This window comes from Phaethon aethereus, assembly GCF_964289735.1.
Source record: "Phaethon aethereus genome assembly, chromosome: 6".
Taxonomy (NCBI): domain Eukaryota; kingdom Metazoa; phylum Chordata; class Aves; order Phaethontiformes; family Phaethontidae; genus Phaethon; species Phaethon aethereus.
This window is the reverse complement of record NC_138580.1, coordinates 5282839-5427017: the sequence shown is the minus strand read 5'-3', so window position 1 is coordinate 5427017 and position 144179 is coordinate 5282839. Positions and strand designations below refer to the sequence as shown.

Sequence of the window (144179 nt, the reverse complement as noted above, 5' to 3'; positions counted from 1 at the left end):
ACTAAGAAGAATTTTGTTGGGGAACTGAATACACCATACTTTCCCAAAATCATGGGAAAAAGCAGGTTAAAGGGACAGGAACAGCTAGAAACAAATCTATAGCAGAAAATGGTTTATTATTCATTGCTGAAATTTTTCTTAGATTTATGACTTTATAGTTTACAATTTTAGAGGTTTTTTTATGCTCATAGGCAAAGTTATTTTCTGGGAGTAAAAACACAGGCAATTCTATCTTGAGCTGATGGGAGAATGAAATTTCTTCTTCTTCAGAAGTATTTCCTGTATTAACTAATGCCTTCTATTTTTTGATTATGCAATTTTATTTCACTTTATACGATATTTGTTCTATACAGCTACACTTTCTTGATTTTTTTTTACTAAAAGTAATCTCATGAAACATTTGCAGACTTAATAACATCATAACTTCCTTTAACATGAGGCCAATAGTCTCCCATTTGATTCAAGTGAAAGCAGAGTATAGAAATCGTAGACATTTTTACATGGTGGTCATCTAATTTTTAATGGTATTATAAAAAAAGAAAACGTAACTTAAAATAACAGATGGAGATATTCCAGTGCGTTTCACCTTATAAAAATTATTGGCGTTTAATTATTTTCTTTCTTTTTTATTTGTACAGTTTCATCAGAGTCAAGGCATTCAACAAAACGTATCAACTTCCAGAATTGAATATTTTTCAACAGAAAAGTATTCCTATTTAAAATTCAACTGATTCTACTGCCTTCCTATAGCATATCACCTGTAGTAACTTGCTTTACTGTCTTCCAGATGCAGAAAATGCTACTGGATGTTAAATAAATGCCCAGGTTGGTAGTTCACCTGATCTACCAGCCCTTTTGATTCTCTTGGTACTTGCCAAAAAATTTTATTTATCCTTGAATGATTCACAGTGGCAGGAAACACAGTGTTCAGATGACGCAGCACCTCAGACATTCAAAAAGGAAAAGGAGGAGGTAACTTCCATAGCCATTATCTCTGTTTCAGGCATTGGACTTTAACATTTAATTGTTTGAGGAATCAAGACATGACAAAGGTTCAGAAGGTGAGTGAGGGACTTTGTCATCTTTAACATAGTGAATTAGGATTTTATGTCTATGACATGCCTTGTTCAGGCATGATTAACTCCAAAATATTTTACAGCTACGTCCCAGCTCCACATTGAAGGACTCTGAGGCTCCTGTCATCCTCCCTGCCCTGCAGCCTTACTTTCCCCATCCAGACCTGGGCTCACAGGTGGCCAAGAGGCTCCACTACATTTGCACGGACTCAGACACACGTGTGGACAAAGCAATGGAGGTGAGATATTCTGACACTGGTGACTGAAGTCAACATGAAGTCCAGTCCTTAGGAAATTTCCCAAAGAACCTCAAGGACCTAACACAACTTTGACCAGTCCATCATCTCCCTGGAGTCCTCAACATAATGTGGCTTTTTGAAACTGGGAGTTTGTCAAGCACACGTAATTGAGCTAAAGGAAAAAAAATATATGGAATAAGTTCTGTGGCCTTTGTTACACAGGAGAGCAGATGAAATGAGACCCTGTGTATGGTATGTTGTAGATTTGTACAGATATTGTCTGTAATAACAAAATAACAACAGTTTCCTGTAGTATAGAATGTTTTCCTTGTCCACATACCAAAGCTGTTGGGTTTTTTATTATTTTAGAACCTACTACTCCTTCAGAAACAGCTAACAGATTTTACATTTTAAGTTCAGTGATTGCCTTAATACTAACAATAATTTTTTTTTTTTTTTAATTCTGTGCATACTTTGGAAAGTTTAATCAGTATTCTAACGAGTTTCCAGGTTGCTGATTCCTCTGTTTCAGAATAACTTACACTGGAGAACTTAAAAGGCATCTCTAATTTCTGCTACTGTCAAAGACTGGAGAGGTCCAACATTTTACTTTGAAATTATGTTCTTCTTATGAACTGCTTATTAGGCAATTATATGTGCTGTTTAAGCTAGAACTAGCTAGAAATTGAAATAAAATTATTTTTAAAAGACTCAGTGGTAGTTCTTGTTGAAAGTCAGTTATGACTGTGCGGCTGTCAGATAGGGTTTAGAATAATGAGACATGCAGGTAATCAGCATGAACTGGCAGGAACATTTTTTCCATGATTTCATTCCAAACGGACCTGATTAGAAAAAATATTGTGCTTATTACTTTTGAACGAGCATTTTAAGTAGGTTTGGCTAGAAAGAGAATTACATATGGCATTACTATTTCAGGCATCTATAAACTAAGATATAAGGAAAAAGAGGAAAATTACTATTTCAAGGATTAGCATTTTAGCAGGCCAGCTAGCCAAATGTTCTTACTACTTACAACTTAAATGTGCAACTGCCAAGTTGTGAAACACATTCTAGTTATGACAAGCTCCAATATTTGTGAAGCAGGAATCATACAAATTAAATACAGGGACTAGGTATAGGGTTGTTATTTCCATCTTTCCCGCACAGGCCGGTCCTTTCTTGTGTATTCTAAAACATTCAGTCTCTTCTTTGGTCATCATTTCTCATTTACCAAGGCTCCCCGCATTTAAGAGGACCTCAAAACACTCCACAACCCACTTTGTGCAATGCATTCTACTTCTCTCTTATATTAGGAAGTTCTTGCTAATTTTGATAACACATAAACCCGATTAGCATAAACTAGAATTAAATAAGCCCAAAGACATCTGAGTGTGAATAGCCTACTTTAGTGCAGAGTAGGGAAGATGGAGCAGCATGTCTCTGCAACTTCTTGTTCCTCTTACCACTTGCTTTGCAGTAGAGCTCAGAAGTCCTAAAAAGAAATCTGCAATATAAACAGAGAGGGAGAGAGGAATTAACACAAAAATATACAATGATTTCAGCAAGGAACGACAGAAGATCCTTAGCAGAACTGGAGGACTAGCTGGGATCTCCTCTCTGGAAGAAAGGGCAGGCAACTCACGAAGAGTACAAGGATCTTGCTAGGTCAAGCAGGGACAAAATTAGAAAAGCAAAAGCCCAGATAGAGCTCAGTCTGGCCACAGTCGTAAATGATAATAAAAAATGCTTCTACAAATATATTAACAGCAAAAAGAGAGGCAAGGAGAATCTCCATCCCTTCCTGGATATGGTGGGGAACATTGTCTCCAAGGACGAGGACAAGGCTGATGTACTTAATGCCTTCTTTGCCTCAGTCTTTAACAGCCAGTCCAGGTATCCACAGGATATTCAGCGCCCTGAGCTGGAAGATGGGGATGGAGAACACAATAACCCACCCATAATCCAGAAGGAAGCAGTTAAGGACATGTTAAACCACCTGGACACCCACAAGTCTATGGGGCCTGATGGGATCCACCTGAGAGTACTGAGAGAGCTGGCGGAGGAGCTTGCCAAGCCACTCTCCATCATTTATCAGCAGTCCTGGTTAACAGGGGAGGTCCCAGAAGACTGGAGGCTTGCCAATGTGACGCCTGTCTACAAGAAAGGCCGGAAGGAGGATCCTGGGAACTACAGGCCTGTCAGCCTGACGTCTGTACCGGGCAAGATCATGGAGCGGTTTGTCTTGAGAGTGCTCACAGGGCATCTGCAGGACAACCAAGGGATCAGGCCCAGCCAGCAATGAGTTCATGAAAGGCAGGTCCTGCTTGACCAAACTGATCTCCTTCTATGACCAAGTGACCCACCTAGTGAATGAGGGAAAGGCTGTGGACGTTGTCTACCTGGACTTTAGCAAAGTCTTTGACAGCATCTCCCACAGCATTCTCCTGGAGAAACTGGTGGCTTGTGGCTTGGATGGGTTTACTCTTCGCTGGGTGAGGAACTGGCTGGATGGCCGAGCCCAGAGACTTGTGGTGAACGGTGTTAAATCCGGCTGGTGGCCGGTCACAAGCGGTGTTCCCCAGGGCTCGGTTCTGTGGCCGGTCTTATTCAATATCTTTATTGATGATCTGGATGAGGGGATCGAGTGCTCCCTCAGTAAGTTTGCAGATGACACCAAGTTGGGTGGGAGTGTTGATCTGCTGGAGGGTAGGAGGGCTCTGCAGAGGGATCTGGACAGGCTGGATCGATGGGCAGACGTCAACTGTATGAGGTTTAATAAGGCCAAGTGCTGGGTCCTGCACTTGGGTCACAACAACCCCATGCAACGCTACAGGCTTGGGGAGGAGTGGGAGCAGATCTGCCTGGTGGAAAAGGACCTGGGGGTGCTGGTTGACAGCCAGCTGAACATGAGCCGGCAGTGTGCCCAGGTGGCCAAGAAGGCCAACAGCGTCCTGGCCTGTATCAGCAATAGTGTGGCCAGCAGGAGTAGGGAAGTGATCGTGCCCCTGTACTCGGCACTGGTGAGGCTGCACCTCGAATCCTGTGTTCAGTGTTGGGCCCCTCACTACAAGGAAGATACTGAGGTGCTGGAGCGTGTCCAGAGAAGGGCAGCGAAGCTGGTGAGGGGTCTGGAGCACAGGTCTTACGAGGAGCGGCTGAGGGAACTGGGGTTGTTCAGTCTGGAGAAGAGGAGGCTGAGGGGACACCTTATTGCTCTCTACAACTACCTGAAAGGGGGTTGTGGTGACGAGGGTGTGGGTGACTTCTCCCAAGTAACCAGCGACAGGACAAGAGGAAATGGCCTCAAGTTGCGCCAGGGGAGGTTTAGATTGGATATTAGAAAAAATTTCTTCACTGAGAGGGTGGTCAGGCATTGGAACAGGCTGCCCAGGGAGGTGATAGAGTCGTCATCTCTGGAAGTGTTCAAAAAACATGTGGATGTGGTGCTTCAGGACATGGTTTAGGGGACATGGTGGCGCTGGATTAATGGTTGGACTTGATGATCTTGAAGGTCCTTTCCAACCTTAGTGATTCTGTGATTCAGCACCCGTTACCCCGAGCACTGTGCCTGGCCCCCTTGGTCATGGCTATTACAGTCCAGAGGTGATTCAACTTGTGCTGCTGCAGGACTGCAGAGCTAATTGCTTGTTTGATACTGAGTGATTTAGAAACTGCTTTCACTGGTTTTTGTGTGTAGGAAAATGAAGTGAAAAGGTAAACAAAATTGAAATATTATGGCTAACTCTTACACCAATGATTAAGTTTATCTTAGAAGACAGAATTTTTACGCCTTTATAAAGTCCAGTTTAGGCTGTGTGTTACCCAATTTGCATTACTGAAACCTGATGAAGTTTTTGCAAGTAGCTCCCAGATACTGCTTTATCACCACAGTAGATCCAGTCCATAGGCAAATATAATTCTCACTGACAGTAAGTCAGAATAAGAATTCTGTAAGTAAGAATAAAGTCTGATCATTCCCTTTTGACTTTTCAAATTAAAAAAAAACATGATGTAAGGCATCACCAGAGCTCCCACAGTTTCTCCTGAAGGAGCAAAGAAGTCAGTGACACATTTGGAAACATGAAGCTGAGCTACAAAGCCCTATCCTTTTTTAAATCTGTGGATGTAGCTCAACAAAGCTTTTAAAACTGAAATTGTAATTATAAACTAAAAAAACAGCTCACAAAGGGGAAAAAATGGGCTGTTCAACATTAGCGAGCTACCTGGAGTTATGAAAAGAAGTGCCATCATTCATTCTAAGACATAATGAGATTCCAAAGTTGAAGAATATTTATTTGGTAGTCATCTCCTATATGCTTCCCTATTAGTTTAAGCTGAATAAATTCAACAGACCAGCATTAGTAAAAAGCCAACAGAGCGCCAGTTGCCTGGAGCATCATATGGATAATGGATTATAGAATATATCTCAACAGGTAAATCTGTTGCCATTCCACATTTTACCCGAATAACTTAGTAATGTTTTTGGTAAGTCAAAGCTGTTCTTAATTAAAAAAAAAAAAAAGCATTTAAAAATGCTGGACTAGACCACGGGGGAAGGAAGGGAAGTAGGAAGATATAGCTGGCCTCCCATGAGCATATGTGACATGCTTTACCCAATGAACTATATGTAAGAGCATTTTCGGACCCCAGCATCCCAACAAGCCAACGGAACGAGCTGTGCTCTGCCTGTGCAAATGAACAAGACTGAAATCAAACACAAGAAGAAAACACCTTGCGGCAGCCAGACGCAGGGAGGACTATGTGGAGATAAAAAACCTTATGAAACGGTAACTGTGCCCCTGGCCAGGAACAGCCGGATTAGCTTAAAATGAGTGCTGTGTTCTTGAGCGGGGAGCAAACTTCGGAGAGCGAGGAGGACTGCTGACATCTAGTGTTTTCTGCTTAAACAAATTATCTGCTTGTGCACTTAAGGAGCAGAAGTGTCTGCATTTGGTTACAGCCCCTGGGTTGCTCAGAGAGCACAAGGTACGAGGCTCCATGACATCAATTTAGTGCGGGGGTTGCAAAGCATCCAGGCTTGAAGATCCCCGTCTCTGGTGCGTGTCCACGTTGGCTGTATTTCTAAACTAAGCAGAGGACTGCAGGGGGAGCTACATTTACTTTGTTTTCCCCTGCTAGTCTTATTTTCTTGAACCAAGAAACGATTTCTAAAACCAAGATCATCAATCAGTGCAAGCAAAAGTCAGGAAAAGAGACTAGGAAAAGTTTTGCCTTTCTGCCTCACTTCCTAAAAACAACAATAATCCGATTTTACTATATTGGCTTTACATGCAAAACAAACAAACAAAAAAACTGGAAAAGAATGTTTTCACAGATGTCATAGATGCAGTAAGAGCGCATAAATATTGTATGTATGTCCTCACTGTGATTGTCACTGTGCTTCCTTTTAACCAAACATAATTCCTCTATAATAGTTTCATTGGAGAATATGTTTTGCCTCCTTACGGAAGTTCATTCACTTTACTCTGCCTATTTACAGTTCGTGCACGCTGTCTGATTATGTTAGGACTGTCATTCTGTGCTGTCATTATTATCTGGATTGTTTTGTTAGCTCTGTTGCTGTTAGACTCATTATTTTCAGCATGCTAAATGTCCTGACCTAGATTTGATTGCCTACCAGGTGACTCATTATTTAAATTAACTGGTAGATCTACATCAGGCATTACAATCTAATTCCTTGAATTAGATTGCCTGCTGATTCTTCCTCTCCAGATGATTGATAGTTTGAATGATTGTCATTTATGAAAAAAACAAACCAAGCTTTTATATATGAATCAGTATTTAACTATTCCTTTTCTTTCATATTTCAGCCTCAGATTTGTTCTTGAGGCCTCAAATAGATTTAGGGATGTGGACTATAATAATTTTACAGTGGAAAATATTGCGAATTTAATATTTTGCCTATAATAACCTTTACTTAAATATTCTAAAAGATATTGTCTATCTACAGTTGAGGCTGTCTTTACCTATGTTACAGATACTTTGACACACCAGCTGCAGGGAGACCCTGTGCTAAACGCAGGAGGAGATAGTAACTTCCCTGAACATCTCATGCAATCTAAAGGTTACATTGAGAATGTCTTTTCTGCAGTGATGGATGACTGCCTGCATGAGCTGTATCATTATTTTGTATGGGACAACTAGTGCGAGTACTGCTCATCAATGAGAATAACTGGCTCACAATCTGTCTCTCAAAGATAAGACACGAAAAGGACATAGACCTCGGAAATGACTCCCAATCTGTTACCTTAACCACAAGACCATTCCGATGAGGATATCAGCTTTTCTTAATGTGTTTTTCTAGAGAAGACACTTTGCATAAAGAAATGAACTATTTAAAAAACTTTGTAATCATTACCCTCTATAAAATGATTTTTAAAGCACCATTCCTATACCACTATAATTAATATTGTTTCTAGCTGACAGTTGTTTTTGACTCTGCAAGGTCAACTGTTAAATTGCTGCAGTCACAGTAGCTCTAAGCCTGTTAGTGTTTCACAGGGCAGGAGCTTCTCCCCTGAAGTTTCTGCTTTTTACAGTGGAAGAGGTGAGATCTTGTTGCTCTGCTAAAGGTTGCTCTACCTCTTCTTTTTCCCCAGAGCATATATTCTCTTGGTTTTAGTTTGACAGTTTTGAGTGAGGTTAGAAGAGTTCAGCTTGTTTACAGCTTCTCTTCATACAGGTAATGTATGTGTATATTCATGTTCTAAAGATGTAAAGGGTTGTGTTTTGGGGACAGTTTGCTAGTGCTTTCATTAGGAAAGCTTTATCTCTGTACATAGTCACAAGGCACTGAGAAAAGGAGTAATGGTATCTTTATTTTTGTAGTTGAATGTGTAAAAAGAACAGAATCCGTCATTACCACAAGGCTAATAGAAACTCCTCAGTACTGCAGACGTAGCAGCTTCTGCTACTCAAAATGGGGGTAGGTGGGGAGCACGCAAGCAGCCAGACTCATTGCTGAATAGTCTCAGCTCAGTGAACATGCAATCACAGGCCTAATTGTAATCAAATAAGTAATCCAGGCTCCAATCCATAAAACATATAAGTGTATAATTAACATTAAACAAGTGCCTAGTCCTATTAGGTTTAATAGAAGATAAGCACGGGCTAATGTTAAGCATACACTTTGCTGAATCAGGACCTACCCAATCTCCATATACTCTTCCAGACTAAAAAGGCTTTTGACTGGGTGTGGACTCTAGCAGATAACAAAACCTGGGGTGTATAAAAAATGTATGTGTATAACATGTAGAAATGTAGACAGAGGATATGAAGAAAAGCAGAGGGTATGAAAAAAAAAAAGCAGTGCATTTAAAGCTAACAAATTCCCCTGGGGAGCATGTGTCAGTGCATGAGACACCCCATGTTTTATTTTGTCCTATATGAAGTGTGTGAGAGAGTTAAGATATTGTTTCTGCTTGTTAAAGCAAGAATAATATTTGTGCAAAGGTCTTCTCTGTGGGGAACGAGCTACTTATAACACTAAGGACTGATGTGACTTAAAGCCCTCGGTGGGGCCACGACCCACAGGAGTAAGTAAGCAGACCAGGTCCACGGGTGCTCAGACAATCTGGTACAACAGCATCTAGTGAACGCCAGCATCCAAAGAGGGGCCAGAGAGCCTGTGTACTTCAGCGTTCCCATCGCTGGCTTTCCAAATTACCTGTTATTGAAAAATTATATGGGCATTAAACCAGGTAGAAATTACAGGGAAAAAAACCCAGGAAAATAGAGTGGGAGAGAATGGCAACAGCATCAGTCCAGTTGGGAATACAGGAATATGTGTTAGCTACTGATTGCAAAAGACATGAACTATCAAACCGTTCTGCACAGCCAGGGTAAAGACTGCAGAATTAAACATTAATGCTAAGCTGCTTAAGATGAACGCTGTGACTCCAGACTGTGTACATTAGAAAGGTTGACAGAAGACTAATTTCTAAAGGAGAAAATGTTTTAAAAATTAAGCACAGCCATCAATAAATCAGCCAAGCTTAAAATAAAAAGAGGGGTTTGGATATATTCTGACATGTGAATATAATATAGCTATAAGAAAAAAGGCTTAAGAGAACTATGTTCTAAAGTAGTCAACTATTTCTTACACTTAATGTCTTTATGCTGGAGATTGTGTTTAAAGAATTGTAACCAATGGTACAGTTCATGGATTTGTATCAACCTTCGTATAGTACTAACACTACAATGATTTCTCTTAGAGTGTATATACCAGCGCAGATCTTCAGAGTGCTGTACCAGCATTATTTAATGACATGCACAATAGCCCTTTGAGGTAAGTATTGTGGAGATGGAAAAGCTGAGACGTGGCAAGATATTTCTTAAAGCTATTTTGTGAATAAGCGGAAGGTAAGAATTAGAATTTAAGAGGACTTAGTTCCTCAAAATGACTAGGGATCGTCTCTGTACAATGGTTTTCAAATGTGATTAAATTATTAAAATGCTTTCATTCAAAATGCAAATAACACATGCGGGCTCTAGCCCGCTCTGATGTCTTGGCCTAAGCTACTACTTTGCACTGTTGAGGGCTAGATCCTCAAAGAGGCTTTGTAATCTGGCCCCTTTTAGCGAAGTGCTTACATCAATAAGACTAAACACATACAAAGTTTAAGTGTATGCATTAACAACTCTGTGGATTAAACCCATATGGTTCAGCACCTTAAAAAATTGAGCTGTAAATTTACATTTTAATGTCATATACTGCTTAAGACAATTAATTGTTAATCGCAAAGGCATTCTTTTTGACACTTCCTCCAGCATAAAAATGAAGAATTGGCTGGTCCTATCCTTTTGCTTTGGGCTCGTTCAGTACCACCAAGCCTGCTCAGTGCTAGGCTGCTAGCTCGGTAATGCACCAGCTGTTTTGGGGCACCACACAAAAAAAAAGCCACCTTACAGCCCGTCTCCAGCTGCGCTGAACTCTGTCCCTGGGGACTGCGGAAACTCCTGAAGGCTCCAGTTATTGGGGAATACATCCAAGTTGATGTGATCGCTCACTCAGATCTTTAACATGATTGTTGGGGCTCTTCTCTTCACAGAGAACAACAAAAGAATGGAAGGGGGGAGTGGCTGGTTTTCAGACACCACAGAATTTCCCTTTTTTTTATGGGCCTTGACTCTAGGTCACACTTTACTGTAATAATGAAAATTTTGTGTGTATATATAGATATATAAAACCCCCAAAATTGTCATTAACTGATCCATTTTTGTAAGTAAAATGTTTTTGTTGCTATTTTACAGTTGGCCAATAATATTTCAGCTGTATACGTCCATCAGCATTTCTTAAGCTGTTATCAACATGGTACCTAAGCAAGCATATGGATTCTAGCAGACAATGAGAACTGCCTAGAAGGCAGTCAGTTCTGTGCCTTAAGTTTTAACTGCAGCAAGCACACATTATTTGTGATGTTTTGGTTTAATTGTGCTTTTAATTATGAATTGTTGCATTTGATCATCATTTTTGTTTTTCTTCTGTCTGGAAATGAAATGGCAAAGAAGTATGCCTTTCCATCTGGATGGATGACTTGCAACTTGAGGAATGATTTTCTTATTTCATCTTTTGGTAAGAATTTTTTAGAGCTTGTATCTTGCTTTTGAGAAGACTGTACTTAAAAATTGTAATACTCTTAGGTTTCTAATGCAACATGTCCCAAGTGTGACAGGCCTGGCATACAAGATGACAGTAGCTGTCTTTAGCTTCCCATGGAGATAAAACTAAGATAACATAGAGTCATTCTGCTCTTCAATTGGAGATGAAAAATATGATTCAACAGTACATGAATATGAACACTTCAAGGATGATTTTATTCACTGGCTCATCTAGAGGAGGATCAGCTGTGTTGGAATTTACAAGTTTCTTGTTTAATATTCATCAATCTTAACATTCAGTAAACTCTGGTCTGATTTATGGTTATTATCATAGCTGTTTTTGTGAATAGATCCTGAGTTCAATGGGCTCCTTGAGCATTCATGTCGGTGGTATTTACAGTGATCTTTACAGTAATCACTAATATTTGATTTTGAAAAACAATGAAGTTTCTTTTTTGATCAGGGATTCATGCTGTTCTAAGGAGTTGTATTTCCATGTTAAACGCAAAGTGTTTGACTGATCATTGACTGATGAGCAACACTTTTTTTTTTTTTCTGTTTTGTGGTAAATTCTTCGTAGATTAAATAAGTTCCAAATCAAAGTGAAAAAAAAAAAAAAGCAAAAGTTGAAGTGAAACAAAACAAGAATATTCAACTGGAGACTATCAAACGGTACTACTGCTGTATTTCAAAATACATTGATAATATTATTCCGATATATTCTATTTTTATTCATATTTCAATTTTGTACTAAATTTTCCATGTACAGAACATGTCAGTTCTTTTATAGACCTCTATATGAGTCTGATGGGGTTCTGTGCATTTTACCTGTCGCAATATGGAAGGAAGTGTTTAGCCGTAGTATTCTGAAGGTGGAAACCCCTCTCCTGGGAGTTTCACCTGCCACATATGACCTGCCATACGGTCATGCATCCAGATGATCACTGTGCTGTTCCTGGGCACAGTCAGGATTTCGAGATATCAGTTTCCCAGTACAAAGAGCTCTTCCATGTCTTTTCCAGTGCAGGAATGTAAGACAACAAAGTGACTGTCAACTTTTACAGCAAGATTCCCACTTTTCCTGTCCATTACACACATGTAGAGTAAGCTCTGGACCATGTTTTCTTGTGCAGCTGAGGCTTCTCTGGGATGTTCCCAGGCACAGACCCTAATTAGGTTAGGTATAGCTATAGCTACCTATAACTACCTACCTCTAGTTACACACAAATTAGTGGAAATGCTTCTAGGTTTCCATGCCCTGGTTGTGTCCTGTGAATGGTAGAAGGTTCAGAAACTCAGCAATTTTCCTTCCCCGACCTTGTTTCCATTAAAGGAAACCTGCACACACAGTTTGGAAGGGAATAAAAGGCTGTCCTGCTCTGTAGTTTAAAAGATGAAGAAAGCCAGATCCTCAGGTATGCTGGGGCACAGGAGCCCTGTCAGCTTGGTAGCGACCTGTTGGTAGTTCTGGGTTCTCACAAGGCAATGCTAAAGCTGTCTGTGGTCTGTAAAGCGGTGACATCTGCAGTGACCATCTTCCAAAAGTAGCACGGTGGGCTAAATCCTAGGACAGATCCAAAATAGAGGCTTATGCTATACTGTCATGCTAAGGATACAATGAAACCTGAATGTTGGCCCTTATCTACTTGGCTGTATCTGGCCAGTTCCTGACATCTTAATCTTCTCAGGAACGATCAGTGCAGTGCCAGACCTGAATCCAGCAAATGAGATGTTGTCCCAGTATGTAGTATTCTCTATAAAATTCTCAGCCATCACAAAGCAGAAGTAGTTTTGCAACATATGCAGAATACAGAAGGATTTAGGAAGAGGGCAGGTAAGAATATTTCAAAGAAATTTTCAACATTTTCTTCTGTGTTTCTTCTCAGGTCTAAATCTTTCTGTAGGATCTGCACCTAGTAGTGTAATTAGCCAAAGTCTGCAACAGTAGCCACTTAAGCTACCAGGTTTCAGAAGGACTGAATGTTTCTCAGCCTCCTCAATCCATTTTTGCAAATGTGCAAAAATGGGATTACTGGGAGGCTTTGTATGAGTTGCTTTAGCTGTAATTCCTGAAGAGTTTTTAGAGCTGCTAATCTAAGAGCTCGTCTCTGGGGGTTGATGACTCTTAAATCTGTTTTACAGATTTAAATACCTCACTCTTAATATCCAGGGTCAGGGTTAGAAATGCCACTTACCCTTTCCATCCCCTCTCTGCTCTCTGAGAAGGATGATAAAATTACCAGGAGAGACAGATAAAGACGAGCAGAAGGGTTAGGAAGAAGGAGAGAAGCATTTTTCCTTGCTCAGCCCAGCTTGCACTCTAACAGGTATTTACAGTCTCTGGCTCGTGATGCTTGTACTCAACTGTGTCAATCTGCTTCTATCCACAGGCTGACTGTAGCTAGGAGCAAGATAATTTATCTTTTTTTCTCTTACCCTTGTCCGTGTCCCCACACATTAAGGATGTTTCTCAGGCAGCACAAATATGTGTGAAATCTCTTGATTGCCTTTGCCCCGTGTGAAAAGGCATTGTATGCTCTGTCCTTGACCAGCTATTGTTATGCCTTTATAGCTAGCTGATGAATTCTCAGAGCACAAGCACAAATTCTGATGGACTGAAAAAAAAAAAAAGTGTATATATATATGCTCTGTACTGGAAGGGCATAGCTCTTGGTGACATTGCCTGCCAGAGAGCTGCCCAGCACTGTGTACTGGATTTTCATATTCATGGGCTACATTCTTAGCAACTAGCCCCGGTGTGTATGGACTCCGCATCTTGCCTCTGTCTTCGCGGGTTAGGGCTTTTGGGTGGGGAAGGAAGGTGCTCTGTGCTGCTGCTCTTCTTAAAGGTTGTCGCTCCCAAAAGGATCAGCAGTACCAACGGCACCATTACGCTTGCACGAGGTATTCCCAATTCCCCAAAACATAATGGCTCATGGTAATTTCTTCCTTGTCAAACACAAAGATAAAAAACTTTTTTTTTTTTTTTTGTAAAATGTGCAGAATTTCCTTGATTTTTTTGCACAATAGCTAAAGATTCCTCAGGAGAAGACTAAGACTAAGTGGGAGCTTGGGGGGAGGAGGGCACAAATTGTTTTCAAGTGGTCTATTTCCTTGTTGTCTATTTAATTCCTGATACAAATGGAGCCTTCCACAGATATTTATCGAGCTATAGAGAGTTTCTGATGCTGGTAGACTGCTCACAAAGCAAAATCATGCAGGTTGCAAATTTACATTCAACAACTCTCAAGTGATAAAATCTAACATCTTCAATTTTAGAGAATAGTACCAGTAATAAAAAAAATCTAGATATTATAGAGGAATAATATCTAAACAAAAGTATGACTGTAAGTCACCTTTGGGAGACCAGTACATCGTTCTGGCATTGCCTCAATATATTTAGTTGTAAGATTACGCAGATAGTTTGTACAATGGAGCTGAGACTCCCCTTCTTCTGGCCCAAATGCATAACCAGTAGAATTGGCAAAAATGTCAGATTTCTGAGTCATCCAAAAAATGTGCTGAAAATCATCTCCAATCTATGATTCTTTTTGCTCTTGAAAGCAGTTATTTAAACCAAAACAGTTCAAGCACAACCAAAGATAAGTGATAGAAAGCCTTTTGGTTTTTCTACATCAATGTCAGTAGAATAATGTAATTTTACATCAGGCAAACATCCACCTATCAGTGATTACAGATTCAAAATCCAAGGTTTGACTAAATTAATCATTTTTATTTTGGGAAAAACGTCTGTGAAATATCACATAGCACAGACATTAGTATGTATTATGTCTCTGAAATCCTCACTTCTGTCTTTTTCAAAAGTATTGGGAAGAGCATTATAGATTTAGTCTTAACACTGTCTTCAAGAGAATTGTGAGCTAATTTGTATTTTACAACTATAATCAAGAGAGGCCTCCAAAAATTTGCAGAAATACTGGAGAAATATTGGGAAATAGCAAAGAAATACCTCTGCAGATTGACAAAATTTACAAGAAAATAATAATCTATGGCTGCATAAATTTACCTCTTATTTCAAATGTTTAATACAAATAATAAAGATTTAATTAGGAGAAAGTCTTGTAAGTTCTGTGCAATTCTTTTGAATTTTGCAAATTTTTTTCTGGCATAGGAGCTTCTTCAGTAAGCATATTTTGAGAACAGTTGCTGGCAATATATGCTGCATGCATTCCCAGCAAAGCATTTTTGCAAATGTACAGCCATAATCCAAATTAAAGATGAAAACAGGGCATAATTAATTCCAAAGTGAAAGCAGAGGCAACAGAAATATTTGGAGTGTGGATTTTAGTTAAGTAGGGAGATAATCAAATACAGGACAGCTGAAGCCAAAGAAAAAAATCTAGGATAAGAAGATGCTAACGTGCATTTAGCAATGTAGCAAAGAGACAACTAGCAAATGGGGTAAGGTCAAAGACAAGTAGTCAAAGAGTTCAGGTTAGATCTGGAACCTCTGTCTTGGGGAAATCAAGGCTCACAACATGAAGAAAGTTCATGAAGTCTTATTTTTTACTTTATCTGCTGCTATGACCTTACAGGCACAAAGATGTACCCACCAGATTTAATGTTTTCCTACGAGTCATTGAGAAGCTGGTATAAACTCTGTGTTGACCGGACACATCACTGTTCCATTACATTCATTACAGCTAGATGGATAATTATTGCCTTTATATACCACCAAGACATTATCTGGAGGTTGCTCACATGCAATAAGATCCTTTCAAGGAATAAAAAAAGGACATCTAGCACTGGCTGGATTCAAATACAGCTGGAAGGCGATCTTCTCCAGTTATCTGCCAGCATGTGCCTAAAGTGTGTGTCCTCCAGCCAGCCCTTTAGTCAGATTATCATGTGAATTCTCTCATTTCTTTTTGGGAGATTATTAAGCTGTCTAAAACCCTTGACACACCTCATTTATTGGTCTGGAGGATGTCAAAACTCTTGAACAAACTGGAGTATCTTGATGTAGGGGCAGTTTTCTTGTTCCTTGTAGGGGAGCAAAGTTAAGTGATCCAAAGGATACTGAAGTTGAACCCAAACTCTTTACAAGTATGTGTATAAATATACATATACACACACACGTTCCTCAACATAAGTGGTAGATGGCAAAGGAATATTTATGGCAGACCTACATAACAACAATTCCCCCATCTCAGACCTCTAGTGAAACAGCCCAGTGCTTTGTTCTTCCCGAGACCAGACTTGAAAGAAGGGAGACTTTGTTCCTAAGGCAGCACCAAAGGCAATCAATCATATATTTCCACCCAAGTTTTTCATTACTGTGGGAAAAATTTTGCCCATGCTAAAAATATTTGGGCCTCAGCTTGTGTTTTCAATTTTTATTGTAAATTAATGGGGGTTTTGTTGCTCAGAATTGTGCTGTTCTCCTCTCCTCTCCAACCTACCCCACCCAGGTAACCTTATCTAGAGTCTGTCAAAAGCATGTGTAGGCTTCAGATGTGTGCACAGCTCCTATTGAATTCAGTGGCACTTCTTAACCACAAGGATTCAATTATCTGCTATTAATGGCCTATCCATTTTGAAAACACCTATTGCTTTTCCGAAGTATTCTCTTAACTCATCCTAGTATTGAGTAGGTTTATCTGGAAAAGATATCTGCTGAGCATGCTGTCAGGATACCACTTACCGGTGTAGCCTTTTCTTCATTTGATGTTCTCTAATTCTTATTTTAGTAAAATCCTTATCTTTTCTACAGCAGTGCAGGTACCACCACACTTCTGTCTGCGTATGAAATGAATCTTAGAAAAACATCAATGATACCCCTTAGAAAATATTGTCAGAATTTGAAGCAATATCTCTGGAGAAGCCAGGAAGACTGTGGTGAACTCCAGCTTGCAACCAAAATGCCACCAGCTCTTTAAATGCCCAGATGGAACAGACATGATTCCCCATTTTAACATTTCACCCCAAAGAATGCCAGCGCCAACAGTACATAGCCGTAAAGTAATCTCTGCCACAGAAAGATGAAAAACTGAGTCAATGCTTCTGGGATTGCTAACTTTTCAGTTCAGGGAGTCTGATGCTATCAGGGTGGGTGCCTGAACCACAGATAGAGAAAACCTGTGAAGTATAAAACAACCCTGGCTCTTCCCTCAACACAACAAACCAAGACATGATTTTTTCCAGTGTCTTGAACTAGCAGCAGCCCCTCCATGTGGGCACCGACTGGCTGCATCCTCACGCCATGCATAAGAAGTTGGAGTATGTTATATATTCAAACACCATGGAGTGTTGCCGAAAGCTTACGGACTCCTCGACGGCAGCAGCTGAGTACGGACAGCTCATCATTTTCCTCCTCCAACGGGGCTACAGAAAATTGAAGTCTTTCACATGTTCACCTTGACAGATCTAGGTTAGCAGGATCCCTGACAGCTCAGCTGTCTTGCGTCCCTATGTCTCTATTTGGATGCAGACAGCATATTTTAGAAGGGGCAGAAAGCAGAACAAGAACAGCTAATTTGCCCTTCTGAAAGAGCTGTGGTTTTGTGAAATCCTGCCAGCCGAGCGGTGCCACGCTTTCTGCTGCTGCCTTGTCACTGTCAAACAAGTTCACACTCCCGATCCGTGGCTGACAGTCTGAGATGTAGAGAGATGTCCCTTTTTCTCTGTTTACATGTTTCATGCACTTGCTAATTACTTCAGAGGATAGTTAAATTTTACTTTCCAAACCGTACTATGCAAGGTATTGTTTTTGTCTTTGTTCCTGGCAAATGTGGTGTGTTGTTTCTTCTGGCACATAACATCGACAGTAGTCTCTGCGCTCACTGTTGTTATTTATTTATCAGCTCAGTGAATCCAGTATGCTAAGGCAAATAAAAGGTATTGCCTTTGGCCATAGGGGACAACATTGCATTTGAATGTTTTTATTTACCGATTGATCCTTATTAATATAAATCTCTAGGTTTTAGTCAGGTTATTTCCCCACTCATTAAAAATGCAGGGTAAAAAAACCTGTTTGCACATGGTACTTCAAATCAGAGTCTTTCTAGATATGGGGCAGGTAGAGGTTTTCATGAAGTATTTGTTTATTCTGCAGATACCAAGGAGCCTCAGACCTCAGGTCGTGGCACTCTTGTGCAGCACATGAAGGGTATAACGGAAAACGCACCCATGCAGACTAGTATTTCAGTTGTGTATCAGTTCAAGCGATGGAAGCAGGACATTCTTCATCCCATTTCGGTGTTACGCACGTCACGCTCTGTAAGCAATGAACAATACTAATAAAATCTCATTTTGGCCTGCACAAAGTTTTGATAGTCAGATTAAGCAGGGATGTGAAATTCTCCTTCTTTGGCAATGCTGGCACGATCCCAAGGTGTTAGGCTTACACAGATATAAAAGTTCTTCAGTGCACGCTAACACTTCCCACACAGGAATAAGCTCTTCCAGAACACGTATGTGGCAGCTCCTTTTTGTTTGTACTTTCTCCGCGGTTGTTTTACATTCCTTTAAGAAGGTGAGACAGAACCAAGTGCAACTTGCTGGAGGGAGGGGAGACTGGCTTGTGTCTTCAGGGATGGAGCAAGCGCAGGGATGAGGCATGGAGGGGCTCAGCATGGCAGGGTCCCCACTGGGAAGAGCTAGGAAATGCTGAGGGCAAGGTTTTGGGCTAAAGACACTCACACTAAGGACAGATATAGATGTACCTTTAGCTTAGCCTCCATGGAAATATTGCACAGTCTACTTTTTTTTTTCCTCTAATTGCAGTAATATATGGAACTGAGTAAGTCTACTTTGTTATTCTAGCGTGAAGTATTTTTCACATTAATCACTGTGTCCCTGCGGCTCACTAAAGCCCCTATGCTAATTTGAATTAATCACTCCATTCTGTGTAGGTATCTCATGGTATAGTCTTTCATTATTCCTATAATTTGTTTTGTGTGGTGGGTTTTTTTCTCTTCAAATATATGGGAGATGCCAAGCAGAAGCTGGGGGTAAACAGGCAGCCACAGAGCATACATGCATTAGTTTCTCAGATATGTTTATAAATTGCCAAATAACACTGAAGACGCCGTGCTTGCTCCATGAGCGCAGCAATCATCATGCAAGTGAGATGGTGCACAGGTGTTCGGACTCGAACGAGGGGATGAATTTCTGTCTGCTATTCCAGCAGGTTGCTCGATCTCTGAATCTGTTGGAGGAGGAGGAATGGCAATGGGGTGAAACAAAAAAGTTATTTGTATTCTTGACAGCACTGATCTGAAGTAACTTACTGGGTGAGGAGAAATGGCTGAGCTCACAGGCGCTGACTGGTGAGAAAGAATGATGACAGAAACTGCTCACTGGTGGTTGAAATTAGGTCTAAGAAGGTCTGTTTTCTTAAAGACCTTTGCTGAGCTCATCTGTGTATTGTAGCAGCAAAACGCTGACCTAAGACTTCACCTCAGCATAAAGCAGGGAGTTGCTCTCGTCATCTGAAAATGGATTCCTGGCTGTGTTAGCAGGAAAACTCTCGTGTTTAGAGATCCCAGGTGGGTATAATTAGGTGGGAAACTTGGTGGTACCCAGTAGCCTTTACTGATCTGTGGAATGGAAGGTAGAAGAGCCTGATGGGTAACACCAACTCAGGTCTGCAAGGAGCCTCTCTAGGGTTTATGATTGCATCCATTCTCCTTCAGGCAGTTCTTACCGAGAGCTCTTGAGTGAATTCAGATGGAAACAGAGAAGGGATCTGTTTGAAGAGCAAACCACTCTTTGCCCAGGTAGCATTGCCCAGGTGGAGCAGGAGGGGAGCTAGGTGGCAGTCACCGGAGCTCTGCCAAGTACCTTCCAAGTCCTGATGGCTGCGGCCACCACATTGTACACCCTGACTCTGCAGAAGATTTCAGTGGGTTAGAAAACTAACAGACTTTTACAGTCATATTACAAAGCATTCACCTCGAGATTAACCTTAATGTCTCTTCTGAAAAGCCTTCATAGCACAATCTGGGCTATTTGCCTTGTAAAAAGCAAGTAAATTATAAGCAGTTGCCAGTGCATCTTTTCTACCCTTTCATTCTGTTCACCTAAGGAAAGGTGTCTGTCTTGTGACATGTTTTACTTGTAGACCAACGTAGCTTACAACTTGCGTGAAGTCTTAGGGCACTGCGCTGACTACAGGAGTTGGAGAACAAGCAGGAGCAGCCGGGAAAAGGGGAGGTGGCCCCATATCTGCGAGGGAACAAGGCAACAGCATGGCAAATAAGGGTGTTCCACCGGTTTATTTAAATACTCAGGAAAAGGAGGAGATCAGACGTCACGTGTCTGGGAACGTGTGGCCACATCGATATTTTTGTATAACAATTAAATCTGGTGAATCATACAGCTAATGACCGCGTAGGATATTGCGGTTTGTGTGGGCTTTGAAGGCCCATGCTTCTAAAAAATCTTATATGAACAAGTTCTTACGTTTAATTAACTCCTACTAATGATTACATAGGAGGAAGCAGTCTGTCAGAGAAGCCTCCAGTCAAGGGGATTCTCATACATTTGCTTACCTCTCCTCACAGAAGTGGGACTTACCTGGGACTAGGGTCACTTTTCAGGTGCACCACTGAAGCGTGATGTGAATTGCAGAAATCATGGCTGAATAAAGCTGGTTTTGAGGATTTGACCCTTAACTTGTGGAGCTCATCACATTTGCACCACCACACTTAGACCACACTATACATAAAACCAGTAAGAGGGTCTTTGGTGAACTGGATACAAACTGTGTGCTTTAGCTAAGGACACGTTTATACCTGTATGTTCAAAATCATGCTCATACTGTGACTAGGCAAACCACTCTTTAAAGACTTTTAAGTGACAAACTCCACACTTTCACCATGATCTTTTTAAAAAGGTTTGTTAAATAGGGCATTGCAGTTGCAAAGCCTTTCTTGTTCTGACATTTCTGAGTAATTCAGATTGAGTTTCAGTCTACTGGACTTACTTATTTGCATTTCAAAGACCCAGAAAGTGAGCTGCAGAGTCTGACACTTCTTGGTTTGGGACTTCAAAAATAAAATAATAAAAAAACTTTGACAATTGTTAGCTGAAATGCTGACTCATCAGTGATGTCACGCCTTTGTAACCTGCCTCGGTGTCTAATTAAGGATTTCTAAAATAAAGCATGGTGCAAAATGGAGAAAAGCAAGGAGAATTTGGCTGACAGGAGATTAGCAAAGGGACAGAATTGGATCTAAAGGGAACATTATCCTCCACACATCCCTGAAATGCCTGACTGCAGATCAGAGCGCTGCAGGAGTGTACCTGCTTGTTGGGACTATTTAGGAGCGCATAGGGTTTATAATAAACTGCCAGGTCTATTATATCTTTCATGAGCTGACTGAATGTTTTTTTGGTCTCAAGAGAAGATGACACAGAGCTAATACCCCGCTAACCTGTATCCTGCCTTGGAGCCAGCGATAAGCTGCCAAGACTTGATGAAGGGCTACAAAAAAGAGTTAAGCCTATGTTCCAGAGCAACAAAGGAAAATGAGGGCCAAAGATTAGAAAAACTGCGTAATTTGTTTCTTTTTTAATTTGCAAAACTGAACACAACCCATCACTGAGCAGGGGTCCCCTTAGATCTCTGGTCCCATATCCAACCCCTGAATTGTACCGGCTTTATATGAATTCTTCAAATAGCTGTAGTGAAATAAGATAAATCACATTTAGATAGCGTTAATGATGGAATAGCAAACACACCCTTATTTATGTATTTTATTATTTCAAATACTTTCGCTGACAAGGGAAATCAACCATACTTGAAATTGCCTGTTTAAATTTCTAACATATCTATTTGATCTCAGTGTAGTGCTGAGGAGCACTCATCAATTTTTTCATGGTAATTGTTGTTATAGAGCGATGGTGTATTGTATTAGTTAAACCGTCAATTTTGGTGTCATTAGATAGGTAGATTGAGCCTGGAACCGAAAGCTAAGGAATATAATTACGCAGATGCTATTGTGCATTTTCTTAAAAATTGACAAGATGCTTTTGCCCATATTTCTTCTGGTCATTTGGAATATCCCTGGATTATTCTAATACTTTATTGTATTAATATAACAATGAATACATACAAATATAAATTATATTAATGGCTATGATAGCTGCTTTGCCAGACATTTAAAAATTCTGGTGTGGAACTAATAAAACCTCCTTTTTTTTCCTAATTATCTTGATTGCTAGAGGAATGAAACCATTGATATATAATTTTCAGAAAATCAAAGGCCATCTTAATCTTAGCAATATTAGACAAAATAATAGCACTCAGAAAAAACGTTCTTTTAATGAATTTCAGAAAATGGGATGATTTTTTTGAAAAACAATGTTTACCTAAAATTCACATTTTACAGCATGATTATGAGTAAAAGTTTTTCTTTCTTCCTGATTTTTACTTTTCTCCTAATTTCTCAGTGGGATGAAAGTTGAAAATAGCAAATTTCCCAAGAAAATTTACTTCATATTAAACTAAACTTTTTACTTTCATGCTTTGGATATATTTGTTTGGGGGTCTTTGTTTGTTTGTTTGTTTGCTTGTTGTTTGTTTTTTACTTTTTAGACTCCTTTGTTACAACATAAAGTTTGAGAAGGCATTTCAAGGAAGAAAACTGAAAATGAAAATGTAAAAGTATACTTTAACACAAGAAGTTTGATGAAACACCTATATTGTTCAAGTGTATTTCCAGTTCCATTGATGTCTTCCACTTTCCAGGAATTATCTGGAGAAACCCAGCTCAGTTATTTCTTGTGTAAACCATGCAAAGTTTTATCTTGAGTCCCACAAGTTCAGGAGGTACTTTCCAGGGGACATCATTGTGTCTAAACGCAAGTCATAAAATACATCTGATTTTATACAGCAACTTTTATTTGATTGTTTAACTTCTGGAATACTTAAGAAAACCTTTTTCAAGTACAAATGTGTTATTAATATTAAAGGAAAAAAACATCACTATTATGTTGACATAAGAAGGATGAGTATTATGAGGAAAGTATTCATGAATTTGCTTAATGGTCTTGCTTTTGGATGAGGTTGTTCTCATGGTGGGATTAAGAGACATACATTGAAATAAAGGGCAGGAGTATCTGATGAATATTAACAAAAGGCAGACAGCTCCAGTATAAGCAAGGATTACCCTGCTTGCTTTGCCTATGCCAAAGCCCTGTAAAGCCAGGCTCAGTGCTTCTGCCACACAAGTGTCAAGGTTTAGGCAGTAAAAATTACCAATGACGTTGTAGGCAGACTGCATAAAATACACTAACAAATGAAACACAGTAAGAGCTCCTGCCGTGTTATCTGTAGGGTGACTGAAATGGTTTATTTATAGGTCTCAATCATTAATCATGTTAATTTTTTCTTGTAGGTTAAATAAAAATGTGGAGGACAGGAACATTGGTTTATCTGCAGGTCAGGTTCTTTGCCAGGAACTCTCACCTTGGTCGAGTCTACCTTTTCTCATTGACTTAACTTTTGTAATTTATTTGAGGCAAAACAATTTTTTTCAATAAAATTAATTTTGTATTGTCCCATAAACATAATTCTTTTTGCATGAGATGAGCGTCTTCTCTGTTCTATACACTGCATTACAAATTCAGCATAATTTATATTTACACATATGGCTGCTCTCTGAGGAAAATTAGAATTTTACCTATCTTCTCAAAGAAACGAAGAGTTGAAGAAGGACCGTTTTCTGAGGCTACCTGAAAATATCCCCAATGTCACTGTTTGGCTTTGATATTTTGAGATACGTAGAGTGAAGTCCTGGCTTGGCGGAGGGAGTTTTGCCATGGAATTCAAGGCTTCTCTTCACACTCCCCTGCAAAACGGTTAGATACGCGCTAAGATGTAGTAAGAATGAAAAACCCTTAGGCTAGTCTGCGCGGGGGTGGCAGCGGGGAAGGAGCGGAAAGATTAATCTAAAGAGTCTTTTCCCTCCCGGGGTGCCAAACTGCCCCTTCCCACCGGCAGGGCAGCAGGGAGGGGGTGGCACGATGCCCTTCGGTGCTGCAGAAGGTACGCGCCTGACCTCTGCTTCGCGCGGCCGGTGCCTCACGCCGGAGCCGGCTGGCGCCCGGGGACCGGAGCGGGCGCTCCTGCCCCGAGCCTCTCCGCGCGCCCCGCCCGCCGCAGCCGCGGAAAAGCAGCCGTCGTGCCTGCGCGGGGAGCGGGGCCGAGTTGCACCGTCACTTTGCATTCATAACAGAGCTTGCTCTGCGCTGACCTCCCCGTGCAGACAAGCCCTTTATGAGATCATCTGCAGTTTTGATGATAATGGAGGCTTTATTTTCTTCTATTAGGCCTTGGGGTGCAAGAGCTATTGTAAATCCTCTTGCACTTGTGCGTGCTATTTCTCCTTATTCTTATCCTAATTCACATTTCTTATCCCCCAGACTGAAATACTGATGTAAATAAGCTTTTTATTTTCATTTTTCAAAGTTATAGCTCTGCACAGTATGGCACAAAAAAATCCACACGCGCTTTTTTTTTTTTTTTTTTTTAAGGAAAGTGTTTTTTCCAGGGGGAGGTGCTTTACGTAAGAAAGGTCAAATGCTCCCTCTCACATTTGATTCATTTAATAGCAGGATGCTCTTTCTGGCCATCTGCTTATTGTTGAATTAATTGTCAATTAATTGTCTCTTAATTGAAGCATTTGTTCCCAATTTTCAAAGATTAGCAGGTTATTAAACAAGAGAGGTCAACACAATTTAGGAGAATGTTTTAAATTTTGTGTATAGAAGCTGGGAATTGTAGCTTTCATTAAACATCACTCTGGTATAATTTGTGTCATTAAAAGTGGCAATTTCAGCCAATTACTGCAGCTGTTTTGAGTTTACTTGCTTGAATGATTCCTGATTCCAGGACTCGGGAAGATCTGAACTCTCACTATTGCTTGCTGCTGCTACGTCTGTTTAAAAATAGAATTAATCTTATAAAGAAACCTATAAAAGCTATTATTTTTAATGGAAAATATAACTCTTTAATAATAAAAAACATATATTAATATCTGTTCATAAGGGTAGACACTAGTCCTTAATTAAGTGGCTTTTAAACTAAGCCAGACTTGCAAAGGGAAAAGGCTGGTGGTGGTGGAAGCGAGAGCCAGAAGCCCTGGCTCTGCACGAGGTCTGATGAAATAGTCCCGTATGCTTGGGAGCATATCTGTGGAGACCAGAATCCAGCACTGGGAGCACAAAGACAGACTGACCTGACTTATAGCAGGTGTAATTACACCGGGCAGGTGATAAAAAGCCCTAAACTTACAGGGATTGAGCTCTGAAGCCTGGGTGGGACCGTTAGATCTGAACCTCAGCACTGCACTGGCCATTGACTTCACCGTCATCACCTCCTGTGTGGAGCCCTGGAATTTGGGTTTGACCGATGAATATTGTCCAGAAAGTACCTGATTAAGCCCATGGCAGCTAAGGACAGCCAATAGCCATCAGTTTAACTATTTGCTTCTGTTTTACGTTCCATTAAGTAATTTAAATGCTTAGATTGAATAAGGCCTTGGTCCCTCAATGCATCTCCTTTATTAAAAGGAAATACTAGTTTCGGAAGATATGTTTTTCCAACAACTATTGTGTATTATTCCCCAGAAAGTTCCATATTAAGCAAAAAAACCATGCCTTAGTTAAATTTAATCTATGGCTCTCTTAATTGGTGATTCAGCAGGTTCTGGGGAGAATCTTTTCTTTTACATGTGGGATTTGATATTGCATGTCTTTTTGTACTGAGTAATTTCAGATAAATTTTAGTACATTTAGAGCTGGGAAAGCAGAGACTCTTCCCTCTAATTTGATGTTACTTTATTTAACAGACCACTACTTTCTCTTCAGATTTTGGGATGCGGACCAGAAAGGATCTGGTTCTCCCAGTACCAACGTCTAGACATCAGCAGTGGTGTATGTGAACTGATACAACCGTTCATTTGACGACAGTGGATGTATCCGCCATCTAATCACAGAGGAAGATCTTCCAAAGGCCAAGCTAACAGACTTTAGAAGATCAGAAATATCAGTGCCTGAGTAGATAATACTGATTACTTGAAGGATACAGTGTGCTCTGTCTTATTTGATAGAAAAGAAATGAAATTTTATTTTGATGTTTGCATGTACTCGGTCTGTACAAGGATGAAAGTATATTCATCTGTCACCATGTGGGGGAACTCTATAAACCCTACCCTGATCCAGCCCAGGCAGTCGTCTTTGTCCCTTCTTGGACATATAAAATGTTATGTTCAGAATAGCCGCAAGGTGAGCCAGGTTATATCAGATAGACTATTAGCGTATTTTACAAATAGATAAATAAGACAGCAAGAAACATAGAAAGTTTCTTGATGCTGCCCTTCAACCCTGTGGCATGATGTCTTGTGGCTTTTCTCTGAGCCCTGCTGATTCACGGGACAGCCTGTAAAGGGCAGCTCTGAGACAGACGGTGGGATAAATGCAGTGGAAAAAAGGATCAGGCATTTGAAGCTGCTCAAGGTTGGGAATTTTAGCTGAAACCCTGAAGAAATGAATCCAAAAGAAGGGTAAGATGGGGGATACAGTATTTCTCTCCCTGGCTCTGCAGTTTGTCAGTAAATTGCTTCTAGTGTGTATGAGAAGTGCAAAGAGGATGTTCAGGCACAGTAGGATGTCAGTGAGCACCTGTGTCTGAATCCGAGTTTGAACGGGATCACGACTCCTTCTACTTACAGTAATTAACACAGCGGAGAGATTCAGGGAAGAGAAAAGTGATAATGTGTGATGCAAAGGCCCAAATTCTAGGCATGTTTTATAAACCAGGAGCAAAGATAAATATGCTCTTTACTTGCATTTAGCATAAACCACAGAAATGAACAAATCTTTGCTGAGTAAGCCCAGATTTAACAGCTGGGAACCTGTTGTCACTGGGTCATGCTTGCTGGCTTCAGATGATTTATTTTTGATTTACATAAGCATGAGTGGAAAATATGGCCTGATTGTTTTTACTGAATACAATTGTGGAGGTGCGTTACAGTACAGTAAAGATAATTTAGCGGTTCAACATCAAGGTCTTTCAAAAAAAAAAATCATAATTTTGTTGACGGTACCTACACAAATTCACCAGAACAAAAGAACTGCAACAGAAGATATTATTTATTTTTAAACAATATGCTTTGTGGAGGTCCTCACCAAATGTGCAGAATAATCTTGCAGAGAAAAAGGAAGATTTAAAGTAAATTTTAAAAGGAATAGGGCTGTGCAGCTGAAAAATAAGGATCATATAAACTGGAAAAACATATATTTTCTAATCTGTTGAACTTTCATAAGAAGTCTGTGTTCATTTATACATTTCTTTATTTAACGTGAAAATAATTTTAGATTTTATGCATCAAATTTCAGGACAAGTCTTCTACTATGGAAACTTTGGTTAATTCAATTCTCTAATAACCTAATTATGAATGTTGTCTATTTGCTTCTGTAATTTTTTTCTCCCTGAATCCTTTTGTAGCTGGGAATGACCTTTTTCAAATGCTTTCCAAGTAACATTTTGGTACATTAAGAATTAGACTAGAATTAATCTTTAACCACAAAACCTGACATTCTCCCCAAAATACCGAGTTCACTGTCAAGATTAGTTCAGATGAGACAGATAGGCTTAACTGCATGCATTTCATTCGCTAATTACAAAAGTTAATAGGTTTTCTATGCACCCCATGTACTAAAACCCAAATAATCGTCTATGTCAAGTCATTGAAGACAGCAAACAAGATGAACATCAGCTCTTTTCCTTTTTTCACTTTTACAACTTTTTAATGTGGTCTGGTATGTTGAGATGCTGTTGTGTCAATAGATATAGCCCAGGGAAAGCTCCAAATAACTACCCTCAGATGCTTTCATTAACTATGCATTCTTGCAAGCACATCTTTGCCCAAATTACTCTTTTATATTTTCCTCAAACTGATATCAGCAATTTTCATCTTATTAGTGGAGCTGAAGTATGAACATAGTTTCTACCAAAGGCAATTCCTGCAGGTACCCTAAATGTTCTAAATGTTTTAAAATATCATTGTTTTCCTCTATAACTAACAGGTAACGTTATTAATAAAGTCCTTATAGACTTTGATTAATGAACCACCACCATTCATTCCCTTATGTCAAGCAAATTTCTGAAGCCTAAAGTTTTCTTCTTGCAATTTGGCAAAACTTAATCTTTCATAAAATCAATGCATATCACAGCTAGTTAAATGTTGCTTCTTTCTGACAGCCCTTTGAATTGGTAAACTGTTCAGCAAGATACAGAGCCACATGGGATGTCTTTACTTTAAATGTTTAGAACCTCATTGCACTTCTTGGCAAATTGAACACAAAAATTTGCGGTTTTTACCCTGGATGGTATTAAATAGATGTCTCGTTCCTACTGTGAATGAAACCCTTGCAGAAGAGAAAAATGTGGGATATGTGATGTGCCGCCACAGTATAAAAATTGTCTGGCTTGTGTTATAAATGGCTTTATCTGTTTCAAAACCATTGAAGAGAAAAATGAGTTTAAATTATTGTCGAGTAATGTTCTAGCATATAAAATAAGAGAAGTGTCAGCTATCGACCACTGAATGTAACAGGTGACTTGCTCTTGAGACATCTGTCAGGAACATTGGGGGAAAATTCTGTGTTGTCAAAGAGGACTTCAATTTGAGTGACATAATACTAGCGGCCTCATGCTGACAATTCAAAAATGTCCTTCAAATTTATAAATATTATCAATGGCAAATTCCTATAAAAACTGTTACACTTGGAGGCATTCTATAAGAAATCTCATCTTGAAAGAGAAATAGATACTAGTCATAGAAATAAAAACTAGTTCTTGAGTTGCTGGAAAGAATCACAATTTGATTGCCTTGGATATGTGTGAAAACTTCAAATTCTTATTAATGCTTAATATTCTTAAACACATAGACTTGGTACATCACATCAAAGGCACTTTGCAAGGAGTGGCTTCACAATTTGGAATCAATAATGTGTCTGATCAAAGCAGGACAAAGAAATAAAAAATAACCAAGCGGGGACATTAAATTGAAATTAATAGATTTACACATAGAGATTAACAGATCCACTGGCTTCACTTAATAAAAAAAATTCTGAAGTATTTTTGAGATGTTTGCACTGATTTTAGTACAGCAGCTCCATATATATTCATAAAGCATATATTACATGCAAAATAACTCTATTGGCTGAGCAGCATTTTAGTTAAACACTTCAGAATTAAGAAATGACAAGTGTGTAATTGTCTGTGCAATTTTATCGTTGTTCTTTTGCAAATCTGTCCTATAATAGCTGACCTAGGTGTTGCTGCAGGTGTGGTGGCAGTGGCCAGAGTGCTTCTATGGGTTATGAGAGTCCCCTCCTGGTATGGGCACAGCATAGGGGTTGGTTGTCTCTCAACATTGTTTTTTGTCACCCTTCAGAGAAATGTGTTTTACACTTTTACGAAGACTCTTCTAAGCACAGGCACAAGTTAATTTCTGATTTGAAGTGGAACGTACATTAGAAAAACGGTTAATGTTTCCGTGCTTATTCAGATTAAGAGAGGCATACTAGATAAAATTTCAAATCTGAGAATTTCAAATCTGAAAATGTTTCTTCATTCTGACATCTCAAGCAGTGGTGATAATATTTCTTTAGAAGTACTGCTATGTGTGATTTTTCAGCTTTCTGTTTTTGTATTCCTCCTGTTCAGAATATGCTCAGTCTTGGGAGGGAGGGAGCAAACGCGATGCTGAGATCTACACGTCTTCTGTGGATGCTCAGGTTCTGCTTTGGGAAGAATATTAAATTAGACAAAATTGTCTGGGTTTTTATCTCTTTTACAGCTGTTTTCTTGAAGAGTTGTATACCCACCAAAGCTGCTGTCTGTGCTGGGGGTACATAAGAGGGTGCAGGCTCAAGGCATTTTGCTTGCTCCAGGCCTGCGGCTGCCGCACTGGTGCAAGCTGAGCCAGCGGCTCTTCGCGCTTGGTGAGTTGTTTCATAATTCCTCACATCAGCTCATCTTGGGAACAGATGAGCGTTAATGCTGGCTTAAGAAAGGGAGCAGAAGCATGTCAGACGTCAGCTCACAACGCTTTAAATTACTGCGACACTGATGGAGCAGTGCTGTCGCTGTGACTTGCAGATGAGAACCAGCTATAGGCTATGTTGTATGTGGTGGCCAGGTGCAAGGAAAACGTGCTCTACGTAACACGTACTGTATGGAAATGCCCACCTTACAAATGACAATTTTTCAGAGAAAAAGGTGGTATGGAAGCCTCCGACCGCTTCCTGATGGACTCGCTGACATTATGTTTGGGCTTTCAACAAAGACATGAAAAAAGCATATTTCTGATAATTTATTTAGTTAATAAGAAACGATTTCACAATTGGCAGTGCCACAGGAATAAAAATATTGCGTTGTAAAATGACTCACCATCAGGAAATAACATCTACAAAATAAAAACTGCATTAATGGTATAGCTCCTCTCTTATGTCCAACTGATGTATCAGAGTACATACAAGGCTCTGATTAACTTTATAGATATTGCGTGTTTGTTTCTTTAGTCTCTTTATAAATTTAAAGAAAAATTACTGTCAAATTAATTTGCTTAGAACCAAACAAGGGTAAACCTGAGAAACAGACTCTTTTTCAGCTATTGTGATTGATCTTAAACTATGCTGAAGGGAAGTGCCTCCATTTCCTTCGTTTGGAAGTTAAGGACCCATGTTTCTATCACAGAACCACCTCTGTGCTACAGCATTGACTTAATTTTTCAAGTCCACAGACAGAGTGGGTAACAGGAAAGAGGAGGCGTGAGACATGATAGATTTTTAGTTGAATCCCTTTTATCTCTACTGAGAGCCAGGCAAAGCAATTTGTTGGAAAGCTTCAAAGACCCTGAGAGGAGTATGGTTATTAGATGTGTTCAACAGCTACCTTTGAAACTCTACAGAAAGTCTTGACTTCTTGCAGGTTCACCATCTGAACCAGCGAGAAGCGGAGGTGGAAGGAGAGTTACAGTATATGTATTAAAGCTGTTGCATAGATGTTAGCCCATCCTTTTTCACTTACCTGCCATGAAAAATGTCTGCTGGGAAGGCTCTATCATAATATATGCATCTCTCTGGCTATGCACCTCCTGCATGTGTTTGAGTATCAACTACAGCCCTTCTCCCCACAGGAATCAAGGAAACACCTGGAAGGGAGGGATCTGACAGCATCTTTTGAATATTATTTTGCTGACAGGATTCTGACTTAGAAGGAAAACAAGAATTTCTGGTCTCTTGAGAATCCAATTAACAAACCCAGGCTCTTTTAAGGTCGTTTTAAAACATGATTGTGTGGGATGACCATAATCATAGAATGATTTGGGTTGGAAAGGTCCTTAAGTATCATCTAGTTCCAACCCTCCTGCCGTGGGCAGGGACACCTTCCACTAGACCAGTTTGCTCAGAGCCCCATCCAACTTGGCCTTGAACACTTCCAGGGATGGGGCACCCACAACCTCTCTGGGCAACCTGTTTCAGTGCCTCATCACCCTCATAGTGAAGAATTTCTTCTTTATAGATAATCTAAATTTACATTTTCTCAGTTTAAAACCTATTACAACAGGCCCTGCTAAAAAAGTCTGTCCCCATCTTTCTTATAGGTCCCCTTTAAGCCCTGGCAGCTGCAGGAAGGTCTCCCCAGAGCCTTCTCTGCCCCAGGCTGAGCCCCCCCAGCTCTCCCAGCCCGTCCTGCCAGCAGAGCTGTTCCAGCCCTCTGATCATAGTATATCTATATGAATATACTAGATGGAAAATATGCATATATGCTTTGGAACCTTGCAGCAAAATATATGTAATGTCAGCAAAGGTTTTTATTTTAACCCAGAACGGCAAAGATTTATAACCTAGCATCTTTATTTAACAAATTTTAAAGAATGAGTCCTAAAACATTTGAAAATATTTAAGGAGAAATTGAATATTTTTTCACTGTGGTAAATAATGAGGTACTTTCTCTGAGCTTGTCTGGCAGCTGGCGCTATTTTTTTCTGGTTTTGTTTTTTTTTTGGTTAATGTTAAGCCCAGTGAGTTCCCTTGTGCCAGTAAGTTGGAGGGCAGGGAAATGTGGCTAGCGGCTCCATCCAGCAATCTGTGTTATCGCTTGCCCAGCTGTCTGGTGCTTTGGAGTCCTTTCTGCCTGTTTTGAGTGATTAAAGCCAGATTTCTCAGTGCCAGTCAACATGCACTTATTTCACACACAGATAGCAATGCAAAACACAGAAAACAATGCATGAAAGAGCAGAGGACTTTCCTGCAGAAGTAGCATGAAATATTGTGGATATTTTAACCTTGGCTCCTGCAAATTAGGCAGATCAGAATTCTCAGCACGCTTTTGGTGAGATTCACCCACTGCACTGGAAATGTGAATTTAGGAAGCTGAAGAGTTTGTTCTGAGCGTGACGAGGTGAACCCCAGTGGTGAGCTGCAGCCATGGGTTGTCCTCTGCATTATGGTTTTGCATTGCTTCTCTGCCTCCTGTCAGCAGCTGATGGTGTCTCCTGGAGGCTGGACTTTGCCTCTCCTCTTTGTACCAAGAAGGATATCCTCAGCCTCCTTGTTGGAGATATTTGCCATTTACCAACAAATATCTTCTTTGGGCTTCTCTGAGGGTCCCTGGTGTCCTTTGCGCTGTTGTGCCCTGTCCTGGCTCATAGCCTTCTCCTCTTAAACCCTTTTTTTCTCCTCTCAAACAGCTTTGGGCTGGAAAGCATCACCCAGGCGCACTCCAGTGAAGGCGATATTAATATAGCAGGACTGATCTGGTCCGGCCGTTCTGTAAAGAAATGCATTGGTATAAAAACTCGGCTATGCATAAAAAGTGATATAAAGTGTGATTGGTCTCACCAGTTAGTAACGAAAGGACCTGGTTATTGTGACCTTTTATTTCACTATTATTTGCAAGACTCACTTTGAGAAACACGTGTTGGAGGAATAAGTGAATAAGTGTGCTTAAAAGGCACATCAGATGGTAGTAAATGCCATGCTGCATTTTGTAAAATCATTTGTGGTTTATTTTTTCCTGTATTGCTTTCTCTCCCTAGACACTAAAAATTCTCTGATATTTTTGGGGGTCAGGGAATGCATAACAGCCTTTCTGTGAATCCTAAAACTTCTGTGCAGATTAGGATTGTGTTGTAAAACAAAATGTGATGTAAGCGGCCCATACACACTCGGTGAAAATCAGGGAGAACGCTGTATCTCACTTTGCTCCTACACATTTGGATCTTTTCTGTCGTGCCCTGGCAATGCCAGGCTAGTCCGTACAGCCACTCTTTCATACCTTTGTCATTAATGTCTTTTGCCTAATAAAAGCACGTCAGTAGGATATGGTACTCCAGAGAAAAAGAATATTTTTGATGCATCTTGAAATAAAATCTCAGATATATTTTATACACCTTTTTGATACCAAACCCAAAAGAACGGTGTGAGTGAGCTATGTTGCAGATATATTATCATTGTTTCTGCGGGGTAGGTGATTGTAATCTTTTATAGTAAATTTTTAAAAAATGAACTGCTCCAATAAATTTCATGTTTTACAATGAACACACTCAACATGTTAATCTTTTATACGGTCATTGTCCAGAAGAAATATACATGGTGGATAGTTAAGACACCCCTGTAAGGCACTAGGGCAATATGCTTTCTGTTTCAAATTAGGGTAACCAAGGAGTTTTATTCTTTAAGGCTGCTGTAAAACCTTATCTAAATGAAAGGTATTAAATAGTGGTTACATAAAGGTGTATTTCATTAAAATGTTACTGGAAGGTGATTCTGTTTTTTAACTCTTAGTGTATTTCTGAGGGTATAGTATAAAGCTAGGGAATTTTTACTGGCACTGAACAAGTCTTGCACATTTATTGCTTAATTGAACATAATTAGCCTGGCCATAGAAGTGTAGACCTTGCCATTCCAAGATCATGACATATAAAGGTTAAGTATCACTTCCAGTAAAATCTCAAGGAGTTTAAAAGTTGCAATACAAAGTTTGGTAAGACATCTAATTTTCTTGCTGACTGTAATTTTTGTATTTTTAATTGAAGGTTAATATGGCATTTGAATTTATTTATAACGTGTGTGCCTTGACCAAAAATGATTATTAAAGCACTTAATGTTACTTTAATAACTGCATACGTTTTTGGCATTTTTTCCCTAAATGGCTACTGAATTGTTAAACACTGTCTCAGTTTAGCATAATTATTGTGAAATAAAATAGGACAATATGGATATACATCTATGAAAACAGAAACAATAGGAAAAACAGTTTAATATTTCCATCTGCAAATTAATCTGCTTATTGGACAAAGCAAATTGTGAAATAACCACTATTCGAGATCAGTACACTAAGAAATTCATAAATATTTAGCATTGCTACCTCAAAACTATACGCCGTAACTTAATGGCAATGCTACTATGATATAATTTATTTTGTGGGCTGCTGTAATAAACACTATGACTGAACTAACTCTCAGCTGGGGCTAGATTGAACTTGGTGCCTGTAGGTAAGCTGTATCGAAAAACTAACATTGCATCTTCCAGTAGTCGTAGGTTTGCCATGGGGCCACACTGGGTTTTCTAGTGCTATATGTGCCACCCAGAAGTGAAATATATTAACTTGTATCACTTTTCTATTAGAAAACAAGATTTTTAGGTATTTATGACTAAGCTGTAAAGCTTGTTTCTGAGTGAAATGCAGAGACTTTCATCTTACCTAACGAGTTTGCCGCTCCCCTTTTCAGACAGAACCGATTTGTTTTATTACAGTGTGGTGCTTGCACTGCAGTGGATAGTTACAAACACGACATGAAAGATTGCACAGGTCTTCGTGTAACATGGACATCTACGTTACCTCAGAGGAGGATGAATCAGGCTGCAAGTTTGCAACTTGTTTGAAGAGGTCCAAGAACGTGTTAGCACTGAATAGATCACCCTTCCTCCCCTCTTCGATCTGTGCAACACATCCAGGCGCGTCCCACATGAGCCAGCAGTCCCGCGCTCCCGCTTTTGAGTGACCGTATGGTGAGCTGCATCAGGAGCTGACATGGCTGAAAATTAAGATATAATTAAAAAAAAAAAAAACAAACAAAAAGGATAAGAAAGAAAATAATTTCTCAGCCACATGATTGTCAGTGCTGGTACAGGAGAGGTGCTGGAAGCGTGTGGCTGAGACAAGAGAGGATCTTAAAGCTTAATAAAACTGTGTGTTCAATTTTATTTCTTTGCCATAGCAGGCCAAAAATTTAATTTCAAGGGACACGGGGAAGGATTTGCACTATTTTCCCAATGGCATGTACTGTTCATCTTCGCTTTTCACCACATTATGAGCTGCCAGAGGTCATTTATAGCCACATGAATAATTAGAAAATGTCCTTATGCAGGTGGATCTGTTCTCTGCTAATCACATTTTTCCTTCTAAAGTCAGAGGAAAAAGTGGAGTAGAGAATGCGATTTTTTCACAATACACTGTTAATTAGTCCGGCATCTGATATCAGCCTTTTAAAACTGAACACCCCTTATTACTGAAATATAATAATAATACTAAATAATAATAATACTAAATAATAATAATACTAAAAATTCCACCAATTTTTAAATAAAAACTTCAATTTTTCTGCACAGATATGGGCCTGTCCCCACCACGACTACTCTCCCAGAACTCTTCCGTTTCCTGAACTATTATGAGCATTTTTATTCAGGACTCGTTGTCCGAGGGACTCCGTGTTGCGGTTGCTTTGTGCAGGGGGTCGCTGCCGATTCCTGGCGCACACGCGCCCACCCACCCGCCGGGCAGTGTCTTCGGCTTCGCCCCCGGCGCGGCCACCAGCCGGATTGCCGAAGCTCTCAGCAGTTTCTGGCTGGTTTCACGAGTAGCGCTCGCTGTGGCACCGAGGTTTTTTAGCTGTACACCTTATTTATATTTTTTTTTTCTTTCCATAAAGAGAACCTTCTGGAGGAGGAAAGGTTCTACTCCAACAGTGAAAGCCCTAAGACTTGTAGTGGGAAGACATGCGAGAGGTTTTATCGGTGGTATTTATAGTCCTTTTACACTACAGGAACTGTAGAAAAAGCCTGCAGTGAAGGTGAGAGCTTGGCTGGGAGGACTGGCTCTTACCTGGGGGATACAGCATCTTCGCACTGCTCTGAAAGGCTTGAAAATAGTAATATTTTAAGTGTTATGTGGAGCAAAATTAGCTATTGACTAATAAAAATTTGTGATAACCTGCAGCAAGGTGCTTTTCCAATCAACTCCTGAGACATCAAAATTATGGTGTTGTCTTTTGTAAAGTTGTGATCAAACACTTCTGTAATAAATCCTGTTTTCAGGCACTTTTAATAGAGTGTAGAGGAATAACTGCAGACGCTTTGGGGTTAAGCCTGGCACACTGTAGAATTACCTCACCACGTATTTCTGTGGTTCTGTGATTCTCTATGCAAACAATTTTCAAGTAGCTGAACTGGGACTTTTTTTTTTTTAATGGGAAATGTATTAAAAATTGCTCCAGACAGGTATTTTCTTTTCAAAGGTGGGTAATATGTTTAACAGACTGAGGCAACTTGAAATGCTGACCAGAGCTCCAGCACCTGTATTAATGCAATTATTATCTTTTTTCTTTTTCTTTCTTTTTTTTTTTTTTTTTTTTTTTGTTCTTTTTGGCAAAAGCTCATAGTAGTCGCGGGGAGGTATTGGGATGCTTTTATATCACACCCTGAATATCCGTAATGAAAAGATGCACCCTGCTGCAAAAAGTTTTTCTTAAACTTAGTTTTGCAACTGACTGCAATCATGGCCTCACTTTTTCAACATTGTGTGGGAGAAGGACGGTGGAGAGCTCACAGATAAAGCCGATGGAAACACAGAAGCAGATGAGCCCTTAGTTCTAAATTGTTGGTAAATTTTCCCTCCAAGGTGAAGCAAAACTTGCTTTCTGCCAGAAATGTGCAGCCTGTGCCATCGTCAGGCAACGTAATTTTTATGGGCTCTGTCTCTCAAAATCTCTAGCTGGTGTAAACTTCTTCATCTTATGCCAGTAGGAAGCACATTATACTTTTACTTCATTAAAATAAGATTATACAATAACTTTTCTGAGGCAAAAACTAAGGGGGCAGTGAGGGGGGGTTGTGTATTCTCATATTTTTGTGAAGGGGACTCTCCATCCCCTGTTGACCACCTCTTGCACAAAAGAGGATTTAACTGCCTGGAGAGCAGTGTCTTCATCTCAGCTAGAACAGGTGGAAACATGGTATCCGAGACAATAATTCCTTCCAAAAGTGTTTATTCCTTGGGTTCCTTTTTAGAGGGAAATGGAATCCCTGGTAATCCAGCACCCTTAGATCTGCAGTGCAAGCAGACACAAGGACTTCAGCTGGTGTGAGGACACAGGTTGTTCTTAGAAGCCCAAATATCTGCAAATCCCCTTCCAGCTCTGACTTGGAGATGCTTTTGGTACTGAAGGATTCACATATGATAAACCAGGATCAAGAGAGCGGCAAGAAGCTCCCTTGTTGATATAGGTCTAACTCCAACAAAACAACTGTGCAGGTACCTGACTGTAAGCGTGTGTATATTTATGATGATTTACAGGGACTTACAGGAATCGAGCTGCATGCTTAAGTGCTTGCTGAATCAGAAACACAAATTTTCCACCAGCAGAACCGGGAAGGGTTGTTACCGAGGGGACCTCTGGTCTTTCATCTTACATGTGTGAATAGTCCTGAAGAATAACTTTGTGAAGTCAAGGCAGGGCGCTCACTCCCATCCGGCGCGGATAAGGGAAAGCCGGTGCTGGCGCACGAGTACCAGCTCTCTCCTGGCTCTCTTGCCCTCTCTCACACATTTCCGTGGTGCAGAGAATGGAAACCATTAAACAGGTTGAGAGCTACCTCCGTGGTACAGCAGCACAGCCACAATGAGTGCATTTATGCTTTACTTTGAATTGTTCATTGTAATAATTTTATTTGATGCATTGCATTGCTATGAGGGATTCTGCTTTCTGAAGAAAAAACCCCTGCATTTCTATACAGATAACATTCATTTGGTATGAACTAAAATGAGTTCAAAGAAACAATATTTTTAAAAAATATTTGTATGTCTTAAATAGATATAGCTTTATTTTAAAAAATCCTAAAACTTCTGCATATCATTTTTTTTCAAAACACTTTAAAAACATATTTTATCCTTTTGTATTGTAAAACAAATTTCCTCCCTTTAATGACTCTTCACAAAAGTTCTCAGTGCTATAAGCTCTAGTCTTAGCACAGTAATTTTATGCAAAATATTTATAGCATTTTCTTTGAATCGATAAGCAATTTTCATGCCAATAAATGGTAGAATTGCTGTACTTTTTTGTAATTTACAGGTAAATTGTGTGCTTTCTTAAAATGTGAGGCCAGTCATTTTCCCCACACTGATACAATAACAAAAAACTTGCAACTGGATCTCACTGTTTTGGCTCGAATTCTGTCTGAAGTCAATGGCCAGCTTTAAGAGGTGGCTCTTCTGCCACAAATTAATAAGTCTATGTCAGGGAACTGAGTGATATCTACTATCAGAAACTCAGGTTTCGGAGAGGTTGCTGCAAAATTTGATTTATAACAGTATTTTTTCCATTGAGGATATATTTAACCTACCAAGTATTTAAACCGTGAGTATTTAGTCTACAGAATATTTTTAAGTTCTTCCTTGAATCAGCCACTAATTGCCTTGGTGCGAGCAGATTCCAGGGTGCTCAAGGTCAGTGCCACACAACCCAATTATGCCAGAATGTACTCCATTTGTTCATTATTTATGCCTCTTCGCAGCATAAGTCATACATGCCATGGTGCTCTGCACTTCACTAGATGTTCCATAAAGCTTTACAGGTAAGATGCATCTCTCAGGTTGAAGAAAGGAGCTAAAAGTGAGAATGAAATTTTTTGAGTAAGATCCACCATGCTGAGAAAGAAACAACATAGAGTTTGCCTGCAGAAAACACAAAGGACAGAGTGTGCCTTAAATTTGGCCTGTCACTTGGGACTCCTTCCGTCGAGTTGCCACAGCGCTGAACCGACCCATGAAGGAGCCTGGGTTTTTGCTTCTCTCGTGTAAAAGAATTGACTGCTTGAACAAATTAAGTTCTTTGTTTAACAGTTTTCAAATATGTGAACATCCTACCCTGATTTACTAGCTCTTTATTGGGTCAGATATTTAGCTATGCCTTAGCGTTGCATTGCTAACCCCGAGCGTTCAAGAAACGGAGATGCATAGTGCAGTAGCCACCCCCTTAGGTGTTTAGTGGTTGATTTAGGTTGCCATGCCATGACCTACTGATGTCTGGATGACCCTACTTTGGACTATCTATCTATTCTCACTATTTTCCCCATGCGAGTTCTAGCACCCCTGCAGATATATGGCTGAAAATTAATCCAGCAATTCAATCTATATAGCTGCAGCTCATGATCTGGTTAGAGAAGTGCTAGTGCTAGCAAAAAAGAGGATGAGCATTAACACACAGTTTAGATAGAGAGAGATCAAACCTGTCAGCAGTAACCAAGCCTTGCACCAACTTAAAGTGACTGTGGAACTACAACCTTTTAGCTCCTTTCTTCAACCTGAGAGATGCATCTTACCTGTAAAGCTTTATGGAACATCTAGTGAAGTGCAGAGCACCATGGCATGTATGACTTATGCTGCGAAGAGGCATAAATAATGAACAAATGGAGTACGTTCTGGCATAATTGGGTTGTGTGACACTGACCTTGAGCACCCTGGAATCTGCTCGCACCAAGGCAATTAGTGGCTGATTCAAAGGGCGGAGAAAGCAGCCAGGAATCGACGAGGTGTAAGACATGCAATGGCCGCGGTCCTGTTCCCTCAGACCTGGATGCTCTTCCTACTGCAGAAAATAGGAACAATGGGGGAACAATTGTGTTATATTTTACTTATTATATTCTACTTATAGTGAATGTTAGCAGATGTTTGCATGATATTCCCATAGACAGCTATTTTGGCTACAGCCTCTCTGATAAAGTCTATCTAGTAATTATATCATACACTATTATTAGCTGAAGATTTGAGTAATTCTAAACAGCTCCTCATTTTGTTACGTTCTTACAGCAGTAAGAATTAAAGTATTTAAGAAAATTGTAAGAAGTGTGAAAATAACTTTTTCCCTGGACTCTAAGAAAAAACAGACGAAGTAGTTTCAAGAATTGACTTTAATTGCAGCAAACAACACAACTAGCTAGCCGTCATTTTGCCCTGTATTTAGCAGAATGTCAAGATTTCAAAGCGTAAAAAAAGGTAACAAATAAATAAAAGGGTGATGGCACCCTTGGCACCCTTCACCATCACAATTTTGTATGGAAGGGAGCAAACATTTTGGCTTGTCCTGGTGACAGTGCCAACAGATATTGCAGGACCCTGAGCTCTGGTCTCCAGAAAGACAACTTCTAGGCTGTTCAAGGTGGTCGCATGGAATTTCCTATGGTTTTTGCATTCACCGCACCTTGTTTTATCAGCAAGGATCACCCCGGTATCCCCTGTACAGCCTTCTTTTATGGCCATCTGTGGAGGAACTCCTCTCTGAACTCGTGCTAAGCACTCTGTGGGAAGGAAGCCCTTCTGCATCACCTGAATTCACACCTCCCTATGTATATGCTAAACAAGGTATACTACAGCAGCAACAGTTGTCATGTGTCACAGGTATCACTGCCGTATCCTTTGTCGATGACTAAGTAGGTCACTGCACCGAAGTCTGCGTGTTTGACAAATTTTCATTATAACAGCAGGAAAAATGACAAAATGTAAGGGAGAGACTTGGTGAAAGACAGAGACCGAGAACCGTTTGTTTGTCTCAGGTTGTTAGTATACTTTCTCACAAACAGTATCAGGTTTTAATTAGAATATCTGAGGGCTTTTATTCTATATTGAATGTGAAAAAGTCTAGTTCAAATGACTCTGAATATGCCTGGGGTCATTCTCACCTAGCCCACAAAGATGGGGCCTTGCAAGGAAAGAAGGTCACCTACGAGAAGAAAGTCTGTATCCACTTTCAGGATACACCTTACTGAGGAAGAAAAACATAAAAGAGTTTCATTGTGGCTTGAATGTAAGGTTGGCCATGAGAAAAAACATAATTTTGTAAGAAAGATATCTCATAACGGGAACAGCTTGGTTCCTCAGACTGCATCTATATCTGTGTCTGGCTGTCACTGAAGAGTTACTGCCCAGGCACTGCACTGGGACACAATTCTCAAGAAGATCCATGAGCAGGTACTCAGGCACCCACAGCCTTGTGGATGGCTCGTGGTGTGCCCGCCAAGCATTTATCTCCCTCATGTGTGCCAAGCACAGGTTGAACAGGCTTTACATTGAGAGCAACTGGCAGATGTCCTCTCCCTAAGAGCATGAGAACTGTGCTCTGGGGTGGCCATGATGTCTTTGCAGGACAGCTCGGCCGCTCCAGCTCCTCTCCATGCTCTCGCAGCCGAAGCTGTGTTCCCTAAAGCTAGTAGCTTCCAGGGCTGTTTTAGAGGGAACCTGCCAAGTGCTTCAGCTCTCACAAGGATGAATAGGAGTTACCGTTCCTCCTGAGCCACTTACCTTACAGCTGCCTTAACGGCAAAGGGGTCTCAGCAAAGTTCTCCTCCCCTTGTGTTTCTCAAAAATTCCTGTTTACAAAAGACCTTTCTTGCAGTCCAGGTGTGTCTCCTCCCGACTACCATTTAAACTGTCAGAATATACAACTATACGTGGTGATTTGGCCACTGGTGGCTACTAGCCCAGGAAAGGTAATGCTGAACAAACCTCCAGCATGTTTTGCAGTTGGAAGACTGCCTCTGATGCTGGAGATGGTGCTCTCCATGCGGTGACAGGAGAGCAGATGCTGGTGTCCAGCATTTTCTACCCACCAGCTGGTCTAATCACCCTTTCTGTGCCTGTTCATGATGCCGCCTCCCACTCTGGATTTTGGATAGACTCAGTGGTTTGGGAACCTAAAACTGAGATGCCTACAGGTTTGATCTAAACCTAACATCAGATCCTAGGATTCTGCCCCAAATCATCACAGTGCATAGGATATTCACAACTTTGCTTTCTTGCCGGTTCTGTTAAAACATTCTTTCTGTGTAGACGTACATCCCAGTAGTTAACAATACCCACCAGACTTAGTATATTAAAAGTATATTAAAACCCAACAGCTGTTGGTATCTTGGATGTAATTTTCTGAGTTATGCTACTTTAACTGTGTTATATATTCTTTAAAATACTTGGTATTTTAGCTTTAAAACCATGTTAAAATGAAATATTCAAAAAGCTAACAGTTTTCCAAAAGCGCCTGGCTTTTTTCTTCTTTTTTGGTGCAGAACAATATACAAAGAACTTTGGCAAATAATTAAACATTCCAATTTGAGATAATCTTTGATTAATGAAGAAGCTGCTTTCGAATGCTCTTCTCTGGCTCTAATAATTGATCTCTAATTGTCCCATCTAAAGGTTATATATTGCCTCTCCTCATGATTGTGTCCTCCTAATGCCTTATAACTTGGATTGAGCTATTAGCAACGTTCATTAATTCCTCTTGAAAATGCTGTGAACTTTCCAGATTGAAATAGTGCTTTATAAAACCAAGTTTAGTTTTGTATTAGTTTTGAGTCTCTTGAGGAAACCACGCTAAGAGATGTCACAAACTTGATGTCTAATTATTCAATTCTGAATTATTTTAGAATTTATAAATTATTAGGACAGAGGAAGTGTAGGAGGATAACTTAATTAAAAATAATGGCACAGGTACTTTTTGTTCTCTTACTGCAAGGAAACAGGTGATGGATTTGCAATTAAGTGTGTGATGTTGAAGTGGTAAATGCATTTATTTAAAAATTGGATAACTGTAGAATTTAAGATCTGGTGAAATGTTTGTGATGATAGAAAAACTCGGGGTTGTTTCAGAGGGATATTACTTGGATCTTTAACAATTGTGAAGGGGACTCTCCATCCCCTGTTGACCACCTCTTGTTAAAAAGAGGATTTAACTGCCTGGAGAGCAGTGTCTTCATCTCAGCTAGAACAGGTGGAAACATGGTATGTTTACTTAATTGCTTACCTAACAGAGATGGGGCTTTTTCATAGCATCAGTTTTGAACTCATTTCTGGAATAAGCTAATTTTTAACCTTATTTTACTTTAGTAAGACAAACCCTTTTAACCTGTTGCTTGGTAGGTTTCCTTTTCTATAGCTTGAAGAAAATTGGCTCAACTTCTTTGTTTTTCCTACTAGACATTAAATTATGTACCCCAAATGTTAGTGTGTGCCTAGTGTTTGACCACAGCATTACAGCATCAAAGGCTTGTAATTACCCAGCATATTTTCTGCATAGTTTGATATTTAAAAACACATAAGGTACTTGCATGAGCACAGATTTTTACAAATATGTCTAATTAATACAATTTGAAAATGTTTTTCCTTCCTTTGCTCCTGAATTTTTCAGTTTAATTTCATTAAAGTGGAATACTTATTCATGCACTGCTTTCCCCAATTTTGGCTTAATTGTTTCCAGTCTGTACAACCCGGCTGTCTGGAGATGTTTATTGCTGAGTAAATGTATTCTGGAAGGAGAGAGCCTGGCTAAATCGCTGGAAAGAAAAATTCTACGATCTGACCTTATTAACAGAGGATCCAGAAGGTTCTTATTTTTCATTTTGACTGCGGACTGTTAGCAAGGAAAAAACAATCCAACGAAGTTAACTAAAGTCTACGACAACAGTCAGTGGTGCTGGAAAAAAAAAGGTAAAAAAAAAAAGCACTGTCAAACACTTGTAATTCATTCTGCAGAAATGGAGAAAAAGTGTTAAATATTCTGTAGCGATACAAAGCTATTTTCTTCTGGCTTTGGAAAACACAAATCTATTCCATGCAAATGCACTTGGTATTTAGGGAACCTTTTAATATACTTTAAGTATATGATAACACAGAATGAGGGTATGGCATCAAAGTATTCAATAATATATTTTGAGTGATCTTTAGCAACTCTCCTGAGCATTTATGACTTGCTAGAGGGAAATGAACTTTTCAAAAATCATGTTCGGTCCCTATGGAGACCTGTAACCTTCCTCGGAGCAATTCACCACAAACTGATAGGTCTGATCACAGCACAAGGGAGACAGTCAGTTTAAAACGCTCTGGAAATGCCCCGAGAATACTAATAGGAGCCCTGCGACGGCTGAGTCACTGCCTGCAACTGGGGGTTCGGGCAGAGGCTTATTTGAGGATTATAGATATTGTTAGGAAGTCAGGTGTTGGCAAAGCTTCATTTAGACCTTGGCCGGTTTGCGGTCTGATTTGCTGCATAGTTTATTAGTGAATCAAAGAAAGGTAAAATCTTCAGTTAGGGAGGGCTGACGGGTTCAAATTTGGGGACGGGGAGGGAAGGGTTGAGCGTACGGGTACCAAAAGGGTGCTCTGGGCAACACAAGAACCTCTATTTGTTCTTCTAAGAGGAGTTTTGTACTTATCTGTCATTCCCACAGGACCTGCTGGGTTTATGAATAAAGGACAAGGTTTTCTCCTCACCCCTGGCCCCTTGCAAGAGTCATGTCGTGCCCTTGGTGGCCTTAATGCAGGAGCTTGTTGGTTTTCTTGTCTTATTTGGCATTAAAGTACTTTTCAGGTATTTCAGCTTTGCTGAAATGATCCACTACTATTTGAATGTGTGTTATTAAAGCCCCTTGGATAGAAAGCTGCAGAATGAGTTTCTTATCACAGAACATGTATGAATATATCCCCTTCCTAAGCCACCGCCGGCTCTCACGCTGGTGGCCTCCCCCAGGTGTCACATACCACTTTGCTGCCTGTCACGATCCTTTATATACTATTTCTTCCCCTACTGCTTCCAGGCCATCCAGAACAGCAGCATGCTATTTAAACCAGGCATAGCCTGTTTCTGCAATTTCAGCTCTTGGAGGGTCTGGATCTGCGTGGTACTTCTCATTAATCAGTACTACGCCGTGTGTGGCACTCCTTCTTTTTCCTTTTTTTGTTTTTTTTTTTTGATTCAACACACATGTAGTACAAGCTCAGCTTGTTACTTTCTGACCTGTCTTTTCTTCCTTCTTCCCTCCCTGAGTCTTGCCCCAGATGGTAACGGCTGCAGGAGCTTAAAAATAAAAATGAAAGTGTGAAGTACATTCACTTTTATGGAGCTGCAAACAGTGGGCAGAGAAAGGAGGGAAAATGCACTGGGATCATTTGTCTACCTTGGTTCGGTTCATGTCCTCAGCTTCTGGTCAGCCTGCGGTGTTACGAAGTGCATCACAAAAGACAAGGTGCACAAATCTTTAAGAAAAAAAGGAAGCTCTGGTATTGCGGGGAGTCTCTCAATAAGGTCTTGTTCTTACTGTCCCGCTGCATCTGGCCTGTAGCTGACTTCTGATTTCCCCTTTCTCAGAAGCTCTTTGGCCACAGGCAGGAAATGTGCTACAAGTAGATGAAGAAGTTGGCAACTGTCCTGTACTGTGAGAGTCCGGACACACAGCTGGTGGTCTGGTGGGTGAGGACCTGCAGATGAAAGAGTGGCTATAGAGAGAGAGGCCATACCTGACACACGAACATCTTTACCTGTCTTTGAGAGGACTTTGGAGAAAAAGTAGTTGGGAGATTTGCTGTGAATCCCTTCCTGAAGCACTCACATATATCTTTAAAAAGGTTGTGCGAAACATAGCGAGTAGCTGCCATGAAAAAAAGGGGTACTGGGTCCCCCATTTTGCTTTCAGTCTCTTAAATTCCCCCTTTGCTGCCGTATTACCGCTCCCTCGGGAAGGGACAGACACACCCCCCCTCCAGTCCCTGCGTTTGGTAAAAATGTCTCAGAAAGTTCTCACTGTCCAAGGCAAACATTAACATCAAATATTTGACAAAAGGGGGAAAAAAAAAAGCTTTTATCCATTGCAAAACATTAAGATAAACAACAGTGATAAATGATTCCTTATAGCAAGAGGCTTTTAAAACACGTGTGTATGTGCATTCCACCTGGGAATATGGGTGAGGGCATCAGAAGTACAGTCAACTTATTAGTAGCCGCTAACTTGGAGATATACAAGGAAGGTGAATCTATTCAAAATATTTTCTCTTGCTGTCGCAGCGACCGTGGAATTATCAAAGCCAGGAGAGTTACTGTTCTTGTTTTTCTTTCTATGGAAATCACTTGATCCTGACTCCCTTATTGTCCCTCTCTGGGTATTACTATTATTAGTGCAGTTGTGGAATATCTCTCCCTGAATGTTACTGCAGAAAAGTAAATTATTCCTCATTTCTTTCCCCATCCCCCGGAGACTCTACTTTAAGAATAGACTCTAATGGACAAATACTATGTTTAAAGACTCAGAAATGAAAATGATAACTGATACAGAGCATGAAGAAAAACAGTATAAGACGCAGGTCACCAAACAGGGAAAAAATCCATATGTATTTAAGGTGTGCCTAAAGGTGCAACTGAAAAGAAAATAAAGTGCTTCAGACAAGCAAGAGGATTTCAGGGGCTCACTTTGGCCACCGAAAAGACAGTCAATAACTTAGCAGGAACTACTACTAAGTGCTCCATAAATAAAAAGAAACCCTGGATCATAGTTGTAGAGAGTTAACTCTCTGTAAGCTGAAGCTAAATGAACACAGTGAGCTTTTTTCTGTCTTAAGAAGAAGACTGAAAGTCAGAATCACACAGTCAGAGTGATCCACTGCTGCAAATAGCTCTAATATGCATGTTCCCTTCAAATCACTTCAGAAGCAAAATGTAACTCTCTAGGGTCTGGGAGGGAGGAGGAGAAGGTAAGTGAGAAACAGGTGTAGGGCATCCTGATTAAGCAAGGCTTAAATGTGGCCTGAGGAGAAGATGAGCTTTTCAGGCAGAGCAGAAGTGTTGATGGGGTGAAGGAAAAACAAAACAATAAAATTGGTGTAGCAAGCTCAGCAGGAAGAAGACTAAAGGCTTTATGTTGTTGTTTACCAAGTCATTGCTGTTAGACCTGAGGTGACATGAATCATGCTATGGTAAGGTGCAGATGACATACTTTAAAAAATAGCTGTGGGGCTTGCCTTGTAAATACAGTCTTAGTTTTTCTAAGCAGCTGTGCACTGAGCAGAGCTCTGTGCTGCAGGTGTAGTGTGTGCTGCTTGGACATATCATTGCCTTGCTACTCCTTTCCAGGCTGTAGAAACCACAGTTTTCCTGCCTGAGGGTCTTCCAGGCCATCTCATCCTGGGTAAGACCTGCCTTTTTCTGTTGAAGAGAATCCTTCTTTGTTTACTGGACTATTTTATGCTCCTGACAGCAAGAGCGCTCTGGGCTAGCAGTGCCAAGGCAAGCTTACATGACCTGATGGACCAAGTGTCCTGGAATCCCATCTGGCATGGGGTAGGTGTGCCTCAGGGCACCCTTGGTTATTTATTGTTATTGCATGTCTTGAGAAGAAGGCATATGTTTTGTCAAATGAATTTATTACAAGTTTTATCAGTGTTCCCGTGGAAAAGCTCACGTAGTTTCTTTCAGTCAAGGGACAAGGCTCCCATGACAGGGGCTCAAACGTGCTCCGGCAAGCCTGCGGCTGGCAGTGACAGATGGCAGATGGGTACGTCAAACGGTTTGGGTGAAGGATGAGATGAAGCAGTATCAGCACGCTTGTGGATTTGTCTGGCAGTGTGTGGCTTAGTGTGGTTAAGCACTTCTGAACAAGCTGGAGAAGCTGTTGGTATGAGAAAAGTGTTGGCCTGTGTACCCCTTAATTCCTTCTCTGCCCTGTGTACCCCATACAACCCTCCGTTATAGGCATGCAGAGCTTGTCTTCCCACAGAGCTGCAAATCCTTTTTTTTCTTTTTTCCTTTTTTTTCTTTTTTCACTTTCTTCTTCCTTCTCTAAACTGTCTGTCAAATGTCACTGCCTTCCCATCATTCACCTAACATCTCCCTTGAGAGGATGATGGTGGCAGGGCTGCCCTCCTTTGCATTTTCTGCTTTCCTTCTGCCACATCCACCAGTGCCTGCTGGGACTTTGGACTTCTCGCGTAGCCTAGCATGTTGGTCTCGCTGAGACTTGCAGTGGCTCCTTCTTCTCTTCCTGCCCTCTGGTTACTTTGCAGCATCACAGGAAAAAAAAAAATACAAACCGTTACATTAGTTCTGCAGCTAAAAAAGATACCAAGGAGACATGTTGGCCCCATTTTGAGCCTTGAATATAAGGACAAAGTTTTTTGTCTTTGTTTTTCTTTCATTCCATCTGAAGAGTTGAGAAGACTAGCTGGGAAGAAGGCGTCAATATTCCTACTCTCATGAAAGTCTACAAACACACAGCTTTTGCCAGAACAGCTACTTTCCTGCCACCATTGACAATCAAGAGTAAAAGTCAAGACACTTTTCAAAGGAAAATGCAGTGGGAAAATTTTCACTCTACTGTTCGTGTAGTTTTATTTCCAATGGCAAAGTGAAAAGTTGACGTGTATTTCAGCTTGGTTTGACCTAAATGGCCAATCAACCAAGAAATAAGTACACTTTTGGGGTGAGTTTGACATTGGATCCCTCTTGCCTCAGTAGCTGAAATGCTTCAACCTCCTGCTTCTCGTTCTTGGCCCAAATTCCTAGGAGCACAAAGTTTCTTGAGCAGCAGTCCAGTTGTCTTGCTGGTGGAGCAAACAAGACAAGTTAGTGGGAAGTCCAAAAAATCATTTGACAGTGCAAAACAGGGTAAAGATACTGGAAGAACTGATGGATAGAGGTTAGCTTTATTTTGGGTCAATATTAAGTGTTTTATGTGGTTGTTTTGTTGTTCTTTTCTAGCAAAGAAAATGAAATGTTACAGTTCAAGAGTGTCAAATACATTGGTGCTTACTGAAAGTGGAAATCCAGATAATAAATAAGCATTACTGCAGGAGTCTGTGCATGCAGAACACCAGGATGGAGTTGTATCTCTAAATTACATTGTTAGTCCACAATTCTGACCCCCTTGCCCCTATATCTGTCTTTACTGGACTTTTTTGTTTGTTTTTTATTCCCCCCTGCCCTGAAACTTCAGAGGCTTAATAGAGAGAAACTATTTTTGTTGCTTCCGGATGACTATGTTCTAGCTATGTGTAGGAACGGGTGTCATTCAAGCTTGAATGGGCGGACTGGGCTAACATGGGGCTGGTTTGAGATAATGTTTATAGAGAGTAGAGAGAAATATCAACTTTGTTCTTCTCTAATTTCACCTCTAATCCTTCTGTTTTCCGCCCTGGCAAGTCCATGCTCCGTGTAAATTCCTACCGCTCCCTCTGCCACGTGGCTGCAAACACGGCTGGCTCCCGGCTGCTGCGCTATGGATCCGCCCCTTCGTTAAAGCAAAAACGTTTGAGTTAAAACCAATTTCATTATAATTATGTGTGTATGCTTGTGCCTGTTTGGGAGAAAGGTGCCTTCTCAATTTAATCGGAGCTTTAAATTTTGCCGTGGTGATAAAGGGAAAAAAAAAAAAACACCCTAAACCACCTGTTTTTTGGTTAAATCTTGGGGGTCATGTGTTTGGTTGCTGTGCAGGTCAGAGTCTGGAGAGGCAGGCACGTGACTCTGGCTGTTTCTTCATACAAAGCCGAGTATTTGCACAAGAATTTCATCATCCTCTCTCAGGAACGACTGCCAACCGCAGGGTAACGTGGTTTCACTGTGGAGGGGAAAAGATGAGTTTTATATGTAAAATTACTTTTAACACTGCAGCACTTCTTGACATAAAGGTCAATATGTGCCTGAATGACTCTAAATAACTGAGTTTATTATAATTCCTCTCTGTCACATTCCCTTGCTGCAGCTGTGACACTGTGCTTTGTACCTTACTTAATTATACCGTTGTGTTTGCCGCTGTGTGTCTGTTGTTCGGTATCTGATGAATATTTAGATTTTTCTTTCTCGGCAGTTCCGTACTTTAAACAAATTCACCAAAGTGTATTTAACCTGAAGTAATCTCGAATGTGCATTGCTTTGGGCTGGGTTTTTTTAGGAACTTATGTTCACAAAAGTAATTTTGTCGTGTCAAGACGGGAAGGAGGATCAGCCTTTACGCGCTGGACATGCCTCTAGTTTTTCTTTGCTTACAGAGCAGCTTCAATCCACAGTGCTATTGGTGCTCTCAGGGGGTGTATTTTGACAGCATGGACCTATACTGCAAACTTGTGTGCTCGTACACGTGTGCACCCCCAGCTTTTCTTCCAAACAGTTCATTTGGACACTAACTTGAAAATGTCAAAGGTCTGTGGGCTGACCCGCATTTAGCAACCTGGCAAACAGCTATTGGAGGGCAGAAAGTGCAGGGCATGCTATTTCCCTGATAAACTTTTTTTTTTCTGAGGATGTTGATACAGCTTTTTAAGTAGGGATTCATTGTATGCCTGTCAGCACTGTGCTGCGTAGAAAGACTGTGAGTAACATCCTGAAATATTTAAACAAGATGCTTAAGGGGGGGCAAGGGGACTTGACAGGTTTTCTTAAAAAAGACATCAAGATACAATTATAAATGGAAGGTAGATCTATAAAAATATCATAAGCGGATCTGAAGCCAGGATAAATTGTCATTCTTACGATTAAGCCTAATGGACCTTCCTGTGTAAGCTTGATAACATGGCTTGCTAATATTCACACATTTTTTTTCTATTTAGCCAGCAAATTATGCATAAAGGACAAAACGGAAATAATCACCCAGACATTCGCGTCACTTGTGTCTGACATTCTCATCCATTATCTTTTGTACAGGGCTGATATCTGTGCTGATAAAATATGTAATGATGACTGTTTTCTTAATTTAAGTTGCATTTGCTTTTTATGAAAATGAAAGATTGCCAACAGTCACTAGTGAGTTTTTTTACACTGAATCAGTATGCAGTATAGATAAATTCTGTGGAATAATCAAAAGAGCAAAGAAAGAGTAAAAAAACCACCTGACTTAATGTCATCTGTATCTATTAAGTTAAAAAGTGTAATAAAGTTTCAAGGAAAGGAAGAAGAAAACACTTGAATTCTTTTTTTTTTTTGAGTAGGTGATGGAGGCAAGTTGTTTCTCCTAATGTTGATTATTTTTACTCTAAGTTGTATGAAAAAAAAATCCTGATAAGGAGCCATTTTTATCAAGGTGGGAATTACATTTTACACTTATGGGTCTGAATTTTAATTTGAAGAGGATACAGAATATAGTTTTCAGTTAAATGAAAATAATTTGATGGAATAAAGGTGTGCTGTTCTTAGGTAAATATATTTGCTCTACATGTAGAAAACAACAAATGACTCATGGATTATTGTAAAATAATTGCATGGGACTATTCTGTGGCAACTAGAAAATGCAATAATGCCAGTCAGAGTTAAAAAAAAAAAAAAAAGTAAAACCCCAAGTAATTCTGGGATTCCCTGACTATGAAGCCTAATTCCCATTTGGAGGACAAAAGTACTTTCTTATTCTGGTCTCAGAATTGGGTATCTGGGATTTCATTCCTCGATAGGCTTTTGATTGATTTTTATTTTACTAGTTTTATCTTATTTCATAACGTTTGTATTAAATCAGTTACTTCTGAGCACTTAATCATTTTTAACTTCTAGATCTTTGTATTTAATATTATATTTGCTGTCAAAATTTAATATAAATAAGAATCACAATAAATGTAAGTTATTGATCGGATGCAGCAAACTACAGCAATGACAGGGAACCAAAAGCCTGATGCAGAAATCTCTGTCTGTAATAGAGATACATATTGACTTCAGTGGGTTTTGGGTCAGGCTTCAAATGAAACAAAACCCATCTGTTCTTGCCAGACAGGTCAGTGGGTGGCCTGGAATACGATAGCCATTAATCCACTGTAATAACTGTGTGTCCTTACTGAAAAATGGTGACTAGTAAGACAAATGGTAGGATGCCGCACTGTGTTCACATGGCGCAAAGTGAAGAATCTGCTGACTAGATGAGAGGGATCCGGTGTCTAAAACCAAACTGTCCTTCAAGCACCCCTATCACCCATCTCCGGATCGTAAATTCCAGGGAATTAGCTGGCATTGCCTGTGTGGGCCCCAGGAGATAAACGTTGGAGACTCTGAAACCTTCCTCATAGGCTGTACCCAGGAGAGGACACAGGTGATGGCACTAGCAGTGCTGCAGTCCCCTCCTAGGGACCGGGGGAGCTGAGCACCGCTGAACAAATATCCCTGACTTAAGCGAGTCATCAGTTTGGGGAGATTAAAAGCCCCTTTCCATTACTTCAGCAGCTATGTCACTGGGGAGCAAAAAAGTCCAGGCATTAACTTCAGTGGGAAGGAGATTGACTGTGTAGAAAAGACTACACAGACTACTGTGTAGTCCTTTGAGCAGGCAGGACACCGTCAGGGAGACCTGATTTCCAGCCCCTTCTCCAAGGATGGTTTCCGTATTTTACATTAAATATTAATTATTAAACATAGAGGACTATATCTTGATTATGTGAGCCTGTACTGCTTTGATAATGCCTATGGGATCAGGACTCCCGTGCTAGTGTTGTAAATCAAAGAAATAAGCCTTTGGAAACAAAAAGTAATTTTATTTTCCAAGTGCTGATCCCAGTATTGCTTGAAAATAAAACCTGATTTACTGATTTAGCCCATGGGTTCTTAAAATTTGTAACTTGAAATGAAAGCTAAGTTACCTTACAGTGTCTGTAAGGAGGTGCCAGTATTAGTGATGGCCACAGCGTCTGTGAACCTGGCTTGCTTTCCTAGATGTTTCACAACATCTACTGGAGGAAGTAAAAATGTCTAAACCATCTTCCCTGATGACTGCCAAATGCGTCCAGAAGTTCAATACTCTTCTGACCTGCAGAAGAGCATAGATGATGTTACCAGTACTCCTCCAGAAGAGCTGTCAGAGGCAAGGTCTTGGATCTGCTGTTCAGCTTCTGGAGGAACTGAGAGGTGATTCCCTGGGGAATAGGGAGCCTGCTCACTTCCAGTGGGGTTTTCAGTGGCATGGCACCTCTTTGGGGAGTAGTTGGTTGGGTGTACTCAACAGCTCAGCTGCTTTTCTAGCATCACATCTAACTACTTGTCTAGCTGTAGCCCTGCACCTCCTAGAAGCCTTGAAAAGCACTCTGACAACGAAGATGTTCAAATATCTTTCTTTTAACTGTTTTGGGTTTTTTTTTTTGCCATTTTACTTTCTTCTTTTACCAGCTAAGAGAGGATTAGGATGAATGGGTGGGAATGATAACGATAATAAATGATAAATTTGGTGACTATGAGGAGGTGTGAACAACCTGTCTGGAGACAGCACAAAAATGGGATATGTCCAATACGTCCCAGGAGAAGGTGAACATTAGCTAAATGAAAACTGCTGTCTTAAAGAGCTCTACTGGCATTTTTATTTTTTTCTTCCTAACTCGATGTGCTAATGGGAGAGGAAAAATTGCTACTGTGTAAGATATGAAGTCTGGAGGGGAAAAAAGAAAATGTTCACATTATAAACTAAATGGTAGCAAATTAAACCAGGTAACTAGCATCATGCTGGCCATTTGTCTAGAGTATAAACAGGTTAGGATTAATTGGCACTAATGAGGCTGTGCTATTTAAGGGTTTATATTTAAATACCAACTGTTGTCCTTCCCATATGGGTCGATGAAGCTCTCCTAGATGGTGTTCAGGGGTTGGCATAAAAAAATTGATAACAAACCTAATTTGCATTTATGTATTTGTAGTGAGACGAATGAAGACAAAGCTGTCAGAAGGGATTTAATTAAAAAAAAAAAAAGAAGTCCATGATTTGGAACATACCCTCACACTGACTCTCAAGAAGCCCTCTTCCAGAAAAACCCAAGCTAGGTTAAGTGACAATGAATGTAATGCTCAGCTGGCTACAACCCATATAGTTGCCTGTTGTTCTAGCCACACCTTGGTTTTGGATATCTGTAGTATACTATTGGTTTTATGAAAAGAGAGCTGGTGCTAATGGAGGAGATGTACTTAAACAGTTTGCTTTCTCAGACAGAAAAAGCTATACTCTCTGGTGGCTCTATCTTCCATGTTGTGTGCTAATCTGTCTTATTTCAGCCTATCTCCTAGAGTTTTTCTGTTGCACTAAAATTCTTGGGGATGTTAAAAAGGCAGAGAGTATTGTGTGGCCTAACTGTGCAGTTCCCTAAACTGGGGAAACCACCAAGCACCTCAAAGAACCTCTTGACTGCCTTCTGCAACAGAATGCAGCCGGCAAAGTTCTGCCCTGGAGTACAGAGAACATGTCATAAATTTTATCTGCCTGTAAAGCCAAGTGCACAAATGCTGCCTTGAACACAATGGCGTCTCTGAGCATTACAGTTGCAGAACTATTTTTCTTATAAAAATCAATGAGCTTGTACATTTTCCAGTTACAGTTTTGGATATTCTGTTAGAAACTATGGTCTGTCATGTTTGCAGCTTGACTTGAGCTTCTCTCCTTTCCCAGGACAAACGGAGCTGAAACACCAGGATATTCATCGTAGCTAGGAGGAAATATTAATTCAAGGTCCTAGTCTGGAAAGCTACATTTCTAACGATGCCTTTGCCATCTGTATCCTGCCTGCTCTGCCCTTGTGCGTGAGCACGGCTGTACGCAAACACCCCCTCCTATTTTTAAGGAAGAAAAGCTGAAAGAAGCTGAATGTTGCACAGCCTGGAAACAACTTCAGTGTAGCTGTGCACCTGCTATTTTTAGGAGCACAGACTGCAGAGACAATAATGCTGCCTCTGGCTTTGAGATCTCAAAATTGTGAATGACACTTCAGCGTTTGCAACTGCCTTCGGTCTAGTGAGAGAACTTAGAAGCTGCTGATATAACTCAACAAAGGAAGAGCATCATATCTATAGAGAGGAAAAAAGCCCTTGGGGGTTACAGCAATGTGTTGCCTTGGAAATACTTAAATTGATCAGTTTTACTATTCTATTCAAATACTTCACTTTTTAAAAGCTTTACATCAAGTAAGTTTTGGGTCTTGAACGATGCAGCTTTATTGGCTGCTTATCAGCTGCTCATGAATATGCATACTGCAGAAGCTAAACTGTGGCATTTTTCATTTTAAGGTGAGACTGAATGACCTGAAAATGGATCCATCTTCTCCTGTGTTACCAGCAACCATCTTAGAACAAACCGCCTTGCGGCTAGGATGCAGTCCTGCAGACAAGAAACTTGCTTTTCGCTTAGATGAAGAAGATGAGTTAAAACATCTTTGTGGGTGTTTCTGTATCCCCAAAGTCAAGGATCTGCCTCCAAGTGAGAATTATAATTACAGTGGGAGAGTGGGGGGAAAGGGTGGGGCTTCACATCCTCTGCAGGTGTTTATCACAAATCTTTGGAAATCATTGTCACTTATAAGATAATTGAGCAATTGCAGTCATATCTGAGCACAGTATGTCCCTGATGTTGCTAAATCAATCCATCAACTTATTCTAGCACCAAAAGCTTTATGCTCTCATTCCCATCCTCAGTAAAATGCGAGGATACAGTACTTACGTGGTGCTTATGCTGTCAGTCAGCTGCTTTGAACAATACAGTGACTGATTGAAAATTATAGGCAGAAGCATTTCTATCTAATGGTTTGAAATGGCAACGTCGCTTACACTAGTTCAGAGCAGTTGCTTCCTTGGTATAATATAGTTTGGTATTATCTAGCTAGTTACAATTATTTTAGTTAATGAAAGAGACGGTACATATATTAACATTTATGCCTTATTGCTGGTAGTAGAGATGATTTTCTTCCTGAGGCCAAATGGAAGACTGTGCCTTAGAACAAATAACTGATCTGAGCAAATAATTCATAATGAAACCTTTTATTTGAAGATCTTTCCCACTTTCCTCATGAATTGCCTACGAATAGATAACTGGACGTGGCTTCACTGTAGCCGTGCAAAATGGTTCTCAAAATTTTTCTGCTTCCTTCCTGGTCTGTAGGTTGTCTTGAGGAGCCTGTGGCATGCCTGGGCGTGAGAGCAGGGGTACCTTTGGTTGATTTGTTAAGAGAGGACCTGGTGTGCAGGCAAGGAGGCCGGAGGGGTGTGCGGGAGGGACGGCAAGCTGAGAGAGAAGCATTTGCTTCAGGTTAGCACTCAGCAAAACTACAAAACATGTCCATGGCTTTTTCGTACCCATTGCTGCTGCTGTGTCTGGCCAAAATCATGCAGAGAAACCTGATGGGAGCACCCACCTATGGAGGCAGCATGGTCCTGGCCTCTTCCCTGCTTCCCAAACCCTGCCTGAGTTTATTTTCAGCTCACATGGCAAATACATGGGGAGCAAAAGCTGTGGCTGCTCTGCAGGCCCCTGGCCATCTCATGCTAGAAGCTGAAGAAATGGCAGATTATTCCCTTAGATGGTGAACATATGCAGGCATAGTCACTCTCCTCATTTTCTGCCTTGGCAGAAAGCATCTGTTAAAAATTAAAGGAAGAAATATCAGAACTATCTTGCAAAATATTTTCGTTTTCTAATAAATGCAGATACAATTTCCTGCAGATTTTTTTTTTCCCCTGAAGAGAACAGTCCTGATGGTACATGAGAAATTACAGGTACAATCGCCAAACTATGTCCAGTAAAGATCTGTGAGAGAAATTGGTATCAGTTGTCTGAATTCCTGGACACCTTCTGAAACTCTTTGTCTTCAGTATCTTTCTGCCTAGCAATGATGAATGTTGGTAACGCAGTCTGCTCGTGTCCTTAGGACATGAGGATGATGAGTCTTAGTTCTCTGTGTACTGGTGGTATTGGCTTATCTTCCGCCACAGTTAAATCTTTAAGTTTTGCTATTTAAATTATTCAGAGAAGAACTGGACACTTTACAAATGTTTAAACTAGGTGCTTCCTATGCACAGAGGTGTTCTCAACCTGTCTACCGAGAAGTCTTTTCTTTTATTCCCTGGTCACTTATGTGGGTTTCCTAAAGCCCATCTCTTTGTTTGGGTATGACCATTGTGTCCTGAAAGCCGCTTCAGTTGCTACCGTGCTGTCTGTGCAGCGTAAGTGCAGGAGCTGCAAAACATCCCTCTGAAGCTGGAAGGATGCTGGAAGGCAGCTCATGGGGCCGTTTTGCTGCTGCCCTTAATCTGGCTGTGCTGCTGAAAACCAGCTCAACTGGGGCACCTGAACCGCAACCATGTCGTTGACTGTAGCATGTCAAATGTCTCTCAAGAATGTGAAAGGTCACTTTTTCACTGTGGTGTCACAGCAGCTTCAGATTAAAGAACCTTCTGAGAAGTACATAAAGGTTTTGATACCCTTGTAACAGTTTTTCTTGTTCCCCTTCCAACCTCCATTACCGTTTGTTATTCAATTAACATAATATTGAGACCCAAAGTCGGCTGATGTGTTTTTTTTCCCCCAGTCACTATAATATTTAGCCCTGAGATTGTGGATGTATATGTTTTAGTGAAGATAAGCAGCTTACAAAGTAGTACCAGTTGAACAGCACAGAGAACCCATCATTCCTGTGTTCCCAGATTGAGGGTTTTTTCCTCCTCTTTTTCCCCGTCTCTTTTTCCCGTGCTTCAGCTGTCATCTGGAGCAGCTTCCCGGCTGAAAAACAGCAGGGGAGTAAATATATATATATTTACATTGTGCGTCTATACCATAGAGACAGATCTCCCTTGACATTTATCTGCGCATAGGAGCGGATCCTAGATAACATGCCTCTGAAGATAAATGTCATTACAGATATTAGCCATCAAATATTCTTTGTATATTTACATAAAACATTACAATGAGGATTTAAAATGAAGCCGTACAAGAAGCAGATGAGAACATGCGTAGGAGACAACTGTAAGTTGATGTACATGAAAATATTTAGAAAGTCATTATAATAGTTTATTTTGCTTATCAACTTATAAACTGTCACAGCTGTTTATTTGTTGTATCGATCAAATGGAAAGCACTAGCAGTGTTGAGTTTTTATGTGCAAGCACGAGGGATGAGACTCAGGTGAGCAAATAGGGAAAGATGACAGCAGAAGATTTAGAGAAATGTTTGGATCTCCTCGCTGTTCTCCTTGCTGACAGCAAAGTCCCTTTAATGCTTTTTCGTGCACTGGGGGAGGTAGGAATGACTGGATCGCGGTTGGCAGTCAGGCGCCAAATCACCAATCTGATTAAGGCTATGGCTTGCGCTTTGTCATCTTGTAAAGGAATAGAGCATCATTTGCGTTTCTTGGGAATAAAAAGACGTCCCAGAGTGAAAGTGTTGAGCTATATTTCCCTGAAGAGGTGGTTAAAGGTAGTGGTTAATCTTATAAATCTGGCTCTTTGTTTGGAGGGCTTGTGGGGGGAGTATAGGACTGTGTGAGAGAGGTGATCTTTTATCCTTCAACGAGGGACAGGACTCAGAAAGTGTATAAACAGATTTAGTCCTTCCTTTCTAGTCAATAAAGACATTGTATTTTTCCCTTTTGTTTGGAAAGAATATTTCTGAAAATAAACTTGCTTTTTCTTTGAGGTTTAATATATATAGAAATAAATCTTTAATCTAGATGAATGGGTATATTTAGTATGCAAAATAATGTACATTATTTGATCTGACCAGTTTACATGTATCTGGGTAGGTATGAGAATAATTTATAATGTATCTAATTAATCTTAATGTAAATTATTGTTCATGTATTTTTTTATTCAAGCTACTCTAAAAACACATTTCAATAATTATCGTGTTTGTTTTGCACCATCCATTACTTCATCAGTTGTGCTCATTTCTTATTTGAATATTTCAATATATGTTGCATGTCAACCACAGTTCTTCCAGAAATAAAAAGGGCCAATATTGTGAGAAATTATGGTAGAGTAATTTGGGGAAAGACAAGTGCTAGTCTTAAGAAAAGCAATGCATTATTGTAAAGACTACCACAGTGGCAGAGGAAACGTTGGAGCACAACGGCGTGCTGGTCAGAAGAAGTGGTGAAATGATGGAGGTGATGCAAAAAAACAAGCCTAGTTTGCAAAGCAGCAGTGGTCCAAAATGAGTCTTTTAATGATGTCAGAGAGCGGGGAGCAAATGACTTTTTGTGAAAGGAAAAGAGTACAGCCCGGTACAGAGTTGATAACGTGCCAAAAAAAGAATACCTGAAGTAACAGGTGTAAAAGTAGAAAAATTCATTTTCTCAAAGTGGTAACGCCGTCCCTCTCTGACAGTCACCCAAGAGGCTTTTTTATTTAGAGAGAACTGGTGCAAGAACACCTAACTTGTCTGTAGTCCTTACTTGTTTTAATGCTTGACTGGAATACAAAAAGTATTGGTGAAATTGAGAGCTGCGAATTCTTGAGCAAAGATCCTTCTCTCTATTCCCAATGAGACAGTATTATTGTGTTTCTTGATAGGAAAAGAACTGTTAATAGAACCAATTTAGGCGCATGGATAATATTTATGCCTCTCTGTTTTCATTCGTATTGGAATAGAGATGAAAACCAGACACAGTATCTGTAAAACAGATTAGGCTGAAATTGCTCCCTGACTTATGCTTTTTAAAAGCTTCTAAAGCTTTAATTAAGAAATTACCTAAGTTGTCTATACTTCTGAAAAATGTGTTTCTGGTGAAGTTCAATGAAGTTGGTAATTGTTAGTGCAAAAGGTAGAGAGAGACCTTTTCCAGCCATCTAATCTATTTTTCTACAACCCTATAACATAAAATTTTCACAGGCAGAAATGTAATCTTATCTTTCATTTTTAGCACATATCTTAACATATTCATTCATTTGATCTTTCTTCTGAGGCACGTTGACTATATTTACCAAAAATACATGTAATGTTATCTTTTGGGGTATTGTAAGTATGTGTATAGATGAATGCAAATTACTTACTACTTCTAGAAGGTCACCATCACTTGTCCCTCCAAGAATCTCTAACATGAGAAATAATAGAAAAAGGCAAGGTTTGGATTGATAGATAATGACACGGGGTAATTAGATTGTTCAGAACCTCACTAGAACTATTATTTATAAATTTCTACCACCTTGCTTTTTGCCTAATCATTGAAAGGATTTGTCAACATAGATTTCCTCCTCAGATGATGATGATGACATGAAGTGCAGCCCACAATATATGCTGACAAGACAAGAACGTCTGAGACTGCCTTAAAGTATTCTGTGCGATGACTACATTTTTTCTAAATAGTGATTTTAACATGCAGAGAGAACCTACATGAAAGACACAGGTTTACCTAGTCTTAACTTCTATTAAATGCACGATTCCAGTAGTTTCATGACTCGGAGTAGAAACATTTTGATGATGGAAGAGAAGTGGATAGCCTGGTCAGGAAAATGCTCCCTCTTCGCTCACTGCTGGTTACAGACCTGTCAAAATCAGTGCCAATGGCTGCTTCCCACAGAGCCCCAGAGACCTGAGGATTTAATGCTGCCTGAGCTCGCATTAACTCCTAGAACAGGTATAGATGGACTCAGCCAAAAATCGCAGGAAGATGAGGGGAATAACTGCTTGCAAACTGGCTGGCTGCCCTCCTCCTTATCTCCCTTTGCAGGGGCACCTGCGTGGTGTCCTGGGAGGAAGGTCAGGATGCGGCACCTCCACTCACACGTAGGGACCCAGGTGTCCGAGGGAGCTCCAGACCGGGCAGAGTGCGGGTGGTGGGGCACGTGCGCGCCGTCCCTCCTGTGCTCACCGTGTGTGGTGTTTCTGTGCTTTCCCTCCACAGCCGATCTGAGCCTGGTGAACGGAGAGGAGAGCTGCGTATACTTCGCTGGGAATTCTCTCGGGCTCCAGCCAAGGAAAGTTAAAACTTACTTGGATGAAGAACTGGACAAGTGGGCTCGAACGTGAGTACACAGCAGGGGAGGCCATGAGCTTCATCACGCTTCAGATGAGCATTTCGTTTTATTTTGGGATCTGCCTTGAAAGTGCTTGAATAAAAGAATAGTGTGTTAAAACCACTACAGCTCAGGAGTAAAACATGTTCCCTGTTTCCCCAGCACTATTTAAATCTTCTTTAACGATATGAGCAGTAAAACAGGCAAAGGGAAACTTCCAGCTGGGATGACCCACACTGCGCGTGGTGGCTCTGCTTTGGCGCATCTGGAGGACCTGCACCGTTTTACCATGCCTATCCAATTTGCTATATGCGTTTATACACAAGACACAAACTCATCTGGTTACTGCTGCTTGAACATGATTCGGTTTCAGGCCCTGTGATTATCTAATCAGTATTTTTAACTGCGTGTGATTCTCCCTGCGGGCCTTGCAAAGGGCAGTTCCCCTCGAAATAGCACCAAGCGCAGGTGGTGCTGATGCCAGTGCTGGCAGGTTTTTGGCTCCTCTTAAACCAGGTCTCTGCCTGACAAGTTCGTTTTATTCAGAAAGAAGCACTCCTGCCTTCTCAAGAGCATCTCAGTGAGGAGCTGAGGGTGGATCGCAGGGAGCTCTGCTGAACAGAGCTGGTGTAGGAGACAGGAGGACAGAAGAAGGACACACTGTCAGCATTGCCGGAAAAGGGGCATTGGCGTCACAACCGATGGGAAACGTTTAGATATGTGGGGGGGAAAAAAAAGCTTCTTTTATATATATACATATACACATTATACTTTGTTTCTATGGGGAGTCTGTGCTTCAGGATGTCCAGCACCTGCCTAAGCAGCTCGAGCAGGGAGGAGCAAGTAAAAACCAGGGAGCGGAAGGTGGGAAAGGCAAATAACATCCAGATGAGCGAGTGAGCTGGAAAAGAGATGAATGCCTTTATACAGTGCTGAATATGAGTGGAACAGATGTGATTTCATGGTGAGAGCAGAGGAAATATCGTGAGGCAGAAGAGGAAAAGCTAATTCTGCTAACCGGGCAGCCTTGTTTCAGTAGAAATGCTGTAGAAGGAGGCTTCACAACGTAAACGTGAAAACTCTGTAGCTGCTGTTTCACTTGTTAGTATATGAACATTGCGGGTTAGTAAAAATGGTTTAATGTTTCCTATTTATTACTTGCATTCTTACAAGTGAGAAGAAGATTGAGAACGAATGCGAACTTTGGGAAGCACTCGTTCCTTCTGGTTATTCGTTCAGTGCAACACTGCAGTTTCTCCAGTCATTTGAAAAAATTGCAGCCCTGTCCATTTCTGTATGATTATCCTACTTTATCAGGGAAACAGCTGAGCTCTTTCGAAAGGTAAAACTCAGATCGCATTCTTATCTGTCAGTGATGCACTGGGAGTGCAAACATATTTCAGCTCCTTCACTGTACCTTTTCATTGGTTTACTTCCATTCTTATGTTTGTCTTTTCAACAGTGAAAGATTTTTTTTTTTCCTCGATGATTATAAATATCTGAAAGAAAGGGGTAGCAGCATGTTTCTCCAGAAGATTAAAAGTACCTTCAGCAGCTGTATCTAATACAGCTGAACATGAAGAGGGGAAATACGGCTGAACATGATTTCAGGCCATAGGAAGAGAGGGAGCAAATCTAAGAAGTTGTTTGCCAAAAATACAGCTTGGCCCCAAAGACCTTACCCAGAATAAATTAGAAAATTTAATTAAAAAAAGAAACCAAACATGAACTAAACACAACAACAACCCACAACAAAATCCTGCTAGTTGCAGATCCACCTAAGGCAACTGAGAAAGTCAGGGGGAGGTCAAGCTAAATTTGAACAGAGCAAATTGTGCTTAAAGAAGCTGATGGGCGGGATCAGGTGCTGAGGGATGCAAAAGAATAGCTGGTTGGAGGTGCACAAATGAATGCTTTCATTCCAGTCACCAAGGATAACTTAGCAAAGTCCAGTCTAAGGTAGTAAGTGTTACCAGCTGAAGCCTGTTCAATAGCTTGTGTGTTGGCCGCATGGAATTTAGTGTCTGTGGCCTAGATAAATAAGCAGTGAGAATCTAAAAAATGTCATGCAAATTAGGTACATCCTTCAAGTCAGCAATGATATAGATTCTGGCTCTCTTATAAATTGGTTTATCGCATTTTCTGTTTGTTGTGTCTTGGGACTCATCTCAAATAGCTACTATACTTGTCTATTGAAATGGTTTTCACTGCTTATAGCTGATGGCAAGAGTGAAAAGGAAGCTGTTGTCAGGGGCAGAGAAGCTCATAGCTTTAGCTCTGCTTGGTGATGGCAACTCAGATTAAGTTCTGGAGAGAAAGAAGCCTTTCCATGCATTTCTTTCTTGTTGTGTTCCCTCTTACAGTGTCACTGGCCTGTTTTTCTCCCCCCTGCCTTTAAAAGGTGGGTTATAGCTTTCTTCTCTTACATCTGCCTCCCACGTACCTGTTCTGTTTTTGTATTCTTTCTTTCCGCACTCCTCAGTCCTCTTTCTTATGTTAATCTATAAAGACTACAAATTTAAGCCACTGGCATTCTTGGTATGAATTAAAAAAGAGCCTTTGAGACTTCATCTTTCTTTCTGTTTTGATTTCATCTAAATCCAAGGTTTATTGAATGAGGGGAAAAAAGGGATGAAGAGTCATCTCTCCCGTGCTTAGCCTAGAGCAGCCAATAATCGAGTTTTTTGAAATCTAAAAGACGGAGATTCAAGTGACTTGTTGGGTTGGATAAAGGCCAATAGGTGCTTTGCAGTGTCTTGTTTTCCCTTTCCCCCGCCACAACTGTTTAAGCAATTAATGAATCGTTATTGCATGTTAACATACTTGCTGCAGCGGGCAATGTCTCTCACGTCCGAGTAACTCATTAAAGTGGAACTATTAAAACAGAAGGGAGTTTGCCGTAGCCAGTTGTTACGCTCTTGCGAAGGGCTGGTAGGGTGATTGGGGAGTGGAGAACCTGCTGAATGGAAGTCTTGAGGGTTAGAGTTGTTTAGTGGAGCAAAATGAAGACTGAAAGGAAAAATGATTGTTCTTTGCAAACGTATGAAGGGGTAAACATAGAGGGGGAAAAAAAGAGCCACTTATATGAAACAACATGCTGGCACAGTAAATATAAATTAGGAATTAATACATTTAGGCCAGAAACTAAATATGTATATATACTAACTAGGCATTGAAGTAGTCTGGCAACAGGCTTCTGACGTGAGTACAGCAGACAAAAAAATCCAAGTCTGTGGAGGGCTCTATAATATAGCACATGCAGTAGTAGCAAAGGACTGTTTTCAGTGAGTCTAAAGGTGCCTTTGGTTCTATGTGCTGAACCAATCCCGCAAGATATAACAGCCCTGCAAGCAGGAGTGCAGCTTGGCGGGGTTTAGTCATCATCTGTTTGACAAACTTCTCCTGCCATTTAGTAGGAGTCATCTGTGCGTTGTACCTTTCAGCAGGTTGTTATGTTAGAGCTGTAAATGCCTGGTTTAATGCCCTGTATTTTTTAGTTTTGTCTTCACTCTACTGCTCCAAACCATTCTTTTTCTTTGGATATGTCTTCCTTTCTTTTGGTTATTCCTTGCTTGAAACCATCATCAAACTTCAGAGTCTGTATTGGCTCATTAAATACCTTGCATCATTTTTGGCAAAGAAGCAAGTAAGAAATTTCCACTTGAACAAGATTTGGGTGAGAACAGAAGATTCCTGAAGCTGGCAATTAATTTAAATCCCTTTTGTTACCTCACCTGAAACCCTGGGATCGTATCAGAAAATGTGTTTCTAGCTCCCTTAGCAAGCTTTAAATCAACCAGACCTCAGCGAATAAAATGTGGCGTTGTGATTTCTTGCCAAATTGAAAATAAAATGGTAACCGACTAAACATTAATTTGCACAATAAGGAACTCAGTTTAAAAAATAATTCTGTTTGTATGATGCTTTATGATTTGATGGGCCACGTTTTGTATTCATTAATTTGGGTGCCTTGATTTAAATATCTCTTTTGCTACCAGGGTGCAGAGGAAACAAAATGACACGTAGGTTACCCATGTCTGAGGAGAATGCCAGAAGCACTGCAGTTGTGTCCTTAAAGATTATTACCCCCAGTGCCTACCAGAGCTGAGAGGGGTGGCATAATGTACAGAGATATAAATTCTCTGAGGCAGAGCATAGAATTTTACAACCTAAGCGTAATAGGATGTATTGTGCCATCAGCAAAGGCTACAGAGTTTCATGTGATTAAAATAAAAAAAGGGTCCAAGAATATGCCTTTAACTACCATTTTAGCTGCAATAATTTTTGCCTCTTGGCATTTATATTGGCCATCAAGAAGGAAGAAAGTTGTAAGCTGTGCCGTAATAATAATAATAATAATATGAATAATAATTACTGCTGGCTCTCCCCTCTTTCAATGTACTTAAATTTCCACGTTTTCTTCTCAAAATAAAATATTCTCATGCCCAAAATCTCATATCTGTTTTCATGATAACTTAGAAATTTATTCTGAAATTTTGTTAGTCCTGTGTGCCGGTAGAGAGAGCTTTCATCAGTAAATTCCCATTAGAAGGACACTAATGGCTATAAAATCAGAGAAAGCTAATGAAAGAGATTCCCAAAGGTAGTTAGGGTTTCTTTTTTCCCATCTTACTATGTTCGCCATCCTCTTTCAGAAATACAGATCCCCTCGGGCTGAGAGCCACTGAAAATCTTTGGGTTTTTATTTTAACAATCTGTATTATCTCCAAGTCCCTTGATCACTATATTACAGTTAAGAATAAGAAGGGAAATTAGCAATAAATGTCTTGCTGTTTGTGAAAGACATACCACTGTCTTCAGGGAAAGCAGCTGCCTTATGGTCTGATAGAAGGGAGGAACTTTTAGCACGAATCCTGCCCCTTACTGCATTTTCTCCCCTACCCACCTACTGCCTTTATTCGCCTCTATGAAACGTTCTTGTAAATGAGTGCTATTTCACGCTGCCCGCTTTCTGCTATCAAGGTCTCATCAGAGAGCAATTCTAAACTGGAGAAAAGCGGTCGGCTAGTGTACCGCAACCTTATCCAAAATAGGCATGGGGGTCCTCCTTGTTGTCTGTGTGGGGTTCGACTTGTTGAATGTCGGGCGGTTATTTTATCTGTAAGAGAGATTCAGTTGTACCTGCATCCTCCTTCAGCTGTTGACCTCAACTAGTCCAAAAGCAAATGATGTCTTTACAAGGATAAGAAGCACGAAATGGTTAATAAAAATCGTGCTTTTTGTAGGAGTTCTTTTCTTTAGGACTGTGGTTCTTTTGGAAATATCTCTAGGAGGTATGAATTAGACCCAAGTCAATCAGAAAGGATCTGACTGTAAAACATCCAGGTAATTTGTGCAGGAGACAGAAAAAAATTCTACTTGAGAAGGGAAAGTAGGAGAGGAATAAGGAAAAGCAATCTTTTAAATAGCCTTAAGCATGACAGGACTACCTGGTAGTGTCTCATATGCACTCCTTTCTCATGTCTTAATCTGCCAGACATCTTCTCATGATTTTGAGTGAACACTATGTGCCTTTTCTTCTTTAAAAAGTTTATTACCTGTTTTTTTCTTTCTTTCTGTCATCACAGCTTTTGGGGCTTTTTTTTTCTCTCTACCAAGTTTCCTACTGGTTTTGTCCCTGTTTTGAAACAGCTTTATACTTGGTTTGCCTCAGTTGCATGCAGCCTGCCATTTCCAACTCTACAAGTACCCTGTGGTGCTCAGCAAATATGAAAATCATCCAGTGTGAGATGGAAGCCCAGAGCAATGTTCCCCTGGATTAGCACCATTATTACTTTTCTCAATCTGCCTTAATTTGCATTTAAATCTGTACGCTACATCCTGCATGTTCAAGAAACTTTACAACTTTTTATTTATATATGCATGGTGGCTACCTTAGAAGTTTACTTCTCTGTCACATTTGAAGCAAAAAATTAGTTCGGAGCACTTAATCCAAAACTGAATGTACATACCTGTCGCTCCAAAGTAGTGATGCATTCGGGTTTAAGGTGCCCGTATGATCCACTGTAGATAGGAACAGTTTGCAAAATAAAGTTTTTAAATGCCTTCTGTCAAACCAAAAAGCCTTATGCACACTTAGATCTAGAACAATTTGTAAGGGAGAAGAGAAGCAATAAAAATTAGCAAGCACCTCTGTTTGGGCAGGTGCTTCCCTGCATATACATTAAGTACCTGCTGGTTTATGGAGAAGGGTGAGTTCAGACAGGACATTCAGGAAGATAGAAATTGTTTCTGACAAGAAATATTTCTGTCTGGGAGCTAGGCAGTATTCAAGTCTACCATCCTCTGCACCATACAACGTTCAGCTAGAAATGCAGGCAGAGTAACTCTGCGATCTCTGCTTTCTGTGTAGTTTGTGTGAGCCGGGCTTAGCGGGGTGCCATCCCCCACCGGGCACCACCGTGCCCACTCCCGGAGCCTTCCTGCGCCCATGCAGCCGCTTCCAGAGGGCTTGTGAAAAAGCTACTGTCTCTAATATTGAGGGATTTCTGGAGGAATTTTGCGGGCCAGAATGAATAGCTTTCAAGCAATTGAAAACCTGACAGATACCAATGAATCGCATTTGCTACAAGCTTTAATGGCGTGATAAAAGTGCCGTGCTCAGCTTAGGAGAGTCTCCTCCTCCTCCTCCCTCCTCCAAATGTGGGATCTCCACATCGGGTAAGTTTCTTACGCATGATCCAAAGGGAACAGCATATGTTTTCATGGTTTGCCTCTTCCTTTTCAGAGGTGTTCACGGCCATTTCAATGGTCAGCGCCCGTGGGCTTTGGCAGACGAGTGCATCCTGGACCTGATGGCTAAGGTGGTTGGTAGGTGTGAACTGCAGGGAAAATCTTTCTCTAGAAATGGAAACAATTTTTTTTTTTTTCTTTCAAGATTGAAGGTCCTGAAATTCTGTAACCAGAATCCAGTTCCTTGCATTCTTTTGTTTTAAAGTAGTTTTTCTGACTGCCTTGTGCATGGACTAACACTTTCTTTTAAGGCTGCAAGTGACCCAAGAGATGAATGTATGCAATACTATATGAGCATATGCATATCATGAAACTAATTGCAGTGAAGGTTTTCTTGGAGCATCGTAAACCACTTGGTCTAAGTCCTCAGAAGCCCTTTTAAAGGGCACTTGGCATTACAGATTCTCAGTCTCTCTCCTAGAAGTAAACCAATGAACTTTCCCCTTTGAAAAATTATTTCTATCTAGACATTTTCTGCTTTTCCTCCTTTCCCCGCCACCCAATCCAGCCTCATATTTGAGAACTGCTTATGTCAATGAAGCAGATAATTGGGGCAGGACCTGCTATTTGTAAGTTCCCATTACCCAGCTGTACCCCTTGAGGAGTCTGCCGTGCTGCAGGACCTCGGCAGTAAATGCATCTCGTTATCCTAGAGATTGAGAAGGAGCCCTGAAGACTTCTCCTGGTGAGTTTGCCAGCCATGAAAGCAGTCGTCTGAGTCTGAACGCAAATTTCCTGTGTCGCCTCTTAGTCTAACCTGTGTGTAGTTGCTGAAATAATCTTCACTGGGATTTCCTTCAGAGCTGTTGCTGTCAGAAGGGGGAAGAGAAATTATGTTGTCAGGGTCCCTCCCAGACCCTTTTTCTCCCCAACTCCTACAGCCGTTGTCAGGGCTAATTTAGTAGAGTTTAGTGAGATTTAGGCAGTATTTCAATTTAGCCATTGAAGGCAACTGTCAATACTGACTGCCTGAACGGAATTATCCGGTGTTCATTTGTGCCTTCACTAAGGAGAAATATTACAGTTAAGTTGACCTACTGTAAGCTAGATATTGTCTCGTAATTTTTCATCCAACAATAGACAAGTGTTCAGCGAGAAAGCTATGTTTTTTGTCCTTCAAGAGAAGCAAGCGGGGTCTGAACAACTAGAAACAGAGACATTAAGGAATGTTTCATGGCAGGTTTATTTATATATTTATAAACAAACTCACTTCTTAATGAAGTTTTCAAACAGCTAAAATACTGGGCATTATTATTGGAGCAGAGCAAATATAGGAAAATATTATTATAGTTGGTCTATCCATGATGTAAGCACTAAGACAACATAAACCAGTGTGGTTATGCTGGGCATCATTGGGCTAAGCAGAACGATCCCATCTGCAGAACGAAATAAGAACCAAAATGCAGATTGGTGGTTCTGATTTTGGAAGTTGCTACCATAGTACGTAGTATTGCTTAGGAGGTTAAGAAATTACTTTTCTTGTTTTCATTACATTCAAGGGCAAGCTCAGGATATTTGTCTATGAACTACTATAGAACATAAAAACGTAAGATTGTAAAGGGGTGTTGAAATGCTGAATGCAGCTGATTTAGGGATTTCTCTAGTCTGATCTCTCCTGGCAAGTGGATGTTCTCATTCTGGTAGGGTGTAGCTGGGGAGCTGTGGGCAGGTGGTGAAGTGTGACCTGTCACACAAGTGTCCCCATGCACAATAAGGGCTTTTAAATCGGAAATTTTGAACTTAACTGGAGGGTGGAGAATTTATCTTACGTCTTAGGAGAGTGGGAGAGTACTCGCACTACCTACTTGCAGGCACTTGAATTAGTAAAGTAACAAGGTAGACCGTCGACGCTCTTCACGTAACCAGGAGAGAGCGCCAAGATCCCCCAAAGGGCAGCTTGGAGCACCTAAATTATCATCCTTCTGTGCGTCACTTTCTGTGGAAGTTTGCCACTGCTCTGTTTGCAAAACGTGGGCCCCCGTGAGCTCCCCGCAGGCTGTCGGGGTAGGCTGAGCGCTGACCTCCTGCCAGCGCGGGCATCAGCTCGGCCCCGGCTTTGGGTTCAGAGTCACTGCAGAGAGTCAGGCCGGGAGGTTTTTTTTTCCCCTTAACCATCTGTCTTGCAGAGGCTGCCAGCACAGTGTGCGTTATAATATTTGTTTAACTAAAAGTACTCTGGGTGTAAGGAGAGGGAAAGGAGAGCTTTGCTTAAACTTAATCTACTTTCTTATCCGTCTGTATTTTTCTTTTGGTTTGCAATTTCTATATGACACTGGTGTTTTTTTAATCATAGTGGCCAGACTACACTGAATTTTTTACAACTTTGTTCATTTTAAAATATATTTTCAAGTTTCATATTAAAAAATTATGATGACTGAAGTCACCCTACCATTTACCTACTTTTGTTTTTAAAATTCTTTGTTGGGAGGGGTTTCATAGTCCTGTCTTCCTCAGAAGTAAAGGGCATGTCAACATTATCAGTTTAGTTTTTATTTTCTGGATTTTTTGGACTTTGTTTAATTGAATCATAAAATGTGGTTTGGGGTCAAATCTGACCCCCAGTTTCACAAGCCTTTTATTTATATAAAATCCTCATAGCTTTTTTCAAGTCCTAGGTGAGTGATTCTTACAAAGAAAATACATTGATTTTGCCCAAATAATGGGTGCATTGTAATAAAATCTGATTTTAAAAATTATAGGTAATAGTGAACAGACTAAGAGAATAAATGCAGGAGAAATGGTATGTTAAAATACTCTCTTCCAATGTGGTATTTACAGTTGAGTACTGTTTTCCAGCAAGGTGTAATGTGTACGGGTTGAGTGAATTCTGAATTTCCCTTTTTAGTGAATTTATAAGAACATAAACAGAATTTTACCCTGTTTTTTATTCAATATTTACCGTGTTATGGAGGAGGAAGAATTGTCATTTCTCACTTTAAGCAGTAGCAGCAAGTAGAAGTTATTCGGTGAGATTTATTCAGGAATGGACTAAAGACTGTAAAATATCTTTGTCCGTTTAATGGTTTATAGTGCTATAACATCTTGCTTATTAAACGCAGTCACATTTTCTTGTTCAATGAAAGTTACAGTAGTAAATACATTGTGAGATGCAGAGTCAAGGTCAGTGGAGGCCAAAGCTTTTTTGCTATGCTCACACCGAGTGGCAGAACACAGTGACGGTAATCTCGACTTCTCCTACCAGACTTTATTAAAACATTACAACCTTGGCGGGATCACCTTCTGATGGAACAAGATTAACTGTATGGCTGCTGCTGTACAGCGTGCTCAGGCAGGTCTCTGTTGAGGGAGGACTGAATGCTGGGCAGATTTGTAGTGACTTTGAGTGATAAGGATTATTTGAAATAACCAAACTATTTCCAGAATTGGGGCCTTTAGCCTTTTTTCAATCATTTTACAAAATACTTTTTACTTACTCTGGTGAGGATCAGGCTCCCACTGCAGTCAGAGAGGAGAAGGATGGCAGTGTCTGCCTAACGCAATCATAATTGTCTCTCAAGTTGTACTTTGCAAATGCTGCTTCCTTTTATTAAAGAGGAGATTTATCAAGCAGAACATACAGGTTTTAGCCTGTCTTGGAGATATGGTATAAAGTTAGGAAATATGGAAAGCAAACATAATTTTGTCTCCTGTGTGCTGGGTCTTTGAATATTGTAATAGGTTAATTGGATCATGGAAAGGTTGTTTTCCGAAATGCAGTACAGGTTATAAAGGATAACAGTTTTCCAATGACACGGATGAGGTTTGTTTTGTGGGCATGAAATTCAATAATGGAAAGCTTTTAATAAATATATAATTTACGGAAGACCAAGACTTACATGACAAATGTAGTGTCATATTTAATTTGGGATGCTAGCATGCAGCTAAAAATGATCTACAGATTAACCATTTGTTCTATACAGAAACGGTACAGCAGGCAGAGGACTGTTCATGCAGAATTTGCTGTGAGAGCCACAGATTTCATGGAAGAGGCAGAGGGATAAATAAGAACAGTACCGTTTCTTGATGCTATCCCTTTTTTCAGCCTCAAGAGTTCCATAGAAATATTAAGACTGCAAATAATACTGTTTTGAGCTGCAGTCACTCTCTCTAGCTGTCTTCTGTATCTGCAACAGAACAGCCACAAGGTGACCTCTTCCAGCAGCATGGAGCCTGCAGATGCAATGCTATCAGAGGGAAGAAAAGAAAGCAAAGGAGAGAAGTTTAAGTGAGGGAAAGAGATTATTTTTCTATGAAGAACTAGGTCTACTTATATTTCTTCCCACAAAGTTGGTGATGTTACGGGTGTCTGGAGGAGGGAGCTTGTTCATGACATCTCTTTTCCCTCCTGGTTCATCCCCTGGACAGATCGTCCATAGTCACTGACAGCTCTTGACAGAACTTTCTGTCCAATACTACACACTTCAGCAACACAAAGAAAGGTCATTGAATACCTCAATTGGAATGATTCTTGGCTTTTCCTGTGGTGGCAGAAGCTGAGGCCTGCTTGGCAAGGATTTATGAATAAAACTTTCCTAATTATAGACTTCCATGTTCTTTGGCTATATTTGCTTGTATTGAGTTCAACCCATGGTTATGTCTTTTTCCTAGGCTGGCAAAGTACTAACTCCATGAACGTAAACACTGTGGGATATGGTGGGAGTGTCTTAGTGCTCTTGCTGACTTTCCTTTGTGTTGGTTGGGACCTTGTGTGCCCTCCAAGGCAGGGGCAGGAAAACCTAGGATTAACCTCTTTGCTTCCTGTGGCTCCCCTTACCCTTTTTACCCCAACATCATGCTTTTCTTTCCTCTTTATTGATCTCAAGGGTGGCTGTTGACCTCCCTGCCTGCTTACGCTTGTCTCCGTCCCTCCCTGCCTGCAACCTCTTTCCACCTTCAGCCAACTCCACTTCTGGGGTGATGACTAGGGCAAGGCGCATGAGCCCATCTTCCAGCTGAAGACGACTCTCAAAGCACTGATTTGTGTCAAGGGTGAATTACTGCTTTTCAACAGCAGACACCAGGCCAAACAGAAGGAAACAGGAATTGATTTTCCCCATATCTCAGTGGCACCATTCCCAACGCACAGTCCCTCATCCTGCCTAAAACCTTTCACCAGTGGTTGATAAGGGTTCGAGAATTTGTTACTAAATACTTTGTAATAACAATTAGTTGTTACTCCATTAGCTCTGCCTGTGATTTACTGTAGCCAAAAGGTATCAGTTATTAGCCTTCTTGGAGTGATATGGGTATGGCTGCTTCTCGCAAATTAATAATGCTCTGTTGTATTCAATAGGCCAACTTTGCTTGTTTTTTTTTTTTTTTTTTATTAGGATGAGATTTAGCTTGACACAGTAACCACTTACAATAGATGATTGTCTCAATGTGTTTTCTGACTTGCTTTACATATAAACTTAGGAAAAAAACAAGACTGCAAGTCTTGTTTTACGTATAGTCTTCTGACCTGATTTTTGTCTGAGGTATTAATGACAATAAATCCAGTGGTGGTTTGCTGGGAAATGGAAATACTTCATTGTTTTTTGTTTTTTGGGTCTGACCTGAAAAAATAAATATTTTCCTGCCAGTGTGGTGTGGTGAGTCAGACAAGAAATCTTTTTACTTCACTGTGATGACACCTCAAACATTTGTTTACTTTCCAGTCTTTATAGAGACATTGACTGAAAACTTACTTTTGCTTTCTCAACAATGTACTAGATTTCTCTGAAATTACAAAGAAAATCCTAACTAGGGTTGTTTTTGTTTACGGGTTTTTTTAATTCTTTCAGGGGCTCAAAGACATGAAGTAGCCTTAATGAATGGGCTAACTGTTAACTTGCACCTCCAGATGGTACGTCTTTACGATGTTTATTTGATGTTGTGTTGACAAATACCTTTTCCTTTCTTTATGAATGTAAGCAGAAAGACTTGGTTCAGCTGAATGAAGATGTGAAGCTTCATTTTGTGAGGTTCACGCAAAAAAAATTATCACATGTATCCACTCCTCTATAACACGTCTCTGACCTTTGTTAAATTAAGAAACCTGAAGCAGGGCAGGATGGGGCCAAGCACAAGCCAATTTTCCTGGCTGCTCTGCCCTGAATTAGGTGCAACACAGCCAGACTTGTGCCAAACTTCTTGAGTACACAGGCCATGCTGAGCTCTGTGTAACCACTGCTAGCATGAACAGGAGGGCTTGTAAGTCTTCTCCTAGACCTATCAGCATGGTGGCAAGCCCAACTTGGCTCCACTTGAGGACCTGAGAAGGAAAGACCATTCAGCTAAAGGCGCTGAGATGAAATCTTTGCAGAAGGCTTAGTCCCTTGGTCAGGCTTGTTTCAGAGGAGGGGATGATTTGATAACTAGTGTTTTAGGGCAGGAATGGAAATCCAGTTCCTTTGCACTGTTTGCCAATCTTCAACCACCGCTTTTGCTTGCGGGATGGAGCTGGGTGAAATCCCAGCTTTCCTGGCCACAGTCAAAGCTTTGCCATCTATTCCTGTGAGTGCAAGTTTTCACTGTTGGAATTTTGTGGCCTTTGTTATGGATATATGAAATATGGTATTATAATGCTTTCCTACTTTGATAAATGTTAAATGGACGAAGAGGTATTTGTAATTTCTGGGGGATTCTCTGTAGTCTGCAAGAAGTAAAGCAGTCTTTATTAAGTTATGTACTGGGAGCATCTCTCTCATCTCTGCTTAGATACATTTTAACATTTTTTTTTTTTTGTTCTTAACAGCTATCTTTCTTTAAGCCTACTCCAAGACGCTATAAAATTCTTCTAGAAGCCAGAGCTTTTCCCTCTGACCATGTAAGAAATTAATATTTCACTATATTTATATTATTAATCATATCTTTTCAAAGAATATCAGTAGTCTGATTTGAATATTTATTAGCTCATCTTGTCCAAGTAACGTTATAATAAAAAAAAAAAAATCTGTCAGGAGCTTTTGAGCTCAGCATATTTTACAGATCGTAGCTTTATTCCTTTTGTTCAAATAAAAAAATGTTACAAGAGGAAAAGATTGAATGGGTACATTGATTTATTAGTCTTTTTAAAGACATTGAGCAAACTACTGGCCTAAATCAACTGAAGTTGTAAATGTTTTATTAATTCTTGTTGCTGTTTTACTTTATGAAACCAAATCAATACAAACTCACAACATTAACACTTATATATCCCCAGACAGAGATGGAAATATTTGTTCTTAGCACTTTAGATTACTAGTTCAAACAGAATTTGTCTGCTATGAATTAGGAGACAATAGCCCGTGAATCACAGCTTAGAGCAAATTAATCTTTGAGATTGTGGCCCACTGCTACTTTATCATCAACTCCGTAAACTCGTGGAAATTGGTAACAAATTTGTTCTCTGAGGTGTGATAAAAATGACTCAAGCTACTAACAGGTTTATTTGTAACGAAGTTGGTGGCACAGATGTATAAACGTCAAATTGCCTTTATTCTGGGTAATGTTCATACCCGCGTTTGTTCCAGGCACACTTGTACATTTGGACTCCATCATCTTAAATTTCTACGGCACTTCACTAATAACCTGTGCAACTGCCATCACTTCAGTTCCTGTCATGTAATTTTAAACTATTTTATAGTATTATTTGCTGATTTTTTTTACGCTATCTCCAGCACCATTATTTATTGATAAAATCAGTGGGTAGGATTTTCAAAATTGCCTGAGAGTGTAGAGCTCTCATTTCTTCCCAGCTATGCGGCAAATCTAAGACGTGAGAAGAGCATGGGACAGCGTATATGGGTTGGCCAAACCTCGTTGGCGTTGACAGCAGTGCGTACGTGACAGCCTGGCATTTAGTATGTGCCACCAAGCAAAGTGGGTACCCAGGGCCCCGGAGAGGTGATGTTCAGTCGTCTTCCCTGGCTGTTATCCTTGCAGGCTTTGCTTGCTGACCTGCGGTAAAGCGCAAACTGCACCACGCTTCCACCCTCATTCTGCTCCATAAACTTATCCTGTAGGATTTTGACTTCGACTTTTTCTTTGCTGGCTGATGTAAATTAAATTCTGATCTTTTTCAAACCAAAGGGAAATCAATGACATTTTCAGTTGGATTAGGCTTTCAAGCATTAATGTTAGTGAAAGGCAGGCATCTGAATCCCTTTTCTGAAGTTGTGGTGTGTTTTTCTTTTAGTTGTCTTATCGTGTAATTGCACTAATGTGCTCTGCATGGAAATCTCTTCTAGTATGCTGTTGAGTCCCAACTGCGTCTTCATGGACTTGATGTGGAGAAATGCATGCTCATGATGCAGCCACGGCAGGTTGGTGAGATAGATGTCGGTTCTGCTTGCTGTCACTAAGGGCAGAAACATATTTCATAGGAGAGTAGTCACGCATTCCCAAATACTCTAGCATCTGCCCGCAGAAGTTATAATATGTTTCTACTAATACTTTTAGGTAAAATTTATGAATTGCATATTCTGTTTCTGTGTATATTTTTTTTTATTAGACCCCATTTTGTAACTGTCTCGTTCAAGAAGTTCATTTTCCTTAAAGAACAAAAAATGTTATTTTCCCGATTTTTCCTGTTTGCAAAAACTGACAGCACCCTGAGAAAACTGCGAAATATAGTAGCTCGTTCAGAAACCCCAATGTCCTTTTAATGTCCCAAGGTAAAAGATTGCCAGAACACGAACACCACTGCGTCTGTATCAACACAGGCTCAGGGAAAGTTCTGCTTTGAGTAATATGCAATTCAGATTAATTTGAAAGCCTGCCTTTCTTCACTTTCGCGGTACTAAGAACTTTGCCATCTAACTATAAACTGATGGTGACCTTGTGCTTCTGAAATCTGAGTCATCTTGTGAGTAAAGAGCCCACTCCTGAAGGCTTGATAGATTTGCAAAGATTGTTGAGATAATAACAGTTACTTGCAATTCAAGAATCTTGCCCATGCTCTTTTCAGTAACGAGTCTAATTTAATTCTAGGTTTCCACTGCCTAATTGATCCCTAGGTGGTGGTATATTTTACATGATCCCTTGCTAGCAAGACAGGAGGAGGACGGGGCAGTAATTTTCCTATAAAGAATCAAGAATGAGGTTTTTTGTTTTTTGGTTGAAATTCCTCTATAGTTAATGACTCCAGGTTTGGGGATTTTTGTACTTTTGAAGATGTGAGACTTATTGTTTATGAAATATAAATATGGCAGGTTTATAATAGCTTCCTGTGGGATACAAAGTTTATCAGAAAAGTACAGAGTGAAACTGATAGAAAATTTTCAAGTCTTGTAGGCGTCACAAATTTCAGAAGCCACATAAAATCATTATATATGCTGTTTGCAGCAGGATTTTTTTTACTGTAAATTAAAACTCTCTGAAATATTAAAGAATATGAAGCATGCTAGAATATTAAATGAATAGACTTTTTATAACTGGCATCTTCATGATAAGTTTGCTAAGGATTTTTTTTTTTGTTTGAGGTAACTTACTCATAGGCTACTTCATAGCACTACCTTTGTATATCATTACTATGCTAAGGATTTGCTTTTGATCTCCTTATGCAAGCAGCATGGCTCATGGTAAAATATAGATTATGAAATAAGAAATGACAGTTTCATTACTGCCAGAGTTGATGTAAAATGTGTGCTTTAACTTTATTTTAGGGGGAGGAGACCTTGAGGATTGAAGATATCCTTGCTGTAATTGAGAAGGAAGGGGACTCTATTGCTGTCATTCTGTTCAGTGGGGTGCAGTACTACACGGGACAGCTGTTTGACATCCCTAGAATAACAAAGGCTGGCCAAGAAAAGGTAGGACTGCTCCAGGCCCATCCTTTTAACACCAATTTTAGATTAATTTTCTTTGTGAAACATTTTTAGTTTCTACTTTTCATGGAACAAAACAGAGCACATGTGGAGACCTGTGATGCTCTGATAAAAAGTAAAAGCACCCTGTGCCCGGAGCCACTGGGGGCTGTGTGCTTCATGAAGAAATTGCTTTCACAGGGCTATCTTGCAGGTGTGACTTAAGCTATATGGAGAGATAATTCATTACTATTAACTTCTACTGGGCTTGTTTTGAAGGATAGAATTTCAAGAGGTTCAGTGGAGAAGGAGGAGGAGGAAATCACAGCTCCAATCTCTCTCTCTCTCTTTAAAAGTTAGTTTGCATTAGATTTCTGCTTTTTGGCAGACTCACAGTTTTCCTCTGTTCCTGCAGCCACGCAATGGCAGGTTTTGCCCCCAGTGAGCATGGAGGTGAGCTGCCCATGGAGCCAGCAGTGTTTCAACTCGGCTGATCGGTTTTCCGGAGACAGGCATAACATGGAGCACCTCAACATCACAAGACGACTGTATTTTAGTGATGACTCAGCCTTCGGAGCTTGCAGGCAGCGTGCTCCGTGGACATAGCTGTAAAACTTCTTTAACCATCTCGATTGCCTCAGGAATCCAGGAGAAAATAGTTTTTAATTAAGTCTTCTTATCAATAAGAGGTCACCAGACTTTCTGTAGGGGCAGTCTTTTACTGGATGTGCCTTATCTTATATAGGATTAAACCACTCAAGGATAAACTTATTTAGTATTACTGGATTTTGGCAAACCAGCTAACTATTTCTATTTGATGTTTTAACTCTCTGGAGAGCTTCCTGGCTCACATCAGACTATACATCTTCTGTTGCTGTAGGTTTGGCAGTGGAAATTTTTCTGGAGGTCAGGGAGTAAGTTATGCTGCTGGAAAGTGGTGGTAAAATCTCCCCTGGGAGAGCACAGCAGGTGTGAGAGCTACTGCAGGGCCCGTGGGATATAAAAAGGGAATGTTCTCACAGAGCAGCACCTGGCAACAAAATTGGTCCTGATCGCAGTACAAAACAAGACTGACTTCTGACATGAATGCAGAAAGCCAAGGAAGAAAGAAACGGAGGGAGTAAGCCACAGGGGGCAATGGGTCTGTGCGTTGGCTCCACGTGCCTCTAAAAGCAACACCCTCATGGTGCCTTCCTTGTATCTTCCAGCACTTTGCTGACCGCAAATAATCAAAAGGCCACGTGGAAGTGCTTGGAAGGGAAGATGGGTCGTTAACAGGATGACTCCAGCCACTGCTCTGCTTGCTCTCATTCCTGGTGGCAGCGAAGCTTTTGTTGGGCCGCCAATGCCTACATGCCTACGGTGCTGCTGCCTGGAAATCTGCTCCGTGATGTGTCTGAAAGGTGTCAGAGAGAGAAACCTTTCTTCTCTACTGTAAATACGAAGAACCTGGGAAAAGCCTATCACTTTACTGCCTCTCTAAAGATGTTCTCTGGATTGTGGGACACATGCTTGAGTGAGAGCGATGCAGTTTCACTGAAAGCTATGAACTACCCCAAAGTGGCTAAGAACCTATGTTCTGGGGAAAAGTAGTCACTGATAGCCCATTACATGGAGGAAAAATGGATTTGATGTTTGTACTATCTGAGGAGATAACCAGGACTTGGTGGAGAGAGCTTAAAATTTCTATAAGGCTGTGCAAATAATAACATTGACTTGAGGGAGTGTGCTTCCGCACGGATGTACACAAAACCACCACCCGCTTACAGAGACTGTATCATGCTACTGAAGAGGAGAGCAATTTCTGCCAGCAGTTAGTACTCCATCAGGCACAGATAGATACCGCTTCCACCTGCATGCCTGTTAAAAATGCCATAACTTAGAAGTGAATCTCTTCTTCCAGAGTTTTTTCAAAATGGAGGGGAAAAAAAAAATAATTGTCAGTCTCTTCGTGGCTAGAGCATGTAGGACTGGGATCCAGGTAGATTCATGACCTAAAATGTTATTAGTGTGTTTAAAAAGAAAAAGTAATTCAGCCTGAAGAACTGCTTGAGTACCTATAAGGCTTGAAAAGCATGAGCCAGCCCTGTTTTTATTTCCCTACTGTCAGATATGCTCAGCTCAATGTCCTTAAGGATTCTGCTCCTGGGTTAAGTGATGTTTATATGTTTATTCAAACCACTATGTAACATACTGTTACACCACACTTAAACATCTGCATATAGCAAATATTTACTTGAACAGCTATGAAATCAGGGATTCTTGAAGAGTTTGCTGTCTTAATATTGGTAAGAGGTATTCCTGTATCCTGCTGCCTGTCTTGGTCTCAGGGCTTCTGGTTACCAGAAAGCCCAAAATGTTGTCTCTTCAAAAGCAATTGGTTCCTCTCCTGTGTTCCCAGTTCAGAGCTGATGTTAGGAGCTGCCACAGGGTTAGAGGAGAACAAGAAAAAAACTGCTGAACCACAGTCATCAGCATCTGTGTAATGTGTATGGGCTTAATTTCTGTTTGGTGGCATCCAACCAGTCCCTGTTCCCAGGCTGACAAGCTTTCAGGACAGTAAGTGTGTGGACTTACTGTCCACACAGATATCTCCTTCAAGAGCTTCTGGACCTGATGAAACCAGCAGTGGTTAGAACAATCGTCTTATACATGACGTATTATCACAGAAAGGCTGGAAGTCCTTTAAAATGTTTATTAAAAGAGGATAAGCCCGAGAAGTCATGTTCATAGCAAAACATGGAAGGCTCCCCTTCCTGGTGATGAAGGGTGGTGAATGACCCCATGCTCCTGAAGAGAAAATAGGCTGGAGAGAGCTGACAAGTAAGAAAGTCAGAAGGGGAAAATAGAAGGTGGAAGCGTCATTTGAGAAGAGGAGGAAAAAAGTCACCTGTCAGCCAGTGTAGCAGAGAGAAAACTCCTACACAGACGGTCTTAATAATTCTTTTAATGTACAATTGAAATAAAATCCTGTAGCGTTGTACCTTATGAGGGCTTGGCTAGAGATTTGAGCTGCAAGCTCAGGAGGTCTGGAAAATGTCTTAGGATTCTTGAGGTCAATCATTTATGAATTAAGTTACTGATTTCCTTTTACATTTTTTAAACCAATTTCCTAAGTTCTCTACGTACGTTAAGATTCCTCTCAGAGTGAAAGCTCTGCACATAGACAGCTTCATTAAGTCATTAAATATTAAATGAACTAAATTAAGCTTGAAAAATTACCTCAGGCTATTTTTCCATCTTACGTCTCTCAGATAAATCAAAATTACTACATATTGTGTAAGAGACTCATCAGCAGGCTGAAGAGGATGTAACAGTTTTCCTTGTTTCATACTTTTGTGCTTGCTCTGGAGGATGGAGGGGGTTGAGTCGTTTTATTCTTCCACAAGTGAAGAAATGGCTGACTTTTAGGAGACTCTAGCTTTCAAATACAATTTTCATTTCGTAAGTTATATTGTACTTTCCACTGACTCCATACTGTATGTAAAGTATTTTAATCTCTTGAGTCTCAGTAGGAAGAGCTTTAAGATCCTTCATCTTCATTTCTTTTCCTGTCTCTCTTTCTAAATGTCCCAGCTTTGCTGGTGTGAAGCTGTCATTTCTCTCCCTCTCTCCAAATGTCATTGTCCATGCTGAGTTGTTACCTGCTGGTTATCAGCAGCTACCCAGACACTTTGCAGAAATGACTTTTAGATGTTAGAATAAAATGGAAGAGGCAGGGGAGAGCACATGTCCTCTTCTTTGCCCAGAGCAGATGGAGAACTGTTTTCCCCCTAGTCTGGGGAAGCGATGCTCCCACGCAGTCCCCGTTCTGCGTGGCTTGTGCAGGGCGAGTTGTTGCAGTTTGTTTTACTTTTTCCCATGCAATCTGTGTGGCTAAACATTTGCTGTTTGTGTGACTCGAGTGCCAGACGCCTCCCCCGGCAAAGCAAACCAGCACCACCCATCTTGCAGATAACAACTTGAACAAAATGGTACGAGTGGGTGTTCCCGAGACGATGCAGGAAACCTGCCAGCACTGAACCCGGATTTTCAGGCTATGCCTCCTTAGTAAGTTAAATAGTGCAGAGTAGGATTTACCAACCAATTTCAAAACACTGGGGAGCCCTTAAAGCGGCTCAGGGAGATGACCCATGGGCGGAATGTCGGTGGCTGTGGGCTATGAGCCCACAGTGCGGGTGCAAACTGATCTATTCCAGCCAGCATCAGTGCCCAAGGACGTTTGTGTGTGTTGAGGTTACAGCTATAGGTATAGCTATGGAGCCTTGTAATACTTCCGTTACTGCGAGGACATCCAACCTGCTGGTGTCCTAAGGAGTCTTGTCCTACCTCCCATTTACTGTCTTTCTGTAAACTTGTGCTTAAACATATATTGTTATGGAGTTTATCACTTACCAACAGGGAAAGGACAACTGATTTTAACACAAGGCTTACCATAGAATTAAATTTCTTACAGTTTTTTTTTTTAATGAGCAACTACTGGTTTTTTTGTTTGTTTAATGTTGTTAATGTACTGCCAGACACATCCGTTTCCACTGTAACCAATGAAGCTCTCATCGCAGTTGTCCAAAAAAGGTTGTTGGGACCTGTGTATGGAGGGATACCTGTAAATGTTTAAATCCAGTCAACTGAAGTTTTGAAGTTAATGCCTTAAAACCTTATGAAATACTTCTTGTTCAATAGCAGATTTGCTTTAGTTTGCTGTGGCTTATTTCTCTGAACCAAGGCCATTTTCTGTCTGAATGAGAGTGTTCCCACGGGCGTTCAGTGGGCTTCAGCTTCTCTGCATGAACTTCACCATTCCACTTGATTGGTCTGAACTCACTTCTGTGTGTCCCTGTGAAGACAAGCCACCAAGGGTGTGAAGGCTAGACTTTATTGGAACTTAGGTTCTGTTTAAGAGCAAATGCTCAGATCATGCAAATGCTACAGCAGTGAGTTTTCTTTCCATTGTTTTGGAGCGACTTCTCAAGCTGATAACTTCACTAAAGCCTCCATTAGAATTAGTGTCACATCTTCTTAAAATGCTGCTTCATTGAAAATTTTATCTAGTATATACAGAAGATTAAATGTACCAAAGTACTCTTTAAAGAACTTAGCTAAGGCTCCCTTAGTGCAAGAAGCAGCAAGAAATTCTTAAAATCTTTTGTTTAATTATAGGACGTTGATTTTTCTGAAGCCTATGCTCTTGCTCTTATTCCTACCATGCTGCTTGCAAGCTGGCTGTTTGTGTTTTAAAAGCAAAATGCAAAATAACATTTAATTTATAGTCCAGGCACAGAAAGCAGTTTTATTTCTCTGCACTTAAATAAATAGCAAAGCTTGAAAGAACTTTTCAGTTTAAAAATGCTGCCATCCAGTGGTTATTTTGTGTGTAAATCTGGTACTTTTTGATCTATACATTCGTGGTCCTTATGCTTCCCCCCCTCCCCAAGTGCCCTATGCAAATTGTGGTTATGACAAATACAACACTTTTCACAGAAATGACAGATGCTTTTGTAACTTTTTAGGGATAAGTACAAAAGTCCTTAAAGATCAATGTCTTGTATAGGCTGCTGTTTCACTCGCTTGGATTCCCAAAGAGCAAGATCCTCATAGTTTAAATATCAGGGAGACCTTAAGTATAAGTATATAGTGAAATATACTTGTTCATGAGTGACTGGCATCATTATGTATATTACTATTTTGTGTGTGCCCAGAGCTTGTCATGTCATACAACAGTTTGAAATAATGCATTAATTCTGAATACTTATTTCAAGTGATTCTACTTTACTGGAAGAGGAAAAAAAAACCTTAGGAATCTCAACCATATGCAAGCGTAGTTGAAGACAAGCCCACAAAACAATTCATGATTTCTACATGTATCTATGGTATAGAAAACTTGTTTCTAGTAATAACTCAAAACAGATGGAACTTGATAACATGCCTATATAGAAAGCAAGTAAAGCTCTAAAAATATTTTTTCAATAATAATTTTATAGTGATGAATATCGTGATAAGTAGTGTATTAATTATCTCTGTCCTACAGGGTTGCTTTGTTGGGTTTGACCTGGCTCATGCTGTTGGGAATGTAGAGCTTCATTTGCATGACTGGGGAGTAGATTTTGCCTGCTGGTGCTCCTACAAGGTAAAATAGATTCGCTGTTTGAGACTATTTTCCATAACGTCGCTTATATGATGGGTCAGCAAGCAGGTCAGATGAATAAGAACTGCACCTGAACTGTTGATCAAGACTTGGCTGAATGTTTGAACCAGCCATAATGAGGAGGTGGACACTGACTTTAGTGGTGGTTTGGTTATGAGAGGTTCCAAAAGACAATAGTGGCAATGACCTGCAAGGTCTTGTCGATGTGAGGGGGATGCTAGTGATGGTTAAACATCTGCTCTGAAGCACACTCTGCTCTGTGGTCACAGTACTGGAGACTCTTCTCATTTCCCATATTGAGAAGGTCTTGCGGCTATAAGATTTTCTTAAGTAGTCCCTAAATAAGAGAATGTTCTTGCCTAAGCTTAAATAACTTCAGATCACAGAACAAGATGTCTTAAGTTCCTTTTACTTCTCTTAAGAATAATCTTACTAGGTATAGATTTAGTCAGCTGAATTGTTTGATGATTTTGTTATGTTATGACATGGGACTGTTACTTCAATTTTCTAGCCTTTTGTCTGTTAGACTTCAAATATCAGAGGTAAGCCAAGAAAGATATTTTTAGAACTCATCTGAAAAAATATATCTGCTTTTACCTACATCAGCACTTTGAGACAAATGCTAAGACGCCCAGTTAGAAACCACTAGGAATATTAAAATTGGTCTGTTTTATAGAGCGGAGTGCGGGAAGAAAAGCTATACTTTACAGACAATAAGCATGACGTGTACATGTTGTTTTATTCTTTGCAGTATTTAAATTCTGGAGCAGGAGGCCTTGCTGGTGCCTACATTCATGAGAAGCATTCCCAGAGTATTAAACCAGCGTAAGTATATTTCTACACTCAAATAAGAGGTGCTGTGGAGTTTAAATGGGAAAACATCTTCCTTTTGAGTTGAGTTCTGAAAATGAGGAAGTGTATACATTCCTAGAGTAGGGACATGTGTATCTATGTATATATGGACGCATATACATATATATATACACGCATATACATATGTACAGATGCAGAAGAAACTCCCTGCTTCAGAAGAACCTCATTAGGCTAATATTTGTTGCTGACTTGTACAACCCTTTTCATTGATGCAATAAGTTTAGATATTTTGGTTATCTGACTTTGTTACCTCAGATGGGTTGTTTTACGTTAATTTTAGTAAATTCTGAAATTGTTAATATACATGCTCACATCTAAATACATTTCCTCTTTGAAGTCTGCTATCAGTTCTAAACTAAATATAATCATAAAAGAGAATGCTTATTATATTAAAAACAAGTAACCTAAATCATGCCTATGAGACTGTTTAATGTAAAGAGAATACTTAACATCTTCCTTTAAAAATGGATTTTTTAAATCATTGAAGTTTTTGGTTGGTGAACAAAATCAAAGACAATTCAACTCTGTGACTAATAGCTCTTTAATACTGGCATGTTTTCATTAAAATTATATCCACTGTTAAAGCTAGGAAGCATTACATGGAGATCTGTGTTCTCAAAGACTGCATAATCCATGAAAAGCTGTGCTATCAAGTGAGGTTAGCTGCATTAAGAAAAAAACCCTGTTTTTTAAAATATTATATGACTGTATTATTATATATTAGTATATTAAGAACAGTAGGATGAATACTTTTAATTCACTGACAAATGTAAACATTTCTTTCTGGCTGTAATGCTTGGAGAAATTGCTGGCACTTGCTTTTATTTTAGCTTGAAGAAGGCAAACTAAGTCAGGTTTCAGAGAGAAATAATGTTATAATAAACAGCTTTGCTGCAGTATGTGTTGGTTTCAGACTGTCTAGACTCCCAGAAGATAACAAAATAACACTGATAAGTTCTTCTCTGTCACCCATAACAGAAAACTCATTAGGATGACATATGACCTGTTGTGAGTGGTTTCAATCCTCACATGTGAACACTTGCAAAATATCCTGAATATCTGGGTATTACTTGGGAAAGTTTTTTTGTTTTTTTTTTTTTTTTCTGTTTCCCTTTTAGTGTAGGCATTGCTCCCTGCAAATGGCCACACCGCTGGATCCTGGTTGTGGGGAGCTGGGAAGATGCTGAGCAGTGGAAAAAAGTGGGCCAGCTAAAAATCACAGAGTAGCAATAGGAGGAATGAATAAAATCTCAAGGACTTTGAGTCTTTTTTTTTCCCCCTTGATGAAACTTTGAAACTTCTGTGAGGGCCCTAGCTTGGTATTGTAGGTAAGAGCTTAAATTATTTTTTCCTCAACCAGCTTCTTCATACATAGTCATTAACTTGTGTACTGAATCTGGATACTGAATGTCTTACATACAATTGCCTATACGAAGAAGGGTTTTTTTTCAGCCTGGGGCCCAATTAAAGATATAATTCCAAACTTCCTGCATAGGCCCTTTGCATTATTTAATCATAGTTATTTCATATTTCCTGAGATTTGATAATCACTCACCAAATTGTTTGTAGTTAATGTGCCCCGGTTGCATTACTTTTCTTTTCTGCATCAACCAGCCATTTCAGGTCTCCAAATAAAGCAGTGAGACAAAGGAGAATTTGTCTATGTCAAAGTATTCAATTTTATAGCTGATTTAAATGCAGAGCAATTTGCTGTATGTTGTACAATCAAATAGAGTGGAATTTAACTGCTCTGGAAGTTGCAGGTTTTATGTTGTATTTAAAAAGTCTCTGGCTGTCATCTGAATCAAGGATGACACCCAGTGGCCAGACAACTTCATTTAAAAACAGAAGCACCAAACACTTTGTTTCTTTGCATCTCGGCCCACACATAAGTGGGTAATTAAATTCCAATCCGGCTGATATCCTTTTGTCATTTAAACTGCCTGATATATTGTTTTTAACCCATAGCCAATATTATGTAAGTCACTTTACCCACCTGTATAGATTTAATTTGTCTCATCCTTCATATTTTCTGCAAGATATTGACTGGGTAGTTACTCTTACATCGAAATAATGTATTGTATTTTAATATAAAAATGTATGTTCTGGCCATAATTCAGAGAGGCAGACCCAGAATGTCTGCCAAGTGCCTTTGCCTGTTACTGACTGAGGCTGGGGCAAAAAGGACTTGGGTATTTGTTGAAAATTAAACAGCTCGGTCAAAAACCTTAATTTTAAACCCCCAAGCCCAGCTACTGCCCATCCCCAAAGGCATTTAGGTATCTTGTTTTAACTTACCTTCATTCCACGAGTATGCTTTTGTTTATGCGCAGAGTCTTGCTAATAAGAGCAGCGTAAGCTAATAGGCGCTCGCATTGTAGCTATGCCCAGTTTCCGAAACTGGGCTCCCCTCTAGCTGCTCCCCATGGGTGCTGCCCCATCCAGAACTTGCTCCCTGGACAACAAAACAGTTATTTGCTGCTGCTTTATTTTAAAATGCAGCTTGAGAAAGAGTTATTAATTTAATAACCTTACCACAAGCAGCTGGGGCCATGCCGAAACTGTTGTTGTCTTGAGTCCGCAAACCGAGGTTGTGGCAGCCGAACTGCAAACCTACGCAACCCAAAACTGGTGTTATTCAGTGATACCACGTCACACCCCAGCAGACAAAAGGCAACATCAATCCCACTTCTCTTCTTTGCAGATGTGCAAGCTTCCCACAAGAGTTTTAAAAGTTGGTAATTCACCAACTTGGAAAAGAATTTATGCCCAAGAGAGCAAAGTTTGATCCTTAGATCTGATGTCTGTAGCCTCCATCTTCCAACCAACAGAGACTCGTATGTGCCACTGCAAACACCGTCCCGCACTCCCTGGCTTAGCTAGGGAGAGTCCTCTAATTCACTGCAAGGGCCATGGGTCTGGAAGTTACATGTTGTAACCATCCTAATTAACATCTGTACCCAAGTATGTTGGGTAGTCCTTTGCTAGTCCTCTATCTTTCTGCCTAGAGCAGTAAAACTGAATCAATCTGACATATATGGGTCCAATATATCCCTATTCTCTCATGATCTCACCTCCTTTGAAGTCTCTTTTAATACTCGAATAGCTTTTTTAATACCTGCTCTATATATCACAGTGCAATATATTCTTGGCTAATTGTGCTAGAGTGATTTCTCTATGGGAAGGTTTCAAATAAAAAAAAGACCTGGACAGAGCAGAGCTATGAAACGCTACTGAAAGTGTTTGGTCAGTGCAGGCTGATCCTGTGCCACCAAGTTTCCACATAAATGCAGTTATGTTTTGGAGGAGAGGTTTCCAAGACAGAGAGAACTAAGGTGACCTACTGATACTGAAATATTCATGACTAGATTTTGGGCTCCAGAAAAGTGGGATTTTTTTCTTTTTTCTTTTTGCTTCCCGTTTCTCAATTTCTCCATTTATAGAAAGAAGGATAGCTAAAATCTATGAAGGAAGTTAGCTATAACAGAATGTGAATGTTTTTAAGCACCTGGGATAGAAGGAGAAGTCAGGTGTTCGCAGCAGAGTATCTGCAGCTGCAAATGTACAGTCAGTTCAGCTCTGCTGTCAGTCAGCATAAGGGACAGGAGGGGACAAACTTGCAGCGTCCTGAGATAGGAGAAGAAAAAAGTTCTAGTCAAATCCCTGTAAAAAAAAAAAGTAAGACAATTTAAAAAGATGAAAGGGAAATAAATGTATGTAAAGCAACCAGGAGAATAATAATAAGCCTTGGCAGAGGATTAAATGAAATTTGTACACAGTCTAGTGTTTAAAATGAAAGGATTTATCAAGACTTAACTTTAGCACAGACTAGCAGCAGGTAGAGTTTAAAAATAAGAAGTTTGTGTGATGTGAAGAAATGCTGTATGTGCAGGAAGCAGCTGATGTCCAAAGAGCATGTGGACTTCTACTATAGGATAAAAAAAAGTATCAAAGAACAAGAAACAAAAAGACAACTTTTTCATACTAGCTTTGCAAAACACAAGATATCGTCAGACAATTTCTTCATAGACAGAGGTGAGTTATAAACCCTTTCTCCTAGACCACTTTCCTTTTTGGTGTCTTGATTCTAGTGAAAATGCCAGAGCACAAATGGCTTCTTGCTACTTCATTATAGAGATCTGCACAGCTCTTTGGCATGTGAACTTTTACCTTGGCATGAGGTAAACAAAAATACACTATTCCAGCTATGTACATCTTCCCCTCCCCATTTTTCCCAGGTGCTCTGAGTCCCCACCCTGCTCCAGTGCAGACCCTTTCTTCCCAGTAACTTTGTTTTGCAAGAGGTTGCCCAACTCCTTCCAGGGTTGGTAGCCCCAGCTGAGCTTTCCTTCAGTTATTTCCTCGGTCTATGAGGAGATACCACAGTATTCCTTTTTGAATTAGAGCCACATAATCGCCAAACTAAATAAATAGCTGAACTTCCATGAAACTGCTGAAAATAATGTAGCTTTGGAGCAATGTGAACGGGGAGCAAAGAACAGTCACAAAAAGATTAGGAAGGTTGTTTTATATCTACTCTATTGGAAAGAACTAAAGCTGCTCTTGTTTAAAATGCTTCAAGGAATGCTAGACTGAGATGGTCCAACTCTCACTGACCCTTGGCGTCTATCAGCTCTGCGTATCTCAGCACTACTGAAAGTTTTAGCAGACCAGAGCACCCTGGCCCGGCCAAGGAGAGGATCTGGAGAAGCAATGCAGAAATTCCGGAGAGCTGCGCTGAATGCAGCAAGGTGGAAAGTCAGCGGTCACAGATGGAGGCGTACCTGCAGCTGTTTGCAGCAGGGTTGGTCACTGGTCCTAGTGGACTCAAATTGTGGACTAATGCACGGATAAACTATTCGTGGAGCGCAACACGTGTCCCCTGAGTGCATAAAGCATCCAGTACTCAGGTAGAAATGAACTGTTTCTTTGCCAAGGAGATAAGAACAATTTAGCTCCTTGAGCTAATTTAGAAACCAAAAGTTAAAACCTCCCTTGGGAAGAGACTGTTTAGGAATAAAGGCATGGGCTAATTAGGCTTAATTGCATTGTCTTGGGACAAGTGATTTATTAGGCCAATCTAGACCCATGATGGGCCTGCAGGAGCGTGTTATCTGATTCACCAGCAGAATGGCAAATATCCAAGAGCATTTTTAACTTTGGAGTGAATATCTGGGAGAAAAAGAAAAAAAAAAAAAAAAAAAAGAGAGGTTAATGTGCATTCACATCATCTATTCCTGTTCTCATTTCTTCAGCTCTGTACATCCTTTTATGTGGCTCCCACGATTGCCTCCTTGTTCTCTGTCAAGCATTTTCTCTCTATCTTCCTTCAAATCCTCCCTTGCAATTAAGCTGTATCTCCAAGCAATCTTGCTGTTTTTCTCATTATAAATAATCTTCTCTTTCTTTCCTCCCTGAAGGTCTTCCCCTATGTTTTGTCATCTTTGCCCTGCTTAGATTTTTAAGGTGTTTGAGAGAGGAGCTGTATGCTTCCTTCTAAACTCATGGGACTATGTACAAGTAAGTGTGCTGTATATCAAGTCTGCTTCACTTATAGGATAGTTGGAGTGAAAGGAATGTGTTTTCATTCCCTGTGTGTACTCCCATGCTACTCAGACACTCTTAGTTTTGAAAACTCAGACCTTAAAATGGAGCATGTGGAAAATCAGAGAAATGGTTTCTGTCAGATTTCTCAAATATGTACAGTACTGTTTTTAAAAACCATGGTGCTGTACTGATTCCTGCTTTTCATGCCTGTTATCAAGGCATCAAAACGCTGGAATAAGTAGAGATAATCAAGTAAACAAAAGCACTTAGCTTTTGTGAGTCATGTCTTCTCCAAAATAGTATTTCTAGCATAGGTGTGTTTGGCTGCAGGTATCTTGAGTACAGATTTGGAGATTTTATGTATATTTAAACCTCTGTTTAACAACTTGCTCTTTCTGTTAGCCAAAACTCCACCAACAATATGAAGGAATGTCATTTAAAACATGATGCTTGTCATAGCCTTTTTTTTAATAATTTTTATTTTAAGGCCGAGACTGCTCAAATTCTTGCAATATGTTTTTAATGGTATTCATTCTTCAGTAATCACTCACTAAACTAGTGAGCTTACGTGTTAGATCTGAGCAGATTCAAATCTCTCATGCACGTCTCCTCTGGACCATGCTGATGGGACATACACCACTTAGTCTGCTCTACCACGGCCTTTCCCACTCCCAGCCTCAGAAATGAGAGGGAGATGGCTTTGTTCCTTGTGGATGCGGTTTCCCACCTGTGGCCTCTAGATTTTCTTCTCAGATGGTGTAAGACACAACTGCTTAAACACATGAAAGGAACACAACAGACTTAGCCTGTTGGAAAGGTGAATGTAGCCTGAGGGCAACTCTTGCATCCCTGTTGACTAGCAAGGAAGAGATCCTGGGGCTCTCCTTGGAATCCGTATGTTTGCTGTGATTTTCTTTTTCCCCTGCTTCAAAGGACTTGTGTTGTTAGCTGCCTGCTCTTTGTGCCTCAGTTCTCCACTTCAAGAGAGGTAGTTTTGAAAGCACTTTGCTGTGTCTTGATTTTTCTCAATAAGAGAAGGCTGAATGAACTTCCAGAGATGCAACACTCGAGCTGGTGTCACCTTTAACAAAATGGAAAGAAAACCTTCTTTACCTGATGTTTTAGTTAGTCTCCCCTCTTATCCTTATCTTAATCTGTATATTTCTGTATCTACCTCACAGAACCTTTCTCTCTTAGGGAGGAAAAAGTTTATTTTCAACAAAAAATGTCAAATAAATCTGCCATTTCCACTAAGAGCTTGCTTGCCTCTGTGCAGAAATGTGCTGGAACTAATGCAATTTTGCATTTGGGATTTCCTACTAGATGTTGACTCACTTTCAGTATTTGATCATTTTTCACTTTTTCTACTTCAGATGCCCACTTCTGGTACTTTCTATGAAGATTTCCTCCTAAGATTCTCAATTAAAGCTTTAGTCTACACATGTCCTTTAAAAATGAGAGGTGCTCATGCTTTTGTATTAGTTCATTAGCCCACAGTAGGGAATCATTTCTAAGTTTCCCTTAATTGATGTGTTTTGAGATCATGGTATGCCTTGAAATTGCTCCAAGCTGAAAGTACCAGCAATAGCCATTATGCTTTTTTTCCATTAATACAGTTACCCTTTTTCCCCCCATTTATGTCCCCTGGAGTATATTCCTGTAACTGTCAGTTACCGGTTCAGATGGGATCTCCTGCACTGCACGTCTCCCAGAGCTACCCGTGTCTCTGCCCTGGCTGAATACCTCTCTGGCTTTAGCCTCAGCTCTGAGACCACGCACAGAGCTCACGTTGTGATTCATATCACAGCCAGCACCTGATTCAAGCCATGAGCATTTATAAAGGTAATTGGAAGGTCGTTGTCCAGGTTAAGGAAATAATTCAGCCTCTTTATTTCTTGCAAAGTTGTTTTTCTGTGTGTGAACACTGAGGGGATTTTGTATGGGTTTTCTTTTTTGCTCGGTTTACCTCTTGCGTTTGTTTCCACTTGTTCATTGGGTTTCTGGTCCTCACACCCCATCTTTCTCTTGGCTTCATCTCTCCAGAGCTCAGCTAGGAGAAGATGGTCTCACCAGGGCATACAACTCCATATTTTCCTTTTTCCTTGGACTCCCTTAGTCAAACCTACTTTATCTTCACCATTGCTATGGGCAAGCTAGATCATTTCTTTTGCCCCCATCCCATTTCCTTTCGTGCTAAGTCCAGCAAAGCAAGTCCACAGCCTGTTGTCCTTTACTTCTTGCCCATCTCCGCATGTCTTTGAGTCAGGAGCTTCTTAGAGACCTTCGTGACATATACTGTTTCTTCTTGCCCACACGCTTTAAGCCATCCTTCCTCTCGCTTTCCATTTGTGAAATATTTATTTTCACAGCTGTTTGCTGGTGGTAAGCTCTTGCTATCACAGTCACTACTTCTCATTTGCCATTGAAGTCATTGGCAGCCCTTGCTGGCAGGTGCCTCTTGCTTCCCCATACTGCATGGGAATGACAGGGCAGCAATTTCAGTGTGGGGGACAGAAATCGGTGCTCACTTGTGTGTCTGAAGAGCAGTGTCCAGTAAGCTGCTGGGAAGGACACTGTATCCCTCTCTTATCCCCTTCCTTCTCCTAATTTCTCAGTTGTCATAGCATCAAATCAGGGAGATAATCACACCAGTGCAACTGTTTTGGGAAACTTGTAGGATTTTTTTCTGTCCCATGGCATGAAAAGCAGCTCCTCAAAGTGAAGAATTATTAATTTCTTTAGCTGTGTACAGTTTATTGAACAAAAATCTATTAATTTCCTAACCTAATCTAGTTTTTCAGCATCCCTCTGGTTTTATTGGCGGTTTTATGACTTGACTTTCTAACAACCATTGTAAGCAAGGGCAGAGAGGTTTATTTGATCAGCATGTGTTGGTGGTCAGTGCTGCAGATACAGTTAGTTTGTGACACAAGAATAAGCCCATATAAGCATCCTTATCTGATGGCCTCTCACCTGCTCCTACAGTGGGAAGGGCTTGGGGGGTCCTGAAACTAGTGTTGGACCTCGTGTCAAACATTTTGACATACATACATTGGACCTTGTGTCAAACATTTGATCTCATGTCAAACATACTTTAGGGCCCAAAATACCAGTAGTTTTATGTGCTACTGAAAATTAGGGCAACTACAGCCCTGTAAAGAAAGGTCCCAAAGTTACAATTCTCTCATGTTCTCTAGTGACAGATGAAATTTGAATTTTTGAGGAGAGGCTCTTTAAAATAACTCTGAAAGATGCCCATTTCTGTTCTCCTTTAATGATTTCATGTCTTGGACTTCAGCTCAATAAACTCTGTCCGAGTTCTTTTCTCCTTGAGAGTCACTTAATGTTAGTAAATGTTTTGTAACCCAACTACTGGATTCTGTGGCAACTCTGCTGACACTTAAAACTGAATTCAATTAGTTCCAGGCACTGACATTAAAAGTAAAAAATAAAGAATCTCATCTAACGTGGATTGTTTTTTGTTTCAGGCAAAAAGCAGAGGTGATAACTCTTAGATTTTAGCTAATAAGGATTCAAGTATGATAAAGGTCTTGCATTAATATTGTGATTACTGTATTCAGAAACAACAAAGACCTGAGGAAGCACAGCTTCCCAGATCTTAAAATTTTTATATTGTCGTTCAGTCAGATACATGTATTATTTAGAAATCTATATCTAGATATCATCCCCTCAAAGATTCATTCAAGGGATTGGGAAGACTCTATAGTTCAGTAAATGCGTCATAGTAATCAAAACCATCCAAGTCTCCTTTAAGTCAGAATTCACATTTAAAAGTACCTCTAGGAGGGATTGTTGCTTTTGCTTCTTGTTTAATTTAATCTATTTGAAACAGCCTAGAAAAAACGACTGGATTCTTAAAGAATGTAATATACTGGGTTTTATCACCATAATATAATTGGGGACTATTCAATACTTTATAAAAGTCGCTGAGAACTTTATTAATATCTCTATGTGTAAATTGGCTCCCTGCTTGATTTTTAATTTCTGGTGTTAGGCAGAATATTTGATTTCCTCTTACTAAATGTGCTAACGTACTCTTGGCTGTATTCCCCCTTTTCATATATCTGATATTTGGCTGGTGGAAGTGATATATGAGCACTTTGTGACAATAGTTGTTCGTAAGCTGATTTAACAGTTTTTAATTCAACTTCATTAGCCTTAGAGGGGTTGTTTTTTGTGAGACCTTTTCCTGGGATTTAATTTAAGCTCCAGTTTTGTCTGCTGCTTGATCATACCTTTCTTTTGCCTGACCACGGTGAATGAAATTATCATCCCTCATCACAAGAGCCTTAGAGGTTTGGCGGGGAGCTCTGTGCGACTCCAAGGGGCCCTGATTGGATTCACAGCATTGCAGCCATTTCTCTTTCTCATGCCCCGATCACGGCAACTTGTTCCCTGCTACAAAAGTGAACTCAATCTCCTTTTGTTTTGACCTGGAGGAGTAATATGGAGGGACACGTTGAAATTGGTGTATTCCCACTTGTGTTGACTCTAAAAGACTAACAAGGAAAAAATCAATTCAAGAAGAGTGTGTGTACCCTCCATCTTCAAATACCTATCAGCTCTAAATCACCTTGCACTTGATTGACCAAACAGCCTAGGTTTTCACCCGAGAGTCTCTCTAATTGCGGCAACAGTTGCATTAAATTCCCCACCTTGGAGAATGAGGAAGCGCAGGGAGCTGAGACCTGTCCAGCTACTTTTGGAAAAAGGATGACGGCTCAAATCTAGAGTTTTCTTAATTTCATCCATTGCAGTTGCATATTTAAGTCAGTGTCATTGTTTAGGTTATGAAACTGTTTTTCAGGATTTTGGTCTTTGCTGTTAAAATTTGCTGCCAGGCAGAAAGTGAATTTAGTTATTTTTTTAACCACGACAAGCCTCAAAATAGAGGAGAAAAATTGCCTCCCTGTAGATGGTACTGAAAATGCAAGCTACTTAACAGAAGAAAAACGTCATGCTATTAGCCTCTAATACAATCATATTACTTTGGTCTTTTGACAAAGTAAAGCCTCATTGGTATTAAATATGAAAAGTTACTACTTTCACAGTAGCAACTTTTCATAAGGAGTTTTGATTTTCTCCACTGACTTCTAAGAGACTGGTCCGTTAATAATGTATGACATTGTTCACAAGTCACATATGCTTAATAGTTAGGAAACATTTGTAATGAGTTGAAAAGGGTAAGGAAAGCATCAGAGTAGGTACAAGTCCAAAACTACAGAAGTCTGCGGCTAATAATTACCTGGCTTCAAAAGCTTTTCAGATTCTAACAGCAGATCCTACTTAGAATTAAGAACAGACATCGCACAGAATAGAGTAATGAAAGAAGTCTAATCTTACCGTTTGGGGTAAAGGATATCTAAATAGATATAAGGGAGGGGAAAAAAAGAGGCTTTAAATATAGCTTCTAGCAATCTTGGCAAGGTTTTATGAAGGAGACAGAGCTAGGTTTCCAAATACTGCTAGATTCTAACAGGGGCTAGCTGCTCACTCCCTTAATCCCCTATGCAAATCCTAGCCCGTATATATACACACACTCTGAAGTACGCTCCATAACTGACAGCTTCACAATATGTAAAGAATTTCACCCACACAGGAGGGTTGAAATCTTTGAATTCCGCTTTTCGGTGATGAAATTGAGGGTCGCTTTTCAATTATTCTTTGTTTTGATTAAACAGGCTCCTCATCACCACACCAAATATTATTTGAAATATTTATTTCCCTTCCAGCGGGCTGTTAACAAGGGAGCTCTGGGTCAGAGCACGACCTTGTTGTGGTGCCCAGTATGGAGAGGATGGAGTTGCAGTTGAATAACATGGTCGATCCACTTGGGTTTCAGTTTGGTTTCAGCACAGCTGGAAAACACTATGTGGAATTAAGCAGTAGAAATATTGATTTTTTTTTTTTTTTAACTTTTTTTTCCTTGATGTAAGTGCCACTTAGGTGACATGGATCAAAAAAACCATAGAATTCTGAACTCGACAGAAACCTGACACTGGAAATAACTTTTGAGCCTGAGAGGGTAATTTGGGGCAAGGCTGAGAAGACGGAAAAAAACAGTGGTATCAGCCATTACCTCCAAATCTCCTTTCCTTCTCTGTATTTCAAAAAAATCCAGTATAAGATACTCCAAGGAACTCTTTCTCTATTCTTACATGGTCCTCATCACTAAGTATGTAAAAACATTTTAACAAATATTCTCACCATTCACCAGAGAGTTAGGGCACTACGGAGCAGTATTTCTAGAGTGAGGGCTTGAGGCATGGAAAGACTAAATGACTCATCCATGATCAGGCAAGTCTGTGATAGAAAAGAAAATTTAAACTCCTTCTCAAACTCTACTCAGTGAGTCAAAAATTTGCTATGCAAAGCAATGAACAGGTTTTTTTCTGCTTTCTTTGAGGGGGGGCTTCTTGTCATTTATTCTGAATTTTGGCATTGAATCCAAAGAAGCACAATCATGCTCATGTGCTTGCAATAAAATTAATGCAATAAAAGTGAAATTAAAATGTATTAAAAACTTGCAATTAGAAAACTGCAATAAAATTAATGCAGAGTAGAATGCACAGATTGTGCCCCCGTTGTTGAACTGGAGATCAGGTTTGTGCTCAGAGTTTGTGGAGAGCTGTTTATAAATGGGAGTAAGAGTAAGGTGGTTTAAACGGGATGATACAACTGTTTGTATGAGTGACTTTTGGGATTGACTTTCGTCTGAATGCAGTAACATTAGCAGATGCTCCTGCTCAGGGCCTGAGTCCTGGCTACTTTTTCTATCTGTATTATGCTACGTGGAGCCCAGGACATTGGTAGAATGTACTTAGTTCTGGAACTAACCTTTCAGTTGAGGTGGAGATTCATATACGGATGTAAGGCATGCTAAGGAATACTCTTGGTCTTTAGGAGCTGGTTGTGCCATTATTTTTTTTAACCTGCCTTTTGGAACGTTGAAAGCTGGGCAGAGCTGGATTCTGAATGTGGCATCAGGAGTCTGGTACCACCACATTCTCCCGGGCAGCAGGATGATGGTCAAATCACTGTGACTGAGGTCAGTAGTTTGTTCCCAGCTTCAGGCTGGCTCCAGCCTCCAGGCTTTCTGTATTCTTTTGAAGCCTGATTCCTCAGACTTAACGGGTTGTTTATTTAACACATTTCCTGCTAATGGAGTAATATTGGAGACAGTTAACCTCTGTTCTCTAAGCCTGTGTCAAACCATACTGTGCCTCTTGGTTGTCTGTTTTAGGTCGTAACGGTGTTGTGAGACGTAGGCATGGGGAATGGATGTGCTCCATTTCATTCCTTCTCCGGCACGAGGTGGCGTTTGCAGACATAGCATAATACCGAGTTCTGTGCAATAAACTTTGGGAGCAGGGAACTTCTCATTAACATCTCAAAGCTGATTCTTACGCACGGCTAGAACAGTGCCATGAAATCTCAAGCAAATCTTTGCCAACACCTGGAAGTTTTTGTGAAAGTAAGGCGGAGCGTGAATGAAGAGCTTAGCTGCCATCCAGCAGCTACCTCAGCCGCTTTGTGGACACAGTCCACCCCAAAACTGCCTGTTTATGACTGAACTTTAACTCACGGCTTCAGACACATAGCATGCTGTGCTGGTATATGCTCCTGGTGTAGATGTAATCTAAGGAATGAATATGAAATTTCTAGGTAGCACTGTGACCTGATAACGGAGGGAAGACAAACTGTTCCACGCCCAGTGAAGCGGGCAAATGTGATATAAAGTATTACTAATTGCACACTGCATTTTTGCTGTAGCTTGTCAACATGCTTTCTCACGGATGTAAAATGATTTCTCACACAATATAACGACAGGATGCTTCCAGTGCATTGCCCTCAATTGTAAAAGTGGGGCCACATTAATAGTATTTCCTTGCTTTCTGCATCGCTACTCAAGAGTTTTTTTGCCTCCTTTTTTTGTTCTTTGGTTGGGTTTTTTTCTTGTCAAGAAGGGAAATGAGACCCATGTTGCTTCAGGCTGTAAATTATAAACGAGTAGCATGATCATCTGTAACTTCGATGCAAAGGTCAAAGGGATTTTTTTGTATTTTTTTGTATGTTCTTTAACTGCATCGTCTTTGATGTTTACAGTGCACATACATCGTGATCATTATATCCTGCACTCTTGCATCATTAATGCAACTACAAACGATCTGGCTCAAGTTATGAACAACCAGCGCTTCAGTCTAACACAGAGAGATATGAAGGAGGAAAATGAGCTCAATAAAAATACTTATTGAAGGGATTGTTCCCTGGTGTAAATATGCTTAAAGAGACTGTGACTAAATGAGAGGATACTGCTCCTTTCTGGAGTCATTTTCCAACCCAGCAAATCTTTGTTCATTAATTTGTAAAATAAGAGAGCGTTTTGGGGTAAAAACAAGGAATCTGAAAGCCTTTCAGCTATATTTCATTATATGCCTACTAGTTTCATGAAATTGAGCTAGTGACAGTTTGCTTCAAATTTTGTGTGTCACATTTGAAAACGACTTCTGTGCATAGACTGGAAAGCTGCAGAATTTTCTGGGAAAGTCTCAGTGCTGTCAAACCATGAGGACACGGGTTTTATCTGAGGGATAAAATAGAATAATGCATTAGCTATTTTAAAATTTATTATAGTTGTGGGTTTGTAAGGACATGCACACCTCACAGGAACAGCAGCAGCTGATCCGGCACTAATTTACTCTCCCTTTTGGCATTCTTGCAATGGATTTAACGTTGGCTTTTGCTGCTGGATGGGGAGGTGTTAGCTGCGGAGGAGAGCACCGCTGCCGAGCAGCCGTGGGATGCTGCGGGGACCGGGGACAGGCAGCAGGATGCCATCGGGGCACACACCGCAAGCCGGTCATCGCTCGGATAACCGTTTGGATTAGCGCTGTGTTAAAACAAGACATGCGTTTACACGTAAAAGGCAGTGACCAGTAGAACATTATTCTCAAAGGTTTATAGCGGAATGTTTGCAAAATTAGAGCCTTTTCTCCCCAGACGCACGGATTTTTAACACGCTTCACAAAATGGTTTTTCTCTGCACTAAGAAGGATGTAACTGTAGAGTCCAGTTACTAACAAGTTTAAGGTGTTTTTAAACACGAGCACATCATATAGGGCCTTTCAGAGCATTCCACATTTTGCAAAGATTATGGTTTAGAATTCCAATTCAATTTAGATCTTTGTATCTTTGTTTTTGAAGCAGGAATAGTCAAAATGGTGACTGCATTTCAAAATACTCCTTCTGCATGCAGAGTAACAACTCCTTAATAAGAAATTTTACTGCAGTATCTTAATGTGCAGTTTTATTGCCTATTATTTTTAGCAAGCATTTATAAAGCCTTATGTTTGGGGTTTAACACCTTAGCTATTTCGCATCGTAACAGGTTGAAATTTGGCATAGCAGTGGCAACCCTCATTTCAAAATTTTCACAGAAAATTGTAAACAGCAAATTGCTAATTTGTAAAGATTTTGTTAATTTCCACACTTTGAAGCCTGTCAGCTTGAATGTCAAATAATATGACATCCATATGGACCATTAGATCAATGAGAGTGTAGGACCAGAGCTGCCTCAAAGTGCACATCCTGTAGCGGCACCTCTGAAGTTCTAGAACAGCCAAAAAAAAAAAAAAAAAAGCAAAAGCAAATTGTCAAAGTTATGGTAGGAAAGGGCAAGATAGCTAAAACTGTCTTTAAAAAAAAAATCTTTCATTCTGTCATTTTGGAAAAGTTCTGAAATTTCAGTTTCCAGGTTGCAAACGTGGCGCTGCAGCAGAGGTCTGGTTTTAAGCCAGCTTCAGAGTTAGCAAGTTTTGAACATTCAAAATGTAACCAGAGTGCTTTTTCTCAGGCTCTGAGTAATATTCTGGTTGATGGTTTTTTTGACTTTAGGATGTGGTCCAAACAGAACGTAGTATTGTTTTCTCCTTGCTACAGAGTAATAGTCCAAATGTTATATTTCCCATGGACTTTTTTTCCCCTTTAAAACTTTTGGAATATGTGGAATGTGTGTGCCATTGATATTGGTAGTATGTTGTAGCAATATACAATACTCAGGGTTTATAGTAAAACGTTCTATATGTATTATACAGTTCATATTAAATAGGTGAAATATTTTTTATGATTCAAAGCATCAGTAACTGAGTCATTTCGGCAGAAGATGCATTATTTATTTGGGGTATATTAATTTTGGCAATGTAATTTCTCATTTGAAATGAATATATATTGCACTATTGATTTTCATGGGTCTTAGAATAATAAAAACATCATGCAGCAATAAAGAAAAAAGGATACTTTTTCTGTATACACTGTGTTTGGATGCAGCTCAGAGCCTTTCATAGAGGTAAACATAAAACCTACATTGTTATACAGAAATACGAAGTACTTTATTTTACACTGTGGTGTAATGGTATTCATATAACAACTCTTTAACTCAAACATGGTCTTAGTTCTGCAGAGCGAAGCTCTTTTAAGCATACTGCAGAGAAGTGCTGCTGCTTTAGAGAGGGGCAATGCCTTTCTTTTTCCTTGTTTCCTTCCAGGAAGGCTGATCTACCGTGAGTTTTACGTAGAGATTTTTTTGTTATTATGAATTTTGAATACTTACCAGGCTTCACTCCTAAAAACTCTGCTACCTGGCATAGAGAAAATTGAACAAAGCCTTGGAAGAAATGGTGTCCAATATGTCCAGTCCTGGAGATCACAAACTCTTCCTTGACTTTCTAAGGTGGTGACTTCCTAAGATTGTAATAGCACCGGTACATGGGAAACCTGAAGTAGTACTGATGTTATTAGTCGCCGATACTACCGTGTACGGAGTTAAGAAGTACAGAACCCAAGGGAGGTGGGGAAAGACTCCTTGATTTTGTAATATTGACTTTATCTGCAGTGCCTTGGGCACTAGGTGATCCAGTGCTCTAGTTGCTTTGGAAAATTGTTTGTAGCTATGTCCTTGAGCATATTTTTCAGCAAATATGAAAATGTTAATAATACAATATCATCCTAATTTAAAAGCTTGGATAAATTATTTTAAAGTAATTAATCTTTAATTTCTTTTTCTGAAGATGATCTAAAAAAAACCTAATCTTTTTATTAAACTGGTTTGGTTTATATTTTAAAGAAAGATTTTATTAATAATAAGTTCTGTTCAGTTGAAGAAAAGTTTACTCAGAATTCCCATTGCGGTCTCACAGAAAGGAAAAGGCAATGCCCACACAATCCTTCTTCTGAAGCCCTGTTCTCTGTTTGCTGTCCCTCACCAACTCCTTTCCTTGGAGAAACTCAGATTTTGTAACGCCTTTTAGCTTTCAATATTCATTGAACTAAGTTGGGAGGGTTGAATTTAATACCTTGGAACAAAACAGTGGAAATATTTCTGTTCTATTTTTCGTTCAGTGAAATGAATTCAGACAAAATGGATACTGTTAGAAATCAATAGTTAATTGAAATATGTGTCACATTTTATCATATGTAGTTAAAGAGAAATTCCCAAATAGTAATATCAAGATTTTAGTGGTAGCTATTTATATAATTTATTGCATTTTTATGTCATTCTGAGAAATACAATGTATTATTAGAAATGTGTATACTTCTTAATCTTACTTATATATTTCTTAACTCTCAAATCTAAATTAAAAGATATTATACCAAGATTGCTATTAACTTACGTTCTTTACAAAATCTTAGGCTAATCGGCTGGTGGGGTCATGACTTCAAAACACGATTCCTCATGGAAAACAGTATGTATTTTTACACTTCCAGTTTTACCTTATTTGGTGTATTTATATATAATCAGCTTCAATTTCGTAGTAGTTTGAGGCGAAAGGATAGAGCTTTGCATTTCCTCATTTATGTTAAAGGTATTAAGCTGAACTCATCCCAAATATGTAATGAAATGGAGTTAACGAAATAAGTGTGGGATAAATTTGGTCTCTGGGCATATGGGTCTGACTATCTGAGTCTAGATATTTTGCTGAAATACCTTCAAACTGCAGGTGTAGAATATGGATGAAAGTTTCAAAGTATCTCAGTGAATTAAACACGTAAGTCTCTGAGGAGCGAGGATCTGCCATCATTCACTTGAGTAATATCTTACTTTAGGATTAGTTCCACTTGAATTAATGAGAAATTATATAAAGGTAAGGAAACCTGACATAAGTCATGAAATACCACTAATGTTTCAGCATCGCCAAATCCCTTGCAGTAGTAAAGGATGTGTTATAAGACAAAATCAAACCTGCTCTGAAATAGCTAAATATTTATTGTCCCGATATGAAATGAGGGCTCCTTTCCAAATTTGACAGCTAGACTGTTCAACTCCATTTTAACGTATGGCAGAGAGAATATCCTGAGGGATCAAGGAGGAGAAAGGAGCTTTTTGGTTCAATTGGTTGGTTTGTTTTTAATATATTTTTAATTTTCTGTGGCAACGCCTGTTGATGCGTCTTTGGCTGGAGAACACCTCTCTAATAGCCTCAGTCTGCTCTTTGTTTTCTCACCAAATGTAAGAGACTGGCGGTGTGGAAAGCCAGCAGGAGACACAAATTGCCTTGAAATACTGTTAGAAGAAGAAAAATATTGTTTATTCATTTCCATGGGCAGTTTATAGGGGAGAAGTTGGGCAATGATCATTATAAAATTAGACAGTCTGCAGTGCATGAAAAGCATTCCCTCCACAGAATCCTCTTGCTCTGGTGCTGGAGCATGAAATATAAACGGTGACATAGAACTTACAGTGAGGCTTTATAGATTTATTTAATAGGTTTTGTGAAATTTCACAGCCTAAAGTCTATGCAACTTCTCCACGTGGCCTGAAGCTACACTTAGCTGCATATGCAGTCTCCCGCGTGTCTCGTCAGCTCAATAAATTTAAGGAACACGATTCCCTGCTCGTGGTGGCACCACGGCTCCTCACGAAAGTACCTCTGCTGACTTGGAATTTCTCTGTTTTGTGCCAGTGTTAAAAGAGAGTCAAGTTTTAACACACACCAATTTAAACAAATTACTTGCAGTTCTCTAGTTCCCACGAAGCCGCTAATGAAGTCTTCCACTGGATAAAATTGGGCTTCTCTCAAAGTTTAAAAGTATTATCTGTGAATAGATTACTATTTCCTTTTAATGACCGATTCCTACAGGCCACATTAGTAAAATATTTTATTGCATATGGACAGACTTCAAGATAAGGTCCAATCCTTTAAAAGGAAGAAATCAAAACCACTAATATAAGTTATTCATTTTCCAGAATTACAGCTAAGTGAAGGAATTAATGGATTTCGGTTATCAAATCCTCCAATTTTACTGGTCTGTGCTCTGCAAGCTAGTTTAGAGGTAAGTAATTGCTTTACTTTGAGCCTGAATTTAAGAGTATAAAAATATTAAATGTTACATGTATTATTGCTGTCTCCCTTAAAAAAAAATGCAAAATAGCTAAAAAGCAAAAGAGGGGAATGAAAAACAAGCAAAATAAGCCAACAACCCTGAGAGACTAAGGTCTTTAATGCATATGCTCATCACCTCACTGTTGTCACAAACTTTGCTGTTGGACCCAATATACTCGAGGTTTACACCTCCAAGCCTGACCGCCAGCACGGTGCAAACTGAGTCTAAACTGAACCAGTGTCTCAAGGAACATATCCTCCCCCGTAGTCCCTTTTATTATGAACAGAAAAGACAGAAGCTGTCTGTGCATGCTTCCTAAAAGGAGGATTAATGAGCCTGGTACAGCTCCAGAATGGGTTTTGTTTCATCTCTCCATTAGTTTTTTTGGTGGCAAAAGGAGCGGAGCCCCATCTCTGACGAACCACTGAGATCGTGGCTGTGGGAAGGGCAGTCCTGCCACACAGGGCGAAGCCCTTCCTGGCTAGGAAGGTGACCCACGTGCTGGTGGTCAGCCCGCTGGTCCCCCTTGGAGAGCACAGTTCAGCCCTGTCTGAAGGCATGCAGCTGTCCTCCAAACACCCTGTGTCGGGCTGCGTTTCTCTTACGGACGGTTCATCCCTGAAATGCAGGACTCTAGGAAGGCTGAAAAGGAGGGTTTTACATAGATTTCCCTACCATACGCTACTGTATTAAATTTTTTCCTAAGCTGTTTTTCAAGCCAGCCTTGGTTAGCAAGGTTTTGCCATCAGCAAATGGGAGAATTTTATTTCTGCTAGCATTCCATTAGTGCTAGCGTAATGGCAAAGCTGATGCTGGAACAAAGAGCCATGTCCATACACTCTATGTCCCTCTTCTTTTTTTTCCTGAAAAAACACTGTCTTAAGCAAACAAAGTCAGAAAATTGCCGGTTGTGCTCTCCCCAGCTTACACACAGTGCTGAAGGACTGCAAAGGGCACAGCAATGCTTCTTGTTCTGCCTGACAATTTATTTTGTTAGTCCTTAAACATCCAATATATTTTTTTAAACTTTATGTGACCTTCGAGATAAGCTGAAAGCTATTCTGCTATGACCCAGATTGTCAGTGCTCCAGTTTGTGTGGGTTGATGTCATTTAGCCCACTGCAGGGAGCCTCGAACAATGAGGGCTGAGCAGTTTCCATCGCCTCCCCTTTCCATGCCTGCATTACCTTTTGGCACAGCCAGGATTTCCCAGTGCTAATTGCTCTAATACAGTGGGAAACAAAATAGTTTTCATGTCTGGCAAGAGATGGCTACTGAAACTGTGTGCCACCTTCACTGGGACACATTAAGCAGAAGGCAGTGTTTCCAATGGAAACGACGAAAACGGCGAGTGTTAATGCGTGTTATTCCTCAATAATGCTTAAAGTGACTCTTATGGCGGTAGCTGCTCCCTTTTATGGAAAAAAGGGGAACGCTCTGCAGCCACATGTGCAAGATCTTTTTCAAAAATTTCACCCAGGAGGCCAAATATTCCTTGCGCAAAGCCTGAGCAAACAGATTTTTGCATGCAGCCTGAGGAGATCCATCCTTCACACTGCGGCAAAGCCCGGAGGAATAGGAGGCAGGTCTCCATTTTACCTCCGGTAACGCGCTGAATAGGCGTGTGTACGCTGCCTGCCGTGTGGTAAGGGAAGCACCTCTGGACTTTTGTTGAGCTGTGCAAGTAGTGACTGCTGACGGTCCCCGTCACATTCATTTCGGTGACTGCGCTGTCTCCGTGCAAAGCCTCTCTTGCAGCAGCCATGTTTTGTTTCGGAGAACACGTGTAGGGGCTTTTGGTTTTGTGCAGTGTCTAGCGGCTGGGATAGCTTCATGGAGTAATACTTGGGGTGCGCTACGGAAGAGCGATTTCCAGGAGTTGCTGGAAAACAGACTTTATAGTATATTGAGTAGGATTTCTCAGTTGCCTCTTTATACACTCTTCCAGGTTATGATATAAGCAATCATAAGTGTTTAAAAAGTGTTAACGTGAAAGCGTTACTCCTTCACTGTGGAACAGTGATTTCTTGAGAGTGAAGATCATGGATTTCCGTACAGGACCTCTGCCTTGCCTCTGATTTTGCAGCTGCAGTCAGTGGAGGCTTAATTGTCCATGAGCAGCGATACTGCATTTCTGTGCCAGAATGTGACTGGAGGTGACTATCGGTACTCGTATGCCCATATCTTGTCGTTTTTCTCTGAAGCTACTTGCACGGGAAGAAGAGAAGGAAGGGTTTGAGGAAGGCAGGGGCAAATTGTGTCCGGGGTGACATTTTCCATTATTCCCTGTAACTGGAGAGCAGTTCCAGAGCACAAGCAGAAGCTGCCTCGCCTTCACCTGCTCCCAAACTCTTCTGCCACAAAGTTTGTTCTTCTTTGTGTGGCACAGTAGTGCTGCCATTTTTAAGCAACCACTTTTACATGTCTCAGGATGTTTTGAGTTTCTGCAGCTCACTGGTCCTTGTAGCTGTGTAAGAGCATAGATCTATTAAACCAGAATCAAGTGAATATTTTTTTCTTCATGCAGACTAGCAGAGACAGAAATTGTACAGGACTGAAAGCAGTAAAGTCAATACGTTAGTATAAAATTTGAGTTTTCAAAGACAACAATATGTAGATCAGTCATGATGTTTCGGTCTTGACCCTTGGATTTTGTTACTTGAGGTTCGTACAAGGAAAACCTTTTATGTGTTTTTGAGTTTCATGCAAACTTGTTGAATGGATAGAGAATTTATGGCTCCTCTTCAGATATGCAAATAAATGCTTTCTTAACAAACTGTTTTTGTGTACTGGTTGATTTATGCAGGTATGGTTATATGTAAAAATTTTTAACAGTAGAGAGAAATGTCTTTTGTTATCTGAAGTAATAACACTATCCTGTGTTTTCAAAAGCCCAATCCTGCCATGTTTATGTATAATGTCTATCTGATATTGCCACTTGATTCCAGTGATAAAGTCTAGAGAAATCTGTTACCCTTTTAGTCGTCTTTACTTGCTTTTTATTTTCTATAGCAACTCATTTTCATTCTAATGATTTAAAATCAATATAGGTCTTTGGTCAAACTACAATGAAAGCATTGAGAAGGAAATCTGTTCTACTTACCGGTTACTTGGAATACCTGATAAAACATTACTACAATGAGGATAAAAGAAATCCAGAGAAGCCCTTTGTAAAAATAATTACCCCATCTCAGATTGAGGAAAGAGGATGCCAACTCACACTCTCTTTTTCCCTTCCAATCAAATCTGTGTTTAAAGAGCTGGAGAAGAGAGGAGTAGCTGTGAGTAAATCAAACTTTATCTTCTCTTATGCACTGTTTTGTGAACTTATACCATGACAAAGTAATAATTTTGGTTTTTTTGAAATACAGTCTCATATAAGGCCAAAAAAGACTGGGAATGATGAAAATTGCTTACATAGTATCTTCAGTCTTGTGTAAATAATCAAATAAGTAGTTATTCTATAAATTATTTGTTATTCTGTATATTGTGCTTTCTCTACTGATTTATTTCCAGTAGTTCTGTGAGTAGCACCCCGGAGTCACTACTGAGGTTAGAGCTGCTCTATGGGTGCACTATGGTGGGAGGCATTATGGGTCTGAAGCTGATGGTCTGAACAGGATAGATAGGGGAAAAAAAAAAAAGAAAAAAGAAAAACCCAAAATCACAGGAGAAGCACAAACGGGAGTATGTCAGAGCTGCCCAGTGCAATGCACTGCCTGCACAGGCTTCTCCTCTTCAGTGTGCTTGTCCAGGTCCCCTGCCGTGTGTCCAGGCATGCGGCCAAGACCACAAAAAGGAGGTCGGAGGCACCCCGGGGTGCTGGCAGTCAGCAGCGCTCGGGCGGTGCTCACCATCCTCAACACCACAGCCCGCACGCCGACAGCCCGACGACAAGAAGGACTCTGAACCTCCACCAGGCCCTTTCCTGATCTGCAGGTGGCCAAAGCCTTGCTCTTTGTGATGCATCACGGTGGAGGAATTAAAAAGCTGTCATTTCCTTAGAGATGCATTTTAGCACTCAGAAAAAGAGGCCACTGAACACGGTTCCTGGTGAGCACGGCTCAAAAAGAGTAAAAGCTAAATATAAGGCTATACACATTCGGTGATTTAGAAGTGTTGGGAGGTGAGGCTGATAGCGTAATGCCATATAAATGATATATGATTTTTATTTCTGCTGGTGACTTGTGTCCCCAAAGGGCAACTCTTCTAGGCTAAATATGCTGCTGGTTTGGTGCTGCCAGGGAATTCCAGGAAACGCTGCTTTTAGGAGGGCACGGGGCCTTCCACTGTTGGCTTGTCTTTGCGATGCAGTAATGTGCTTCAAATATGAGAGATTATTCTATTCGGTAAAATGTTCAAATTCACAGAGCAGAGGAAGGAAAATACTGCAAGCCCTGCAACTTTACTTGTACCTGCATTACAAGACACTCTATCATACTGGCATGTTTCTGTTTCGTGGTGGCTTTTTTGTCACCCGTGTGACTCTTCAACTATGCTCTGCTATAGGCACTAAGGTAAATTATGGGGATATGTAGCTCGTTTGGAGCCCCTCAATGGCACTGCTAGAGTCCTGTCCATCCTGAGCCTTGCATTCTCTTTTTAGGCAACCCACTACTCTTCTTGCTACAATCTTCATGATAATGCTCCTCTCAGGAGTTTTTTCAAGGTGCCAAAGTTTTTAAATGTGTCTCTTTGTCAGTCCAGTCATTCTTCCTTGAAGACAAGGATGACACTTAAAAATATAGTCTGGCAGGTAAATATGAAGTGACTTGAATTTACTAAGCATTCCCTTTCTGTTTTGCAGTGTGACATGCGAGAACCAAATGCTCTTCGCGTTGCCCCAGTTCCTCTCTACAATTCTTTCCATGATGTGCACAGATTTATTGAAATCCTGGGATCTGCAATTACATCTTCAAAACAAACAGCAAACAATACTGTGCTCTCTGGTTCTTATTGATGGCTCAGCTGTATCTTTTAATCTATTTCTGACTAAGATGCATTTATCCCGCTGAGCGATTCTTTGCTTCGAGTAGACTGAGCTATATCCCATGCAATTTGCAAAAAAATAACTGTGCTTGAATAGTTATTTACAACAGACATAGTTTTATTAAAGCTCATATTTCCACTCTGCTTTGACTTTGACTTCATGAATTAGTATGCTTTGTATATTTTAATGGGGCTTTTCTTAAACATTTTATGTAGTTTTATTACATTAGCTTTGAGAAGCATGGATCAACTAGAACAGGAATGAAAAAAAAAATCCCTTCTTTATTATAAAAATGATGCATAATAAACATGGAAAATAGACAAATCACCAACAGTTAAAAGATACAGTCCAATTTACATTTTTAATTTATCAATTCTATTTAAAGTACATGGTATACTTGAAAAGTAAAGGTTGAACAATTAGCTGTTTCAAAACTGTTAACTGCTGCCTACTGAATTTTTCAAAGGGCCCAACATTTTGAGATTCTAGTTTAATGATTTAGTTGAAGAATAAATTTACATTGCAGGTACCTTCTTTGGTGTGACAGAGTTGACTAAAACAAAACATTTACTCTTTATCTTTCTAGGTAGTCATCTTGGAGATTATATGCTTGAGAAAGCTGAGAACAATTTTAAATTCGTGTAAGCCGGTGTGAAGGGCTGTATGAGCACTTGCTGCAGTTTTAACAAGGCTTATTTTGGATTAGGCAAAATGAACTCTGAACTGTTTAAGCAGCAGCAAAATATCTCATGGTTAACTTAGTGTGGCGCAAATTTTTAGAGAGATTTGCACTAGGTAAATAAGAGCGGTGAAGAAAAACTGCTTATATTTAACCAACACTTAAAAGAACCCAGAGTTGTTTGAAGACATAAATAACACCTTGGCATGATTGGCAACTAAGCTCCTAAGTCTGTAGCTATTCAGTGCATACTTTTTTCAAGAATCAACTAAAACTTTCTCTCTGATGATACTCAGTGTATCTGATTTTTGTATGAAACACTTAGAAACTTGCTTCTGATAGTACTTCTTTTTATCCTACTTCAAGGATGAGAAAGGATTTGGGGGAAGCAGTGAGGACTACTCCATTTTGGCTCAGGGGCATTTTTGATGGTTGAAATTTTCCCATTCTTTGAGCACCTCCTGCTGCACAGGGAAACCCAAGGGCCTTTGCAGTGTCTACCTGTGCTCTGAAGTTCCCCAAAGATGGGTAGTTTTAAAATCCTTGCTGCAGTAATACTTATTTTGTTGGTTGTTATGTGTAGGAGAAAGCTGAAAGAACTGCAAATAAAGCATTTGTTGGTATTTTCAGCACCTGCAAAGAGTAAGAACAGCTTCTTAAACTAGAATATTGTTATAAAGAACAGCGCAGGAGTCTTAATCGGTTGGAAAGCTCTGGCTCACCCAAGAGGTTTTAATTGCGTTGACATCATCGCTCTTTAATTCAGCTGAGACTGTATCATACTATTGCAGAGCAGGTATCAGTATTTCAGTGGTTGCGGTTTTATTTTCATGCTTGCATCTGCAGCACAGCTACTTTCATCTGTCAAGTGACATGATCTTAGAAAAGGACCATTTTCCATAAAGTGACGGTTGATGAAAAAAGCGCCGAGTATAAAACTGTGACAGTCCACAGTGTTGAAAAAGGTTTTAATTCACTGCCAGGGCCTTTGAAGCACTTGTGCTGCTGTACAGCTCTGGCTAACAGTCATTTATGTCTTCCCTATAAAGTTAGGCAAGCTTAATATAAATCCAGATATGACACTAGGTCATACTATAAAATACCTTATTTTGATATCAGCTGAACCTTGGTTGTGCGACAAATCCACGAAGAGTAAGAACCTCAAAATCTCTTTCTAAATAGCACTTATACATCAGTTTTGGACTGGCTGTCTTGGAAGTCACAGGGAGATAAATGGTGAATTTTGAGGCCACAGTTCGGCATCTGCATTAAATTCACAAGCTGTGACAACAATTCTTTGTGTCTCTGATTGAGGAAAGTGAACCAAGTAGGGTAGGTAAAGTACTTACTGAATCTATACAGTCCTGGTTTCGGAAGATAACAGATTATTAACAAATGTTTAATAGTATTTTGTCTTTTAGTAACACTTCAGGCTACAGGTACAAATATTGACTTTATAAATAACCATTTGTGTTCCATCTAATGGATTTGATTAAATTCATTGTGTCGACTTTTCTGAATTTCTGTCTTTTGCATGTGAGCTGTGAAGATAAACATGAAAGCTTCTTGCTTTTATAGTCTTATATATAATTAAGAAAATTATTTCTAAGAAGTGAGGGGAGGCTATATTGCATTTTACTGAAACAAAATTGCAGCATAAGCACTAGTTTCACATGGTCTTCCCCTGCTTGGAGTAAAAGTTTTGCAAAACGAATAATACTGAAAGTTAACATTAGGTGTCAGTATTTTACATATTATTTAGTGAGAGAATATCAAGTGAAAGCACTTCTGTGCCAAAAAAAAGGATAATACAGTCTGCTTTTTCAAATACTCTAAGTTATCACAGTTAGAGTAATATCAAGAATAATTATGTGTGAAATAATTAATTGCATATACCCCGAATGCTTCGTGCTAGTTACCTCTCTGATTTAAAATTCAGTATTAAGTACTACTGCTTTCTAATTGTGATAATATTTTGTTCTTGGATCGTCTGAAGAAATTATATTTTTCAAATTAAACTGCAAGACCTGAATGTCTGTAGATGACAGAAAATTGATACCCAGGTAGATTGATGAAACACCTACAAAATGAAGGAAGATAAACGTGACTATGTATATCTCTGGTTGTATGTTATCTTTCTCAGCACAACACAATTTACATATCTATTAAACTTACTGCAACTGTTGAAAACATGAGGGAAAAATACTACAGGATCCATCTGTGCATTATTTTTTTTTTATCCTGTTTTGCAACGGGAAGACCAAAGAGAAGGCAAAGTCCTCGTCCATAAACAGAAAAGGATGTGTGTGTTTTCCAGAAGAACAGAACAGAACACTGTGAGTAGGGAAAAAAAAAGGTATAACATAGAGTTATTTTCTCATCTGAGTTTGCTGCATGATTGAGAATGGGAAGGACATGACCCAGTTGAAAAGCTGAAGATGCAAAACATTTGGAGTCCTTGGTCTGACTACCGCAGAATCCACCTTGCTTTTAACAGCAGAGTATTACACATGGGTAGAATAAGCAAGAAAGATGAAAGGAGAAAGAAAGGATGGAAGATATAAAATAAAATAATTAACTTTTTAACCTATGTTACATTATGTTATTGTCATACTCCTAAATACAACTGGGTACAGGTGGGAATTCCCTGTTAAATTCTAGCTCCAGGGGTAGGGATGGACCTTGGTTGTCTTCAGAAAGGTGAAAATAAGCATCTAGGGCTAAACCCGCAGAGGGGCCTTACAGGATATGGAAACGTAAAAGCAGTGGCAGCAATAGAATGAAGACATGGCCAAGGTTGGTGTGTTATTTCATATACTCCCTTCTAAAACCCACTTGTTCCAGATGCAATTAACACGTCACGATCTAACGTGTTTCAGAGGGAGTCGATGTATTCAGAGACCCTTAAAAATCTCAGTAGTTTCCCATCTGAATGCTTGGGCACCTAAACTGCTGAAAATGTTTCTGAAAGGCCAGTCACTACAACCAGTTGAGAGACAGTTTTGCACTGTAAGCTTAAACTTTTGTCAATATTTGTGAAATATATTTAGAAGGCTTATTCAGAAATAAATGTTATAGATCAGCAGTTCATGCTTTTCATATTTCAAGTTTTTGTTACCTAAACTTACTCTTCTAAGCATCATTTTATGTTTCTAGTTAAATATAAGTGAGAATTGATTGAGGTATTTCTCAATGGAATTCTATCTTTATTTCATCATAATTGCTTCATATTTGAATAATGACAGATGAACCACTTCATTCAATTGCAGTTTTAAGGCTTTGAAGTCACAATAGCAGCAAAGGATTTAAATCCTGAAGCTATTATTATGGCAGAGAAGACATCAGGGAAAAGGAAAACTTATGGTAGTGTAATTTTCTAGACAGAAAAATAATTCTGCGGTTGCACTTTTTTCTTTTTTTTTTTTCTTCCTGGACATTTTAATAACATTAAAAGATCCACTAAACTTCAACAAAATTAAGTAGTTACAACTTCTATCAAAACAAATGGTTTTCATCCACCCTGCAAGAAGATGTTAGAAATGCTGAATGAGAGTCCATGCTGTAAGAAAACTTCTGTAGTTATTTTGCTTTGGAGCTAGCTACAAACCATTTAAAATTCTAGGCAGCTGCAATACAGTATTTCACCAATAAAGAGTTCATTAGATCTTTTTTCTCTCTGACATTTACATCTAGTCCTGAGTACATGTTAATACTCCAAGGTATGAATTTCAAAGTTCCCTTTATCTTTGTGTACAGTTTTAAGCAATTAATCAAACGATAAAAAATAACTTTAAAAATAAGAAATAAATCATGAATTTAAAGTATATGTTCAAAAATTTGCTACATTATAATTCGGGGGGGACCGGGCCTCTTGTTAACTGAGCTAATTGCAGAAGTTCTTTTTTTTTTAAAACTTACATTTTGTTGAAGGATTCTGAAGAGATCATCAAATTGTTAAAACATGACCAAGTCGTATATCCAGGATAGTTCTTTCTCCTAGGAGGCTACATCAAAGTGGGAGAGACATAGAAAAACCAGTATTTAATAGATTCAAAATGACTCCCATGTGGGGCAAATTTATACAGGCTTCTGAAATAAGCACGGGGGCAAGCGGCACTGAAACCCCTTCATTTGAAGTAAAAGCAAACGGCAGTCCTACCATCACAGCGCCAGGTACAAATATGAAGATATATATGACAACTTTGCCAATTCTTTCTTCTTAATGAAGCGTCTTCTGAACGACAGCAAGCCGCTGAGCACGAGCCACCACTGCAGCCTGAAAGGAACTGTGCCTTCTGGGGTGCCACCCCCCCGGTGCAGTACAGATTGTGTAGGGTACCCCTAAAGGTTGCAGCGTAGCTCACGGTCTCGGCTATTGCAACACAGAGCGGTTTCCGCGTTGGCTTTTCAGAGTGTTACCCACGCTCGCCGCCGGCGAGGCTGTCTCCAGCGGGAGAGCGCAACCGCGTGTCTGCGCTCCTCCGGGGGACGCGTCCAGCCTCGGGGCTCCAGCGTGCCCCTTTGCTACTTTGCAGATTTTCCTGGTGCCTCGGTTTACCGCCCGGGGGAGAGCACGATGCGAGGTGGTTGTTGCAAGGCTGTCTGCAGGACGTCTGCGAAGTTCACACTGACGCTCGAGCACAAGACATTAATGAATCTCAAGCGAAAGAGGCCTGTAATACATTTTTTATTTTAACAGTGAGGCACGCCTGACATACCTCATACACTGTGTTTCTTTTTAATGATTGTTTTATTTGAATTTCCACCTGGGACATGAAAGGAAATTGAAGAAATAGGCATCCTTCAGGTAGGACGTAGAAGCAGTTTTAATGTCTTCGCTGAAACTTTATGCAAAGTGCTCAGATGCTCTTGTGTGCGATATCGAATTTAAACCAGTGTGGCCAAGAGGCAACAGATTCTGCCAATTCTTACCTTCTTAGACAGAGCAACACCTTGCAACTGGGTAACTTGTAAATGTGTAGATGTTTCTTCTTAATGATGCTCCTAGACTTTCCCGTACTGCGGCTTCCTACGGTGAAAATTATGGTGAACTTCTCCTTAGAGAAATCGCCTGTGAGTGAATGTCCAGATTCACCTGCCTCTGAGTTCTCTTAATTGCCTCTTGAAGGGGTTGTTTTTCCTGATTCCACAGCTGAGTTTCTGTACCACTGAGACCATAAAAATGATTTTGATGTGACAGCTATAAAATGAGGAAAGTGCATGGTGGAGCCATCAGCCGTACTAAGAGCTCACTGGCAGGAGCGCAACCCTGGGAGGAGAACGTCTGCGTATTACACCGTTGTCAGCCTAAGGGAATTCCATGTTTTTTCCTTTTTTATAAATAGATGCTACACAGCTGCAATTGTGTAGAGCTATGGTGGGGGAGGACGGGCAGGTAACATGCGAGCTTCAGCCTGGAGAGTTGTGCTGTCAAGTGCGCCAGAGCCGTTGAGTCCAGCAGGAACCGGCTGAAACTTTAGGCATTTTTCACTGCTAAATTAGGGTAACTTTTCAGCGCAGGCGTTGTGGAAAGCCCTGCTGAAATCCAGTTCCCTTCGTTGGCGGTGCAGCCTGCCTTCGGGGTGCCTCACCTCCTTGCCACCCAGCAGAGAACCTCAGGACACAGCTTGATTTCTACGGTTCAGCATCCTGGTGTCAGGTATTTCAGTTTTGCTGCTTATGAACTCATGCCAAAGTGCATTTCGAGACCTCACGCTTGGTTTCTAGAATCTAATGGTTGATTGTTCTTGCTGTTTTTCTAGATCATACCCTGTTTAATATACAGTTGAGCAAAAAATGCCTTATTAAAATAATGGCATACATCACGGATAGTGGCACACTAAAAAATAGTGGAACTCGACTCTTAAACAGATGTGAAAATCCCATTCGTTATCATTGCTTATGACTTCTAGTTCAAACATAGTTCAGTGGCAGATTAATGAATTTATAAACCTCTTTATAGCATCTAAGTTTCATCTGTTGTTGAAAGAACTTGAGTTAGAGAAGGTAAACTCCTTCTGGACCAGAGCAGGAATGACAAGTACACTGAGTTTTCAAAAGAAGTTACTCTCAGCTTCTCAAATTTAATTAATAAAACAAAGGCTATTGCTTCGTATCAGACATGGATGCAGGATAATGCTATGGGTCAATTTTTGGAAGATCCTAAATTCTGTGGAAGTATGGAAGTAACATATGAGTGCTTCATTTTCATTAGTATTCTTATTTTATTCAAAGTGTCTTGCTTTAACTGGATATTAAAACTGAAGTGATAAAACAGCAGAAAAAGTATGAATCACCAACATTTCATGCTAAAGTCTGTTATCTTGACATTTTTCTGAATGAATATTGAAATGCTTAGCAAAAAAAGATCTTGAAGTTCCTCCGTCAGCAATCAGACCTAGACTGTACTTGAAAAAAACTCTTTTTATATGAAAAGCATGTTCTTAATTCTAATGCTGTTCATTAAAACAAATGTCTTGAAAGACTACTATTTTCAATTCAAAAGCTCTTCAAAAAACATATGAGAAAACCCATAATCGACAATAAATCTATCCTAGAAAAACATTAGACAGAAAAACATACCAATTGAATGTATATTATATATATGTACATATATATTTGTGTATATGTGTGCTCTTCAGACAATTAAGAGGTTTGGTTCTGTCTTCTATTTTTTCTCATTTATAGAAAGTATAAGAAGTGGTTTAATTTGATGAAATCAAACATTCAATGAAAACAAAGGCGTTAGCTCTGAAATAAGGCATCAGTTTTGCAGGGCTATAGATCCTTTGAACTTGGATGACATTGTCTCTGAGGACAAGATGTTTGATGAGTTTTAGACTTTAAAGACTTTAGTAGGAAAAATTAGTCCAGAATCTGTTCCTGTAGGATGGGAAAAAATAATTCATTCTTCAAAGGATCAGGAAAAAAATGATGTCATTTTCTATTTCCCTTAAGTACCTTTCCTTCAGATGCTTATATTGGAAGAGGCTCAGCAGCCATGAATTTAGGGGCTTATGCTCCTAGTAATCTGGGCATTTATGTCCTCTCTACACAGAATATTGAGGAGAAAAAAAAACCCCTTAGAATATAAGAATAAAAGGATCTATTTGTAAGATGGTCTTAAAAACCAGTGCTGTATAAGTTTAATCTATTAATTTAATATAATGAACATAATGATTTGTGTAAAATTACGTTACCCCTGTTATATGCCAAATCTGTTAGGAACAGCTGCTTTGCATTGGGTATATCATAATGACATATACTGCGGAGTTTTAATGTTTAAATTTTTTTTTTCATTAAGGTCCTATTTTAGATTTGCAAGCTTGTGTATGAGGGGAGAAAGGCTGGTGCCTCCATCGCACTGTCGCTGTTAAAGGTTATAAAAAAGAACTCTTGGCTCTGTGAAGAAATGGCTCATGAGTGCAAGTTGTTTTTGCAGACCCCGTTCCAAAGGGAAGAATAAACCAGGATTAAAAGTCTCATGGAGACTGCTTTTCCCAACAGGCCTAACGTTCAACATTTTTTTTGCTCAGAAGAACTAGAAGGTTCACGGTAACTGAAGCTTAAAGTAAAGGTGAACTGATAACACAGATGGTGGGAGGGGGACTAAAGGGGTTATAATTAATTGAGTCTTCACAAACACGCAGAGATGCGGTTCTGCTGTCCACGTGCAGGACCAAGGCTGCTACCTGCAGTGCCACACGCAGCATCTGAAACCCAAAATACTCCTAAAAACCTACAAATATTCGCTAACTCTAAATACCGCTTGCCTTTTGAACTGCTAACGATACACTCCGTGCCGTTGCAAAGCTTGCCTGGACGAATCGCAGGAATGGATCTGGATGAATGCTTTTCAGAGCTCGGAGGCTATAACTCTGGCCGATAAATCAGCATTCTAGTATTTTTGCTAAACACACCCCCACCCCAACATCAGACAAGAGTGGAGATGATGTAAAACATGTCACTAGGTGCCCGCTATTGTAGCGTAAAGGTGACTTTTCTGTGATAACCTATACAAGTAACTACAGCATCACAATACCACAGAGCTGTGTGCCTGCTTTAGGAGAGCCCCTGTTAAGTCTGGCAGATATAGAATACAAAGGGGCTCATAAAAGCAAGTTTACAAGCATGAACCAGAGGAAAGAGGAGGACAGAATGGTCTTGAGAAAGAAGGGAAAAGGAAGTATATTACTTCACAGGCCACAGAGTATAGAGATTAGAAGGAACTGAAAAAAATGGATCAGTCTCAAAAGCTATAGAATGGGGGCCATCAGTTTTCTTTTCTTTTGCCTGCTTGAAACAAGTTGCAGTTAAATATATTTGTGTGGACGTGTGGGAGTGGTCTGAGTGAAGACCTCCTTATTATCTGTAGGTGGCTGCTATGAAGAAGTCTTCCAAGAAGTGCAAACAGCCAACATATCTAATACTTAACTTGGTGGCTATTAGTCGCACTGGTGGTGCATTTTCTTCTTTTTTTGGGTTTTTTTTTCATCCCCCAAATCTGGATACCCCTGTGTACCACTAACCAGTAAGATTTCCTGACAGATCATATGAGAATGTGTAATAGTAATTGCCTGTCAGAGGAGGGAGCTGGGGAAAAGGGCAATGGAGTATAGCCATGCACAAAAATCGGAAGTATCCTTGTATTACATGAGCAAATAAGGTCACAGGAAGCAATTGGAACTGACATCTTGAATTATTTAATTCAACTAACTGCTTCAAGTCTTTGATAAACAATAATTTTTTTTTTGTTTCCCTGTCCATTTAAGGCAACATAGTCTCCCCTGAAAGCTTCTGGACACGAGAGAGGACAACCATCTGCCTGCAGAGCCGTTTTACTTCCTGCCTCTGAATTTCTCTTGTTTTTATTGACTTCTGCCCAGGCAGTTCTGGCTCACTCTGCGATGGCAGTGTGGGAGGGAGCAGGGCAAGAGCAGAGCGTACCACACAGATAAAAGCTGTGTTAGGAAGAGACAAGCGATGACTTCGGCAATTCTTATTTCCACTAGATTTGACGGGGCTGCATTATTTTCGTGAATGCCTCGTGTTCCTGCATGCTTACGTTTTTCTTCTTTGTCAATGTGGCATTTGATACTGTTAAAAATGAGCCTCTTCTTCAAAGGCTGAAGCAAAAGAGGAGAGTATCCCAGAATATCTCAGCTTGCTTCTGCATTCATCCTCAACGAGGGGTTTTGCAGGGCTTGGTACTTTCCCCGCTCTTACCATGTAGCTGAAGCTTTTTTAATACAGGTAGAAACAACACTGGCTGCAGTATCAGTTTTATATCAAGGACAGCCACTTCATACGTCCTTTACAGTGAAAGCTTTGACAGTTTTGGGAACATCTCTACCTCTTTAACAAGCTATTGGCATGGAGAGTTTGGATCACACCTGAAGCCAGTGGAGAAGGGTTTTGAAGAGGATTTTGCTAACTTTAACTTTGTAACTCTGACTTGATCGTGGCTGCATAGATTAAGATACTGTCACCCAAAGTGCATGACTCATTTGTCTTTTTAAGGTCCGTTATTGTGTGATGTAAAACCACCGTTTTGGCAGTTTGGTATTGTAGCACTTTTAGCACTTGGAGGCCTAACACTCCAGAAAATGCATTTACACTGCATTTAAAACTTGCATGTAACTAAATTCTGTCAAGGAAAGTCGTTACATAATGCATCAACATATGCTGGGGTTTTGTCTCTTTTTTAGTACAGTATAGCTATACAATGGGTTGGAGTAACTTTGCTAAGTTATTAAAAATAGCCCTTGGTAAGGCTGACCTTTAAAGTGTCAAGATCCCTAAAACACCTGGGAGAGAGAGAGAAAAGGACCAGCTTGGATTTATGTAGAACCTTCTTACCTACTAGTTTTCATTACCTTCAGTGTCCTAATTTTTCTTTAAACAGAGAAAAATTACATTTCATAGGCTTGAAAAAGAATGGGTAAAAATAAATATGTTATTTTCTTAGCTATGAATATTTCTAAATCCAAACCTCATTATAAGGAAAGTTACCTTTATTAGGAAGTAAATGTTCAGAGAATTCTATCCTAAACTCCTCTGTTGCTTTGTAAAGTATATCTTTCATCCAAACTTTAGCAGCTCAGCTATTAAGAGAAGTTTTAATGCAAGATCATTTGTCTCCTAAAATTTGAATGCTGTGGGTTTTAGACCTTAAATCACAGCACATATGTTCCCTCCCTATAGCCAACATTAAACTGATGGAGAATCTCTAGAGATCTATTTTCTACCACCTGTGACATTTTTTTTTTTAAAGTATCTTTTGTGCTTTTAAGACTGCAGTAAGTAAAATGGATTGTTTAGGGAGAAAATCAGGTCAGAGTAAAAGGTTTTGGAAAACGATACCAGAATATTTATAATGCATGTTATAGTCAAGAGGGTTGTGTAAATTTAACCATTACTGTATATTTACATTGACTTTTACATTCAAGTTCCTACATGGTAAGCACTTATTACCCAAGCAGGTAATATTAGAGACTGCTGGTAACTTGGACTATAAACTATTGGAGCTGTTACATGGCCACATGCATGGCCTTCTCGATATAGAAGGATGTGCTTCTAGAAATGTTTTTGCTGGGATTAAATATTCAAAACCCTCACAGCAAAAAAATAACGGCTACTGAATGGACATCAGCTCTCTAAGCAAACTGTTGCTGCAAGCAAGAATGTGAATTACTGTCCATACAGACATAATTCTTTGTTCTCCTTTTTAATTTAAATATTTTAAAGCCTACTACAAATATGAAAAAAATCATTTATCTGATGAAGAATGTGGGAAATTATATATTATTCCTTCATAAGCACATAGTCTACTAGTTTCCTAGGGTTTTTCACAGTGAATTGCAAAGTTTTGGAACTTTATCAATTTTCATTAATAAAAAATTATTTCCTTCTGGAACCAGCCATTGGATGCACAGTTGTTCTTCCAGGCTTGTGCCTGCATGCTGTCCAGGTTGGTGTTGTCTGTTATGGCTTGATTTACCCACCGAATTAGATTTGCCACTGGGTGTCTGCTATGCTAGCCAGACTATGGGCTGCCTGTCAATCATCCCAACAGAGAGTAGAGGCTGAACTAGACAGAAAGGAAAAAAAGTCGAGTTTTCTTTCCCCCTCAGGAGACTGCTGGTCCAGAACAAGTCTTGGAACCACTGTTCAAGCACCTGATGAAACTTATGATACTTCTTGAATTTATTAGAACTGAGCTGATAACAGCTGCTGGGCATTCAGCATCCTCAGTCAACAGTCATTTTTAAAACTGCTGTTTTAGCCTTAATGCTCTGTGCTCTCAGTTATGAGATGTGGAGAACTGGATGTTCACTAGCTTGATGACATATCTCATAAGCAATGATGCTGTGAATCACCCAAATAGGGACAAGAAATCTGAGCTTCAGAAATGATGCTCCATCTTTAACTTGCACAAGAAACATGCAGAGCCCAAGCTATTGAGCGGCAGTCCGCTCCAGGTAATGGCTATGCAGTTTCTGTTTCCTGTTTAGTTTTACTTAGATTAAATGAGCTCTTAGATTTTGCTAAACTGGTTTCTGTTGCACATCTAAAGTATTTTCAGCCTTCCAGAGATCACACAGGAAGCTTGTGCTGCATAAGTTTAAGCAGTATGCAAAGCTGCCATCCTTTTATAGAATTTTGTCACTACTGACATACTGTCAAACGGATGCGAAGGAAATCAGACGGAGTATGCAACTTGACTTGAGATGGTAGGTGCACAGTGAAAGACATTTTCATGAAAAATATCGTGTCCCTGATAATCTAGGTTTTGGACAAGGTAACATAGACAAGCTTTGCTGCAGTATTTTACAGGTTTGCTGATGGCTTTTTGACATTTCAGTGATGAATTTCTGTTGTCTGTGCAGTTCACAAATATTTTCTATTTGTAAAAATGCTTTTGATTGTTTTATTTGAGGAAAATCTGAAGATCTACATGGCTACAATAGATTTTTCGATTAGTGGTTCTCCAAAATTTATTCCATATGACAAATTTAATTGAAACATATACTGTTTTTAAAAGAGCTAGCAATTAATTAATGCTGCTGCAGGTTCTTCAAGCACTAGCTGTTGCTAGTTTACAGAAAAGGACGGTACTGCTTTCTCACCGCCTCACACCTGGGAGAAACGTCTCATCACCTTTCATACTCAACATCCACTTTTTTGTTCTAAAATCTTTAAAAAGCATCCCTAAAATGCAGTGCCTATAAAGAAATAATATTTTGGTTTAGAATGATGAAGACTGGCTATCGTGCTCTTCAACTCCCACTCCTGCCTGTATGCGTACTTTACCTCTTGGCATACATATTAAATTTTTGGAAGCAAGAACGGTCCTGGTTCTGGCTTTGTACGGTCTTTATCATGATTGGATTTTTGGTCATGAAACAATTATTATTATAGCTATTATTATTTTAATAATATATTAATTGTATATTAATTATTATATTAACAATAATAATATAATGATGTACGGGTCACTCTGTAGCCTAATAATTCTGCCTTTCCTGCAGCGGTGCTATGTTCCCCAATTTTCGTTCTGGTATTCTTCCTGAGTCCCTGAAGGTCTTGGCTTGATATGCTGAAGTGCATGATATACTAAAGCTGTTCTCTACAGGAATGTTCTTGCATCTTTTTTTGCTGCAATAGGAAACGATCTGCCTGCAAATCAGTCTTTTCTTTGCAACCTTGTAAAATTTGTCATGATCTCTTTCTAGGTCTTCCTAAGCTCTACTCCAGCCTCAGCCCCAGCCCTTGTTCCTTAGCTGTCTCTGCCCTTTCTCCATGGGATGTTCTGCAGGATCCTCTTTTAGGGCACCCAGTGAGCTGCTTGCTGGACATCTGCACATCATTGTCTTGAGGAGCTCCACTGGCAACCGCTGTCGATGGGGTTCATTTTATTGCACTGTTGGGACAAATCCTTAAACTTCATGATGGCCTTGATTTTCTCAGGTCATACGGCAGCTCTTTGTTCTATTTTGGGAGACAACCCCCAAAAAATTCCCCTGTTCTGCCAAAGCATCAACAGAGGTCTCTGCAGCCTGACCAGCAGTGCCGTGGTCCTTGCACACACAGCACAACCACCCGACCCTGCAAGGGAACCCCCACTGCACCGGGGAGACGAGCCTTTGTTTTGTAAGTTGAGCTAGCAATGCCGGAAATATATTATCTTTCCTTGCTGAAAAAAGGGTGATGGGGGAAGACACGGGTGAAAGCATATGCAAGGGACTGTTCTAGAGCCCTGGAGGTGCAGAGCCGTGTCTGAGTCTGCTGATTCTCTGGGTTACCCCTGCCTGAGAGGGACCGACACGGAGCGAGATGCTGTCGGAAGTGGGGCAGCAGCTGTGTGTGCCTGTGCTTCTCCAAGGGCTGCTTCATGGAGAAGTGTTAAAGCAGAAAATCAAAGAAACAGAAGTGTTTATCTGGGAGACCTTCACCAGGCAATAGTACCAGTCATAATTTTTTTTTAGTAGCAAACTCTCTGATTGGCTGGAATTTGCTATTTTATAAATCTAAAGTAACAGTAAGTAAGTGTCACATTCACTAAAGCTACATTTCAAAATAACAAAGCAGATTTTTGCAAACTATTTATGTCAGTACTCAAAGGGTTTCACTAAAGGTAAGAAAAGGGAAGTTGTCTTGAGGCTTAGAATCGTAATTCCTTTCAGCATTTCCTTTTAAACCGCATGTTTACCTTCTGCAAAAACTAACCCTCCATGTTTGTTGCAATTTTAACAGAGGAGCTGCTTTCATACTTTAAAAGTTTGCTTTTTATCCAATCTGGAAGAGTTTTGCACTAAACCTGGGTGCAAGTCACTCACTGATGAGATGGTTAGCTTCTGCTGTTGCAGGAAGTGGTTTTATTTTACTCTTTTTTTCTGCTTTCTTTCTATCTTTATGAGCTGTGGGAGATTAACCCAAATGCTGTCTATAGACATGTGACCTAGATGTTTTCCGTTTTTTGAAATAGTTAAAACTGTTGCTGGTTGATGGCAGTTTGAGATGAGACGGCGACAACTGTGAGACTGTAGGTAAGGAGCCTTAAATTCCTCTTAATACAGTTTAGGAAACCTGTTGCTAAAACTTTTTAAAGTAGTCATAACTGCATGTATTTTGTATGTGTTCAATACGTATTTTGTTAGTTACACAATTATTTTGTTTCTATCGGCGTTTGTGAATTTGAAAGCAATGAGCAACAACGTAGAGGGTACAGATGTGAAATGATGTTTTAAAGGCAAAATAGGTATCCAGATTCTAGCAAATCTTTTGCATCCTATGCAAGAGGCAACTGTATCTGGCCCTCTCCAGCATCCCAAAACACTAATCACTTCTTATACCCCTGCTGGTACTAACTAGTTGTCCCCAAAAGGTAGAAAAGGCTGGTGGCACTGGCTGGGAAATTAGATTAGATCACTTTTCCCAGCATTTGCTTTGCAGGTACAGTTTAGCATTGTTTGATTAACTGACTTCCCTGCTGGTGTCCACGAGGGAGGTGGTTAGTCGCAGTGGATACTATAAGAGTTAGTGCGTGGTAGGTATCTCGCAGACACTCGGTATCACTAGAGACTGAAACGATTGATAGTGGGATCTCTTGCCCTTCTCAGTATCAAAAAATTTAGTACCACTCTATTACTCTTCAGTGGTGCTAATAGAAACAGGACACAGGGTGGCATAAAGGATGTTACACAAAAATGATCCTTGGTTTGTCTATGGGCACTTTCAATGCTGTTCCTCATGGAGCTGTTCCACGGAGATGTCACGGCAGCATGTTTCCTGCATGAGGCTCTTTAGATCCAGACTAATTCCTCCTCTGCCTCGGAGTTGGACAGAAGAAGGTTGTGTGTCCTGAGTTCTCACCTCACTCCGAGCTTTCTATCAGAAAAGATAGCTTTGCATTGCTGTCAGTGGGCACACACTGCTTTCTGGCCTTCAGAGACTTACAAGGAAATAGTAATTTAGGAAGATGCTCAAATAACACAATATAAAGCTTTCATTATGGGACACATAAAGGAGAGACAGAATTAGCAAGATTTGTTCTACGGTGAAGATTTGTTTTCCTGGTAATGTGTAGTTTGCTGCAAACTTTGTGACATGTACTCATGTTTGTCACTGATAGCCTTATCGTAAGCAGCAACTTGTTTTTCCTTTAGGAAATATGGGTCAGAGTTGAAAGATATCACACGTGGCTTGAAGCTCATTTAGAAATTGTGCATACTAATTGGAGACAGATTTTAGCATAACGTTGTAAGATTACATTTCAAATTTTCTGTACTTTTTAGAGAAAAAAGCTGTCCTGCCTGCATACACAAATCAGCACAGACAGGGAAATTGTATAAAAAGAACATGTTCTCTTCCTGGACTGTGATTGTAGCGGTTTTTATGTTACTGCTGCAATGTCTTAGAGTCATTTGAAACGCATTTTCCACAGAGCTGTGAGATTTCGTAAAGTAGGTTGAATTCTCAGAGTTATTTTTCTTTATTGTCTCCCTTCCCTGTAACTTACCTCTTTGTGTCCAAAGGAAATTCATTTAAAAGCAGCATCTCCTGTTCACTTTACCTCTCAATCCAATTACATCTGTAATGTACATTTGTTCATTTTCTTTTCCAAATAGAGTGAACAGCTAAAACACTCTCTGTATTTTAAAGCTCCTGCTGTACACTGTAATTGAATTACAAAAAAACTTTGCCTTATTGGCAGCATTCGTTGCAGAAACTTCCTTCTACTTTGATACAAGAGATACCCCAGCTTCGAAGACATACTCCATCTTCTGAATATGAGCCGGCAGTGTGCCCAGGTGGCCAAGAAGGCCAACAGCGTCCTGGTCTGTATCAGCAATAGTGTGGCCAGCAGGAGCAGGGCAGGGATCGTGCCCCTGTACTGGGCACTGGTGAGGCCGCACCTCGAATCCTGTGTTCAGTTTTGGGCCCCTCACTACAAGGAAGATGCTGAGATGCTGCAGCGTGTCCAGAGAAGGGCAACGAAGCTGGTGAGGGGTCTGGAGCACAAGTCGTATGAGGAGTGGCTGAGGGAACTGGGCTTGTTCAGTCTGGAGAAGAGGAGGCTGAGGGGAGACCGTATCGCTCTCTACAACTACCTGAAAGGGGGTTGTGGTGAGGTGGGTGTTGGCCTCTTCTCCCAAGTAACAAGTGATAGGACGAGAAGAAATGGCCTCAAGTTGCGCCAGGGGAGGTTTAGATTGGATATTAGGAAAAATTTCTTCACTGAGAAGGTGGTCAAGCATTGGCACAGGCTGCTCAGGGAGGTGGTGGAGTCACCATCTCTGGAAGTGTTCAAAAAACATGTGGATGTGGTGCTTCAGGACATGGTTTAGGGGACATGGTGGCGCTGGATTAATGGTTGGACTTGATCTTGAAGGTCCTTTCCAACCTTAGTGATTCTGTGATTCTTCTGACCCAGCATGGGTGCGTGGTCCCCTCGGCAGTCCTTCTCACCAGGGCTGGGATTGCCAGGGCAGCAAAGGAGAGGTCTGAACAAGAGCATGGTCTTTGGGCGTATTCCTCCCCACCTGGAGCGAGGCAGGAACCAGAAGCTAAAATGGTAACAGAGACACATTTTGATTCTTCTCCTGATGCTCGAGTGGCAAAACACCACAACCTCTGATTACTTCTTTGCAGTGATGAGCTTCAGGCCAGGCTCTAAGAAACTGGTATCCCACACAAGTGGGATGGAGCACCCATCATGATCTCTAGTGTTGTAGCGAGGATGGCTTTTGCTGTGCTGCTCAGAGACTTCAGCTTGGTTGTCTGCCAAGCAGTCCCACAGACTTGTAGCAGCGGAAACTGCTGTATTATGGCCTGTTTCTACTGAGTCACGTGGGGCTTAGTGGGTTATAGGCTGCGTCTTCTGAATTTTTTGAGGCCCACAATGTGTAATTCTGATACTTGCCTATTTTTCTTGACTTTTTTTTCAGATGCTTCTGTGCTGTGTCAGCTCAATCAGTGTGAGTTGTTAACCATTGACCAAGCTGTTAAAAGCCTCCACGCTGCTAAAAGCTGTCTCTTGATGTTGGAGTCTGTTAGTGCTTAGGTGTGTTCTTAATTAGAAGCCTGAAACATGGCAGTTGTACAGAATGTATCCTAATCCGGTACATGTAGGTGTTGTTTGGGCTGATCTCTTTTAAAGATAAAACAAAGCATCCCTTGAGCTCTAGCTAAAGTCTCTGTTTCACTTTTCTCCTAAGGCTTCCACATGGATGCATCAAACTTATTTCTCAGTGCTACAAAGGCAGAACTTGGTACTGGTCTACATGAAGATGCTTTGATCATTTTCCTGGTTTCATTTGTTGATAACATTAGTCCTGAAGAAAACAGATGGGATAAAGTTTTGGCCTAGACTTTGACTGTGTATCTTTCATGATAATCCAAGTGCCATTCAGAGCACGACAGCAGATTTCTTTACCTGGTTACACAACCTGCACAAAAGTGTCCCTTTGTCCATCCTGTCGTGGCTTCCAACACCTTTTGTCACCATCAAACTAATTGCTGTAATGTCCTCTTAGTCTCAGAGTAGGCTGAAGTCCCTGCTGCCTTCAGCTTGCTCACAGTGACACACTTCACTATTGGGTCTGCATTTGGGAACCTGTGAGCTTGGTCTAGGTCAGGAGGCATTGGTGTTACCTGCTTCTGAAACCTTCTTATAAGGTTGGTCTGCTTCAGCCAGCAGTCAAAATGAATCTTAGTTTCACTGACAACTCTCTTCTTGACACCTGAAGGACAAGGGTGGTTGCTTATTTGCTGTGCTGGATGTTAAGATTGTGCCTTCACGCAGTCAACATGCCTCTGTCACTCTTCCCTGCTTTCAGAAATTCTATAAAAAGGTTGTTTTGGAGTGTCACTACAAAACAAACACGGCCAGCTCCTCATTTGCACAGGGACTTCCTCAATGCAGACCTATTTTCATTTTAAGAGTGGGACCTCTTGTCACAGAGTCTGTGGACTCCCATCATCTTTATTAGAACTTGAAGCACCTTGGGGCACAAACTTCCAGGCTGGCTGAAATAGAAGCAAAAGAAATGCTATTGGATTTTTTTTTTTTTTTTTTTTTTAAGAAGGCTGTCTGAATGAGAAAAACAGGCATTAATTCTCTGGGCATGGATATTTAGATGTTGCAAACTGACCATTGGGAAAATCTAACTCATGCTAGAGCTCAGTCTGTGGACGCAGCCAGGTCAAGCTGGAGGAGATTTTCAGTGCATTATTGGTTCTTGCTGAAGTCACCTGGAAGTGTTGAGGTCCTGCACGTGTAAAAGTGAGTCCTGTTCGCCAGGGACTAAGAACTCAAAATTCATACATGCTTGAAAATTTTGGCCTTTTTCTCTTCATTTCTTTGTATTTTCATTCACCTTACTTAGCATGAAAGAACTATTTTGGGAATTAATTAAGAAAGATATCGGAAGATTATTTAACAGATATTGGTATTCTCCAAATTACCATCTAAATATCTGTAGGTATGTGAGAGTCACATAGTAAAATACAAACTCAGACAGTGCACAGATACCTACTGAAGCATTTCTTCAATAAATTAACTAAACAAGTTTGATATTGCTATGGTTAGTGGTTTAAGGTTGTTTAAGACACAACATAACACTTCCTGCCATTTGGGATTGACAAGTATTAAATCATTCACTGGTAGTTAAGCCAGTTACTATGGGTTTGTACTGTGTTTTTTCATGAATATTTCTTCCAAAACTTGTGCCTCATATGCTCAACAAGAGCAGTCCTTGAACAAATTCACTTAAAGTGACTTCTGATTATTTCTCCAAGACATCCATCAGTTTTCAGTAGAACTGCAACATGATAAGAGGAGAGGGTGTGAAAAAGAGGAAGAAAAAACGGAAGTGAATGTGGCTGAGCGCTGAACAGACGTGCTTTAAGTATGTGCTTGCTCTTTGTTTCTTATTCTTTTCCTGCCACACCCTGAGCAAAGCCACCACTGTATTTGGTGCTGAATCAGATACCGAAGCACCTATTTGAACCAGATACCAGCTCCTCACAGTGCTCAGCACCTGTACTTGTTTGTCTGCTGCTCAGGATGTTACTAAACCCTCTTCCTCTGTGGGTGAGGAGGGAAATGACACAGATATTTTGTGAAGACAGTTGAAGCTCTGGAGTTCTGTCTTCAAGAGGGTCACTTCCATGGCTGGTGGGTCTGTCACCAGCCTGCTGGATGTCAAGATGCTCTCAGCATTTCTTGTATTTCTGCTGCAGCTGTGGCTCAGGAGGCACCTACTGCCTGGCTAGACATGTCTGCTGCGGGCAGTGGATTTGGAGGAACTGAGCAGTCCATGGTGGGGGAATGGATCCAACACTGGCAGTGTGTCCCACTGGTTGGGGGATCCCCAGCCCACATAATGATGCTGGCCAGAACCAACCCCGCCACACACACACATGGCAGGAGAGCCTGACGGTAACACCATGGGCATCCACGGCAAACGCCAGCAGAAGCCTCCCTGGGCTCTCTCAAACAAAAGTCATTTCTAACGAATGACTTTTTGCTACAAATGAGTCTACATTTTCCACTAGGAAGGTGTTACATCAGACTTTCCAACTGGCTGACCTGTTCTCACACGTGCTGCTTTTTGTTCTTTGGGCTGAGTAGTGCTGAGGCTTGATCTAGAAAGATTAATATTTCTATTATCAGCAGTACATTGCACGCTTGGTTACTTCGTTAGCAAAAAAGGCAAAATATAGTAACCAGTAGTAATGAGTAATCAAATTCTTGTGATGCTTTGGACTAGGATAGGGCACCCACTCTTGGAGTGGCAAAGGAAGTGAAAACAGCCCAAGTAAAAGCCTCTCAGCTCCTCCTTGTTCATTAATCCTAGGCCCTGGCAAAGGCAAGAAGTGTTCTCAGTCTTAGCAGAGGCTTAAAGAAACTGATCTCTTCAACCCATCCTCGAATTTCCTTTGGACAGTCTAGCACTGGCTCTGGATTGAGCAGTGTGCAGTCGTACAGACCTGAGACATTCAGAATTGCTACACAGTGATTTTAGTTGAAAAACTTTTTTCTATTTTTAATTTTCATCTAAAGTTTGGGTCTTTTTATAAAATCTTTCCTTGAGTGCAAGTAAGTGAAGAGAGGGAATCTATTAAGATGTGGAGCAAAAACTGTATAAAATAAAAGAATGAAAGAAGTTAAATGCAGAGATTTTTTTATCAGACTTGTATCATGCACCAAGGTACAGATGTTTAGGGAATAATGTTGATGGACATTTTAACTCAGGTATGTAAGACTGCAAGGGCTCACGTGAGCTGAGTGCAGCAATTTCAGCCAACAAGGGATTTGAGGAGTCCATCAGCTCCACATGTTACCATGCTACCTAATAAACCCACAGCTGAAAGCAGTTGTAATACTTGTTAAGTATTTCTGCTCTTAACAATGTTGGGGGCAGCCGAATGGCTGCCACTCTTCTCACTATGACTGCTGGTGTTCGCATGTGGATCTGGCACCGTCGCACTCCTGCTGTCGTCGCTGCTGGCTCTGACTGCTCCTACCAAGCGCAGCACGTCTGCGGTGGGACTGGTGGTGCAGGTGGGCTCTAGTCTCCTGGCCTGCAGAAAGCATACATACAAGGTTTCCGGAGTCATCTTGAACCAACATAGTGAAAAAATTTTTCATTGGTACCTCACAAAACAAGATACATTTGTGGTAAAAATTTTAGATATAATTAACAGAGCCTATGCTCAAACCTCTTACACAATCAAAGAAATTATATTTTTGACATCGCAGTACCCTTGTTTTTTCCCCTTTGCTGAAAGCAGACATCTTAGCTACACAATGTGATGCTACCACATAAAACAAATGCCTTTTTCTTCTCCTCGCTTTGCCACGTGGCGCTGAGTGGCAGCACGGTGGGGCAGGCACTCCTGCTGCCTTCTGCTCCGCTCTGGCCCGTGGCAGAGGCAGCTGGCGAAGACAGCAAACCGGGGGCCCCACGAAATGGAGAAGAGGGGCTTGCTCGATGCAAACCGCAGAGAATTTCCCCTTCTAGTTCCTGCTGTAGCTTAAAAGTTTTCTCCTAAAATTACAGGTGTCGGCTCTGCTGCCTTTCACAGCAGCGTCTCCTATGAAAGCAGCACCAGGAGCTCTGCAAGGGAAAGTGGAGATGGAGTGTGGGAACGGATTAAAAGTGTCTGGAGCTTTTTTTTTCCCCCCTCAGATGGGAAGTGGGAGCAGTGAGAAGAAGTAGGGGAGCAGCTGCAGGATCACGGCAGAAAAAACTGCTGCAGTTATGTATGGAGGAAGTTTGAGAGAGGGTGGGAGGGACTGTTTCATGTGCACAGCACTGGGAATCTAACATTATCCTGGGGAGCTGGGAGGGAGGGGGTCTTACTGTCCGAATAAGGGGCAAGCCTCTTGTTGTAGACGCTACTGAGGCAGGAAGAGTCAGAAAGAAATAGTTTTATTGTAAGTTTTAAATAAAAAATTGTTATAAGTTTGCTTTCTCTTTTAATCTGTTTTTAAAGTCTAAGAAGCTTTAAAAACTTTCCTAATCAATAATTTCAGTATCTCAGTTTGACAGACACGTCTTCTGTAGGGTAATGGGTGTACGGAACTGCAAAATGGATTAAGACATGGCAAATGTGCATTTAAACTACTAAGTTGAGGGACTCTAAGATACTCTAAGAGGTTAAAACAACCGCCACTGCGTCACCAAAGGCTTAACAGAGCTCAAGAAGGCATTTTTCTAGCAAAGGGGATGCTGCTGCTGCAAGTACTGAGGACCAGGAAGCAAACTGAGGCATGACTTACAACTGCTCCAAGTGTTCAGTAGTGCACAACTGATTTCGAGGTAGGGTGGGATAAAATTTGTGTGTAATCTTACTCAGTGATGAATGTGAGGTGCTTCCTCTACCATGGATCAACCAGCGGAGCAGGTGCCAGTACATGGACGTGGTGCAGGTCACAAATGTGCTGTAACTTCCTACCCGAGCTGGCCGTGTGATACCATCTTTATATAGCCACTCAAACTGAAACTGAAATTTCTGTTGGCAAAGCTCTGAAATTTAGAATTTATAGGAAGTTTGTTTCTTTGGTTATTTGCAACAAGCTTTCAGGCATTTTAAAAATAATTTTCTAATACATCAGTTTCTCTTGCTGTGCTAACTCTCTACTTCTCTGGAGAGTTTGGGCTGTTCCAAAATTACCATCACCACATGTCTAGTTCAGGTAAGCATGGAAAGTTTGGATGAATATCTGAATCTCTGTGAGAAGTTCTGCAAAATTGAGCTGGAAGTATTTCAAGCAGTCTTGCTTTGAAATTTCTGTCACTTCTGCTTCTGCTTGTATCTGTAAATACTGCAAGAATAACCTTTCCCATAGTATCTCATCACTTCAGATCTGGCAACATTAAAAGTAACAACACTTTTCTGAACATTTAGGCTATAGGAACAGATTTCTTTCAAGCACCGGAGAAAATTTGTGATTCTTATGTGATCTTCCTAGAGAAAACATTGGATTTTTTTTATTCAGAATTAGAGAGCTTTAAGCTAGAAAGTTACTGTGTGACAAGCATCATGTGCAGGTGTAAAATGAGTTTAAAGCTGCTCAGTCTTACCTGTGGTGGTTGGAAAGCCGTGGCTCTACTCTGTACTTATCCGTAGTATATAAATGTATAGCAGAAAGGAAAAAGGTAGAAGGAAATTATCTTTTCCTCATGTGTTAGATGAGGACAGGTCAGGAGTAACCAAGCATTCCCCTCTAGCGCTTCTCAGGTCTTACTTGGCGTTAAATCAATTAAATTGTTATGAACTTTTATGACTCTTTAAACTACTCGCTGCCATCGGTTTAATGCCTAAACCCTCCTCGTTCTGCTATTCAGTGTTGTAGGATGCATTAGAATTGTTATATATCTAATTACATTCATAGTTTGGTTTTTTAAATACCGTGTATATATGACCAATATTCATCATTTGGAGGATTGTAGTCTAGCTTGCACGGCATGGAAAATGGAGGCAGGTGTCATGGATCAGATGCACTCCAGAAAGAAATGAAATGCGCTGCCAGCAGGAAGACCTAGAAGCAGCAATTTTTCCCAGGCATGTTCTTTTACATATTCAACTGAATTTCTGCTGTGGACGACTGTTCCCAGAACATATGCAGGCCAAACTGTACACAAAGGATACTTTTAGCTTCAAGTTCCACTTGAAACTGAGATATTAAATTGACATAGGAGTGGTGAAAATAGATTCCATTATGCTATCCCATATGATATATTGGGACAGACGAACTTTTGAAACAACTGTTACCTTTCCTGAGACCTTCACATGTAATATAATTAAGAAACTGAGTGATGCAAGAAGGGATGTGACCATATGCAATCACTTGCTGACTTGAAGAAGCTCTTTTACTCTATTGCATGTGTTTTTGTTGTTTCCAATAATATCCTAGGGATATTTCCTAGCAAACTTTTATTTGTGTGAGGAAGTCCTGTAGATAACATGTCATGAAGGATTACAGGATTAGAGATGAATCTGTAGTTATTAAATATGGATGTGAAGAGTTTGTCATTGTATCTGCAAAACTTTGGAATTGTAACTGTCTCCTATCCTCTTCTCTTTGTAATTCTCAAGCCATTTCCATCCAGATAGGAAAGCATTTCCAGAGATAACACATCTCTGCCCTATAGGGTACAGTAGCTTTTCCAGATCCCTGTTTTTCTTTGACATCTGAGCCCGCTCTTTTTAAGGGTCTATGTATAGTGGGGAACAGACCCTGGGGCTTTCAGAAATCATCTTCTACAAAATTTCAGTGTGACACAAAGGAGGACCTTAATTCCCTGCTTAAATCTTCACTGATAGCCATTGCCAGTCTAGCACAGCTATTCAAATTTTCTGTCTTCACGTCCCTCTTCATCCAATCCTTGAGAAAAACCAAGCAACAATTTGTAAAGATTAATAGTTTCCACTGAAACTGTATAGTTGGTTAAGATATTTTGCTGCTGTCTGCCAGAAAGTGGGACTCAGTATCAGCCTTCTATTATTTTGTTTTATCCTTTTAATTTTTTACTGTGTAAGGTGTATTACTAGTTGAAAAAATAGAAGAAAATACAGTCAATCTTCATAGCAGTAAGCCACTCATATTCTTAGCGCTGCGGTCAATGGACAGGAAATCACTGAAGCATCAAACTGTAACAGTCTGTAAGTTATTGTGCGGTGTAGACGCTGCACCCATGCACGTCTGTACGTACCGTAAGTGGAGAATGACATATTCCTAATATGTGTGGTAACTATCGGGAATGAGAAATGAGGTACTGCATTTCTGACACTTTAATTCTTAGGAACTCAGTCATCAAAACAACCGTAGCGTATGTTCTTAGACCCAAAATTAAAAAACATAGGTACCACTGTACAATGGTACAAGTCTGTGTCCTTTCCTTATGCAATCTGTTATAAAAGTATATTTCCACACCTGGCTCTGTAATGCAATAAATGCTTTGGCTTTCCTCCTCGGGTGTGCTTAATGTTATTTTTACATTTCTGTAACTCCATTAACTTCAGTGGGTTCACTGTGAACCTGAGATCAGGATCAGGCCTTTAAGACCTGGCTGGAGCCACGTCCTGTGTAGCACGAACTAGGAAGAAATTATTTTAAATAATAACACAACTTGTTCCTGCTGGATATTAAGCTGTGAGATTTCAGTCATGAGAATTGTGTAGTTATTAACCAAAAGTTATTGTAAAATATAACCCTATGTTGATATAAGAGAATAAGCCAAAAAGATTGAAATGGTCACCAATATCAAGGATCAAGTTAAAATCTCGAGGGTAAAAGATTCTGTAGCCTAAGGGCTGTTTAACAATGATGTTAATGAAGATGTTTTATTTGTATTGCCCAGGAAGTCTGCTATGATTTGGGCCAAGTTCTGTTAAGGAGTTTGCCTTTAGGTGCTTCCTTCATAGAAACTGGATTATATACTTCAAAGCATAAATAAAATTGAGAATAAAGTGCTGAACAGCATATGCCACACGTGGTAACAGAGAAATGCTGGGCAGTGAGATATTGCTACAAATAAAACAGAAAAGATGTTTTCCTCTTTTTTTTTTTTTTTTGACCACAGGAGAGGCATGGGTAACTGTACATGTAAATTAGGGTTGCCTGAAGAACTCTGTGGGCCATTTCTGCTTTTATTTGCAGAAAGTCCTCAAATGCTGCACTAGAAAAGAGTGACTACAAAGCCAGCCTTTAGACACATGAGGTAAGATGACTTCGTTCAGTGTGTTGTCTGTTCTGAGACACCACCGAAAGACTAACATGGCTGCAACAGGTAAAAAAATTAAGAGAGGGTGTGATAATCAATGCTGACGAGCATGGCTTTTGTAGGACTTAGGACATGTCAACTAACTCACTGATGTTTGCTGATGAGATTATGAGTTTGGTTGATAAGGGAAACTGTGCTGTTGAGTTTAGGGTGTTTAACATTTTACAGCAGACTGAACCTGACATGAAATTCTCTTTTATTGTCTATCTGATATAAAAGGATAAAACTGGAGTAAAGACCCAGGCAATGATGATGTAGTGTCATTTCTGATCTCCTACTTTGACTACAGATATGAACGATGGTTGAAAATAATGCTACTTCCTAAGTACAAATTATTCCAGGCTGGATGACATCTTTCTGTGAAGGAAAAGGCGTAGGAATGTTACATCTGCTTTGTATTTTCATTACAATGGATTTTTCTGTTTTTATAGTACTCAGATAAACTGGCTTCAGGACACTTCTGGGCGCCAGCCCAGGACACCGTATCCCTCAGCAGCCTTTGCTGTTTGGGTCCGTGCCATGGGCGTGCCTGTGTGACGTGTTAGCTGTGAGAGCAGCATGGTGGGGATGGTTAAAAAAAAAAAAAATAAAGACAGAAGAGAGTGCAGATAAGAATAGTTGAAAAAAGCTATGTGGCAGTTTACTTGTTATCTCCTCTCTTTACCTGTACTTTTTTCAGCTGTCCTCCTTTATTTCCATCAGTTGTGTGCTTAAGCACCTACTGCCTCTGAGCTGTACTTCAGCAGAGATAACAAACAGTGCAGCAAAGGCTGAGAGCAAAACCCAACAGCAGAAATGTTTATGTAGATGTGTTAGTTTTAAACACTTCTTTCACGGACACAGCAATGTGTTTTCTCCTTTACAAGAATGCTCTGACTCACCACGTGTGTGGCATTAGCTTGTTTCTTCATTTGTTGACTCTTACTTCCTCTTCCATTTTCATGGTTTTTCAGGCTCACAGGTCTAGTGTAATGGTGCACCTAGTGCTGATTTTTATTCTTTTGTACTGCGTTAGGTTTCAAGAGATGCTCTTCATGTACGGCATGCTCTTCAGCAGAAGAATGGAATTAGTGAATGTAACAAGATGCATTTTAATTTTGCAGTGTTTTCACATTACTATGTTGAGCACTTTCATATTCATTATGTTTCTGACTTGATGGTGGTAGATACGTCATAAGGAGTGAAGGTAGAAATTAAAAGCTTATTTTGATAAATACTGAAAATTATATACAATGATTTTAATCTTGTAATCCTGAAAAACAAATGCTACAAATTATATTAATCATGGATAGATTTTTTCCTTTCTTGGATAAAAGTACTTGCTAGAACTACTACTTGGTACAAGTTGCTAAAGAATTAACATTTCCATTCTGTCTTTCACTGTATGTAGCTGTAGGAACACAGGCATGGCTCAAGCCAAAATTTAGAAATACTGCTAGCCTCTCGTTTCTTGAAGAACTAATGCTTTGCTTGGCTTTGTAGAAAACCTATATACTAACTTTACCAATATTGCACCAAAACTCATGAAATAAAGTTCTTGAATACAACCAGTCAGTCTACTCACTATACGATCAATTCCTGGACAAAGCAACATGCTAAAATGGATTAAAAACCTGAGAAATGCAATATGAAATTTCCTCTAGCTCCATGGGCTGCTGTAGGAGGGAAATACTTACTGGCTGTCGTGAGACAGAAACCATAATTAAGCTACCGAAGACACAAGAATAGCAGTAAGAGGAACAATTCATTTTCTCAATTTTTGCAAAGAGCTAAAAAGTTTATTTTTCCTTTTTTTCATGGAAATTATAAATAGCAAAAGGAAGGGTTTTATTTTCTTTGTTTTTCATTGGAAAGTTAACAATGCTACTTTGTTTCCTTTATCACCTCCTTTCTCCTTTTGAAGAGAAAGGACAGAAAATTTTTTTTTTCCCATCAAAGGAAAATTGGAACTAATTTAAATATTTTCACTAATACCAAACATCAAGGTTTTGTGAAAACACTGTTTTTAAAAAAAAGTTACAAAAAATTTTCTTGAAAATAGTTTTGCCAAGACCCAGCACTTTGTGAGGAAGACTGAGATCTGATCTCCACAGTTTGCTGTGCTACTCTTTTAACCTTGCCCTGATTCTCAGAAATGGGATGGCTTAACTGTGTTTACGGATTTGCATCCGCAATAACCTTTCCTTTTTTCACCTCTGTAATACTCATTACTTCCACACCACGTGTTTGAAAGTCAACTGTACATTTAGATATCAGGGGTTTAGGATCTTAATCATTGATCTGCCAGATATGTCAAATGTCACTTGACTATTTAGCAGCCACCTCACACTTGTAGTTGGTGTCTGAGCTCTGGCTTCAGTTCCACCTGATTCACTCCAGGGATGCTGTGCTACTTGCTGGAGCAGGTTTGTCTCCCCACTGAGCATCCCAACCACATAGACCAATTTGTGGGAAAAGTGACTGCAAGTGTTGACCCACTGAGGCTGCGAATTTCATTTAAAGTATGGACTGTTTCTTGCTTCAGTGAGGGCTTTTGAACCCCTGAGGGTACCTCCAAAAGTGGCTGTGTAGGACTGAATTGGTTTTGCTGTCCCAGCCAGACAGGCGATTTTGTCCCTTCAGCTGAGCGGTGTTTCTTGCCCCATAAGGAAGGTGATCTACCCACTCTCCAGAAATTAAAGTTCTCCTTTCTCACATCCAATGTATTTTTTTTTTCCCTCACCTTATGAATCAATTTTCCCTTCCTGTATCACCCATCCAACCTCATGTCAAGGATTTTTCTTGTACATGCACTGTTCCCTGACTTTTCCCCACTCTTATCTAACCTGCCACTTGTGTTCCACAGTGCCCCAAACCAGATACTTCCAAGAGGGTTTTTCAAGCTGTTCCCCTGTCCTGCTTCTCTTGGGTGAATGCCTTAAAGTTTTGCTGCTCCTTTGCTCCAGGAACCCTATAAAGAACAGGGAGGGGAGGAGGGGGAAAAGTCTGTCTTGGTTTAATGTCTTTCTCCAGCAAATCAACCGTAGGAGGTTTCAAAACTAAAATTTATATCCAGATGCTATTTGCCAAAAGGCAAATTAGCTAATTATATAATGAACATGGAGTGCCTCACAAGCAGTTGCACAGGGCTTGGCAGCTCTGCCTTCCAAAGTAAGTGAAACAAATTCCCCTGCAAAACTGGCCCAAACTTGGCCCTGATGCTGCTAATAACAGTTTGGAAACACCAAATCATAAAAGCATCAGATAAGATTCTTTTTATATTTTCTGTTAATATTTTATCTGTTTCCTGTTTGTCTTCCTCTCTGTTATTTTTTTAAAAGATTACAAAAAAATAGTTAAAAAGACAGGGTAAAGTACTACCAAATTCTTCTTGCAAATGTGAATGCCACACTTGCATTCGTGGAGCTCATATTCAGGGTGCCATCTACTGGCACGCAGGGCCGATAACACTGTCAGGAGTCCTGATGGAGTTTGGGAAGCAAAGGATTGCTACCTGGAAATCCTACGGCAGCAACTTTTGCTACTTACACCTTTCCTTCATATGCTGCAAGATCTATTCAAAAAACGTGTAGTCGTGGCACTTCAGGACATGGTTTAGTGGGCATGGTGGCGTTGGGTTGATGGTTGGACTTGATGATTTTAAAGGTCTTTTCCAACCTTAATGATTCTGTGATTCTGTGATCTTCGTATTCAGCAGAATCTCACCATGTTTTACACTAAGAGAAATAAAATGTGATGGAGGAAATGTTCGGGTTTGGGGTTTTTTATTTTCTTTTATGGTAGTTCCTGTAATTTTAGTGTCTCAGAAAGTCTCCTTGTAATACTCTGATGTGTGTGAATTAGTTCCAGTTTTGGGGAAAACTAATTAAGGTTCAATGAGATCAGAGCAAAAATTTTCAGAAGTCTTTGCAGACATCATTTACTGACTGTGCTCCTACTTGAGATCCTGGGCATGACTTTATCATACTATTAAACTTTTTTATAGCACATCATGTACTGACAGCACCAGACAGAGACTACCCAATTAAAACTCCCAAGAAGAGATATGTCAGAGTTTTATAGGTGGGAGATTTCAGAAGAAATCTGAGAGATGTGCTCCAGCCAAACATTGGATCAGTGACAGAGCCAGTGTTGCTCTCGTCTCTCAAGTCTGATCAGTTCTCCAGCCTGGAGCCTACTGAAAATCTGTTGAGAAGCAATTTTGGTTTGATACCAACATGAAATACAAAATGGTTTGACTCTCCAAATTTAGAAGGAGGAAAAAATTCATTTCCTGCTCAACATTGCTGCAGACCTTACTGCCAAAATGGCAAAGTGTCCCTGCGACATGGTTTTGAGTGGTGACTGCTCCGAAGGGTGGTGAGAAGTGTCTCAGTGAGGAAGAATACACAGTGCCATCTCCTAAAGCTCCATGTAAAGAGTTTTCCCCAGTGTCATGTACCAGCTCTGCAGCAGAAATAGACACACATACTCCTGAGTAGCAGGAAACAGCTTTAGCCAAATTTCCCCTCCCTCTTCCTGTGGATCAGCTTCTGTAGGGATTCCTGAGTAACTAATTTAATTCAGGCAATGACCATAAGCTTTACTGTTGCTTTCGTAAAAACTTTAGTAAAATTTAATAAAAAGTTAATGTTTCTACCATGGCACGTAATGTTGACTGAGTAATGACTAATATTGAAGCACTTTCTTTGTCTCATTTCTCCGAGTGCTGTGTTCCTTCACTTTTCCTTATCTCTGGCTGTTTGAGTTTAAATCCCCTTGAAGATATTAAAAAGCCGTTTGGACATGGTTGTGGGCATCCAGGTCTGTGTGTTCCTGCTTTGAGCAGGCAAGTTGGACCAAATGACCTCCAGAGGTCTCCCTCAACCTCAACCATTCTGTGACTGCATGACCTCCCGTTATTGTCCTCTAAATCTAAGGCAGTTTGTTGTAAGGAATTGATTTATCAGAGCCAGACGAGGGTGAAGCTATGAGATCTGTGTCTTTACACCAGCACAACTGCTGTGGTCCTGCCCAGAGACATGCAGTAATGCTCTTCATCTCCGTCTCCCACCTTCACACTGGTGCCATATCTTCCTCTGCTCTTCATAGAAATGGATTTTCTTGAATTCAGGGAATTTTATTTTTTGGAGACTTCAGAGGTTGGAGAGATGTTGTTAGAAAAAGCTGTGCTTTTCAAATCCATTTGGAAAATGCTGATTTTCAACAGCTTATATTATAACTGCACTTAAATGGATTTCCATTTCCCTGGTTCCATAGTAGGGAAACCAGCAATTCCAGCTTATATAGTATCTCTTCCTTACACATTTTCTCATACGGTTACATAGCAATATAAATAGCAAGTTTTCTTGTGACTCTTAACGTATTACTTCGCCCATGATTTACGTATAGTAGTGCCAGGGTGAATTAGGGAAGAGGAAAATAGAGCAAGTATTGTGCATCACTGTCCTGATGTTTCGTAGAGGAAATATAAAGCAACTCTGTTTGCTGAGTTGCACTATTGCTGAGACAGGAGGTTGAACAGCAGCACTGCTAGAGAAGTTGATCATTCTTTACAAGTTCCCCCTGGTCCCTATAAGGGCTTGAGAGCTGATGTGCTCGGCCATTTCTTCATTTCAAAATTTTAAAAATGAATAGAGAAACAAAAATCCCACCCGTGCTGTTGGCAGAATCGTAAAAATTACGGGAAATTTCATTAGATCGGGGTTTGAATCTAGGACACGAGCTGGGTTGCGGTATGGCCCTGTAATGCACTTGTAACACGCACGCATCGAACTGTGGAGGTAAGATATGTTAATTGGCTTCACAGCATGTCGTTCTCCTTTGCAAGATTTAAAATGTGTAGTGTGAGCAGGGCCAAAGACAAAGTGTAGTGGCTGCCAGCTGGACCTGACAGAGGCTTGCAGGGAGATTACACCATAGAGGAGAATGGCTTGTGAGATAAGGATAATCTTTTACATAAACTAACTCTTCCAAGGCAGTTTGGATGGGTGAGTGATAAGGACAATAATAAAACTACAGGCTGACACAGCTGAGAGTTATCCTGATGTTCAAAGATGATCAAGATCTTGCCAGCAAGGTAACTTCTTCTCCTGACTGCGGTGACATATAACATTTTTGTATGAAGGGTTCCTAGATTAATGCTCTTATTTTGTGTTCTTCAGGTCACCCCAGTAACCATGGAAAGGTCTACGACTTCTGATATGGCCTCTGAAAAGCCTAATCCTTCCCACCACAGTACGGGGGCTGTTCAAATGAGGATCAAAAATGCCAACAGTCACCATGATAGACTGAGCCAAAGCAAATCTATGATTCTGTCCGAAAATGTGAAAGTCCCTGAGCCTGTAAGTAAAATACGTCTAAAGATTTCTGAGTCTTCCAATTTTTAAAACATTGCAGAATTATCTTAAGTGTGGTTAAGATACTGGTTTCGTGATCATCCCTTGCAAGGGGGAATTTAATAGCACTAATATATTTTCAGGAGTATGGCTAGGCATTAGAATAGCAATTTGCCTTCAGTGAAAGACAGAATTTGGCTTTGGTGGCCATGATCATAGCATGTACTGAGCATTTCAACTCTCAGGTGTTACAGTACTTAAATATGCTGCTGTAGAAAATGGTATTTACAGTATCAGATCGATGTCACAATTACTCAAAAGGCAAATTTTAAAAAAAAGACAAAAGAAAAGAAATGGAAATTACAACTCTCTAAATAAATGACAACTTTGCAACAAAATTAAGGTCTGCTATACGAATGAATGAATTGTAAAAAATCAGACACTTGAAGTTATCTTATTAATAGTTGACAGAGGTGGAAGAGTTGAGTAATTTTTTATCTATTAGTTTTTTTTTTTTAATTAAATAGTTGGTGATGAACTCTATTGCCAGTTGTGTTCCTGCCCCTGTACTCCTTCTGAGCTACTAAACAAACTGATTGGTATGAGTCTCCCCTGGTTAATTTTCTTCCATAATGGTGGCAACTTGCAGCTGAGGCCATATGATGTTACAAAATTATTTATGCAATGTTAGTCACTTTTTGGACTCCAGATCCATTTTGTTCTCAGAGAATGCAAATGAGGGAGAACACTCTGTTAGCTGGGGACAGAGTCCCAGGTCTCAGTCACTTCTCACAACCATGCCAGCCATTAATTTTTTGTTTTGTTGATGTAATGGATTCCTATGAAATATTCAGCTTTCTAACAAAGTTATTAAATGGAGGAAGCCTACAATAACAGCTGTATTTTCTTCCCTTTTTGCTCTAAGTTCAAATTCAAAATTCAAACTTATTTGGAAATACATTATTTTAATCATTAATTTCTCTGGTATAGCTTAACTCATTACACCTTATATTTCTGGAGAGAAAAATCTGTTTATATCCTAGCAGCTGATAAGATACTCATTTACCTTCCATTTAAACAATACTGTTTGCCTCAGACACACTGTACATGTTTCTTCCTTTTTATCTGACCTGGAATGTTCCTCCATTACAAACCTGAAATGATGCTTATAGTAATTTACTGGGAATACTATAATGTATTATCAGGAAGAACTGTACCTTTGAAAAAGTTTAAAAGTTAAGTATATTTAATGATGCCTAACATATTTTATTGGCTGTGTTTAACAAAAGGCACCAGGCTGCAGTTGTTTTTGACAAGCATGAAAACATCACAGCATGAGACTGCAAAAGGAATTATGTAGAGAAATTACAAGTGATCCATCTCTCAATGAATTATCCACCTCAATAGCCTGCAGAACTCAGCTACCAATTAACACCTACTTTATTACATGTTGGGATGTACTTAATAACTTTCATGTGTTTATGCACTATTACCTTGACTGATGCCTCTTGTACAATTAGGCATAATTGGCATATCAATATGCAAAAGTTAAAAGGATTAACCCTCTTAAAACTAATGAGCATTTCTGTATCCAGCTGCTAAATGAGACAAAATTAGCATTTTTCACTTTTGGGCAGGATTTTATCATGCAGTTTCTCATTGTTGATATTACCTTGTTACATAACTTTAGTTTTGGGGGTAGTATGCTGGACTGTTAGAGAGCAAGGGCTCTAAAAAGTTAAATTAGACATAAATATTCACTGCCGCATTCCAATAACCATAGCAGGTACAATATATGTTCATTGGCTGAGAGCTGAAAAGTTGCTTTGTGTTACATTTGTTTAGTAGCTAATTATATAAAAGCGGAATTTTACTGAGTATATGTCATTTTACCAAGCAAACTTGGCTCCGACATAATAGATTGAAAGCTTGCCATGCTACTAATTTCCTTTCTATTTCAATTCTTTTCATCTCTTTTTGCCATGCAGAATTTTCTGACTAGATATTGACAGACTGAAAGTGTTTTGGCTTATTTACTTAACTAAGCCTCTTAAAGTTGTTTGCTAACGCCCAAAATAAAAGCAAAATTCCTAAGGAGCCAAACGTTTTCAAACATGTGCTTGAGATGCAAGTTAAAAGAACAGTGAAATATCAGTTGCATGGATCAATTGCATGTTGACATATCTGAATTTGTGCATGTGACTCGGGAAGGACGGGGGTGAGAAAGGGATGGAGGAGAGTGGTCTCCCTCTGCCCAAGTGTCTCGAAAAAGCAGGGTCCATACATGTATGTGTGTACATATGCACATTTAGTAATCTTGTTTTAAAATTTGGGATGCAAATTTTTCAGTTTTTCCAGTGCACTTGTATACACAGTCTTCACTTTTGCCTTTCAAAGGCACGTGGCTCCCTGTTAAAAGATATATATTGCCAGTGTGTGTGTATATATATATTGCTTATTGTTTTGTGCTAGAAGACAAAAAGGATTTATCCTGAATTTCTATTTGGAAATTTTCTGCTTTCAACAGTCTACCTTTGTTTAGATGATGGATATAATCTATAAGGTATCCACTGATTATGCTTATATACTGTTTTACGTTGACTGAATGTCTTTGTCCTGTCATCGGAGAGATTTTTCTTTTCAAAAACCAGAAATAGCTAAATAAGGGACTCTGTATTACTCTCTCATTGCCCTATACTCTACATTCTACTAATAAATGGGTTCAATCTTCTTTACCCAACTTATGCAAAACCTACTGACTTCACTGGATTAAGGCAATCAACATTTGGCACATTTTGAACAATCAATAGAAATATGTGTTTCTAAAACAGTTTTGGAAAAAAAAAATGACACTGCAGACAGTAAAGGGTAAAAACCAGGTACAAAACCGGAAAGATCACTGGTGATTTATAGAGAAGAAAATACGTAATTTTCTCTAAGGGATCTGTTGTATTCTCAAGCATTTGCTACGATGCTTGTAAGCACACCTGGGGCTATACTTTTGAAGGTGGACAGATTATTTTCTATAGTGTGACAAAGAAGGATATGCATCACATATCAGTAGGGCCATATGCACTTGTGCATTTTATAGTAGTAAAGATGGAAATGTGGAATGCATAAGCTAACTGATGCAAAAGCTAAATGTAGATTCTTGGGAGGTTATGTTATTTATTTCAATTGAAATGTTTGAGCTTTGTGTAAAGGTTGAAACTGATATTAATGTAGAGTTTAAAGAGCACAAATCACAAAGCTGGACATCGACTGTGGTAAGCAAGGGCTCTTTCTGTGCTTAATGTTAGTGTCTGAACTAGCAATGCAGATGAATATTTGCTATTTTCATCTGTTAAACCCCAGGGAAGTGCATTTTGCTTCATTCAGAACAACTTCGAACAATGAAATGTCTTTTTTTATTGGTGTCTATATTAAGAATTAGAACCTTTTTAGACATTCCGCAATGTTAATGTATTAGAGCTTTTTCTGATTAGGTTAAACAAACTGGTAGGTTTATTTATCTCTCTAATACATTACAGAAATGGGAAGCAATCTTCTTTTGTTTCTTACTCCTGTGATCATAGAACACTTGCCAAAGTTATGGCTAGCCAAAAAGACAGAAATAAAAATGCTAAAAATATAAACCTTCTGTTTAGCAG

The 144179-nt window shown here is 40.0% G+C and overlaps 2 protein-coding genes across 2 annotated transcripts in view; both read left to right on the top strand.

The window, feature by feature from the left end:
• Nucleotides 1-50338: 50338 nt before the first annotated feature.
• KYNU (kynureninase) lies at nt 50339-108184 on the top strand (the record flags this gene model as incomplete). Its single annotated transcript, XM_082001722.1, has 14 exons — nt 50339-50380; nt 55024-55213; nt 60627-60747; nt 67487-67569; nt 73275-73336; nt 74228-74299; nt 75702-75776; nt 77118-77264; nt 83287-83385; nt 84155-84228; nt 101533-101585; nt 103088-103173; nt 106275-106505; nt 108032-108184. Exons 1-14 carry the CDS (start codon nt 50348-50350, stop codon nt 108182-108184), a joined length of 1479 nt encoding a protein of 492 aa, XP_081857848.1. The 5' UTR covers nt 50339-50347.
• A 32171-nt stretch (nt 108185-140355) lies between these two features.
• Nucleotides 140356-144179, top strand: part of ARHGAP15 (Rho GTPase activating protein 15) — a gene marked incomplete at its 3' end in the record, with an annotated part of 312226 nt that continues 308402 nt past the window's right edge. Inside the window, exon 1 of the mRNA XM_082001330.1 lies at nt 140356-140535. Within this exon, the coding sequence (XP_081857456.1) occupies nt 140371-140535 (165 nt within the window). The 5' untranslated portion in view covers nt 140356-140370. The remainder of the gene's footprint in view (nt 140536-144179) is intronic.